Source organism: Schistocerca nitens, chromosome 5 (genome assembly GCF_023898315.1).
Source record: "Schistocerca nitens isolate TAMUIC-IGC-003100 chromosome 5, iqSchNite1.1, whole genome shotgun sequence".
NCBI classification, from domain to species: Eukaryota; Metazoa; Arthropoda; class Insecta; order Orthoptera; family Acrididae; genus Schistocerca; species Schistocerca nitens.
The window spans coordinates 448321072-448455190 of NC_064618.1; the positions used below are offsets into that span (position 1 = coordinate 448321072).

Genomic DNA, 134119 nt, shown 5'->3' on the forward strand with positions numbered 1-134119 from the left:
TCCAGTTTTTCTGCGTATCTGTGCTGTCATTTGTTACATCTGTGGTAACTATCTCTGATTTATGTCGGTTTTCTGCTAGCTGCGCTGTTGGCGTTCCGTTTCGTTCATCTGTTCGTGCAAATCACTTTCATTTTGGCCGATTGCACCTTCTGTATTACAATCAGCAATGGGTAATTTTTGGTCAGCCATTTTGTCGTGCCAGTAATTACCAAAAAATTAATAAAAACCAGTAGAAAAAGTTTTATGTAAAAAAAATCTTGCACCTGGAACTTGCAGTTTCCTGTGAAATCGCGTTTCGATAAATTGCTGTCAATTTCGCGAAAAGTATTGCGAGACAAATGATTGAAATTTTCGTAATAATTTACACTATACTGATGAGTCAAACTTTGATATTACTTTTGAGTCCATTCGCTTGATAAATTTTCGACTAGGGAAATGGTGAAGAAACAGAAAAGGAAGCTAACTACGATAAGTGAGGCGCTACTAAGCGAAATCATGCAAGCTATTGCGTAAATTTCCTACCTTCTCTGCCTAGTGAAGCAGCACACTTCCGTCTCCCGTTCGTGGTTAAATTGGTCGTTTTAATTCTCTGCTCCTCGTTTTTTATATTATGCTCCTCGTTTCCATGTAATATGGCTTTTGTTAAACTCGTATTCATGCAATAAGAAAATAGACAAAAATTACTTTTTCTTTTACACAGTAATGACAAAATTTTTGCATATGTTCATCTAACATTCGCTATAAAAAGTCTGTTCATGTTTAGCTATGACTTTGTCCCGGAAAATTGGTCACCAATTGTGTTAGTCTGTGGGTCGTTTTTGGAATAACCATGCTGGGAGACAGCCCAACAGTTAACACAAATTGTATGAATTGGCACGAAATTTACGTAATGAGAGATAATTAGTACTTGCAGTACTGGAATTAAAACCTGAACTCTTGTTGAAACTAAATTGGTGCCATGAACAGTCTTCCTCGTAGCATAAGAAAAATACAGTGCAATGTATTAATGATGAAGTCACAAACGTGAATAATGTATACAGGGTAATTTTTCTTATTCTGCCCAGGAGATTTTTTACAATATTTGATTTTGCAAAAAAATTGATGCTTAGCAAAACTCAATTGTTCGATTATTAGACATATATATGTAATAGAAGTCACTATAGTGCGTTTAAAATTAGTTGCGACTTTTGACGTTTGGCTCAGCGGCGGGGACGTGACGCCGTTGCGAAGGTAACACCAATGGCGAGCCAGCTTTCCCTACCACGCCGCCAGCAGTTCGGTTGGTAAAGAGTCCCTGTTGTCAATGATGAAAAATATTATTTTAAAGGCAAGAAAACATTTTATTAACTTTATAATTACACCCAATATACGAAAAAACACATTTACTGAAAAAAACACAGAAGTTATACAAAAGCAAAGAATAAAGATATTAACAGCAGTCATGGAGCAGCACATAAACATAGACCTCAAGGATTTTTTTTTTCTTTTATTTTAACACTTCCTCCAAAAGAAAAAAAAATCGTGAAATTATTGCTTTTCCTCTTGCATGTCATTCTTCCTTCTCGTTTGACAGCAATATTCTGAAAAACAGTTTGGATCTTTGTATTAAAGTGCATCAACTTTTGTTGCCATACAAAATTCACCACTTTCCATCCAGGTGGGTTTTCTTTGTTGTCTTTTATTCTTCTGTTTCTCTTCATTAGAAGAGCTTCTGCTTTTAGAAATTCTGTTAATTCTTTATTTTCATCAGATTCACTCGACTCTTGAGTCTGGCTTCCTCCAGAAGTGTACAGCCTAGGAGATTTACATTGTCATCTTTAGATGAATTCGGATCATTAAATTTTTCCTGAGGGACTTCAAATTCAACATGATCACTATGTAAATCACAAATAATTTCACATTGTGACTCAACACCACTTTTCTTTTAGATGGAATCCAAACTCTAAACCCATTCCTGTCATTAACATATCCAACAAGTCGTCCAAAAACTGCCTTATCATCAAACTTGGAACGGAATTGTTTGTTAATGTGAACATAGCAGCCTATGCTTACCTCCAAAAGATTTGGTGCTCATTGGTCCATTGACATCCGCGTGGATTAATTCACCAGTACTGGTAGAGCGTATTGTTCCTGTTTTGAATGCCAGCCTATGCATCTTTCCAACCGCACAGCCGTCACAAAATTCACTATTGGCATCTTCCACATTAATATTCATTCCTTTTAAAATATTCTTCACGTGTTGTTTATTTTGATGACCAAACCTTTCAGCCGGCCGCAGTGGCCGTGCGGTTCTGGCGCTGCAGTCCGGAACCGCGGGACTGCTACGGTCGCAGGTTCGAATCCTGCCTCGGGCATGGGTGTGTGTGATGTCCTTAGGTTAGTTAGGTTTAAGTAGTTCTAAGTTCTAGGGGACTTATGACCTAAGATGTTGAGTCCCATAGTGCTCAGAGCCATTTTGAACCAAACCTTTCATGGTACACTTGCAATGTTTCGGATGAAGTCATCAAGTTCACTTGATTCATTTTTCCATTTCTAACAACACACATGTTCAACACATAAAGTCCATTTTTCACATAACCTGTCATAACAATATTGCCATTGACTTGTTTTCGAACACAGACATTATTATAACTAAAATTAGTACTGTAGCCTCTGCAGGCAATGGCTCTCACAGAGAACAGATTAGCACTTGCATCAGGGACGTACAAAACAATTGTCCATTCTAACATTGTACCATTTATTGTTTCGTCGAATTTGGATGTAAACTGTTCCTTGAGCGTACCCACACATTTTGACATCTTGTTTTCCCAGTGAAATTACTTGAGGAGCATCAAATTCACTATACGAAACAAAATACTGTTCTTTGGGAGTTATATGATTTGTAGCGCCACTGCCGCAATACCATTTATTTGGGTCACTGTGATTACGGGTACACACACCCATGGCGTATGAAGTAAATGCAGCGTGTTCACTTTCTCGCTTCTTCTCTTTTCTCTTATTGCTGTCAAGAGTGTTCTGTGGACACTCTGCTGCCCAATGACCTAATTGTTTGCATATATTACACGGAAACTTCTATTTTAATTGTGACTTCGTCATCTTTACTTGCTGATTAGGCCTACTTGTTTGCCGTTTTCTTGTTTTAGAAACGACGAAAGCTGCCCTTCCATTAATGTCTTGTTCACGCAGTTCAATAGTACAGAGTTTTTCAATTAATAAATTCAAGCTTTGCTTTTCTGTCGGTATCGTATCCCAGAGATCCTTAAATTTATCGTAGTCTTTTTCCCAGTGTAGACAAAATTCGACCATTTAAGATTCTTTGAGATAGCGTACTTTCTTCATGTTTTGCTAATTCATCGTTCAGGTCCACAAATAACTTTTGCAGTTTGGCCACATGTGCACTAATATCTTCCGTTTCATCACGTTTAACACGGAAAAATGTTTCAATCAACATATTCAAACGCTGAGTACTGCTACGTTCAAATCGGGCGCGTAATTTGTCCAAGATTTCTTTAGCATTCTTGCACGTTAAGACGAGTTCTGCAACAGGTTTACTTAGTGCAATTGCTGTAAGGCTTGCTGCCTTTGCGTCGTCCTTGTGCCATTCCACATGCGTTTCTTTTTGTGCACTTGTCGCATCTTGCGGCAACTCTTACACGTTCACGCGTACCGTTAATAATATCTTCTAGTCCATATGAACACAGCACCATAGAAATATGCCATTTCCATTTGGCCCAGTCCTCAGGTCCTTCAAGCTTATCAATGCTGACCTTATAATCGCCGCTAGCAATCATGTTTCTTTACAGACATAGGCTTATTTCAAATATTGTTTTAATCAAACTATGTTTGCCCATAACCTGATGAAAAATATTATTTTAAAGGCAAGAAAACATTTTATTAACTTTATAATTACACCCAGTATACGAAAAAACACATTTACTGAAAAAAACACAGAAGTTATACAAAGGCAAAGAATAAAGATATTGACAGCAGAGTCATGGAGCAGCACATAAACATAGACCTCAAGGAATTTTTTTTCTTTTATTTTAACAGTCAAGTTGTGGGTAAACTGTACGACGTGGTGCCGCTCATCAGATGCACCTGCGTACATTACGTCTCGTTGCATAGTGATATTTTATGGCGTTGAAGTTCTCTGCAGTCGTCAGGTATTGTGAACGAGTGTTTCGTGTTGGCGTTGCATTAATAACATCAGTGCAGCACGTCTGAAAACACAAGATTCACAATAAAAGTGGACGTTCAGGAACACATCCACTGGCTGTGAAAATAATGTGCTGCAGCAAAATATTCCTCCGAATTCGACAATAATTATGGGCATTGTACCGTACTACTCTGATGGTACAGATAAAGCTACAACAATGCAGTGGATGAAAGCGGATATTTGGTTCCGGATACAAAGAAATGTCCCATTGGATAAAGTTGAACACAGCATGTATAAGGCGAAGTTAATGGAAGTGAAGTGCTGTACAAGCCAAAAACCCCACGGTATCAGGTCGACAAACTGGCTGACGCTAAAGGACTTAGTTTAATCAGCCTTCGTCCGTATCACGCTAATTTAAACCCGACTGAGAATAAGCTCAGTGAAGCTAAAATGCTGAAAGAAGAAGCCATTGGAAATGTTACACCACAGGTCTCGAGTTGTCAGCCATACCAAGAAAGTAGTTGAGGAGAGATGGATTCACAAACGACTATGACGAGTTCTGAGCAATACGTAACTTCTCTTGTTTCCACGTTAAAATATGCTTCTTTTGCCAAAACACACCATAGTTTAGAAATGTTTCTATCACTAACATTCCAATGCAATTTAAATTGCGATAGAATCATGAAATAGTGTGTTATTAAACTAGTAATGAAGGCACGTCAGGGCAACAACTTACGAAACAGCCCATTCTCAGAATAAAATAAACGTGGAACTTCTTCACTTATATTGTCACAAAACCCACAGCAATTCTCTTTTCACCAGCTATTGATGGTCCTTTAAAATTACATTATTGCACTGGAAAAAATCTGTAGTTGCTTGACTATCGCGGCGGATATTAAAGTTTCGGACAATAGTCATAACAGCAAAATATTCTGCTCTTTGTGTGCTATCATTTGCCAAAATCTTGTTTCGATACCGCGAACGGTTTATGAGATACGTGGGGTTTATGACTATTTCTTTCTGGCTATTTCGCTGGCACGTGCTTTCATGGTTCAAATGGCTCTGAGCACTATGGGACTTAACATCTATGGTCATCAGTCCCCTAGAACTTAGAACTACTTAAACCTAACTAACCTAAGGACATCACACAACACCCAGCCATCACGAGGCAGAGAAAATCCCTGACCCCGCCGGGAATCGAACCCGGGAACCCGGGCGTGGGAAGCGAGAACGCTACCGCACGACCACGAGATGCGGGCGTGCTTTCATGACGGAGTGGTTTACATACACTCAATTTTCTCGAGACTGCAGAGAGATCCCTCCAAGTTTAAACAATAATTCAATATGTTCTCTACATTATATGACCTAACATGCACGAAACAAATTCATAGTGGCCCTTAAGTTTCACTGCAAACTTGCAGTAGTTTACCTAAGATGGAAATATTACAACTACGAGCAATAACGAAATGCAACGCAGTTTATCATGAAGCTAACGAATTAACGTGTAAGATCTGCGACAATGCTGGCCGCTGTGGCCGAGCGGTTCTAGGTGCTTCAGTCCGGAACCGCGCTGTTGCTACGGTCGCAGGTTCGAATCCTCCCTCGGGCATGGATGTGTGTGATGTCCTTAGGTTAGTTAGGTTTAAGTGGTTCTAAGTTCTAGGGGACTGATGACCTCAGATGTTAAGTCCCATAGTGCTTAGAGCCATTTGAACCATTTGTGCAACATTCAGATGTTTTTATCCAATAGATTCTTTTAAATAGTTTGAGAAAGATTGCAGATCGGCCAGCTTGCGCGGCTTGCTGGTCATGCAGTCACCTGCTCACCCTGGCAACTACGCTTCCTCCCACTTGATTAGATTAGATTAGATTAGATTAATACTAATTCCATGGATCATGAATACGATATTTCGTAATGATGTGGAACGAGTCGAATTTTCCAATACATGACATAATAAGGTTAATTTAACAACATACGTAAGTTAATATAACAACTTTATTTTATTGTGTTTTTTTGTTTTTCTTTATTTTTTATTTTTACTTTTTAATTTTTTTTTAATATTTTTTTTCTTAATTTATATCTAAAAATTCCTCTATGGAGTAGAAGGAGTTGTCATTCAGAAATTCTTTTAATTTCTTCTTAAATACTTGTTGGTTATCTGTCAGACTTTTGATACTATTTGGTAAGTGACCAAAGACTTTAGTGCCAGTATAATTCACCCCTTTCTGTGCCAAAGTTAGATTTCATCTTGAATAGTGAAGATCATCCTTTCTCCTAGTATTGTAGTTATGCACACTGCTATTACTTTTGAATTGGGTTTGGTTGTTAATAACAAATTTCATAAGAGAGTATATATACTGAGAAGCTACTGTGAATATCCCTAGATCCTTAAATAAATGTCTGCAGGATGATCTTGGGTGGACTCCAGCTATTATTCTGATTACACGCTTTTGTGCAATAAATACTTTATTCCTCAGTGATGAATTACCCCAAAATATGATGCCATATGAAAGCAATGAGTGAAAATAGGCGTAGTAAGCTAATTTACTAAGATGTTTATCACCAAAATTTGCAATGACCCTTATTGCATAAGTAGCTGAACTCAAACGTTTCAGCAGATCATCAATGTGTTTCTTCCAATTTAATCTCTCATCAATGGACACACCTAAAAATTTGCAATATTCTACCTTAGCTATATGCTTCTGATTAAGGTCTATATTTATTAATGGCGTCATACCATTCACTGTACGGAACTGTATGTACTGTGTCTTATCAAAATTCAGTGAGAGTCCGTTTACAAGGAACCACTTAGTAATTTTCTGAAAGACAGTATTGACAATTTCATCAGTTAATTCTTGTTTGTCAGGTGTGATTACTATACTTGTATCATCAGCAAAGAGAACTAACTTTTCCTCTTCATGAATATAGAATGGCAAGTCATTAATATATAATAAGAACAACAAAGGACCCAAGACTGACCCTTGTGGAACCCCATTCTTGATAGTTCCCCAGTTTGAGGAATGTGCTGATCTTTGCATGTTACGAGAACTACTTATTTCTACTTTCTGCACTCTTCCAGTTAGGTACGAATTAAACCATTTGTGCACTGTCCCACTCATGCCACAATACTTGAGCTTGTCTAGCAGAATTTCATGATTTACACAATCAAAAGCCTTTGAGAGATCACAAAAAATCCCAATGGGTGGTGTTCGGTTATTCAGATCATTCAAAATTTGACTGGTGAAAGCATATATGGCATTTTCTGTTGAAAAACCTTTCTGGAAACCAAACTGACATTTTGTTAGTACTTCATTTTTACAGATATGTGAAGCTACTCTTGAATACATTACTTTCTCAAAAATTTTGGATAAAGCTGTTAGAAGGGAGATTGGATGGTAATTGTTGACATCAGATCTATCCCCCTTTTTATGCAAAGGTATAACAATAGCATATTTCAGTCTATCAGGGAAAATGCCCTGTTCCAGAGAGCTATTACACAGGTGGCTGAGAATCTTACTTATCTGTTGAGAACAAGCTTTTAGTATTTTGCTGGAAATGCCATCAATTCCATGTGAGTTTTTGCTTTTAAGCAAGTTTATTATTTTCCTAATTTCAGAGGGAGAAGTGGGTGAGATTTCAATTGTATCAAATTGCATAGGTATGGCCTCTTCCATTAACAGCCTAGCATCTTCTAATGAACGCCTGGATCCTACTATATCCACAACATTTAGAAAATGATTATTAAAAATATTTTCAACTTCTGACTTTTTGTTCGTAAAGTTTTCATTCAATTTGATGGTAATACTGTCTTCCTCTGCTCTTGGTTGACCTGTTTCTCTTTTAATAATATTCCAAATTGTTTTAATTTTATTATCAGAGTTGCTGATTTCAGACATGATACACATACTCCTGGATTTTTTAATAACTTTTCTTAATATAATACAGTAGTTTTTATAATTTTTGATAGTTTCTGGGTCACTACTCTTTCTTGCTGTCAGATACATTTCCCTAACCGGTTACAAGATATTTTTATACCCTTAGTAAGCCATGGTTTGTTACAAGGTTTCTTACGAGTATATTTAACTATTTTCTTGGGGAAGCAGTTTTCAAACGCATTTACAAAAATGTCATGAAATAAATTATATTTTAAATTGGCATCAGGTTCACGGTACACCTCATCCCAGTCTAACTGCTGTAGGCTTTCCCTGAAATTTGCAATTGTTAAATCGTTGACTGAACGTACTACTTTGGAGGACTGTTGAGCATTGCTGAATGGAGCTATGTCATATATTATAACTAGCAGTGCACCATGATCAGAAAGACCATTCTCAACAGGCTGAGCATTTATCTGGTTAAACTTATCTTGGTCTATAAAGAAGTTATCTAGCAGTGAGCTGCTATCCTTTACCACCCGAGTAGGAAAATCAATAACGGGTGTCAAATTGAAAGAACCGAGTAATACTTCAAGGTCATTTTTCCTATTACCCTCTTTCAGAGAATCTACATTGAAGTCCCCACAAATAATAATTTGCTTCCCCCTGTCTGACAGATAGCACAACAAGGAGTCCAAATTTTTCAGAAATAGATGAAAATTTCCTGATGAGGACCTATATACAGTTACAATTATAAATGTGTCTTTATTTAATTTAAGCTCACAGGCACATGCTTCTATATGTTTCTCTACACAAAACTTTTTTGTTTCTATACTTTTTGCACAATGATAACTTTTGACATATATGGCAACTCCTCCTTTCTCCATATTTTCTCTCATTACATGTGCAGAGAGCTTATATCCACTTACATTTACCTTATCCATATCAGTAACAATGTGATGCTCAGACAGGCATAGTATATCTATTTCATTCTCAGCTTCTAAATCTTCTAAACAAACCAGAAGCTCATCTACTTTATTCTTTAAACTCCAAATATTTTGATGAAATATACTTACATTATTTTTAATTATACTTTTATGAGAACCTTTCCTTATTCTAACATTTGCAGTACTCTCCTGTCTGAGTTTCTCATTGTGCTTAGGCCTAGTTCCTATACCAGTGGTCACACAGTGTTCAGAGAGGCAGATTATGTCAACTGGGTTGGGTGACTTTAATTCATCAATGCAATTACCTAGGACTGAGATACAACTTGGTGGAGATAAAATTTCTGGCGATTGGTGAAAATTTATAATTGATAGCTGTGATTGTTGATCCAATGTGCTAGAATTGTGCTGTTTAATTTCTTTCCTAAACTGAAGATTTGTTTCAATCCTGACCTCTCGTAGAACTTGACATCTTTCTATCTTACCTATCCTAAAAAAGGTGCTGCTCCAATACCTGTAACCACTGGTATTTTACCATTCATGGCAGTGCCTCCCCCCCTTAAATTTCCTGCTATTACCCCAGCCAGTTTCCCCTTCCCTTTCCTGTTGAGATGTAGGCCATGCCTGGTATAGTCCCACCTACTGAGATAATCAACAGGAACCACACCAATATGAGCCCCCGCACCCGACCCAAGCAGCCGTTCCAACTCCAAATTAACTCTCCCAACAGAAGAGTTCAAATGAGGCCGGTCATGGCGTCTCAGGACAGATACAAATTCAACATTGGTGTGTCTCGATGCCGACACAATCTTTACCAGGTCACACTCTATACTGTACCCAGGATCTCTGTCGATGCTGTTCCCTGGCCCTCCCACAATAACCACGGTGTCTTCCCTGGTGAATCCTTTACAGAGTGAACCTAAATCCTCTGTCACCTGATCCAGACTAGCACTTGGTTTGAAAAAATTTGTGACCTGGTATTCTGGTCCTAATTCCTCCTGCAGAAGTTGGCCTACACCTCTGGCATGAGAACTGCCTAACAACAAAACTTTCTTCCTTTTCGATGACTTTCCTACATTCTTTTTCAATTTCCTATTGAAAGTTTGTTGTGTCCTGTCTACACCTACCTCTGCTTGAGGCTCATCAGTTTCTAACTGAAGCAACAGGTCAAACTTATTTTTGACATTCACCACAAAACTGTCAGACTTAGTTCTAGGCCTGTTCCTTCTGCTACCTGTTGCCACTTCCCACCTCTCTTTGCCCTTCTCCCTCCTTAACCTGTCCAGATCTTCCCTAGCCTGATCTAGCTCAGCCTGAAGGGCAGCAATTTTCCCCTCCTGTTCCACTATCTTCCTATCTCTGCTGCAAATCCTACATAACCACTGATGAGCCTGATCCACCTTCCCAACACCCACGCCACTGCAATCCCCCCAGTGAAAAAAACTACTACATCCATCACACCAAACCCCAGAACTAACAATTCTACGGCAAGTCAGGCACTTCTCACTCGTGGCAAAAATAATACTTTAGCTAGAATAAATCAATTAAATTACCGAAAATCAAAAAAGACGTTACAAGAATTAAGCCTATTCACAAATGTATATAAGCAAGTTTCTGACTTAAAATTCCGCTGTTTTTCTGAGATCTGTATTAAAACAATGAAGGTATACGCTATTTATTATATATTTCACTCGATTGAATGAAAAAAAGGACAATTAAACGAGGTACTTTAACTTTGATTCTCCAAAAACGTTACGAGAATTAGGCCTATAAACAAATGTATATAGGCAAGTTTCTGATATAAGGTTACGCTGTTTTTCTGAAATCTGTATTAAAACAATGAAGTTACACGCTATGTACGGTAGTTTACTTATTTGTTACCAAGAAACTAGTTAAATTACCGTGAAACAATAAACAAACACGTTTACAAAATTTAAGCCTAAGCGCGACTTCGCGAAGTTACGATCTTTTCGTGTTTTCTGAAAAAATACGCAAAGAAAAGTCAAACCTTTAATGGCAAGATTAAACGATACACTAATGCACGTATTTAATTTGTTGTCGGCGTTAAACTAAATTATATTCCTGTCTAAATCACTTAACTTTCTGGAAATGGTTTCTGGCGTCACTTACTCGGCGGCCATCTTGGTTTCCAGTATGTTCCGCACTGAACTGTCAAAAGTCGCAACTAATTTTACATGCACTATAGTAGGTTGCATTGATATCATTAATTTACCTCTAATTTTTTTGTAGTTGTTGATAATGCAGTCCATCCACTAAATCTTGATGATTAGCACATAAATATTTAAAATGCGTTGCAGGATGAAAGAAATTACTGCCTCTTCTTATGATTGCAGGCAAAAGGCATGCTTATGAACAAATCTTGGAATACTTTGGCGTAATAAATAAAAATATTCTTGTGGCTATGCTGATTTTTAATATATATATTATCTTGCAGTTTTATACAAACATACCATTTACTACACAAATTGTACACAAGAGTAAAAATTACACGTCCCTTTTATGTGAGGTCTTAAACATAAGTGCTCTCAAGCGAGACTGAAACAAAGTATGTTAAAAAAATTGAATATTCTCCAGACATTGTTCTTCTGTTACAACTTACAAAGACAATTTTAAAAGCATATCTTCGCTGTCTTTTGAGGCAATGTACAAATTTCTTATTACTAAAGAGGAAAAGAAATCATCATACAAATTAATAACGAAAAAAATAAAAGGATATGATGTTGGGAGCTGGTTGTTTAGGTATTACACATATGGCAGATCAGTTTTCTCGAGTCTGGTGATACATACCTCTACCCAAATCCAAAGAAGAATAAACACGCAGTTCCCATTGTGGTGGTGCACCATCTTGTTGGAAAACAGTAGTTGTTTGTAAGTCAGTCAGTTGTGGTGCTACATATTCGGTCAGAAGTTCTAGGTAAACATCTGCAGTAATGGTTGATTTATTGAAAAAAATGGACCAATTATTTGGTTGCACATGATTCCACACCACACATTCACTTTTGGACTATCCCGGTTAGCCGGCCGGTGTGGCCGTGCGGTTCTAGGTGCTTCAGTCTGGAACCACGTGACCGCTACGGTCGCAGGTTCGAATCCTGCCCCGGGCATGGATGTGTGTGATGTCCTTAGGTTAGTTAGGTTTAAGTAGTTCTAAGTTCTAGGGGACTGATGACCACAGATGTTAAGTCCCATAGTGCTCAGAGCCATCTATCCCAGTTAAGCTCTCTAGTCACATGGGCGTGTTCAGATCCCCAGATTCTCACACTGCGTCTGTTTAACGTCCCAGAAACATGAAAAGTTGCCTCGTCACTGAAACAATTTCGCTTGAGGAACGCTTCATCCTCCGAAAGGCGTTGTAGCATGCTGAGTGCAAACTCTGTCCGTTTTGGCTTCTCATTTGCCTAAAGTGTCTGTAACAGTTGCATACACACGTTAGTTCTTGTGGAGGACCTTATGCATAGTTGAACGTGGTAATTGCAACTGTCTGGCAACAGTGCAGATGGACTGTGTAGGTGAACGAGTGAAGACTTTTAAAACGTGATCGATGTTTTCCTCGGATGCTCCTGGTCGCTCACTCCTCCCTTTATCCAACACTGTCCCTGTCTCCATAAATTTTTGCGCCATGCACGGATTGGAGGGCGCGATGATGGATCTCTTCCATACTTCGTTCTAAAGTTTCGTTGAGTCTGAACATCCGATTTTGTGTCATTAAATCAGGACATATATTGTGCCTTCTCTTGATGAATTGCCATTTTGTAGAGGTTCGGTTCCTTCCATCAACAGAGTATCTGAAACACAAAATTTTAGCATATATAAAAACTTTAGTAAACAGTGATTACAATGAAAGAAATTTTGTTAAAATATTTCAGCAACTGCCATTGTAATAAAATTTTCCAGTTGTAAAGGGACTTTATGGACACCCTGTGTGTGTGTATGTATGTGTGTGTATAATCATATGCACTTGTAGAATAAAAGTTAAATGTTGAAGCAAAAGACCTCGGAACTGAACCACATTTCATAAAATTAACAGAATATACAGTGCATACACTGTTACATACTTAAACATTCTTCATTTATGTACTTCTTCTGAAAGGCATTTATCATGTTATTCAGATGACTATTTCACTGCTTAAGGCTAAAGTTTGGCTCCTGAAGAAATTTTTGTGCATATAAGAATATTCTGCCCTGTGCTACTTGTTATGTTAAAAGAGTTTTCTTTATTTTCTGAATTGCTGCTCCAGTAAATAACAATAATTTGTGGGCATCGAAATGAAAACGCTCTGAACATATTGTACTGTACTTGAAGGGTGTGTTGTATTTCGTAAAACCTTGATCCACAACTTTTTCCTAGCACTGATTTCGTTAGACTATAAATTGTGAATATAAAAGTGAGAGTCATCACTATACAGACACACGGAGTATGGAGGGGATGAGGTCTGCACATGCATGGCAGTAGAGTGTGAGCAAACAAACTCCGCATCGCTGAACTATGTTGCTGTGGACAACAATCATGTTCATTTACCTACAGTACATCGTGTTGTACGTTCAAATCTACGAGGGGAACTAACAAATTTTAAAACCAATTTCGATCGATCATCTACATGAAAGGAATCGTACTTCACATCTTGATCACATTGTGTCCACTGCTTAACAGATATAGCCCATGTGACATCAGAAGGCGAGAATAGCTGACACAGCTTTGCAAAGACGTCAGGTACAGTTTTATCTTAAAATGGCTATTGCCTAATAACAAGGGCATCGAAACTGGTTGCAGTTTGGACTGTGTTATAAGTAAAAATGTGATACATAACCAAATTAACTTCAAACATAAACTGCATGTATACATGACAACTGCCTCTAACCCATAGAATTTTTTAAAAAAGTGTGTGCGAGTGTGTTTGACTGTAGTTGAGTGTAAATCACTCTGCATTAAAAAAATTGCTGGTAGCAAAGATTGCAAGAGACTGTCTTGTAAATGTTCAGTATGTTGTCATACTTTTCGCTGTTAACGAGCACTATGAGTCTAAAATGACTCATTCTACGTAACTGTGAGAGGCTGCATTTATGATACATTGAACAAGCAAGCAATTTACCATTTGTGTCGATAACGTCGAGTGAATGCTAACTGATAACGTCGAAAACCACCAATATCTCGACAGGTCATCTCCCCATCATTTTAAGGCATTTTCCAAAACGTGCTTTGAAAGTAACAGGGGTTTACTCGTAGAACTATTGGAATATTTCCAGAATTTATCTGCCTGAATTCTCGTGAGTTATTGGAGCATAAAACACACTAGGAGAAACTTTACTTCTTTATGTTGAACATTATATAGTCTGCATACTTCATAGAATACAAGCTTCTAATGAATAAAGGTTACAAAGTTCCATATGCAATTAATATGTTGACAAATACATTTTTTAAACCACGAGTCTTGAAACCAAAGTCTCTATCGCAATAGCGTCATCTGTGTCCAAACCATCTGCCTGCAAATTTACGGTGATAGGTTCATGATGTATATTCCATCTTCACCTCTCTATCAAAGTCTTTTTCCTGAATCTTTTCAGCATGGTGCACACGGTGTGCCCATGCTGGAGGGGGATGTTGTTTATTGCTTCATGCACAAGCAGTACAGTGGCTGTTATCTTCAATGCTTTTTTCCTTACCTCATTGCCTTTAACTTATGCCCAAATTAATTTCATCAGGTTATACTGACAGTGATATGTGGGTACGTGGCAAACTGTGTGATCTCATTCACGTGCAAGAAGATCAGTTATGTCCATTCAGTCACATGACTTGTGTGAACTAACGAGTGGCAGGAATTTGCCATGAGCTTGGTTTATGCAGTGTAGAACATTTTTATTTTTAAGCCATTGCATAATATCTGCTTTCCTGGTGTTTACACAGGGTGTTTTCTCTGTAACAACTGACTGGTAACTGACATGGTATATTACAGTGACCAACTCTGAAGCCACTGTGTGTTGTTCCGTGAAACAGATAGCGTTCAGTTCCGATTGGTAGTCACTGCTGTTTTTCTTACTCCTAAATACAAGTTTACTCTCATGATAAAAATCACAAGAAGAGCCAGCATGTAGAATAATTATCCAAGAATCTTTTTCTATGGGGACATTCAAATTGTCATTACCATCACTCATTTTCCAGCATGTATTCCAGGAATGATGCTGATTGAACCATGTTTCATCAAGGTAATATGCTGTTGATCTACCTCCTTCTCATGTACCATGTATCTCTAAAAAACACGTGGTTAGTTTGCTCCTAGATCACTCTTTTCTATTAAAAACGCTCTTCTTAAGACATTTGAACCCAACCTCTTACAATTCTTTGTATTGATGAAGGGCTATCTTTGAAGCCAATTTTCTCATTCGTAATTGTAATAAGTTTTTGTGATGTCAGGTATCACCACTTGCATACATTTAAAACACGGAGAACTTTAAAGTATCATTGTCAAAACCAAATATTTGTGTTACAAGTTTCTTGCATTTTCTATGCTTCCAGGCGATACAAAAGCAACATTTCCTGAGGAAAGATATTCTCGCTGTCTAGCAAGAACGACTGAAAACTGGACTGCCTTCCCACATGACATGGACTTTAAAGCCAGGTCCACACACGCAACAGAAGTGTCGCCACATCTAGTGGTATACTGCAGTTGTATGTGTGAACTCCCTGTTTTTAGAAGAGCAACTTAAAGAGACAGAACTTTCGTCATACCGAAAAAACTACAACTTGGTTATACTCTGTTGGGCAACTTTTCTTCTACCACTGCTCGCTGGTGACAGTATTTCGAAGCACAAGCATTCTATCGCAATTATCGTTGAGTAATTGCTGCTGTACTCCATTCGATTTCAGTGTGTTTTCATTTTATTACTGGAAAAAAGTAAAATAATGGTCAGTAGATACACTTTCGCAGCTTCTGGAACTACAAGAACAAGCTACCATTAATTATCTGCAGCAGTGGGATTTTAAACTTAATATATGTAACCAAAAAGTTAGCGATATAAACTTAGTGATTTGTGAGACCAAGCATTGCATAGATTGTGGATTGTATGCAGGAGCTAGCTACTGTGATGTGGCATGGCTATAGCCAAAGAGGGGGTCGGTGGGGTCCAGACTCCTCCTATAACCCAAATGAAATTACACACGACCTAGGTGAAATTGGAAGATATTTTAATTTTCGATCGTATGGGGAAAAAGTGATATGCTCTGTCGATAGTCAGCAAGACCAGTGATGGATTTAAACTATCTATAATTCATAGTACCATCATTTATCTCCCATCCTTATTTTAGCCAAGACCATTTGTCCATCTTTTTATTGTGCTCAGTTATTTTGTTAATCAGTTCGGTTTTTACTTGCAGTTGAATTTAATGTAAGTAGTATCATTTCTTGTTTTGTGCTGTATGCCATTGTGATAGTTTCTAGTTACAGATAGTCTGTAGTAATAAATGGGAGGGAAACATATTTCGATTCATCCGCTAGTATTACAGTAAGTTAGAAATATGTAAGCACTACTACAACAGCCTCATTACCTATCTATAGCAGTTTAATGTTAGCATTGGATTCATTATTTGGACGTTCATAGAATTGGGGTTGCAATATATCAGTATTTTACAAGGCAATGGAGCGGTAAATATCGTTACAAATAACATTAACTTAAAATAAGTCCATAAAAACACAGGTGTATTTGTCGGTGTAGCCCAAAAATCGCATCGATCAACAACAATATCATGCGATAGATTCATTTCTTCCAAAAATTTACTCAATATTCTATCATTAGTAGCTTAAATAGCAAAATATCGCCCAATTTGGTCACTGGGCGGTACGCAGTTATGAAAAACAATTCCGATACGGAGCGATGGGGAGGGGTTTCTGGAGAGCAGAAGGGGTACGAGATGACAGCATGTTCTTCGTTTCTAAAAGATTTTTTGTTTGTTTCTAAAAGATTTTTTCAGTGGTCTGCTTTAATTCGATTGCACCCTGCATCCCTCCCTCCCCTCTAACCTAAAAAATATTTACACTCGCGTGTTATTAGCTGGAGGCAACAAATCCATGCACAATTCAGTCTTAAGATATGCATGCATTCATGCACTATCAAATGACTTAACATCCACAATTAAAGTGAAAACGTGCAGTGTCAGAATTCAGTCTTTTGTTCTGATAAATTTTACTTTAAAACAACGTACAAGAACCAGTTTCTCCAAATACTCCTCTGTCTTGGGGTAACTCAGAATGTTGGGTCGCTGAGCTAGCAATCACTGGATTCGGGAGGCGAGGTGGTTTGGAACCATCTGCCACCAATCTTGAAAATGGTTTTTAGTGGTTTCCCATTTCCATTTTAGGCAAATGCTAGGAATGGTCCATTACTATAAGCCACAGCCAATTCCTTAGGAATATCTTTCTTTCATAAAAGACTCCAGTTCACATAAAGATACAGCACCTCTGCTTAAATGAAAAGAGCTGCCCTGAAAGTGAGCCGAGCATCTCTTTGGAGACTCCCAGCAGAAAGGGGCATATCGTCGCTAGGCAATGAATACCTCGTAACTCAAATTGGTCAAATTTTACAGGAGAAACAAAAAACTAATTATAGAACTCACATGGGGACCTGATTAGTCAAATGTAGTGGTTTCTGCTACACAATATGGATCCGTTCATTGGTACATAACACTTTATTATGCACTTCAAATTGTCTGCCAGTTTTTGGAGTTACGAGGTTTTCACAGTTATTTTTTTTGGTAGTGGTGGAGATAAGAGGCATGTAACGAGTGCACGGTAAAGAATTGAAATGAATGAATGTTTAATTTGTTTTTTAAAAAAACTTACTTAAACTTTGCATTATTTGAGTATTATGAAACATCTGTAAGGATACATTGTTACAGATGTAAAGTGAAATGAATAATTTCACATTGATCAAAATATTGGAATCTGGATGTTAATAAATTACAGTGTTTAAAAAACATAGAAACAATGTCGTTAGCTTTAATTAAAATTTAATTACTGTAAACATTTGTGCAGTTTATGAACATTTATTAGTGTTACTATTACTGCTACTATCACAGTCATAGGTGGCTTTAAACAAGTTTATTTTCGGCTGCATTTTTTTAGACACGGACATGTTCTTTCATTACAAATGTGAGGCAGTGTGTCATAAAATTAATGCACATCCTTAGGAAGGACCAGCTTTAGTTGTTGCAAATGCATAAACTTTTCTGTGCTGATCTTTAGTGGTGAACTGTAGAGAGGGGGCACTGTAAATGAGCTGGGTATGTTTGACATCCTTCTTGGAAGTGGTTCCCATGTATCGCTGAATTTCAATTTATGTTCAATTTTTCCGGAGGGACCATACTTGAGACACCGGATATCAGTCACTGTTGGATCCCCAATTTTGGATCCTGGCCGATTAGACGAATACAACGAGAGTTTATCATAGGACTTGAAAAACTTGTGGTCCAAATAATTGACAACATAAGGTCTAGGACTTTGTCTTGTGGTAGCACAAACTTCTACGTAGCCAGCAGGAGTATAAATGTGTCTGTTTTTTAACTTCATTTCTATGGTGGAGTGCATAGAATCACACTCCATTTGAGTGTGACCTTTCCCCAGAAATTTTTGCACTATTGTAATGCTTTTCTGATTGGCGAGATGAGGCAGTACATTACTCATGACTGAGTTTCGATTCTGGTACGTGCATCCGTCGCTATAGAAAGCTTCTGAATCATTTTGGACGTACGTTTCTATAAAATGCACGAGTATACTGGCAAATTCCGAAGCTGTTAGTCCACCCTCACTCTCGTGCTAAAGATAACAATAACCATTGTTACTTTTTAAATCATAGATGGTAAAGTTGTGGACCTTCAGTTTGCTTTTATAGTACAGTGCAAATGCTTTTAGTCTGGGAGAAAGCAGAAGTGCTTGAAGGTCCATTGTAAACGCTCTAGCTGGTTCCTAATTTATCACTATTTTTCGCTTCCCTTGCCTCTGTTTTTCGGGCCATATGAAAAGAGTATTCATTGTCTGAGCGATTGCCTGTCTGGTGAGAACAACAAAGATCGCACTGGTCCTTTTTAGGCGAAAATAAGTTAAGATTATTTTCATCGAATACCTCGCAGAACTGTTTGTAAGCAGCTGGTATTTGTCCTCTTTTCTTGCAAAATTGTATATATTCCCTATGTAGTTCTGATTTACTCTGCCAGTTAGGTTCCAAGTAGAGTTTTTTGGAAGAACGACGGCAGTAATGCGATTCCAGTTTCGGCAACTCTGCAAAAAAAAAAAAAATCTGATGCTGATTGTCGTCCACCTGAAACTTTCGTTGGTCTCTCCTGCATTTGAGGCCCTTCTGCAAGCATTGTTCCTGATGCACTAGATGCCCATGTTCTGACACTCCATTCGCCTAAGCACAAAGTATTCAGAAACATAGTCTTGCAGACCGTTTCCCTCTGTCCTTCTATTACAAAATTGTAATATAGTGTGTTAGAACGGCGAGATTTATTAGATTCTGAATTATTTCAGCGTCTTTTAACTGGAATGTAGTAGACATGGCTTCTAACAAAAATTTTTCGTTCACCCCAAGACATATCCTGCCAGAAATGATTAAATATTAGCTGTCTCTGCTCTTTTGTAATATCCTTGCAATTCCTGTTCCGATTTAAGGAAGAATGTTTACAAGTACATCGTGGTTTCATTTCCCTCCTACTTCTGCTCATTGTTGATCTCTTTTTGCATTCCTAAATAATCCTGTCCCCTCATACATTTTTCTTTCTGCAAACTTTGAAGTGATTGATTGCTTTTCCTTTTTACTCCCACATCAACTTCGTCATCGTCGTCTTCCATACTGTTGTTACTGCTATGGTCATTTTTGTTTTTATCTGGATGATACACATCACTACTGTCACTGGAGATATCATCCTCGTTGCTGTGTTCGAGAAGACTTTCAAACTCAGATGTGGAATCCGCCTCTGTATTTGCTTCTTTTTCCGCATTATCTGTAGTGTAAACAATAATGTCATCAATAATATTTAAATAATTTAATCACCTAAACTTCCAAACAAGGATCTTACTTGAAGTTACAACAATATGAACTACGGTTTACCTTCATTTTGTATGTCTACTCTTTCCTTTGGTGCAGGACAAGGAGGAACCAGACTAGAATCTTCTTCCGGTGATTTTATATGATATGATCCGTTGTCGGCTTGTTTCACAAGGTGAAGAGTGAATTTACTCTTTTTACCCATAGCTGAAAACAAAGTAGTTACTGTAGAATGTATAGGATTCTGTTCAGTTCTAAAATTAGAACCTCGTATGTACCGAGTACAGTCCGCTTTACGCGCGATGAAAAACTCGTAAGCCAACATTAATTCTGTATATTAAAATGCAATACATAAATACCTAGAAATACTAACACGTACCTGTAGCAATAAAGCAGTGTTGGGTCTGTCAGTCAAAGGTTACTATCACATCAAAAAAACGTTTTAATCTCGGAGCATGTGTCCGCCCTACACACAAACAATGGCGATTACCGGAGATGCGAGGTTTACAGCACAAACTACATATCACTGGAGATGCGAGTTTTTCATTATTGCCGCTAGATGGCGACACCGTTCATCTCGAAGAAGGAAGGTTTCAACAGGCTATGTGGCATAATCGTCTACATTTGGTAATGGAGTTACGTGGATTCCATTGTCAGATGGAGTTACGAGGTTTTCATTGCCTAGCGACGATATGATAAATAAATAATAATCAAAATTTTCATAATTTAGGCACATGCATTTATCTTTCGGGACATTCTTTAACGTAGAAAATGATCTTTTTTACACTGCAAGACGTGAGAGATGCATACTTAAATGAGGAAATCTCGGAAGTGTAAGATTGAATGTTTCTGAATCTTTAATATTTTCGCCACGAAGAATTGTTATAGCCTCATTGTCGAACAGAGATCTCCGAAGCCCTGTCGGTAATAATTACTATTTCCCATAAAACTAGCGCTCGTCCGTTCACGATCACTTCCTCAGCTCAAATCCAGACTTAAAGAAGAGTAAGATGACCTTGGAGGGAGAACAGAGATTAACAGCTTGTTAGTGAACTGCAGCACTCCTAAGTAACGATATAAAATGTCCACCTGGTGAAAATTCCAAGATCATTATCGAATAAAATGGGTTATCGTTCTTTATGGAAAATTTCAGAATAAATTAAAAACATGAGTGTTTTTAAGGTCCTCTTTAACTAATGAGACCCCCCCCCCCCTCTTTGGACAAAATCCTGCCAGCGTCCTTGGATGTGGTAGCTGTTAAATTAAAAATTAGTTATTCTAAATGCCTATAACAAAGAATCTAATAATATTCTAAAATCTTGGAAGATTATCGCGTTTGCAAATGATATTTACATGCCACCTGTTAGTTAGTTTGCTATTGCAAATAGCAATTTCGTCTCCGTGCGTTATTTCCTTTATAAATGTGATTGTCGCCCCTGATTTATCCCTCTGCGAAATCTGTTTTCGGATCCAACATTTGTGTTTCCTCTTCCTTGTATTCATCTCTTGTCACAGCCCTCTTGCCATAACCTACACTACGCCTTCGTACCCACCCGTATGATATCAGTTGACGCCTTACTGAAAACTGTGCATACGTAGAATTTGTTGCGTTCGATGTCAACGGTACGGGAGGAAGTCCTAACAATAAACAATTGTTAAAATAGGGCGTACGCCGAGAACCGTTCGCAGAGCTTAGAAGTAGATGTTAACAGGTCACCCACTCCCATTTGAAACGTCACAATTCAGACGTCCAATATTAGATTTGTGAGTACAGTTTTTAGTAGGTCAGTACTTACATGCTTTTATAGGCCTGTAATCGGTCAATTCCGTAATTATATGATTTCTAAAAATTTTAAACGTGTGGGAAAAACGGTGATCTGTTGGGAAATTATATGGATGTATGAGGGAAACCTGAGAGACAGTATCTGGCACCATTGGGATTTACTACTAGTTCCCGCCATAGAAAAGAGTTGAAGTCTGAAGATAATGTATGGAGTGTGCTGCTGCTAGCAGTCTGTGTGGCTCTTAATTTCTTCTGAAACTGTGCTGGTGGTGGTGGTGTTTGAGTTGAAAGTACTAAAAACGTTAAGGGTAACGGTTGTAGCAACGTTGCTTAATCTGGTACCGTACAGGGACATAAGATATCGTCGTGCATATTACCAAGAAACGATAATATAGCAAACGTGCTTGCGAAGTAAGTGTATGGAGGTAATGAATCTTTATAGATATTGTTCTTAAGCATATCGATGGTAGACTGGAAACATCGTATCTTCATTTTGTTAACTTTTGCAGTTGAAGCAAAAAGGTTTCTTAAAAAAATAATATGACATTAGGCCCTATTAGAAAATTGCTACATGTGTCACTGTATAATGGAAACCTAGGTATTTAAAGATGAGACATCCATGCACTTTCGAATCTCTTTGATTATGAATTTGTTGGTTACTTGAATTAAGAGTTTTCATAGATATGTGGAGTTACGAGATATGCTTGAAGTAGGACTATAGAAAGTGTGCAGTGTAGTATATAGATGTCTGAAACATTTTATAATAATTTGGATGACTTGTTGCGGTCTTAATCTTTAAAAAATGCCTTGTTATTGGTAAGCATTAGGCTTCGCAACAGGTCTTAATTAACGTATAAATTCGTTGGCAGCAGTCTCCACAGTGAGACAGAAAATGCGTGTGTGAATTACACAGCTCAGTACTATGTTACTCGAAAGTTTTAATGACGTCAAATGTTTACTGTGAAAGTGCAGAAAACCAATGGTAGGGTGAAGTGGGGTAAGTGTAGCCACGTTTTGGCATAGTTCAACTTTGACACCAAATTGCCAACTTGTTATTGAAGATATGTTTTTGAAATATCTCATGCTTAAAGTTTGACTTACTGACTTTTAAACAATATACATTTTGTTTCTGAAAGAAAAAATTATATGGTCAAATAATTGTTTTCAAAATTTTGTGTTGTGAGATTACACTTGCCCCATGGTTCGGGGAAAGTGTAACCCCGCATTCTTGTACCCACACAGAGCATTGTAAAAGAGACTTGGGGTAAGTGACCTGATTACCCAATTTTACTGAATTTGAGGATTTTTAAATTATTAAAATACCTTAAATTTTACTCAAGATATGAACTTTTTTGCACTCTCCTCTTTGTATATTATGAAATACACAGAAACTGTTAGCTAAACTAAAAAGACAAGTGGTAGCTTAAACCATAAAACACTGAAACAGAATGAATCGTAGATGATTTATTTTTGTTTTAGGCCAGTAATTTACTAGTTTAAATTCTACAAAAGTAATATTTTTTTCTTTAGTAGGCAATTTGACAAAAATAATAAAATATCTAGTCTCAAGAGAAAAGAAAAAAAATCACTTTATAAGTTCACTTTCTATTATTTTTCATGGTAATTGAAGTAAAGTTGTTGGCAATTTGTGTTTAATGCTAAACTGCCCTAATTCAACTTATTATATTCACACTTAGGCCCTAAGTATTATTTAGTCACTGAATGCTGTATGAATCAAATGTAACACCAAATGTCAGGTCTCCCTTGTGACCAAAGTAGGCTCAGGCAGCACTGAAATGACATCAGAGGAGGGAACTTGCGTCTCATCTCTTCTATCAGGCCAATAGAACGTGGTGCCATGCTTTGTCTTATTTTTGCATCTGAGGAAAATCACTTCTGGATCTCCTAAATCAATAATTTTGGTAACTTGGCCAATAAAATGAACTTTCTTACATTTTGTTGCAAAAGCTACCAGAACATACTTTTCCAACTGTAATTTTATCTTTGGCTTCAAAAAAGTTTGCCTCTTTTTCTTCTTCTTCACAGCTTATCATTTCTTTCCTGAGATCATCCAGTGTTATCTTATCTTAAAGATAGGCCTCCTTCAGTTTCACTTTCTTCACTTGTTGATTCAACTTCCAGTCTTTTTTTCTTGTTACCCACGTGAGCAATCGGGGATTTTTTTTCCACAACATTCAGAGATGCCATTTCAGATAAAGTAACAGCACTTTGGAAGATTTACTTTTCATTACCAAGCCCTTTTTTATGCCGATAATGCTTTTTTCTTTTGCTTTCTCCTTATTATTCTTGTTTCCTTTAAAATCTTTTTCTTTATAGATGGCATCTTGAAAAGTGATAACTTCAGCGTCTGGTGCAATCCTTTTCTTCTTTGTTTTACCAGTGGGACTACACTGTTGGACTGTTTCCAATAATAACTTTTCAAATGACAAATAAGAAGTTCCAGAACATAATGAAACATTGGTTAGCTTGGGAATGGTTGAGAAAGAACTCTGATACTGAGAGAACTACAGGGCTCAGTAGATGTAGGCCTATAAAATTCTGGAGGTTGTTCAGCTGGAAGCTTCCCAAAAATCTGAGTACTTTCTGTTAGAGACGTAGTTTCCACACAGTCTATGGCTGCATTATTGTGAGCTGGCAATGGATTTGTTTCTGCCAAGGATTTGGTATGAGCTACATATCTTTTATATGCCTCGGGATCATATTTAGTTTTATCAATTACTTCTCAACTGTAAGGGAATATTCCTGCTTTTTGAAAACCACTTTTCACAAATTCAGGTGGTGTTTCATTCCATACAGCAGTGAGGAGATTGGAACAGTCAAGTTTGCTCATTTTTACCGCTTGATGATGTCTCTGGTGATGAGTTAACTTTTGGTCCCAAGTAGATTTCACACACAGGAAGGTCAGTTTAGTTGATCTAGTGTGATGGCAAAAATAGGGTTATGGCTTAAATAAATATGTTCCGGTAAGTTTGTTTGGGGCAAGTGTAACCCCCCCCCCCCCCCCCCACCGGTTACATTTGCCCCAGCCGATTGGTTACACTTGCCCCACATGGGAAAAAGTTGGGGTAAGTGTAACCATGCCTGGCATATCAAGAGCTTTATCAGTAGAGTAAAACGAATCTCATATTGGAAATAATCATGCAAAAGTTAGTTTGTAACCAAAAAATTGTGCAGTTATCTTTAAAACTGCGAAAATGACAGACCACCAAATTCTGAGCATGTCACTCTCTCGCAGAGTGAAAATGTAGACGTCAATTCAAGTCCAAAAATTAATTACCATTTTATGTCAGATTTGACAACTTATGGTTAAATATAACAAAGAAAGGAGTAAATTAACATGTGATAGGTCAGAGGTAAAAATACAGCTTCTTTAAGGCACCATAAGCCATGGTTACACTAACCCCATGGTTACACTAACCCCACTTCACCCTAGTGTAAAGTTCATTTTTATGTAAGCTATTAAAATATTTGCTGTGGCAGCCAGCATGTCTAGTGCTGTCTTAATGTGTATGTGCAGGATGCAGACACAAGAACCATATAGTCAGGTGAATTGATTGAATAGACTCGGGTACCATATGGTTGGAGTATTTTTGTATTTCACTAGTAAACCAACACATAAGACTAAAATGTTACATTCTTTTTCTAAATGTCTAATGCAAAGTCTTATTTTCCTGCTTTGATTTGTCCTACATAATATACATGTTCCTTGCCATTTCATGTGCTGTAGTGTTATAAGAACTACTATTTGATCTGTTAGTCTTATATATCATCAGCTTCAAGTGGAAAACTAATGTATCTCAAAAATAAAAACATTTTTATTGTAGTATTAGATAGAAAACCTCTTGGCTATTTGTAAGCCAGTGAGAGGACATCACATGTGTGCTGTGCTCTGTTGATGGAAAAAAAATGAACAACATATATTATTAGGTAGGCTAACTATATTTACTGCGAGAACCACACCCAACTTTTCTGAAACGAAGCTTTTCATTATAAGCTGATAATATGCTGCAAAATTGAAGTGTTGTCAAATGTTGTGCAAATGGTTATTTTTGATTAATGATAAAGGTCACTTCTGATTTGGGTAACAGTATGTTAAACATAGTTATCATCTGTAGTAAGAGTATTCAGTGGGTTATTTTAATGTGACTTGTGTTGTACTGTGCAATATTTGTTATTGTACTGTTTGAAAGAACCTCAACAGCAGTAGAATTCTTGGAGCTTCTTGTACAATTAATCACAAAAATGCAGTATTTTAGATTCCAAATTATTATTTGGGAACTTTCTTCACAGGACCAACATCACACTCCAGCAACAAAACTGAACTCTAGATCTTATTCTATTTCAAAATGTCATTTCTTTTTGAAAAGAAAAATAAAGTTGACACCAATGACAGTTATTTACAAAACTGGAGGTTATGAGCATAAAAATAACCTACATCACCTCCCCCCTCCCAAGTTTGTAAGTCAGTTACTTGAACCCTTCAGGGAATTTCACAACTCAACCGAAACAGGTAACTTTCTTTGGTGAGACTGTTGTAGGTGTGGGTAACTAATTTGCCGGTGAAGTGCTCTGTAGATATAGACAGGTGCTGGAATTCACAAGGATGTAGGCAGATTTCAGTCTGCCAGGTGAGATGTTTGTTTGGCTCATCCATTCTTTGAGTGAAATATTTTGCGTTTCACTCAGACTCCATAGGAAGGCACTAGTTCGGCTTTCACTTTTTCATTCCTCATAAATAAGTGAGATGCAGTTCTCTACTAACAAATGGTGTTTCCTTTACCTTGTGGGAACATTTTGAAAGTGTAGTTTAGCCATATGTTGGCATAACTGGGAAGCGAAAGCTAGTAGATTTGCTTCTAGTTTGTTTTTCAACCCAGAATGAAACTACTAGGCAATGTTAGGGTTGTGCCATACAGCATATCTACAGCTATGCGTTATTTTCATTTCTTGTACAACATAGAATTGTTGGACTTATGTCACTCCATTTATTTTTACTATATGCTCTGGTGGTTGCCGTAAATGCTCAGTGGAATCTCTATTTTTCCTGTGTGACTGTGGGTGGTATGTCACATTCTGAGTTAATTTAGGACCGCACATGTTAGCTGATGAATGGAACAGCTCTGATTGGAGCTGTGCTCATTGTCCAGTCACTATTTGGTTATGTGCTTGAAATCTTGTGATCCAGGAGTTATAAAATGCCCGTGCCATGGTTTCTGCTTGATCATCATGTAATGGAATGACTTCTGTCCTGAACCAATCGATGCACGTTAATAAGTATATGAATTCATCTGAAAGAGGTAGTGGGCCAATTAGATTGATGTGCACCATGTTAAATTGTCCGTTTGTGCATGGAATCTAGCCGGTAGCAGATTTATTTTGTCTAGTCACTTTGTTCTTTTGGCGTGTTATGCATAATTTTGCCCAGTTTTGGATATTTTGTTTTGTTTGACCAAATCTACACATGGGTAATTTTGCAGAAGACTTAATACCAGGATGTCTCATACAGTGGTTATGCTGAAAAGTGGAATATATAAATTGTTAAGGAATATCAGGACGAATGTTTGTTGATAAATCACACCATAATGATCTTCCATGAGGGGTTTGACTGTTTAAATTTCAATGAGGTATGAGCACTGGAGTGAAGTTTCCAGAGTTCATACTTGAGCATCTATCTTCTCTTAATCAGTTGATACCACTACTTCATGCCTGGATAGTTTGTCAGCTTCACTGTTTTCATTTCCAGAAATGTGCCTGGCATGTTGTGAATTGTGATGTGAATTGTAGGTGACACAGTAGCATAGGCGTTGCTTTGTCGTTGTTTCTTTTTAAAACATATCAAAGGAGATCCTTCAAGGTGGTACTTCAAATACCTTATTGCCATGTATTTGCTGAGAAGTTCCCTGTCCCATGTTGAATATTTCTTCTCCAGAAATGTTAAGAGCTGTGTTTGTAGGGTCCATTTTGTGCTTCTCAAACTGTTTTATTGCATTTTCTGTCAAATGTATGCTTCTTTAGTCATTTTTTAAATATTATTCAAGTAATCATTAAGAATTGCCTGATGTTCAGTGGCATGTTCCAAATGCCTTTGGTAAAAATTCAGTATGCCAAGGAAATAAGGTAATTCTGATTTAGTACCTTTTGATGTAATCATTTGACCTAAAAAATTAATTTCTTGAACTCCAGATATGGATTGTTCAACATTAATCCTCAAACCAGGTTAGTTAAGTGTCAAGTATGTTCTTCTGGAGAACTAGAAGTTATCGACAAATCATCTGAATATGCAAAACAGAAATCTAAAACTCTCAAAATGTCATTAATAAATCTCTGAAAGGTACTGAGGGCATTCAGGAGGCCAAACAGCATGAAATTGAATCCATAAAGTCCAAAAGGTATGAACGTAGCACTCTTGACCTTATCACTTTCAGGTAGTGGGATTTGGTAATATACTTTGAGGAGATTGACTTTAAAAAACATTTTCTTGCCCACAAGGATGAAATTTACATAATTTATATGAGGAATGGATAGCTGTCGGGAAGGGTACAGTCATTAGTCTCCACACACACCACTGGCCATCCAGCTTTTCTACCACACGCAGTGGAATATACCACTAGGATTTAGTTGGGCGAATTATATTGTGATTCATTAGGAACTGGAATTCTTGTTTAGCCAACTTTGTGGCTCTAACCTGCCACTTTTAGAGTACACTTGTGGGCCACTGCTGCTTGCAGTATAATGTTTTAACACCATGCTTAATTTCTCCCAGGGTAAGGATGAATTTTGTCAGTTCAGGAAATTTTTTAAGTAGTTCAGAGTACTAAACATGGAGCAAACTGACTGAATCGGACAAACCAGCTGCACATTGTAATGCAGACTTGTAACTGAGTACTGCTGTCAGCTAATAATTTTCTTTAGGCCTGTCTGTGATCCAAATGAAAAAGAAAGTCCGTGACGATTATATCTTTTGCTGTGTTAGGGACAATGGAAGGTCACTCAAACCTGCTTTTTAAACCTAAATCAAGATTCAGTAACTTTGATCCGTAAGTTTTAATCTCGAATCCATTTGCAGCATAAGTTTGTAGTCTGCTTCTTTAATCTTATTCTTGCAACATGCTGGTATAATGGAAACGTCAGTATCACTGTCAACTAGAAAATGCAGCTGTAAAGTTTTACGTCTCACAATCAATCACTATTGGCTGCCTGTGGCAGAACACTGTCGCTACTGTCTGCAGGCTGCCTGTGTGCCGTAGCTGTTGCAGCAACAACTCGGTGTTTCTGTTCCATTTACAGGTTATCATGCAGTTTTGGATTTGATTAGAAGTTGGTGATAGTTAAATCATGTTTCTCTGTATGTTCGTATCTGTTTTAGGACACATCGCTATATAAAATGAACATGCTGCACAAAGAGAGAATGGAAACAGCAAAAACTAATAGTAACTCTTCAGGCTTTCCCGGCGATCTAATGACATCTTGGGTTGTCGGGTGTTCGTACTTGCACGATATTTCGGTCACGTAGCTCGTAACCTTCATCAGGTGCGACCTGAGACTGCTCCTCGAGTGGACCTGGTCCAGTATTTATGCCTATGGCCTACCCCCCCCCCCCCCCCCCCCCCCCCCCACCAACGGCTGCAGGCGCTTCCTCTGTGGTCCGCGCCCATTCCCTGCGACCTGCTGGAGCGTTGCTGCTCCGTTTTCCGTCCGCTGCGGTTCTAGGTGTTCCCTCTGCGGTCCGCGCCCACCAACCCCGCACCTGGGGGTTTCATCTACGGTCTGGGGTACAAGCGTTCCCCCTGCGGTCCGCACCCGCTCACCACGACCTGTTGGAGCGTTGCCGCTCCGTTTTTCGTCCACTGCGGCTGTGGATGTTCCCTCTGCGGTCCGCGCCCACCAGTCCCACTTCTGGGTGTTCCATCTTCGGTCTGGTGCTCCTGGCAGTCCGTCAGGGGCTCGTTTTCCATCTCCATGTCTCTGGTTCTTCTGTTTGTGCAGTGTTGCAGCTGGCCCCGTTGCTCCTTTAACAATTCCAGAGCCGGATCCCAGGCTCTACTTAGCTGGTACCCTGTGTCACGGTTCATAAGATCGTCAGCCATTTTAATTTCTATCGATTCTCTTATAACACTGTCCCAAAATCTGGGTGTTTGTGCTAGAATCCTGGTATCCTCATACTTCATGGCATGATCTAGTTCTAGACAGTGTTCAGCAATGGCTGACTTAGTCACCTGTCTTAATCTAGTGTGCCTCTGATGTTCTTTGCACCTGATCTCCACAGTTCTTGTCGTCTGGCCAATGTAGGACCTGCCACATTGACAAGGTATATTGTAAATCCCTGGTTTTCGTAACCCCAGGTCGTCTTTGACACTCCTCAGCAGTCCCCCAATCTTGTTGGATGGACAGAAAACACACTTGATATTGTGTTTACGGAGGATCCAACTGATTCTGGCAGAAATAGAGCCAGCATAGGGCAGATATGCCACCTTCTTTGTTTCATCTTGGTCTTCTTCAGGAACCTGTGGTATGGTGGCTGGTTGGAGTGCCCTCTCAATTTGTCTGTCCGTGTATCCATTCTTGGAGAAAACTGTTTTGAGACGTTCTATCTCTATAGGTAGATTCTCTTGGTCTGACAGGGCATGTGCTCTGTGGACCAAAGTCTTCAGAACCCCATTCTTCTGTGCAGGGTGGTGACAGCTACTGGCCTGCAGATATAAATCAGTGTGTGTTGGTTTTCGGTACACACTGTGGCCAATTGATCCATCTGCTTTCCTCTGGACTAGTACATCCAGAAATAGCAGCTGGCCATTCTTCTCCAGTTCCATGGTGAACTTGATATTAGGATGGCATGAGTTAAGATGTTCAAGAAACTCATTGAGCCTGTCCATCCCATGTGGCCAGATCACGAAGGTGTCATCCACATACCTAAAGAAGCATGTGGGTTTAAATGTGGGTGTCTCAAATGCCCTCTCCTCAAAACTCTCCATAAACATGTTGGCAACCACAGGGGACAGTGGGCTGCCCATAGCTACACCTTCAGTTTGCTCGTAATATTGGTTTCTGTACAGGAAATACATGGATGTCAGTGTATGACTGAACAGGTCCAACAGAGCACCGTCAAATTTCTCTGCAATCAGTTCTAGTGAGTCCTTCAGTGGGACCCTGGTGAAGAGCGATACCACATCAAAAGACATGGAGATGGAAAACGAGCCCCTGACGGACTGCCAGGAGCACCAGACCGAAGATGGAACACCCAGAAGTGGGACTGGTGGGCGCGGACCGCAGAGGGAACACCTAGAACCGCAGCGGACGGAAAACGGAGCAGCAACGCTCCAGCAGGTCGCAGGGAATGGGCGTGGACCACAGAGGAAGCGCCTGCAGCCGTTGGTGGAGGGGAAGGCCATAGGCATAAATACTGGACCAGGTCCACTTGAGGAGCAGTCTCAGGTCGCACCTGATGAAGGTTACGAGCTACGTGACCGAAATATCGTGCAAGTACGACGCTGATATCTGGCAGAACACCCGACAACCCAAGATGTCAAAAACTAATAGTGTCACCTGCTATTGACTGCAGTGTCTGGCACCTGAGGTAGCATAGTAATAATTCAATAGTGAATAAAATGCAGGGAAAGCCTTAGCTGATTCTCTAGCTGGTTGTTGCTGTGGTAACATTCCTGTAAAAAAAGTAGTGGTCAGGTAACTGTTATTCTGATTCATGGTGCATTGCCTTCAGAGACCTTCAAGGCTATCTGGAATGTAGACAGAACAGTACCTGTGGGAGTGAAGTTGTTTTGGAGGGCATGGTTTAATCATAATTTTAGGGATATTAGTCAGACTTCACATTATTTCTAGCTCAACTCTAACTAAGGTCATCTGCAAGCTCATCTTCTGCTCAGTTTAGAGCAAATATTCTCAATAAGACAAATCAGAGTGGAAGCAGGAAATGGGAGAATGGTATAGGGTAGTTGGTAATTAAGTCTTATGCAGCCTTCTGTGTATCAGAAAATATGACTCGCTAGAATTATATGGAAGAATGATTTTTGCAGTCTCACATTTATGATTTTTTGTAAATTTGTGGTACTTTTGCACTGTTTTGAAGTAGTTATTAACGAGTGATGAAATTTTGGTTGCAGTATCCTAGTGATGGGTAACATAGCTTTGATTCTATGACAGACTGTAGCCAACAGTGCTTTTTTACAATAAATGTTAATGTTTCTAGTGCTACTGCAGTCCATTAAAAAATTATTTGTTCTAAACAGAATTATATCACAATTTAACATCATTGGCGACTGAGAATCAGATATTGGGTCATCTCAACTATGCAGCAGTGTTTGACAGTAGTTACCAGCCCACACTTAAATAGTAGGTTACTCATGTTTTAGCTGTTAAGCAGATTATACACTGAACTGTAGGTTTCCGTATTACTGCCTGGATAACTCATCTCAAAGGTAGTTTGGAGGAAGGCAAAGGCATACCACCATCAACTGGACCATGCCTAGTAAAGTGGTGTTCAAACCAATCTTCGAATACAGTTTTAATTTATTATGCTGCTGTGAACATATGAAAGGTTACTGCTGTGATGATTGGCAACTAATTCTGTGAGGTGACAATGTTGCAGTGGGGTTATGAATCAATATATCAATATTTTAATAGGGTCATGCTGTTTACCAATTGTGTTGCATACAATTTTTGTTCTTAATGTATTTGTCACACTTTAAAAAGCTGCTCACTTGAGTGGAAATCTTTTTGATTCCTTATCCTTTTCATATTTTTCTTACTGTTTTGGATCTCCTTTGCAATGCAGTTTTTTTTTTTAGCTCTACTTATTACACATGGCCTAAATTACCATAGTATGCTTTCAGATATGAAAGTTGTGTGTCCATATTCTCAGTCTGTAGTCCGCTCATTAATTCACCACAAATTATATTCCAGGCAGACTATATGAACTAATTGTATTGTAATGCTTTTGATTACAGATTTGCTCATACTGGCTGTTTTACTTTACATTTCAATGAGAGAGAGATGTTGTGGGCAGATAATGCTCTGTGATGCTGATCCTGCCTATTGTTGATAGCAGTGGAACTTTAAAGGTAGGTACATACCTTGTTAGGATCTTTATATCGTTACTGGAACATTGGCCGATGATGAGAGCTATGTATGACTGCCAGAGTGATGTGTACCAGGGCTTGACTCAGCTGCAATCATATGGCCAGTCCTTTGTAATCTTGGAGACAGGTCGCCAGTGACCTCCCTCTGTAAGGCCAAAGGAATATTGAATTGACAATTCTTCCCATTCCATATGTGAACAATGCCTAAAGTGATTGTGTGTTGTTCAAGGACTGTAATTGTTACATCTCTCTCTCTCTTTGGCGCAGATTGCAGTAGCCCTGGTTCACTCCCTGGTTGTTGTGATTTTGCTTTAGTAATCTGATGGCCTATTGACCACACTGAACTAAATTGGTAACTTAGTTGACACTACTCATCAGGTAACAATATGTAATACAAAGTGTTTATGAAAACACTGTTCAATAAAAGGATTTGCAAATTTTAAAATTTAATATTAATCAGATAAATATCATTGAATGGTGAAAGATCTTCGTTAATCATGTAAAAACACATTTTTCTGCTATAGTTGGCGTCACAGATGATGGCAGTAGAGTTCAGGCATGGTATCTACACCTATGAATTCTTAGAAAGCCAACGAGTGTCCAGTAGTGTTCTGAGCACTCTGCTGTGTCATACCCAGTGCGAGCATTTAACATGATTGTAGCATGTTATTTAGTGATTTCTTTTATTTCATTTGTTGTGAATTGTCATGGCTGATGGTGGTAAGTGACAAATTCCACACAAGCAAGTGAGACGTAATTTGTAGCATACATGACTACATAAAGTGCAAGAATTGTGGGGAGGTGTGTGTTGGTACTACAAAAAGAACTGTCAAAAACAATTTGAAGAGCACAAGGGCAATTGCAGAAGAGGGGAGATTGACAGATCAGCTGTTGCGGAACATCCTTTACGGCCAGGAGACCACCACATTCACTTTGATAGGACTAAAGTACAGGCAGCCCCAAGCAGATACCACAAAATACTATACAGAGAGGCTATAGAGGTTGTGGAACATCCCAGAAATTTCAATAGGAAGGAGGAGGGTGTGAAATTGAATGGAAATTTTTATTCTGGTTCTGAAGATGATGTACCAGTCTTTCCCCAAGGGATGATAGTAACAGTGGACGATAGCAGTCTACAGTGGCCAGTTGCATGCACATAATCAAAACATGATGCCATGCCACTGCACGGGAGCTTACGGAAGTGGAATTTTGCTGTAGTCAGTAGTGGGCCGTGTTGTGAATCTGACCTTCAACAAAGCTGCAATCCCCTTTGAAAATGTCCTCTGCAGATGGGGACGAAACGTCAGGTATTAGTGCAGTTCCTTTGAGCACAGCATAATAGCCCGGAATATTTTATTGTGGCAATTCCAGCCGTGAAAGTTTAAATTTTACAATAAAGTGCAAAGCACATATATGAACATACCGCATCTGCAACTTAGAGCAGGCAACTATGCAATCAGTCAGTTTCTTGACCTGTGTGAACCACTGTCATTCACGCATTAGACTAAAGGCCATTCCTCTTTTTGTGAGATCAAAATAATGGGTTTGAGAAAAACTGCAACTGTAGCTAAATCTTTTGTCGCTTTAGTTGAAAGTAAGGATACATCCAGGGGATGGCTTTTTATTTATTTATTCACTCATTCATTTCTCCTTTAACCATTTGACCCAACAATAAGACAGATTAGGTGCATCACAGTAATAATGTATACAGATACCTCCCAGAGGGTTCACACTACTTCAGTAAGTTTGTGTGTGGCGTACATGGGGCCTCCTTTCTTTCCTGTGCCATTTTCCCTCTCCACCTCCTTCCCCTCTGTGTTCTTACTTACGTCAACATGGCTATCCCTCTGGTTTACTGTATTTCTTGCAGTTTTTTCCTTTTCATCCTTCCAGTTGGCATTTTTGGTCTGCCTGTGGACTTTGACCTCCACTTCATTTTTCTCTCTGTAGTGTGAGCCATTTGGGGAAGAAATTCTGCACTCAGATCTATGATGTGGATGCCTCTCCTCCCCTTCCTTCCCCCTCTACTTTCCCCATTGTAGCTCCCCTCCACCCTGCTAAGTCACCAGCACTTGTAGCCAGTCCATGTGGTGGACCTGTTATGTACCCATCTGGCTATGCCCCTGACAACAGAGATCACACCTCTCTTACATGAGCTGCTGCCTCCCCATTTATGCATAGGAGTGGTTGCTCATTATTCCGAAGCATCGGAACTCGTAACAGCCACTGTGCCGGTTGGCCCTTGATGTGGGTGCGTGGTGTCCATGGGGAGACTCCGTTAATCCATCTCTTTGGTTGGTAATGGATCATTGAATGCTGTTCCTTACGACCCTGCAGCCTTCCATTCCGTAGCTACACACTGTGAGGTGGGACAGGCTCACCAGCTTGGGGTGAAACAATTTCCCAACTACCTGGTCTGGAGACCCATTCACTGCCACAAAGCAGATATTTTATGCGGAAAACGTTGTAGACAAGTTTGGTGAAGTCTCACATTATCATGTGGTAGGGTTCACTGACAATAAAAACTTCTCCTGCAGCCTTTCATGCTTGTGATCATCATGGTGCCATCCCGGTGGTAATTGCTCCTCGTCAGTCTTCAAATATGCTTCAGGGAGTCATTTTTCATAGGGACCTCATCCTTCAAACTGATGAACTCTAGGCAAATCTGGAACGAGGCATTCATTTTGTCCAGCATGTTCAGAAAGGTTTAGGACAGTAACACCAATTCCAGCACATTTATTCCGTCTTTTGAGGGAAATAACCTCCTGGAGAACATCAGGGTTATATGTTATGGGAGTGACGTGAAGCCATACGTCCCACCACCCATCAGGTGTTCACGGTGTTTGCGTTTTGGGCACATCTTCCCACTTTACGGTGGACCCTCTTTGGTGAATGTGGACAGCCACTCTGTGAGGGGAGCCCTTGTGATCTGCTGCCCGTATGTGTCAATTGTCATGACCATCATGCTCCGTGCTCACCAGATTGACAGACTTACAAGAAGGAAAGGGAGATGCAAAAGTATAAGTCCCTTGATAGTTTATCTTACATTAAGGCTCATCATAAATATGACAGACTTCACCCTGTGTCAATGATTTCTACCTTTGCCTCTAGTACATCCTTTCCCCATTGCCCTCTTCCTCACCGTAGTCCTGTCCCCCCTCCTCTCCCCCCACCCCTGTGGTCCTCAGTAAATCCCCTCTAAGTGCCACTCCCCCCCCCCCCCCCCCCCGGCTGGAGAAGTGTCCCACTTCTTCAGTGCCTGCTGGTGATTGGGCTTACTCCACACAGTCCTTGCACCCCGAATGTCCACTGTTCTATTTAAGTTGCAGATATTGCAGAAGCCTGCTCTCCCTCTGTGGCCTGGCCTCCTCGACCTCAGGAAGAAGAAGAAGAAGAAGAAGAAGAAGAAACAAGTCCCAGGACAGCTGCCCACATCCCCACCCATCCCCATGTCCCCAGAGGTGTCGTCTCTCCCCCCCCCCCCCCTCTCTCAACCAGACTCTCATCTTATTTTTAGAAGACACCACATTCTTATTGGTGATAGTGACCCAGTGGTGTGATTAGCTCCAGCCCGTTTATCTCTCATCTTGGTACCCGCTCTGTGCTTATTCAGTGGCACTGTAGTGGATACTACTGTAAACTCCCAGCTCTGCAATACCTTATTCTCTTTTACTCAGTAATGTGTGTGTGTGTTCTTCAGGAATCTCATTTACTTATGTTCACTCACTGACACTTTGTGGATTCTGTGCTTTGTCAGAACCAGGTCGGCCATTTGAGGGCTTCCGGTGGCATTTGCTCATTGGTTCGTATGGATATTGTTGGACATGGATCCCCCTTCATACCACATTGGAAGCAGTTGCCATCTCGGTCCACTTGGACTCTGTGGTCACAGTTTCCATTGTCTGTATCCCTCCTGATAGGACCCCTACACCTGATTCTGTAACTGCCTTCACCCCCCCCCCCTCCCCTTTCCTCCTCCTTTGGGATTTAATGCACATCACCATTCGTGGGGTAGTGCTTTTTTGTCTAATTGAAGACTCCTCATTGACCAATTTCTTGCTGCATGACCTGTGGCTTGTTAATGATGGTTCCCCTACTCATTTTGGTGCTGCATGTGGCACTCTTTGCCATTGATCTTTTGCTCACTTCCCCTCTCCTTATTCCTTCTTTACACTGGCTGCCACACAGTCGCCTCTGTGACAGTGACCACTTTCAATTGATTCTCTCGTTCCCTTCCCACATCCCGATGGCTTTCCATTGTGCTGATTGTCCTCTTTGAGTCATACATGATCAGTCAGATAAGATAATCCACACTGCCGTTCCCTGTGTTCCATGGTGGAACACAGCCATTGCCACCACTGCCAATGATCATCGTCCCCTGGAGCAGCACCAGTCTTCTGCTGGTATTATTACCCTCAAGTCTTCACACCAAAGCCTGATACGTAATCAGGGCAAGCGGACATGTTGAAAATGCTGCGTCTCCTCAGTAGGTTCTTTGGTCCCTTTGTCGCGGGTGTGGACTACACTCCGCATTCTCCAAACAAAATTGTCAGCGGCATTCTTCCACTCTGTGTATTGCCCTTCCAGGTGGACTTAGTACAGATTCATCAGTTCTCATGGAACATCTCGTGACCCATTTTGTGATGGCATCGGTGCTAGCTTCCTATCCAGCTGCCGTTCTCATCCAGAAATAGTGGACAGAAGCTTCCCGCAAATGTTTTACCCTTTGTCAGGCAGAAGCTTACTATGAACCTTTTACTGAATGGAAGCTTCTTCTGAGCTTATTTTCTTCTGACGATTGTCCCTGCCCAGATTCCATCCATAACCATTTGAGTGAACACCTAAGTCCTCTACAATGTCTGTATCTCCCCCAGGTGTTTAACCGTTTTAGTCTACAAAGCATTTTCCCCTCTGTGGGGAGACAGTATTATGGTTTCTGTCCTTAAGTCTGGCAAGGACCCATTGTCTCTTGATAGTTACCAGCCAGTCAGCCTGACCAATTTCCCCTGCAAGTTATTGGAATGTAGGGTGGCTCATTGGCTCAAGTGGGTCCTTAAATTTCACGATCCTTCATCTCTTTACCAGTGTGGTTTTTGGGAGGGGCGGTCTCAGATTGATCATCTGATTCAGTTAGAAATTGCCGTTCAGCATGCCTTTCCTCAGCACTGCCCTTTTTTTATTTTATCCCCCCCCCCCCTCAACATCTGTAAAGTGTAAGACACAGCTTGGTGCCATAACATCCTTATTACACCCCATGAGTGATGTCTTTGTCCCCCCCCCCCCCCCCAAATCCTGATTTTTTTTTTTTCCCCCCGCCAGTTCTTGTCCTACTGGCCATAGAGTTTAGGTTGGCACCATTCTCAACTCGCCACAGACCCACTAAAATGGCATTCCACAGGGCTGCATATGAAGTGTCCTTTTCTCACCACTATTAATTGACTTGTAGTCTCTGCCAGACTGTTGTTCCCCCCCACCGCTCTGTATGTGGATGATATCTGTATTTGGGCTAGCTCCCACTTGCTGGCTCTGCGGAATGACAGCTCCAGCGTGCTACCTGGCCCTCTTCCATGTGGACACTCAGTTTTCAATCCTCTCCCTTTAAGCTGAGGCCAATGCATTTGTCACCGTACCAATGTCGATCCTGGTCTAGAGCTCTACCTCAATGTGCAACACCTGACTGTGATCCCCTAATTCTGTTTCTTGGATCTTCTTTTTGACAAGCTTATGTGGTTGTCCCCTATCCATCCTCTGAAGTTTGGCTGTCTCACATAAACTCTGTGTTCTTCGCTTCCTCGCCCACACTTCTTGGGCGTGGATTGTTTGACCCTTCTTCACCTTTATCTGTCATTAGTACCATCTAGTCTAGACTAGTTGCAAGGTTAAGGATCAGCTGCCCCTTCCGCACTTTTCTTCTTAGACCAGGTTCACCATCGTGCCATTAGTTTCACCACAGGTGCTGATGACACTAGTCCTGTAGATACTCTTCTGGTTGTCACTGGAATCCCTTGCTTTTCCTTTTGGCAATCCCAGCTCCTGGTTCCCTATGCCATCACTACCCTCTTTTTCCCTACTCACCCCTCCTCATCTGTCCTTTTTGCTTATTCAGGCTGTTGGCTGCCCTCAGGTGAGTTTACCAGTTGGAGTCTGCCTTGCTTCTCTCTGCTGTGATTTCCATTTCCCTTCCTTGTACTCTTCCTGACATTCCCTTGCGACCCCCTCCCCCTTCCAGGGTAGTTCCTCGGATCTCTTCTGGGGTCCAGAATCCTCCATCGCTCCAATGATGATCTGTTGTTTGTTCTGAACACACTTACCAAAGTTTCAGGTTGGCATTGTTTTTTGTACCGATGGTTCTAGATCTGCAGATTGTGAGAGGCATGCCTTAACATCATCTGTTGGCACAGAACACCATCTCTTGCATGCCCTGTGTGGGGTGTTTACTGTGGAATGGGTAGCCATCTACAGGGCCCTTTGTTTTATTATGACACTTCCCACCTGAGTTTTATTGTGTACTGACTCAATGAGTGACCTTTGGGCTGTTGCTCAGTGTTCTTACTGCCACCCCATGGTCTGTCATCCACGACATTCTCACAGACCTTACAGGCACTGCTGGCATCTTTGGTAATGAACTTGCTGATTGTCTGGATGGAGGGGTTAGCCACCTAACTACCATTCCCCATGACACCTCTGGGACCAGATTTGCAGCTTTACGTCAAATCGCATTTTGCTCAGTCATAGGCAGACTTTTGGGAGGCTACCACATCTAATAAACTTCACACTATCAAGGAGACTCAAACCCCCCCCCCCCCCAGTCCCCTGCAGGTTAGGATTAGATGAGGATAGGGCAGGATTTTGGCCTTCATGGAGGCATGCCAGCATTCACCGTAACTTTTTTGGGAAGACCCAATCCAGAATTGCAGATTGAGAGTCTAGTGCATGAACACTGTCTTTACCACCTTGCTCCATATGATGTGGAAAGAAAACCATATGTACAAAGTCCACTTGGAGCTTACATTATGCACAATAAGTGTAATCAATGATAAAGAGAACATAAAACTGTTATATTACCTCTCTGAAAAAAATTAACACAAGACACATTATGTTACAGCTCTGAAAAGTATGTGAAATTTAAAAGAACACAAAATCCCCAATATTGGCAAAGTTTTGCAGAAGTTCAAAGTATAGCACGTACTTCAATGTGAGATGCTTCCAATAATTTCCACTATGAAACTATCTCGGAATCTGGCAGAAAATCCAGAGGGATTTTTTGTCATACCTAAAGCACACCATTGGCAAGACGCAATCAATACCTCCACTGCACGATAACAATGGTGAAGTCACTGACGACAGTGCCACTAAAGCATAGTTATTAAACACTTTTTTCTGAAACTCCTTCACCAAAGAAGACAAAGTAAATATTACTAAATTCCAATCAAGAACAACTGCCAAGATGAGAAACACAGCAGTAGATATGCTCGGTGTAGCAAAAAAAACTAAAAAAAAAACTAACTCCGTCTACAGGCCGCAAGCGACCCATCGGGACCATCCGACCGCCGTATCATCCTCAGGTGAGGATGCGGATAGGAGGGGCATGGGGTCAGCACACCGCTCTCCCGGTCGTTATGACGGTTTTCTTTGACCGGAGCCGCTACTATTCGGTCGAGTAGCTCCTCAATTGGCATCACGAGGCTGAGTGCACCCCGAAAAATGGCAACAGCACGTGGCGGCGGGATGGTGACCCATCCAAGCGCCGGCCACGCCCGACAGCGCTTAACTTCGGTGATCTCACGGGAACCGGTGTATCCACTGTGGCAAGGCCGTATGCTCGGTGTAGCAAAGCAGCTTAAATCTTTCAATAAAGGCAAAGCCTCTGGACCAGATAGTATACCATTCAGGTTCCTCTCAGAGTATGCTGATAACATAGCTCCATATTTTAGCAATTATATATAACCATTCGCTCACAGAAACTGCCATACCTAAAGACTGGAAAATTGCTTAAGTCGCACCTATGCCCGAAAAGGGAAATAAGAGTAATCTGCTGAATTACAGGCCCGTATCACTGTCGATTTGCAGTAGGGTTTTCAAACATACTGTTCGAGCATTGTGAATTAGCTTGAAGAAAAAGACTTATTGACACAAAAGTCGGCACGAATTCAGAAAACATTGTTCTTGTGAAACACAACTAGCTCTTTATACTCTGCAAGTAATGAGTGCTATCGACAGGGGACGTCAAATTGATTCCATATTTTTAGATTGCCAGAAGGCTTTAGACAGCATTCCTCACAAGTGTCTTCAAATCAAATTGCATGCCAATAGAATATCACCTCAGTTGTGCGACTGGATAAGCGATTTCCTGTCAGAAAGGTCACTGTTTGTAGTAATAGATGGAAAGTCGTCGAGTAAAACAGAAGTAATATCCAGCATTAAGTCAAATCTTAAGGCTGTAAATTCAACTAAATACTTAGTGACTACAGTTACAAATAACTAAATTGAAACGATCACATAGATAATGTTGTGGGTAGGGCAAACCAAAGACTGCGATTGATTGATAGAACACTTAGAAGGTGCAACAGGTCTACTAAAGAGACAGCTTACACCACACTTTTTACACCCCCAGGTGGGACTGATGGATGACATCGAAAAAGTACAAAGAAGGGCAGTTCGTTTTGTATTATCGTGAAATAGGGGAGATAGTGCCACAGACATGATATGTGAATTGGAGTGGCGGTCATTAAAACAAAGGTGTTTTTTATTGTGACAAGATCTTCTCCTGAAATTTCAATCACTAGTTTTCTCCTCAGATTGTGAAAACATTATGTTGGCACCCACCTACATAGAGGGAAATGATTATCATGATAAAACAGGAGAAATCAGGGCTCACACAGAAAAGTTTGAGTGCTAGCTCTCCCTGTGCGCCGTTAGATAGTGGAATGGTAGAGAGATAGCTTAAAGCTGGTTTGTTGAGCCCTCTGCCAGGCACTTTGTGAATAGCAGAGTAATCATGTAGGTGCAGATGTAGATACACATGAACATGTGCCTATGTTATGTCCATCACAACTTGCTTGCAAATGATTCCGTTCTCTGAAGTGGTGTATTGCACTGCATCTGAAACATCGAAAATGAGAAATGGATACATTCTTGTATGGAGACACATATAGAACAGCAGCATATAGCACAAACAGGGGCTGTGACAAGATTTGAATAAACTTCTCTGTAATGTAAAAATTTTCATTTAATGGTCTGTTATTTTACCCCAAAAGTCCATAAGTTGGACTGGAAGTAACTAAAGCAAGCAGTCTAGTAACCATTGTTTGGTATTCATTCGTTGGCTTCACCATCTCTCAACCTAATTTTTGCCTAAACTGGTCTTGATGTTGGATTGTGCTGCAGATCAGCCAAGTTTTAAGTGGGACTTAATACCATACTCTTGTCGTTGTCGTCGTCGTCGTTGTTGTTGTTGTTTTCAGTCCAGAGACTGGTTTGATGCAGCTCTCCATTCTACTCTATTCTGAGCAAACTTCTTCATCTCAGAGTAACTACTGCAACTTACATCCTTATGAATCTGCTTACTGTATTCATCTCTTGGTTTCCCTCTACAATTTTTACCCTCCCCGCTTCCTTCCGATACTAAATTAGTGATCCCATGATGCCTCAGAACATGTCCTGCCAAATGATCCCTTTTTCTAGTCAAGTTGTGCTACGAATTTCTCTTTCCTCATTATTTACTTGATATACCCATGTGATCTTCAGCATTCTCCTGTAGCACCACATTTTGAAATCTTCTATTCTCTTCGCATCTTAACTATTTATTGCCCATGTTTCACTTCCATACATTGCTACACTTTATACAGATACTTTCAGAAAAGGCTTCCCAACGCTGAAATCTATACTCGATGTAAACAATTCTTTAGAAACGCTTTCTTTGCCTTAGGTGGTCTACATTCTATATCCCCTTTACATCAATGATCATAATTTATTTTGCTCCCCAAACAGCAAAACTGATGTACTTCTTTGTCTCATTTCCTAATCACCGGATTTAACTCAACTGCGTTCCAGTATCCTCATTTTGCTTTTGTTGATGTTCATCTTATCTCCTCCATTCAGGACACTGTCCATTCTGTTCAACTGCTCTTCCACGTCCCTTGCGGTCTCTGACAGAAATACAATGCCATTGGCAAACCTCAGTTTTTATTTCTTCTCCATGGATTTTAAGTCCTACTCCAAATTTTTCATTTGTTTCCTTTACTGCTTGCTCAATATACAGGTTGAATACATAAGGGGATAGGCTGCAATACTGTTTCACTCCCTTCTCAACTACTGCTTCCCTTTCATGCTCCTCGACTCTTATAACCATCTGGTTTCTGTACAAATTGTAGATAGCCGTTCGCTCCCTGTATTTGATCCTTGCCACCTTCAGAATTTGAGAGTATTCCAGTCAACATTGTCAAAGTTTTCTCTAAGCCTACAAATGTTAAAAATGTAAGTTTGCCTTTCCTTAACCTATCTTCTTAGATAAGTCGTAGGGTCAGTGTTGCCTCAAGTGTTCCAACATTTCTGCAGAATCCAAATTGATCTTCCCCGAGGTTGGCTTCTACCAGTTTTCCACTCGGCTGTAAAGAATTTGTGTTAGTATTTTGTAGCTGTGACTTATTAAACTGATAGTTCGATAATTTTCACACCAACTGATAGTTTGGTAATTCACACCTCTCACCACCTGCTTTCTTTGGGATTGGAATTGCTATATTCTTCTTGAAGTCTGAGTGTATTTTGCCTGTCTCTTACATCCTGCTCACCAGATAGTTGGGTTTTGTCATGGCTGGCTCTCCCAAGGCTGTTAGTAGTTCTGATGGAATGTCTACTCCCAGGGCCTTGTTTGGACTTGTCTTTCATTGCTCTATGAAATTCTTCAAACACAATATAAAGTTCTTCACACAGTGTCACATCTCCCATTTCATTTTCATCTACGTTCTCTTCAATTTCTATAATATTGCCATCCAAGTACATTGCCCTTGTATAGACCCTCAATATGCTCCTTCCACCTTCTGCTTTCCCTTCTTTGCTTAGGATTGGTTTTCATCTCAGCTCTTCATATTCATACAGGTGTTTCTCTTTTCTCCAAAGGTCTCTTTAATTTTCCTGTAGGCAGCATCTATTTTACCCCTAGTGACATATGCCTCTACAACCTTAAATTTGTCCTCTAGCCATCTCTGCTTAGCCATTTTGCACTTCCTGTCGATTTCATTTTTGAGACGTTTGTATTCCTTTTCAGAGAATGAAAGTTGTCACTCGCCATATAGCAGAGATGCTGAGTCGCAATAGGCACAACAAAAAGATTCACACAATTATAGCTTTCAGCCATTAAGGTCTTTGTCAGCAGTAGACACACAGGCACACATACACACGCTCGTGCAAACGCAACTTGGCCGTTCATGTGGACAGACAGCTTGTTGGTTGTCATGCCTACATAGAATGAAGCACAGTGGTTGCAGCTTAGCTTGTAAATCACATGACTGGTTTCACAGGTAGCCCAGCCTTTGATGGGATAGGTGATGTTAGTGACTGGACTGGAGTAGGTGGTGGTAGGATGTATGGGACAGGTCCATTACAGGGGTATGAGCCATGAGATAAGGGATTGGGAGCAGGGGTTGTGTAGGTTCGGTGGACGACAGAATACCACGGTAGGAGGGGTGGGAAGGATAGTCGGCAGGACATTTCTCATTTCAGGGCATGACGAGAGGTAATTGAAACCCTGGTGGAGAATGTAATTCAGTTGCTCCAGTCCCGGATGGTACTGAATTAAGAGGGGAATACTCCTCTGTGACCAGATTGTGGGACTTTGGGAGGTGGTGGCAGACTAGAAATATAAGGCACAGGAGATTTGTTTTTGTTAAAGGATGGGAGGATAATTACGGTTAGTGAAGGCTTCAGTGAGATCCTCGGTATATTTTGAGAGGGACTGCTCATCACTGCAGATGCGACGACCACTGGTGGCTAGGCTATACGGAAGGGACTTCTTGGTATGGAATGGGTGGCAGCTGTCGAAGTGGAAGTATTGCTGGTGGTTAGTAGGTTTGACATGGACGGAAGTACTGATGTAGACATCTCTGAGGTGGAGGTCTGAGTAGGACCAGATGAAGCAAATGGGGGAGAAGTTGTTAAGGTTCTGGAGGAATGTGGATAAGGTGTCCTCACCTTCAATCCAGATAGCAAAGGTGTCATCAATGAATCTGAACCAGATGAGGAGTTTAGGGTTCTAGGTTTTTAGGAAGGATTCCTCTGGATGGCCCTTGAATAGGTTAGCATAGGATGGTGCCATGCAGATGCCCGTAGCCGTACTGTGGATTTGTTTGTAGGTAATGCCTTCAAAGGAGAAGTAATTGTGGGTGAGGATATAGTTTGTCATGGAGACCGACAAACTGTGGCCAAAAAACAAGTTGACCACCCTGTTGCTGAACACGCTGCCAAACATGATATCCCTCAGCTCAATGACATCTTCACAGCCTGTGCCATATGGATCCTTCCCACCAACACCAGCTTTTCTGAATTGCACAGGTGGGAACTTTCCCTGCAATACATCCTACGTTCCCATAAACCCTCCTGGCCTCAACCTTCGTTAGTTGCTGTCCTTACTCATCCAGCCCCCTCCCTGTTCCAATTCTAGCACTACACAGCTGTCATTTCACCGCCACACCCAGTCTTTTAATTTCTTTTATATCTCTCCTTTCCGCTACTTACCCCCCCCCCCCCCCCCGCCTCCGCACCTTCTCTCCTGCCCTCCGTCTAAACTGCAACACTTCACGGTTAGCCACTCCCACCATACTATCCCTCCCCCACCCCAGTCTCCTCGTTACCCCCAGGCTGTTGCCACTCCCATCATGCACTGGTGCTGCTGCTCGCAGTGTGGTTTCTTCTGAGACTTCAGGTGTGTGTGTGTGTGTGTGTGTGTGTGTGTGTGTTTTTGTTGTGCCCATTGCGACTCAGCATCTCTGCTATATGGGGAGTGGCAACTCCCCTTCTCTGGTATTGTTACAGTCCATCCTACATTTTCCTATGTTTTATTCCTTTTCACCTGCTTCATTTACTAAGTTTTTATATTTTCTCCTTTCATAAATTAAATTCAACATTTCTTCTGTTACCCAAGGATTTCTACTACCTCCTCATTATTTTACCTACTTGATTCTCTGTTGCCTTCACGGTTTCATTTTTCAAAGCTACCCATGCTGCTTCTACGGTATTTCTTTCCCCCGTTCTTGTCAGTTGTTCCCGAACACTCTTTCTAAAACACACAACCACCTCTGTCTGTTTCAGTTTATACAGGTCCAATCTCCTTAAATTCCTACTTTTTGCAATTTCTTTAGTTTTAATCTAAAATTCATAACCAATAGATTGTGGTCAGTCTACATCTGCCCCTTGGAAATGTCTTAAGATTTAAAACCTGGTTCTGTCTTGCCAGTAATCTATCTGAAACGGAACGTGTCTCCGAGCCTCTTCAAAGTATACAATCTTCTTTCGTGATTCTTAAAGTGTTTGCTATGATTAAGCTATGCTCTGTGCAAAATTCTACCAGGCGGCTTCTTCTTTCCATCCTTACACCCCCCCCCCCCTCCCCTGCCCCAGTCCATATTCACCTACTACTTTTCCTGCTATGAAGTTCCAGTCCCCAGTCTCCCTTCACTCTCTGAATAATTTTTCTCTAGCCATCAAAAAATTTTGGTTTTGTTAAAGTAGTTCTCATTCACAGTATAATTAAAATTATCCGGGCTGTTATGCCGTGGTCAGTTGATGAATTCTGTGTCAATTCCCAACGTTTCGTCCCAGTCTGTGGGAGACGTCTTCAAGGGGGACTGTAGCTAATAATTTCAATAGAAAGGAGGAGGGCATGAAATTAAATGGCATATGGATGCTGGTGTTAAAGATGATGTGCACCACACGTCCACTACTGGGTGATGGCAACGGCGATTGATGACAACGGACAGCGGCCAATTGCACTGACTTTTTTAAAACACGTGACTTTACGCTGCGGCGTGTAAGCGCACGGATGCGGGATTTAGCGGCAGTCAGTGGTGAGCCTGTGGGTGTGTTGGACCTTCCATTGAGCTACAGACCGCCTTGAAGATGTCTCCCGCAGACGGGGACGGAACATTGGGAGTTGACACAGAATTCATCAACCGACCACGGCATAAAAGCTCGGATAATTATAATGGACATGACATTTCCGGCCGTGACAGTCTAAATTTTAGTATAGTTAAAAGCACATGTTCATCCATGGTGGATTTTGCCATTACCATTTATTAAAAATCTAGCACTGCCTTCACCAATGGCCCACACCTTATAGCTAGGAAAGTTCAGCCACAGTTGGGGGACTTCGTTTCCTAAGCCTGCTTGTTGCTAGTGAGTTGCTTAATAAAGGTTTCTAAGCATTTCTGAAACAGATTCTGAAGCTGTTCAAGAGTTATTGGTGGCACATGAAGAGTGGTGATACTGTGCCGATCGGGGATACTCCATGTATATTTTCGAACTGGCCAGTGAAAAATTGAAGGCCAAATGACGCATTGAATTTCTAACGGTATTATTCTGCTCAAATGAAGTTTCACAAACATTGCCAATCCTTCATCTGTTGTTCTTGCATTCAACTGGTTGCAGTGTTAAAACCATAAATTATTGGGCATCAGTTGTTCTGATATTGTGGTAAAAAATGACAAGAAGGCCCCTGACAACCTTTTCACTGTAATTATATTCAAATCAGTTGGCATAAGCTGGTGATATTCTCTCATTACAGCAACTCTGAGCCATAGAAAACCTTTGTAGAAGCTCTGGCTGATTCACTTTGGGCCATCTCGGCAAAAATTCAGATTTATTAGTTTTGCTCACAGAATTTGAATAAATAGAATGTCAGGATTCTGTTTTCCTTTGGAAGTGGTAGACCGATCTTGTGCAGCCAGTCATTTCATAGTTCCTCAAATTCTAACCTGCTCACTTTCCATGACTTGTTGCAAAAATGTTCCACTCAGTATTTACACCAAAATCTTTGTGGTGGTAGCACAGATTGGTGCAACTTTTGTAGTGGGATGCAGACCCATAGCTTGCCCAGCTTTTTCACCTTTTCAGTAGACTCAGGTTTTATGAAAGGTGTGGACTGCAACTGCATCATATCGTAAGCCCGTCTCACACGGAGCAAGGTTGTTTGCGAGATGGCGTGCATGCCTGCCGACTTGCTGGGAAAGGAGCTGGCTATCTTCCATGCCGAAGCTCTCCCACTGTGCAAGATCAGCAGCTAGTTGTGTTGTTATCGGCTGCATGTTTTATCGAACGAAGATGGCTGCTTGAGGTACAAATGTTCAGAGCAAACTGGCGTTACTACCTGTTTTGGTGCTAAATGATGCAGTAATGCATGCTAATGAGAGAAGAAGAAAGAAAGAAAGAATGGATGAAAAACTGGATTAAGAGGAGAATCGCTGGAAAAGGTGTGCTCTCCATGCTTCATAAAGAGTTGAGTTTAGTTCGCGTAACACCTACTTTTGTTTGAAAAGTATCACAATTTCATTACTGTTCGACTTTATAAATATACCAATAATGACTGTTATATAAGACTTTATTTTATAAGATGGAGGATCGTACATCCTTCGCAAATTTTACATGAATGCATGTATTGGTATTTGAAGAACTGCTTTGTTTGGTTTTGCCTCTGATTCAGAAGAAAGACAAGGTGATGCATCAGGCAATTACGGCCCGGGAAAGGTAAGTGCATTATTATATGTTCGAAAGAGAAAGTTAATTTTTATTTATAATCCATTGTAATTTTACGATCAATCTGAGACATGTTTAATATGCATCTCTAGGCTTGCTGTTACACTGAGTTTCCTAGCGACCGGAAACACTTACAAATATTTGGCCTATTCTACACGAATAGCGAACAACACGCTCTCCCGAATGATACCAGAGATTTTGACGGCCATAACAAGAGAGTTTGGAGATAATGCGATACAGGTAAGCCCAAGATAAATGCTATAAGTATTTGCTATGATTTTCTTCGTGGTATGGCACGACTTCCCACCGCACCTCACAACAGCAGAAAAGCTACTATCAATAAAGGCTTCCCACGTCTGACGTCACAAACGAAACGGCTCATGATTGGCCAACGCAGGTAGCATGCAGGGAACCTTACAAGAAAAATAGCACCTGACCTATCCTGGAAATCTTACAATGTTCCCAGCAAGGTAGCCCACTAGCAGACGACGGAGCCCGCAAGGTAGCAATTGCGTGAGCCAGCAAGGAAACTTACAGCGAATCTTGCTCTGTGTGAGACGGGCTTTAGGCTGAAAGAAAAATTCTCCGCAGTATTAAGCAGAGCAATTACTTCACCAGACTGAAGATTTTGCGTCACTGATTTTTAAAACAGTAGTGAATCGTCGGGTGCGTAATCTGTTTGGATACACTGTTTGTACTCAAGATTTTTCGGATAATGGCCCTAGATTAGTAAAATGTGAATAAAGTGCATTTCTTTCAGCACAACTCGCACTCGAAGCTGCATGAAAGCTTTTGGTTTACTACAGCTAAAATCTATCAAAAATGTGTATAGTGGAAGCTTGTTAACACTTTTTTGAACTGATTGCAGATTTTGAATGTCATAAGCAGGAATACTTACTACCAGAAATACTTCATTTGGTAGTGATTAGATTTTTTACATCAGTGAAAATGTGGTGTTATGGGTACCATTTTTGGGATCTCTTAATGCCACACTTCCTGACATGGTGTGGCAGTAAAGTTAATTCAGAATGCACCTTTTCGAGATCACTTCAGAATATTGAACCCAGAAACTCAAATTTACATGTTAATATATAAGAAGCAAAAAGTCTTAAATTTGGGAACATTGTCCAAATCTAACATATCGGATGCGTACACTTCTGCCATCAGCCAACTGGTATGCAGAAGAGTCATGTGACCGGAGAGTGCACCCTTTAGTATCCGAAGTACGTACCTGGCATGTGACAAAAAATGAAAATATAATAAAATTGAAACTTCTATTACTCTTCTAAAACTAACAAATAGGATTCATTTAGTGTGTTTCAATTAGAGAATCGCTACTGGTAATTGAATATAGCTTGCCATTTCACCAACTATGAGTAAATTGTACATCTTGCTAGCCTAACTGTGTGGTAGCACAATAACATACAGTGCGCTGTCCTATCTATGGAAAGGTTTCAAAACATGACAATAGTAGACTGTTCCTTTTGTCCTATCTTAACATTACGGCAGGTGCACGGACTTTCATAACATGAGCGGGCATGCGTTGTATGTACTACACGTGTAAAAGAAAACTGCCTTTATGTTAACAGGTACTACTTATAAAATCCGAGGTTATAACCCCTCTCATTGTAGAATGGGTACAAGCCAGCGTTTTCTGTGCAAGGAACTTCCTATATTTTTTCAGGCATATTATGTCATGGTAAAGTAGATGACAGTGGGTTGTACAATTCGGAGGAAAGAACACTACTACATATAATGTATTGTAGGGCTGCTTTGCACACTGGTCAGTAAAAAGGGTGATTCCCCCCCCCCCCATTTCTAACATGGAATCTTGCTCTCCAGACAAGCAAGAATCATTTGAATATAGTTATTATCCATGCACTTGCTTGAGACATATGGATATGTCTGCATATTTTAAAGAATTGGGGGACTCTTCAGCCTTTCCAGTTGCTAGTGGCACCAACTTTTCTCTCCCACTTTCATTAAAACATGATAAAATAGTTTCTCTATTAAATTTTCTCCTCAACCCAATTAGTAGGATGCTGTTGGAGCTAGTATATTCTATATGAACTACTTTTGAGACTCACTTCTACCATAACAGACAATCTGTATAACTTGCAAAGTTGCCAGCACTGAATAGAGCCGTCTCCCTGCATATGTTTGCACTACGCAGCCATGAACGTCCTATTCCCACAACTCTTGGTGACAAAAAATTGCAGCTGCCATGCATGTTACTAATGCAGACACAGACAAGAACAACAATCTTGTCTTCTTCCACAATGATTTTTAGAATATAGGTCAATGAACATGAGCTACAAAGTTAATAAAAAAAAATTTGTATGTTGTAGAAAAAAATGTTGGTAACGTCCCCCCACTGCCCCCCCCCCCTTAGTTTTTGAAGTGGAAGGTGATGCAACAACCATTAACTACTAGCTATTGCAACAAAATGAGAGCACAGTTTTCTCAAGTTCATAATTATATTTATATTATCCCTCCACACTTCACCCATTTTTTGTGGTGGTAATGCTGTTGTTTTGCTGTCTTTCTTTGCAGCTTCCTGTTTCTCCTGCTGCTGCTGCTGCTGCTGCTGCTGCAGTTTGAGGTACCTCTTGTGGAACCTAAAGTCAAAAATTTACTGGTTTCAGATGCCAGTGACTAAAGATGAATGGTGTGCAACAGAAACTGTGTTTAGCCACTCTCCCCGTCCCCCATCATATGCATCTGTGGATGGTAAGCATATTGTTCTACAGTGCCTTGCTGCTAGTGGAAGCTAATATTAAAATTATTAAGAGACATTTTGCATTGTGTTACTTGTTATTGTTGATGCAAATTACAACTTCTTATGTGCAGATAATGGCTGCCAAGGCAGAATTTCAGATGGAGGTGTCTTTAATAATGCATTTAGAAGTAGAGTTCAGGTGGAGAAGAAAACTAAACTTCCCACAGGAATGTTTACCTGGAGGGACAAAGCCATGACCTTCTGCATTCAGGGCAAATGAAGACCTTCCATTGCAAGAAAACATGAAGCCCTTTCCAGGGAAGTACAACCAGGGATCAAATAAGAGTGTCTTTAACTATCTACTGTCTACGGTGAGGATGGTTGTGAGAAAAACATTTGGTATTATGGCCTCAGTATTTCGTGTGTTCTGTAAACTAACCAGAGAAGCCACAAACCATCACTGTCAGCTGTTTGTTTATGCAGTTTTTTGAGGAGGAATGCAGAGTGAGGGGCTGTTACAGCCTGCCAGCTAACTTGGATTTGTAATTACTTAAGGGGCTCCGGAATGCCCTATACTTGCAATGTTAAAATAACTCTTATAAATTAAATCTTTCCTCACAAAGTATTTGAGGTAGGAAGTTGAACTTTTTAGATTATTTATTGGAATATGGGCTACAACTTAACACAGGGATTTTACAAAATTTTAGTTCAGTTATTAAAGATGATTATTTTTCAATTGTAATGAAAATTCACAACATTTTTTGCAATTTTTTACTTATATATTCAAAAATATACAGTTTTTTGGAAAAAGGCTGTGTTAAATTATGCAGAAGGTACTGTGTAACATTTGCTGAAAGTTTGAAACAAATATGTTTGGAAGATCCTTAGAAAACATGTAATTAGTATGAGAAAATAAGTTTTGGGAATCGAGCGACAAAGATTGGATTAACTTTTTAGTGCATTCCAGGTCCATAGGATGGATTATCTTCATCCTCTGCAAACTCCTCCTCCAGCTTCCTCTTGTTCCTCCTCCTGTTTACTCTTGCTTGTATTTCTAGACTCTTTACAGCCCTGTCTGCAGCCCGAAGGCGTTCCTTGTCTAAAGCAAGCATCGCTCGTACCATGTTAGAACCTATCTTCATTCCCATATTTCTAAATACCTTGCACCTTACGATGTTGCCATCATTGAAAGTCGCAACAGCATCATACACACCAAAGTGAAGTGTTTCTATTCCAACAAATACAGTCTTGGGGATTCTCGACCATATAACACTATTTACACTTTCATTGGGGTTTTGAGTTTTTCCGTGAATACACTTTTTCAACAGTTCAGGTGCTGCTAAGTCTCTGAAAATAGGTTTTATCACCTCCATTATTGCATGAGGCAACTATGCTTATGAGTGTACACTTCACCAGTTAGCAATCCTTTGTTATATTTACACCAACTGTCTTCTTCTTTGGGACACAAGCTATGTTGGGGATTTTCATCGTCTTTATTGTTTACAGTAATAACACATACCTTTGGCTTTCCAACATTTCTCCTTTTCTTAAAAGCCTTCAGAGGATTTCTAATAACTTTACTTTTACTCATTATTATACTTCAACAAAACAGAGACTCAAGAAACACAATTAATTACGAATATTTTCGAGATAACGACAGAGTAAATAAACATGAAACAATCGACAATCACACCAGCGATATATATTGAACCATCACAGGTTAGCCACAACACATACTTTATCTCACATCACTAAAATGTACCTGATGAACACGGACATTAATAATAACACCATTTGACAGCAGTTTAACAGCGCCACAGTGGGTCACGCCCATGTAGAACACATTTCAAAAAAAATTTAAAAATAGTTGTAGTCTTCGGAATTGAATAAATTATATATCTATTAAAAGGTAATAGTCTGCAGATTCAGAAAACGCAAAAAAGTAAAAATTGAACTTTTCATGATTTTGAGCCTTTCCGGAGCCCCTTAACAAAAATATGTAGGTTGGAACTTAAATAGTAGCAACACTGCTGTCTTAGGCAATGCAATCTACTATTGTCACTGATAGCAGACATTGACATACCTACGTTACCTCCGAGAACCCTGCCCCCCGCTGGTCCGGGGGTTAGAATAGGCCCGAGGTATTCCTGCCTGTCGTATGAGACGACTAAAAGGAGTTTCACACGTTTCCACCTTTATGTGATGGTCCCGAACAATTTACAAATTATGATGCGGAATTATATGGCATTCTAATGGCACTGGAGAGGGTTCACAGACATCAGTGTACAGAGTTTCCTTGTCTGTTGAGACTCTTAGTGCATTGCAAGTGCTTCACCAAATGTATCCGGTAGGCCCGTTGATTCAGCTGATCCATGACTGTTTACAGCAGCTCCAACGCCATGGCAAGGAGGTGATCTTTTGCTGGGTACCTGGCCACGTTGAGATACAGGGTAATGACACGGCTGATAAAGCTGCCAAGGAAGCATGTTGGGATGGTGCTGTCCATCAATGTCCCATCCCGTTGCATGCCAATATCTTATTTTCTGACAGACGCTTCATGTGAATGGTTGCAGGTGTCTGACAACAAACTGTGTTCACTCAAACCGACCACAAAAGGTTGTCGGACTTAGTGCCAGCCTCGCCCCTGGAAGGAGGTTTTGCTTGCCAGACAGCGCATCGGGCATAGCCCTTTCACACATAGCTTCCTCCTCCAGGGGGAGGATCCACCTTTCTGTGAAGTTTGTGGTGTGCAGCTTTCAGTTCAGCATATTGTGGCTACGTGTGTCCTGTATACTGATAATAGAGCAGCGCTTGGTCTCATTGGAGATCTGCCCACCGTCCTCGCAGATACTGATACCAGTGTTAACAGAGTGGTGAAATTTTGTGAACTATTAGGCCTCATCCCTAAACTGATGGGGAAGGGTGGCAGACTTTAGTACGTTATAAACTGCTCTGCATGTGGGGACAGCCTTTGTCCCCACCCATGAGATTTCCTGTTGATTTTTCGTCAGGGTGCTGATGACCGTGATGTTGAGTGCCCCCTCAACCCAACTCATCATCTTCATCATCATTTATGTGATGGTCTCCTGTATGGTTTGACATCCATTCTTCAAAATTTTTTTGGAGAGCGAGCCAGTTGGGGAAGGGCACTTCACAAGATGCATTGTGTCCATCGTGCATTGAGATCCTTAGCCAACTTTCTTGTCATTGCATTGCAGTCCTGTACATTCTCCATCTCTTGGGCAAGGACACCTTCCTGGGTGCGTTTTCCACCATGCACTATGCAGTGTCCATTTCTGTGTCGACAATGACCATGGACTTACGTGCACCTGATATCTAGCACGGTAGCCAGTCTGTTGTGGGGCCACCATGTGCCCTGTTGGTTGTAGCCCCCTGACAACACAGGGATTGCTCTGCTAATGCCTGTGCCATTAACTCCCCACATATGCCACGGGGTAGATGCCCATACCCCTGGGGCATCGGGACTCCCAGCAAAGGCCATCATGCCAGGTGGCCTTTGCTGCGGCTGGGTGGCGCCTATGGGGAGGGCCCCTGGTAGGAGTGGGTGGCATCAGGGCATATGACACGCGATGAAGTGTAGTCAATCATCTCTTGCTGGTGGTGAAACACCAGCAATTTCCAAGCAATCGTGAGCTCAATTCAACGCACAGAAGTAAGACCCCAAATCGTTCCCCTCCCTGGCTGCACCATTGGAGGAATGTCAGGCTAAGGATGCCAGCAGATCTTATTCGGCCTGGTGCCTTGTGTGTTGGAGAGCTGATAATGGGAATCTTTCATGACGATGAAGCCTCAGTTTTTTGTTGAGCATTTAGAGGACATGTTCGGAGAGGTGGATGGCTTGTTCAAAATGAGATCTGGGTCAGTCTTGATCAAAACAGCATTCTCTGCCCAGTCATGGGAGTTAGTCGCTTGTGACAAGCTGGGGGATGTTTCTGGAACCATCATGCCCCAGAAGAGCTTAAATATGCTCCAGGGTATCATATTTCAGAGACCCTCTCTTGCAGTCAGACGATGAGCTGCACTCCAATTTAGAGCAGCGAGGTGTACATTTCGTCTGGTGTGTCCACCGGTCTCCAAAGGATAATAAGGTTGCCACTGGTGCCTTCATCTTGGCCTTTGAGGGTGATACATTGCCCGAGAAGGTCAAGGTGACGGTCTGCCACTGCAATGTGAAGCCCTATATCCCTCCCCCATGTGGTGCTTTAAGTGCTGGAACTTCAGCCATAAGTCTTCTGACTGTACTTCCAGTGTCACATGCAGAGATTGCGGACACCCATCACATTCCAATACTCCATGTGCCCTGCTTCCTATCTGTGTCAACTGCGGAGAACACAATTCGCCTTGCTCTCCTGACTGCAGGATTCTCCAGAAAGAAAGGAAAATCCAGACGTACACGACCCTGGACAGACTGACCTACACTGAGGCTAAGAGGAAATTTGAACACCTGCATCCTGTGCATATGACACCGTCTTACGCCACCACTACAACAGTTTTGGCACCATCAGCTGCACCAACCCAGGTCACCTCTGAACCGGAAGACTACACCTGTCCCCTTGATGGTTGTGGGCATTTCCCTCCCTGTCGTTCCTGCACCACCTACTTCAGAAGCACCCCCCCTGCCCCCCCCCCCCCCCCCCCCCACCACCACCACCACCACCACCACCACCAATCATCGGGGACATCTGTCCCCACTTCTAAGACAGAGAAGCGTGTGTCTTCTTCGGCTTCTCTCGCTAGAAAGGGGTCCCTTGGGTCACTCCCTTCCCAGATTTCTTCTGGTGGGAAAGACAACACCCACCAGTGGCGGAAGGGCCCAAAAGCAGCTGGTCGTAGGGCTTCACGCTCATCCTCAGTCCCAGAGACTGAGCCAGTGAAGTCCTCCAAGCCAGGGAAACCCAAGGAGCAGTGAGAGAAATCCAAAAAGAAAACCCCTAAGGCCAAGGAAATTGCGGTGGCACCCACACCACCGCTACCTACAAGCTCTGTGGCTGAGGATGGTGTGGGGATTTTGGCGTCCGCTGAGGACCTAGATCTCGCCAGACCCTCAGACACAATGGATATGGACTCCTCAAGCAATAAATTGGTGGCAGCAGGTGACTCTGAGGCGTAAACTGCATGCCTTCCCAGACTCACGATATCATCCTCCAGTGGAATTTTGGCAGTTTTTTCCATCGTCTGGCTGAGCTATGGCAACTGTTAAGCTTTACACCTGCTATCTGCATTGTCCTCCAGGAAACCTGGTTCCCAGCAATGCGGACACCTACCCTCCACAGCTATAAGGGATAGTACGGGAACCATAGCGACTATAATAGTGTTAGGGGGAGTTTGCGTTTATGTCCTAAACTCGGTCTGTAGTGAACATGTGACCCTTCAAACCCCTCTTGAAGCTGTGGCTGTCAGAATAAGGATGATGCAGGAAATAACTGTCTGCAATGTTTATCTTCCTCCAGATGGTGCAGTACCCCTGAATGTATTAGCTGCACCTATTGCTCAACTCCTTAAACCTTTTCTATTTCTGGGAGATTTTAACGCCCGTAACCCCTTGTGGGGTGGTACGATGCTTACTAGCAGAGGCAGAGATGTCGAAACTTTACTGTCGCAATTCGACCTCTGCCTTTTAAACACTGGGGCTGCCACACATTTCAGTGTGACTCATGGTAGTTACTCGGCCACTGATGTATCAGTTTGCAGCCCAGGACTTCTCCCATCTATCCACTGGAGAGCACATGACAACCTGTGTAGTGACCACTTCCCCATCTTCCTGTCACTGCCCCAGCATCAGGCGCACGGACACCTGCCCTGATGGGCTTTGAACAAGGCGGACTGGAGAACTTTCACCTCTGCTGTCACCGCTGAATCTTCCCCACACGGTAACATCGATGTGATAGTTGAGCAGGTGACTAGCACAATTCTTTCTGTGGCAAAAAACGCGATCCCTCACTCTTTAGGGTGCCCAAGCTGTAAGGTAGTTTCTTGGTGGTCACCGGAATCGCTGAAGCAATTAAGGAGCATCGGCGAGCTCTGCAGCGGCATAAGTGGCACCCTTACCTGGAGCACCTCATAGCCTTTAAACGGCTCTGTGACCATGTTCATTACCGTATCAAACAACGGAAGGAGTGTTGGGAGAGATAAGTCTCCACCATTGGGTGCCAAACGGCACCTTCCCAAGTCTGGGCAAAGATCAAACATCATTTCAGGTACCAGGCCCCAACAGCTGTACCCGGTGTTACCATAAATAGCGAGTTTATCCAAAGCTTCCTGCCACTCCGTACTTTCGTGTCCAAGTTGGTGACTCCCATAGTTCCATCCATATCCAGGAGAATGGAGTCCCTCAGGGCTCTGTATTGAGTGTCTCTGTATTTTTAGTGGCCATTAACGGTTTAGCAGCAGCTGTCGGGCCCTCTGTCTCGCCTTCTCTGTATGCAGACTACTTCTGCATTTCTTACTGCTGCTACAGTATTGGTGTTGCTGAGCAGTGCCTCCAGGGAGCCATCCACAAGGCGCAGTCATGGGCTCTAGCCCATGGCTTCCAGTAGCCGCAAAGTCATGTGTCGTGCACTTCTGTCAGTGTCGTACTGTTCATCCAGAACCCACACTTTACCTTCATGACGATCCCCTCACTGTAGTGGAGACATGTCGATTCTTAGGACTGGTTTTAGATGCTCGATTGACTTGGCTCCCTCATCTTCGTCAGCTTAAGCAAAAGTGCTGGCAGCACCTCAATGCCCTCCGTTGCCTGAGCAATACCAATTGGGGTGCAGATCGCTGTACGCTGCTGCAACTCTACAGAGCCCTTGTCCAATCCTGAATTGACTATGGGGGTGTGGTTTATGGTTCAGCAGCACTTTCAGCATTGCATTTACTCGACCCTGTGACCACTGTGGGGTTCAGTTAGTGACAGAAGCTTTTAGGACAAGTTTGGTGACAAGCTTACTATTGGAGGCTGGTGTCCCTCCACTGCAGGTCAGACGTGAGCAACTGCTTGCCAGTTACACAGCACACATTCATAGTTCCCCTCAGCGTCCATTACAGTCTCCTTTTCCCACCCGTCGCAGTCTTCCGCATCAGCGGTCCAGATCGGGGCTAACGATTGCGGTTCACGTGCGGTCCCTTCTCTCAGAACTGTAGCCCATTCCTTTACCACCTCTACTTGTGGTCCGTTCACCTACGCCTCTATGGTGTACACCTCAGCCGCAGCTTCGTCTGGACCTTTAGCATGGCCCTAAGGACTCTGTTAACCTTGCCGCTCTCCGCTGTCGCTTCCTTTCGATTCTTGACGTGTTCCGGGGCTCTGAAGTGGTTTACACTGACGGCTCAATGGCTGATGGTCACGTAGGCTTCGCTTATGTTCATGGAGCACTCTTTGCCAGTTGGCTGCAGTGTTTTCACTGCAGAGCTGGTGGCCATATCTCGTGCTCTTGAGTACATCCGCTCATGCCCTGGCGAGTCATTTCTCCTGTGTAGTAACTCATTGAGCAGCCTACAAGCTATCGACCAGTGCTACCCTCGCTACTGTCTATTCAGGAGTCCATCTATGCCCTGGAACAGTCCCGCCATTTCGTGGTGTTTGTGTGGACCCCAGGACATGTTGGAATCCCCAGCAATGAACTTGCTGACTGTTTACTTTGTTTATTCAATATTATGTTGTTGAGTTTCTGTAAATGTTGTTGGTTTGAATCGATAACACAAAATTGTATACTTCTTTCTTTCTAAAAACTTTGTCTTGATAAAATACTGTGCAATGTATTGTCTTTGTTAGTTAAATTCTTTGCCTCATTTGTAGGGAGCAAAACTTAATGTGTATAACTATAATTTTGTTTCAAGTAACTACTTGCTGTTATGTAAAGACTGATACTCGCTAAGGGCTTTGTTATTTTGTGTGTAAAAGGTAGTGTGGTTCCCCTCGGGAATGGAACTTTGTAGAATGTGCAAAATGTGGTTGGCATGGATGGAAAAGTGGAAGGGAGAGTTAGTCGGGGATGAGCTACTGAACAACCAACAGCTCGTGAAAAGGTTGTGAATTGTGCTGGTGCCGAGAGGGGCTTTTTGTGCCGTTTTCCAATGTGCCAAAGCCTCGGATGGTGGCAGTAACTAGCTGGAATTATGTTGGAATTGATATCTATCATCACCACAAAGAAATGAGAATCCAGCAGTTCTGCCTGCAAATCCACCTACCAACATGCACTTGCCACCACATTGCACAATCACTGTAATGGAACAGAACTACTATAGTAATGTACAGTGAAGAATCAGCTCATTGGATGTTATAGTATACTCAAATATAAGGTAAATTATAACTGAACTCTTGTACCTACCGTGATTTATCCTCAGTCACGTATCCACCTAGGATCACTCCCACGCTAAAGTGCTTACCGAGTGTCCTTTCTTGAAAGCATATTAAATGTGGCAATAGTGTACTAAAATTAATATTGTTTGTTGAGAGTATCTTACAAATATCTCAATTTTGCGTTTCACTGCAGTAAAAGTTCAGAACTGCAACTGTTGAGAGTTAAATGTTCATGCTTGCTATGTGCTTGTTTCACTAATGTAATGAAAGTGTGTTTATTTTGCTCTACTACGGTGGTCAAGATTAAGCTGCCCCCTCCCCCCATTGAAAGTAGTCCAAATGCACATAGTTAGTTAACCCCTATGAACCATGGACCTTGCCGTTGGTGGGGAGGCTTGCGTGCCTCAGGGATACAGATGGCTGTACCGTAGGTGCAACCACAACGGAGGGGTATCTGTTGAGAGGCCAGACAAACCTGTGGTTCCTGAAGAGGGCAGCAGCCTTTCCAGTAGTTGCAGGGGCAACAGTCTGGATGATTGACTGATCTGGCCTTGTAACACTAACCAAAATGGCCTTGCTGTTCTGGTACTGCGAACGGCTGAAAGCAAGAGGAAACCACATACGTAAATTTTCCCGAGGGCATGCAGATTTATTGTATGATTATAAATGATGATGGTGTCCTCTTGGGTAAAATATTCCGGAGGTAAAATAGTACCCCATTCGGATCTCCGGGCGGGGACTACTCAAGAGAACGTCGTTATCAGGAGAAAGAAAACTGGCGTTCTACGGATCGGAGCGTGGAATGTCAAATCCCTTAATTGGGCAGGTAGGTTAGAAAATTTAAAAAGGGAAATGGATAGGTTAAAGTTAGATATAGTGGGAATTAGTGAAGTTCGGTGGCAGGAGGAACCTGACTTCTGGTCAGGTGAATACAGGGTTATAAATACAAAATCAAATAGGGGTAATGCAGGAGTAGGTTTAATAATGAAAAAAAAAAAGAAAAAATAGGAATGCAGGTAAGCTACTACAAACAGCATAGTGAACGCATTATTGTGGCCAAGATAGACACGAAGCCCACACCTACTACAGTAGTAAAAGTTTATATGCCAACTAGCTCTGCAGATGACGAAGAAATTGAAGAAATGTATGATGAGATATAAGAAATTATTCAGGTAGTGAAGGGACATGAAAATTTAATAGTCATGGGTGACTGGAATTCGATAGTAGGAAAAGGGAGAGAAGGAAACATAGTAGGTGAATATGGATTGGGGGGAAGGAATGAAAGAGGAAGCCGCCTTTTAGAATTTTGCACAGAGCATAACTTAATCATAGCTAACACTTGGTTCAAGAATCATAAAAGAAGGTTGTGTACATGGAAGAAGCCTGGAGATACTAAAAGGTATCAGATATATTATATAATTGTAAGACAGAGATTTAGGAACAAGGTTTTAAATTGTAAGACATTTCCAGGGGCAGATGTGGACTCCGACCACAATCTATTGGTTATGAACTGTTGATTAAAACTGAAGAAACTGCAAAAAGGTGGGAATTTAAGGACACGGAACCTGGATAAACTGACTAAACCAGAGGTTGTACAGAGTTTCAGGGAGAGCATAAGGCAACAATTGACAGGAATGGGGGAAAGAAATACAGAAGAAGAAGAATGGGTAGCTCTGAGGGATGAAGTAGTGAAGGCAGCAGAGGACCAAGTAGGTAAAAAAATGAGGGCTAGTAGAAATCCTTGGGTAACAGAAGAAATTTTGAATTTAATTGATGAAAGGAGGAAATATGAACAAGCAGTAAGGGTCATTCCATGTCAAGTCACCCAGGCCTTGACACCAACCATGTCAGATTTTGATGAAAATTGGTACAATTACTTCTTTTATCATCCTGAAAGCACTTGTAAATTTTTTTTGCTCTATCTCGTATAGTTTTTTTAAATAAATTTTTAAAGTTTTTAGATTTGGCGTTGTTTCAGCAGTCGGAAATCGTAACTTAAACGTGTCCTCACAACTAAAAAAAAATTTGTATATTAAAGAATACTCAAGATACCAGTATGAAATTTTGGAATAAGTTTGTGTATTATATCTAAAGGTTAAAAAAATTACCATAAAGATATATTAAAATCTTCCAAATGAAAAAAAAATTACCAGTTTTTTATTTTTTTTAGCTAACGGATGTTTAGTTTTACAAAAACTGCAATATCTAGAGTCTAGACCTGATAGAAAGCTCAAATTTGTTTTAAAGTACTCTTAATTGTATAGGCTATTAGATAAAAGAAAAATTATGTTGGCTTTTTAACCTGTTCAATAGTTATCTAATTTTTAAAATAATATTAATTATATTTTAAAAACAAAAAATACCAAGTGACTTAGACACCGAAAATAAGTTTGTCTTCTTGGAGTAGCAATGTACACTTGGATTTTGTTTTGTTACTCCTGTGTTTTGAAGTAAAAAATTATTACAGTGTTAAATACTGCTTGGATAGTATTTTATTAAGTTTATTCGAACTCTCAGTAAGTACTGTTACGTAGTTTACAGAGATTCTTTTCCAATATCCTATAAAAGTAACCAGAACAGTAATCAGACCAAAAGTGAAATCAGTATGTCAGATATTTAACCTGTAGTGTAGGGTTATTTAAAAAATCTGACTGTTTCCAAACAAGCTACACACCTTCAAATTGAGTGAGGAAGAAAAAGATTTGATCCACTTACGATCTGGAATTAATCTGTGTGAATTTAAGAATATATGTTCACACCACAGCTACTACTTTTTAAATGTTTTTGAAAAGTATCAAACAACATGTGTAGACCCACTACAAAACACAAAAAGCCCATCAAAAAATCGTTGAGAAGTGTAGGCTTGGATCTTTCTAAACAATTACTGACAAAAAATATTAGCATAAAACCCGGTCAAAAGCTTTGCTCAACATGCCGTAACTTTTGTGAGGAAAAATTAAGAGTTGAAGTCAATGAAAGTGAAACAGATGATGAAGTCATGGTTGAATTAGAATCATTGGAATCCAGAAATGAATCCCTCGTACAAACAAACATTGCTCTTGATTATTTAGGTTTAACACTGATAAAGCTTCATGGCTTGTCAGAACAAAGTAAAGGGTCTTATTTTAAAAGGAAGGTTAGCAGTATTGAAAAGACTGCAAAAAAGGCGGTTTCAAAAGCATTAAAATATGATGCACCAAGTTCTGATGATGACGAAGAAGATAAAAGTGCGGTTGAGAAAGCAAAGGATTTTGATGTAATGATTTCTCTTATGAAAGAGAAGATTTAATATGTTGGGAGGTCTAGAAAAATCCAGATTCTGACCTTGGCTGCAGATTCTTGGAGTCGAAATAAAGTGATGAAAGAATTTAATGTAAGTGAGTACATGGTGCGACAAGCTAGAAAGCTAAAATCTGAAAAGGGTATTTTGGAAACTCCTGGTCCAAAAAAAGGTAAAACTCTTTCTGAAAATACAGTAAGACTTGTAACAGATTTTTATGAAAAGGATGAAAGTTCCAGAGTGCTACCTGGAACAAAAGACAAAGTAAGTGTCCAAAAAAAGTGTACATGCAAAAAAACTCATTTTGTGTAACTTGAGAGAACTCTTATTATTCTTTCAAATGGGAGAATCCCAATGTAGAAGTAGGATTTTCAAAATTTTGTTTGTTGAGACCTAAATGGTGTATCCTTGCTGGTGGTGCAGGCACACACACTGTATGTGTATGCAGTATCCACCAGAATGTTAAACTATTACTGGATGCTGTGAAAGTTTAAGAATCTTATAAAGACCTAATTAAGATGCTTGTGTGCAACACAGAAAACCAAAACTGCATTCTACATCATTGCAACTGCTGTCCTGCAAATACTGCACTAACAGAGTGCTTAACTGAAAAACTAAGTGAATATTATGATTTAGAAGAAGAAATTGTAGTCAGTCAGTGGGTTAACACAGACAGGGCAGAAATGATCAAACAGTCTATCAGTGTTGATGAAGACTACATTTCTTTATTGGTTAGGTCATTGGAAAAGCTCACCCCCGAACTCGTTTATAGCAAAATCCCAATCAGCAGCCTTTAAAAGATTGAAAGAAGACCCACCACCCAAAACAGCAATTATTGTGATGGATTTCAGTGAAAATTATTCCTTTGTTATACAAAATGAGATCCAAAGTTACCACTGGAATAGAGGTGGTTGTACTCTACACCCAGTTGGAGTTTTTCTAAGAAATGAGGAAAACAATGTTTTATTAGTGATGACGAAGAACATGACACTGGTTTTGTTAACTTTGTACAAAAAGAAATTACAAAGTCGCTGTCATTACATCATACTGACATTGACTCAGTTCACTACTTTACAGATGGTTGTGCTGGGCAGTACAAAAATAGAAACAGTTTTAAAAATTTGACTGAACACTTGAGAGACTAATTTGAAGGCCCAACACTCTTTTTTTGCAACAAGTCATGGGAAGTCAATTTGTGATGGCCTAGGAAGAACTATTAAAAGAATTTTAAGGAAAGCCAGTCTACAGCTTTCAGACAAAGAACAAATAATGACAGCAATCGATGTGTATAAGTTTTGTGAAAAAAATATTGAAAACATTCATTTTCACTTTATTGACCAAAAAGAAGCTGATTTGTTATGGTTAAAACTAGAAAAACGTTTTTAAGCAACCCGAACCATTCCTGGAACAAGAAGTTTTCATAACTTCAAACCACTTCAAACCACTTCCAACAAACAACCTTGAAATTAGAAGGACTACAGATAGTGTAAAACCCTCCTTAGTCTTTTCTTTCCATTCTTCTTCTGATTGGGTTCGTGTTGAACCATCCATAAATAGCTATGTGGATGCAAATTATGATGGTAACTGGTACTTTGGACTGGTAAAAACAATATTCAATGATGAAGAAGATGCAGAAATTCTATTTGTACATCCTTCAGGACCTGCTGCATCATTTTATTGGCCTGAAAGAGAAGATTCCTGCATAGTGCCTTTGGAGCACATAGTCTGTGTAGTAGACGCACCTCAATCAAGCGGCACTGGGAGAATGTATTACTTCAAAAAAGACTGTATCAAAAGAACTGAAAGCTCTTGGATGAAGTGGAAAAACAGTTTGAATCAGCATTAATGTTTATTAAAAAGACAAAATTACTCAAAAAAATTCAATGTTTCAAGCAATCAGTTGGGTTATACATAAGTGTCGTAAGTATCTTTGTACATAATTCTAATGTAATCTACTATAATTAATAAACATGTTAAAAAGCCATCATTATTTTTGTTTTATCAAGTAGCCTATATGTTTAAGAGTAAATTAAAACAAATTTGAGCATTCTATCAGGTCTGAGACTCTAGATATTGCAATTCTCATAAAACAAAACATCCGTTAAAAAAAAAAAAAAGAAAAAAATACATATATATTTTTTTCATAGAAAATATTAATATATTTTAATAGCATCATTTTTATCTTCAAATATGTATAAGAAATAAACTTGCTGCAGAAATTCATGATGTTATCTAAAAGAGTTTTTAGGATAAGCAAATTTAAAGTTTTGAATACAAATTAAATTGACCATTTCCGAAGGTTCAGAAAACGCAAAACATAAAAACTTTAAAAATTTATAAAAAAAAAACTGTAAGAGATACAGCAAAAAAAAAATTGCAGGTGTTGTCAGGATGGTATTAGAACCATTTGAGCCAGATTTCATGAAAATCTCAGGAGGTGGGTGTAAAATTTATTTTTTATTGGGTGATTTGATATGGAATCACCCTACAGTATATTTTGCTTGTAGAAAGAAAACTCCTGTCATCAAGAAGTGAGGACCACATCTCTAATTTATATTCTGTAGCTGCTATGTTTTCCATTACATGCATGTTTCTTTTAGAGCGAAAATCATAAATACGTTGCAGACAACACACGTTAAAATTCAAGCAATTCCCATTCAGTGGACCAAAAGTTACCCAACATCAACTGCCACATGGCGTGCTTGAATTGATAAGCATTGGGATTGTAACCCTACCACACCTGGACTTAATGCAAGAAAAAACCTGTTTGGTGTTGTGAAAGTTAGTAAGTTGACAAATCTTTCAGAGGGGATTGAACATGAATTGTACTTGCTAGAGCTATATGCCAAATGGACTGAATATTGAAAGGTATATAAAGGCAAAAGTATTCCTTCCAAGCAGCAAAGGAACACCATTTTTAAGTTTTGAATATAGTGTCCAGTATCTCTGAAAATACCAAGCCAGTAAACATTATTGGCAAGTCTTAAGGGACTCTTTATGCTCTTCAGCAAATTTATTTCTGAAATTACATATATTAAAACTCCTTTAACTGCAAGACAAGAATTAAACAGTGGCTTCACTGCCCTTAAAATGGGCACCACGTACTGTCCTAAAGAGTTCCACGCTATCTGCCACAGTTTGGATACTGGCCAGAGTCGCCACTAGAAAGTTAAAATTTACTATGCAAATGATTGGAATTTAGACTTGAAATTCAAAGAAATAATCCAAGAGATGAGCATTTTAATTGCACAGCATGATATCTGACATTGCTATGTTCACCCTGCTATCCAACTAATGTGACCAGTTTCTTTCATATAAGACATATAAGTTTATGTAAATCTTTGCCTTTTTTATAAACCTCTAAAATTAATAATTGGTAGGAGCCGAGGAACAGGTATGCTGAACAGATAAATGCTGTGATGATCAGCATAATTATTGAATTTATTCAGTGCAGAAAAGACAAATTAATTAAATCGTTATTAAGTTTTCCGTAAGTGGTAAGAAGAGAACAGTTAAAATCTATACAGCAAACTTCAAAATGGCTTCTGTGACGGCTGGCACTCTCCCTGTCTAGATGTACTGCACAAATTGTATGTGCATCCTATCACCAGTATATTGGAAAAAAATTGTGAAGTGGTGATCACGAATGACGTGAACTGGTAATCAAGTGTCCAGAGTTATGTTGCTCTAGCAAGATGGAGCAAGGCTGATCGAATTACTGCAGCAATACTGTGTGTTGGCGTTGATTGTCTGCATTGCTTGGTGGGTTGCTATGTGGATGACCGATGAAACTGCAACTGATAGTGCGCAATTGTGGTAAACAGCGTGTTCCTAGGTAAAATTATCATCTCCGTACTTTGTAGCAGATAATACAGAATACCAAGACTGCTCACTACTGCATCAGATTACTAATCTCCTTTCCTCATATTGAGTGTAGCCTCAGTGTCTCCTACTGTGTACCAGCGGCTGCCCAATCGTTTCCTCGCAACAAAATTTGCGCCAGTCCCTTGTCTTCCTTCCAAACATTGCGTGGGAATCATCGTATGTCACACAATTTCAGCCAGTGAGTAGCTTCTGGGAGGCGTCTTATGTTGAAAAGTTCTTAAGGCTTCTGGAATGTGTCCCACGCCAAGAGCAGGGATGCGAGGGGCTCTTAAGGAGCGCACCTCACCAACACAGCCCATAGCGGAGCCAGACATATCTTTTGTGTTAATATGGCACCTTGGGCACAAGAAACAGCCTGGCCCAGCTTTCCACGTAATGGAGAAATTGCAGCTTTGAGTTTTACGGAGTGGGGGGATGGCGCCACCTGCCAGGGAAGGCCTGTCCACTTGCTTTCTCTTGGGTCACCTGTGGAGGCCATCATAAACCTCCCTGACTCGGCCATTCCCTTATTGTGGCTCACTCACAGAAACATAAGCTAACTGAATTACTTTCATCAGCTACAAAATTTGCTATTTGCTTGAAATAAGACATTTAATCACCACTTGCCCCTCTTGGTTACTCCGGTGTGAAGATAACTAGACATATTCAGTGATTGCATGCTGTCCAGATAATTTGTTGGCGGCAAATGTCGTGCATTCTTTAGTTAGCAACTTATTCAGTCTCTCTATGAAAGGTTATATAATGACACCAGGAGACTCGACCAATACTTGGGCTCCAATACTTCTGCTAGAGCATTTTGAGCAATCTGTATCATTTGACACACATTCAGCATACATTGTAATTTTCCATAGGATGATGAAAACAAAAGGGTTTTGAAGGTATGTTGTGATGATCAACTTACCTGAAATTTGAGGTCGCATTCTGTTTTGATGGCGCTGATATACTCGCTATTGAAGGCCCTTAAGCTGCTTCTGGTTTTGATGGAACTTGATCTCATATCTTGTTGTACGGGAAAGGTATCCTGGAAAGTGACACGGTGAACGATAGTGCCAAATGATGTAGGCTGAACAAGAAATGAATTTTAAGTGGTTCATAACACTTTCTTTGCACTATACTGTAGTTGATGGCTAGTTCGTTTTACAATTCGCTGTATGTACAGGTAAAAGGAAACATATGGCTTGCTTTGCAAATATGTATGGAAGAATCCCATTCATTAAACATGATCTCAGTATTTTTGAAAGTTTGTATTAGTATACTATACAGTGACAGGAACACAAAGGTAATGGTGCACATGACATAGTTTGCAGTATAGACTCCAGTGTTTATAACACTGTTCCATAAATAGTGTTGGAGGAATATTGGTGCTTATTGGAGGAGTATTCGTGCTTTGAAGTTAAATGTTTGCTAGTTCACAAATGGTAAGTACCATAGTAACTTTGCAATTGCAAATACTTTACACTCAGCTGCAAATTGAGAGTATGAATACTGGTGACGCTGACTTCCACAAGGACCGACATAATGTTAACTGTATGATCTTTGGGTGCAGACTTTAAGCTGCATTTACTTCCCGACCACAGACTTAAACTGTTACAAACATGGAGATTTTACCCTAATGCTGGCAGGTCGCAGACACTTAATGCAATTCAACACAGTTTTTATCTGTGTACTAGTCAGTTGCAGATACAATTTTGGAAGAAGGGTAACTATTTAAAGGCAGGCATAGGTATGCTGAATTCTGAAACTAATGAATGCTTTGAAATTTGACTAGGTTTTTTACATGGGCTGTAAGACTTTACAGCTTGTTTATGAAAAAGTTTTGGATTAGTAATTTACGAAAGTGAATAAAACATTATGGTTAGGAGTTCTCTGAAGTCCCTTATTTATGAGTATGGCATCCATCTTGAAATAAACTTTTGTGATTGTAATTATTTGAAATCTTAATTACCGACTGGACTAATTAGTGAGAGGTGTTGTCTGATTCAGAAAAAATACAGCAGTAAAATTATATTTTCAAAGTTCAGAATCTGTCATCAAAGCAAAACAAGCAGTTGAAAATTTTAGTCCGAACTTTTAATGTCAGTTACTTCTTTTGTTAGTTAATTTCAGGTAGTTCCAAAAATCTCTTGGTAAGCTGAAAAATCCTGCTTCCAAATGATTGGGAACAGTACCTCTTATTCTGCTGCTTATTTGCTGACAATGTTTTAACATTATGACATCATAACTCTGGTTACCAACACCTTTTAATTACTAAGACTTCTATTTAAACTGAGTGCATCACTGTGATAAGCAGAATGTAAACTACTGAGCTACAAGCTTGAATGTTATTTTGTATAAATAATAATTTGATGTATGCATGTACATGTTAACTATTATGTGTGCAACTGTGTTAGATACAGAATGAAAAGCAAAAAATATTCACTTACCCTTGTGTGCAGGAAACCTAACTAATGGGCTAAAGTCCAACTTGGATGTTTCAATATTGAGAAAAATTTGGCAAAAGCGGATTGTAGACAGCATGGAAAGTAGAAAGCAGGTAGTTTGGGACCAAGAAACAAGCAAAACAGTACACAGGTTTTGTATACTTTGGTGGGAAGGTGAAATTTAGCAAGAATCGTTGAACTCATCTCTGCTGGCAGTTCAAATCATTTATTACAGGACATCTGCCAAGAAGCCAGGCTCAAAATTTAAACTTGCCATTCATTGCAATTGCAAGTTTCATAGGCATTGTCTATCATTTCAACTGTTGACTGTATTCCACAATCCTTAAACGTATGAGACCAACAACAATCTTAAACAAAGAAATACTTGCAGTGTATTAGGTGTAAACCAAGAGTCGTAAATTAGACAAAATATTAAAAGAAAACTTTTAAGATGTGGAAACCACATTAGTAGCATTTTCAACATAATTAGCAGCTTCTATACAACACAACTTGGGCATGCGTTCCATGGTTGAACTCGAAAAAAGAAAAAAACAGGTCTATATTACAAGTTTGCTACTGAATTTATGTATGAAATATGTTCAAACAAATTCACAATAAGAGTATGCATTCTCACACCCACACACATGAGAAAATTACCTACTGTGCCACATTATTTTCTCTCAAAATCCTATGCCCTGGTGGTTTATTTTGTGGCATCAAATGTGTTGAAAAGTCCAAAAGTGATGGTATTGCTTCTGGTTGAAGTTTCTTTCAGGTTCTAGCCTTACTAAGTAATCTTCACTAAAATGATTTCCACAAAGGAAACACCATGATGTATGGTTAAAGACTTTGCATTTCCCAACAATAATCCATTTTTAGAAGCTCTTCATTCTTTATAGGCAATCTTTCTGAGCACAACAGTGAAGTAGCAAAAACATGAAGCCTCTTATGTTGCATTTGTGTAAGATTTTTATTATACAGTCTTACTGAGTGTGAAATGTTAACTTTCTTATTCTACATTTTGTACCAATGAAAACAGAACAAGAAATCACCACTTAGAAAATACTCTGTTACGTACAGACTGATAGAAACATTTTGCCAAACTGCTGTATGGTGGACAGTGCAGATGATGCTGCAATCTGCTGGCAAGTGAGTACTCTGTGCTCAAAGACCAGAGTTCTGCATCAAGATGGCAGAGAGATAACTGTTAACGTCAGTTAAAACTGTGGGCAGCATTGAGTCACTAGCATCATTCGTAACAAATTCTGGTGCTGCGTAAACTGTTATTGACCACGATTTTCTTTCTGTAAAATATCCACTGACAAGTAAAGACAAGATGACGTGAAAAAAATGTTACTGACCTTTCAGAAACTACTTTTGAGCACCTTGGGAGTAGCATGGCAGGTTTCAGACACTGTGAGACTTGGTGCCTCTGGTAAGATTCTGGATGTGTATTTGAAGTCTTCATATCTTCTTCCTGTTGCTATTTGACTTTCATGGAGTTTTGTAGCCTCCATTATGGCTGTATCCTGCCTTTTAATCAAAAATCATAATGGCTGACAGAAGGTTCAAATGTTTCTTCATTCATCCTGCGGCAATTGTGCTGATCAGATACCTGCGATTCACTGAGTAAGTTAATATGGAAATACAATTTTTGTTTCCTTAACCACTTTACATTCCTTATCACAATTCCTCTTTTTTTTTTTTTTTTAACAAGCAAAAAATTGTGCCAAGGTCAGCACATTCTCATCTGAGCTTGACATTTTATGGTAAATAAACTGATACTTCTACGAGCAGTCTTAAGCCGTATGGAAGTGGTAGAAATTTGTACATGCTTCTGCAAAGCACTTGGAGATGTTTGCTTATCAACCATGCAGCTACTTTGTAGCCGCCATTTATACTCAGTCATCCAGAAATCTGGGGTTAAGAAACATTGTGGCAGTTCTGAAACTTTACTTGAAGGTTAATTCCTTTGAGATGTGGCGTACGACATTATAAATAACTTGTCTCTCCAACAATGCCAGTGTGGTTGTTCTCCCTGTGTTGACTATTACTCCCAAAAATGTGTATTTAAAAATGCAAGTCCTTAGTTCGGTAGGAGAATGAAAACTTGTGACTTACACACATTGTAACTATTAACACAATATTGGGAGAGTACAAGTACATACGTCTTTATCACACCAGCTCGAAAGACCAAAAAAAAAAACCACACACACACACACACGCGCGCGGTGGCGGTGGCGGTGAGCTTGAGTTAGGTGCAACCACAACGGAGGGGTATCTATTGAGGGGCCAGACAAACCTCTGGTTCCTGAAGAGGGGCAGCAGCCTTTTCAGTAGTTGCAGGGGCAACAGTCTGGATGATTGACTGATCTGGCCTTGTAGCACTAACCAAAATGGCCTTGCTGTTCTGGTACTGCGAAGAGCTGAAAGCAAGAGGAAACCACATACGTAAATTTTCCCGAGGGCATGCAGATTTATTGTATGATTATAAATGATGATGGCGTCCTCTTAGGTAAAATATTCCGGAGGTAAAATAGTCCCCCATTCGAATCTCCAGGCGGGGAATACTCAAGAGGATGTCATTATCAGGAGAAAGAAAACTGGCATTCTACGGATCGGAGCGTGGAATGTCAGATCCCTTAATCGGGCAGGTAGGTTAGATAATTTAAAAAGGGAAATGGGTAGGTTAAAGTTAGATATAGTGGGAATTAGTGAAGTTCGGTCGCAGGAGGAACAATACTTTTGGTTAGGTGAATGTAGGGTTATAAATACGTAATCAAACAGGGGTAATGCAGGAGTAGGTTTAATTATGAGTAAAAAAATAAGAGCGCGGGTAAGCTACCACAAGCAGCATAGTGAACGTATTATTGTGGTCAAGATAGACACGTAGCCCACACCTACTACAGTAGTACAAGTTTATATGCCAACTAGCTCTGCAGATGATGAAGAAATTGATGAAATGTATGATGAGATGAAACATATTATTCAGATAGTGAAGGGAGACGAAAATTTAATAGTCATGGGTGACTGGAATTCGATAGTAGGAAAAGGGAGAGGAGGATACATAGTAGGTGAATATGGATTGGGGGGAAGAAATGAAAGAGGAAGCCGCCTTTTAGAATTTTGCACAGAGCATAACTTAATCATAGCTAACACTTGGTTCAAGAATCATAAAAGAAGGTTGTGTACATGGAAGAAGCCTGGAGATACTAGAAGGTATCAGATAGATTATATAATTGTAAGACAGAGATTTAGGAACCAGGTTTTAAATTGTAAGACATTTCCAGGGGCAGATGTGGACTCTGACCACAATCTATTGGTTATGAACTGTAGATTAAAACTGAAGAAACTGCAAAAAGGTGGGAATTTAAGGAGATGGGATGTGGATAAACTGACTAAATCACAGGTTGTACAGAGTTTCAGGGAGAGCATAAGGGAACAATTGACAGGAATGGGGGAAAGAAATACAGAAGAAGAAGAATGGGGTAGCTTTGAGGGATGAAGTAGTGATGGCAGCAGAGGATCAAGTAGGTAAAAAGACGAGGGCTAGTAGAAATCCTTGGGTAACAGAAGAAATATTGAATTTAACTGATGAAAGGAGAAAATATGAACAAGCAGTAAATGAAGCAGGCAAAAAGGAATACAAACGTCTCAAAAATCAGATCGACAGGAAGTGCAAAATGGCTAAGCAGGCATGGCTGGAGGGCAAATGTAAGGATTTAGAGGCTTATCTCACTAGGGGTAAGATTGATACTGCCTACAGGAAAATTAAAGAGACCTTTGGAGAAAAGAGAACCACTTGTATGAATATCAAGAGCTGAGATGGAAACCCAGTTCTAAGCAAAGAAGGGAAAGCAGAAAGGTGGAAGGAGCATATTGAGGGTCTATACAAGGGCCATTTACTTGAGGACAATATTATGGAAATGGAAGAGATGTAGATCAAGATGAAATGGGATATACGATACTGCATGAAGAGTATGACAGAGCACTGAATGACCCGAGTCGAGACAAGGCCCCGGGAGTAGGCAACATTCCGTTAGAACTACTGATGGCCTTGGGATAGCCAGTCCTGACAAAGCTCTACCATCTGGTGAGCAAGATGTATGAGACTTCAAGAAGCATATAATAACTCCAATCCCAAAGAAAGCAGTTTTGACAGATGTGAAAATTACCAAACTATCAGTTCAATAAGTCATGGCTGCAAAATACTAATGCGAATTCTTTACAGACGAATGGAAAAACTAATAGAAGCTGACCTCGGGGAAGATCAGTTTGGGTTCCGTAGAAATATTGGAACACGTGAGGCAATACTGACCCTACTACTTATCTTAGAAGCTAGATTAAGGAAAGGCAAACCTACATTTCTAGCATTTGTAGACTTAGACAAAGCTTTTGACGATGTTGACTGGAATACTCTCTTTCAAATTCTGAAGGTGGCAGGGGTAAAATACAGAGAGCGAAAGGCTATTTACAGTTTGTACAGAAACCAGATGGCAGTTATAAGAGTCAAGGGACATGAAAGGGAAGCAGTGGTTTGGGAGGGAGCGAGACAGATTTGTAGCCCCTCCTGGATGTTATTCAATCTGTATATTGAGCAAGCAGTAAAGGAAACAAAAGAAAAATTTAGAGTAGGTATTAAAATCTATGGAGAAGAAATAAAAACTTTCAGGTTCACCGATGACATTGTAATTCTGTCAGAGACAGCAAAGGACTTGGAAGAGCAGTTGAACGGAATGGACAATGTCTTGAAAGGAGGATATAAGATGAACATCAACAAAAGCAAAACAATGATAATGGAATGTAGTCGAATTAAGTCGGGTGATGCTGAGGGAATTAGATTAGGAATTGAGACACTTAAAGTAGTAAAGGAGTTTTGTTATTTGGGGAGCAAAATAACTGATGATGGTCGAAGTAGAGAGGATGTAAAATGTAGACTGGCAATGGCAAGGAAAGCATTTCTGAAGAAGAGAAATTTGTTAACATCGAGTATAGATTTAAGTGTCAGGAAGTCGTTTCTGGGAGTATTTGTATGGAGTGTAGCCATGTTTGGAAGTGAAACATGGACGATAAATAGTTTGGACAAGGAGAGAATAGAAGCTTTTGAAATGTGGTGCTACAGAAGAATGCTGAAGATTAGATGGGTAGAGCACATAACTAATGAGGAGGTATTGAATAGAAATGGGGAGAAGAGGAGTTTGTGGCACAACTTGACAAGAGGGAGGGATCAGTTGGTATGACATATTCTGAGGCATCAAGGGATCACCAATTTAGTTTTGGAGGGTAGTGTGGAGGGTAGAAATCGTAGAGGAAGACCAAGAGATGAATACATTAAGCAGATTCAGAAGGATGTAAGTTGCAGTAGGTACGGGGAGATGAAGAAGCTTGCACAGGATAGGGTAGGAGGGAGAGCTGCATCAAACCAGTCTCAGGACTGAAGACCACAACGACAACAACTACTCCCAATTTTCTATTATCTTCCTCAGATGTAATCATATGCCCCTATGATACCTTTGCGGCATGGGGATGGCACAAATAAGAATCATTGGGTGTGATCCATATCACTGGACGTCAGTATACAGTGGTGGCATATTACACTATTGCCACCTATTTTGTACTTCAAACTCTTGGCCTGTCAGGGTACTGAGTCCTTTATTCGTGGCCATGTTTACCTTGTTTACTCCAGGAACATGTCCATACATAACATAGATATTTAACTTTGTTTAATGAACACTTCACAGATTATTACTACTACTATTTACTAAATCTTTTAAGGGTTGTGTCGCAAGTGCATTTGAATTCAGTCTGCAATTTGATTATTATTGGAATGTAACCTCTCCCATTGCAGCATTGTCCAGCGCGTGCATCTCGCATGAAATATGCTGTGTGTGTACTTGAGTTCAACACTGTAGTTAAATTGAGCTGTCCATGGGGTGCTACAGTTTCATTTGTTTACCCAAAGCCAATATTTTTTCATCCCATTGCTGCAATGTGGTGTGCTGAGGCTTGTGCACAGTGGAACCATCAATGCTATGGCAAGGAGATTCATCATTTACGGCCCAGGTATTTGTTTCTGTCATAATCCACGTTTAAGTGGTTGAACCAAGCACACACTATCAGCATTCCGAAGACACTCGAATGAGTTAAAGGTAAGTCTCCAATGCCTTTATTACTTTCTGTATCCTCCCTGTGGCAGAATGTCGTGTTGATACCGGAGTCCAGTGAGGAGAGAAATGTTCCTTCCTGTCCAGCACTAGCACGCATTTTTCATGGGGCCACATGGAATTATGGGTTTCAAACCTTCACAAAATGTTCGTAGCACGTTTATAGTTGTTAGTTCACATGTGCAATCCTGAAAATACCTTTAGCTTTACATTGCATTATTCACAGTTTTTACATTTCATCATTGTTATGATAAACTAAGTATTTACACTTCAAAATATATTGACACCTCGGGTTTGTGTATGTCTTACTTTGTACATATAAATTTTCCTATGGCTTTTACATTTATTTACATAAATATTGTACAAAAATTTGCGTAAACACAGTACAGAAATTATACATACAAGACAGTTAATATTGCATACATGACTTGTGACTTATGTCACATAACATTTTTCAGTTTTAACGTTATAATTTTTATTGTATTTTGCTCTTGGGCTTTATCCATTTGAATCTTCGTTTGTGGACAATGTGTATCCATAGTCTCATCTTATTTTAACGTTACACAGGTTGTTATTTTTTCAGTCTCATTTTCTAGTATTGACAAAATATTTACGTACAACATTATCACAGGATGTGCATGACCTCTGTGTTCATACATTGCACCTGATGCAAGTATCCATCATTACATATGCTGAGGAGAGAGGACTTCATAACATGAAATCATGATAAGCCTACAAAACTAAATTCAGCTAAACATCTGACAAATTTACTAGGATGTGTCTACTGGTCTGCAGGAAATGTTATGGACAGATAGAAGCAGAAAGAAGCATTCATTGGTTCCTCTTCGAAGCTGACCGGACTGTCCTCCTCCGTCTCTATTGAACTCTTGTCTGCTCCAAGTTGTATTATGGATGCATTTTCTACTCCTCTGCATGGCATATTTTTGTACACTGTTGGTTCCAAGTCCGCGCACGGCGTTGGCTGTGCTTTTGTCTTCCGGGATGTTAAGTTTCAATAGTGGCTTCTCGACCAGTGCACAATTTTTACTGCAGAGCTTTTTGCTATCTGTCAAGCTGTTCACAACATCCGGAGGCTCCAGCTCACTTGCTTTGTGGTCTGCTCTGACTCTCTCAGTGCCTTTCAGAGCCTGGATGATCCAGATCCAGTCCACCCCATCATTCGACGGATTGAGGACTGCCTCAATTTGTTCCCGGATGGGGGAGCCCAAGTGATGTTCATATGGGTTCCTGGCCATGTTGGTGTGCCTGGGAGTGACGCTGCTGATGCTGCAGCCAAGGCCGCAGTCATCTCGGTCGGCATGCCCCTTACTCTGTTCCCTCGCAAGATATTCATAATTTTCTCTGTTGGCGTATCACGTCACTTTGTCATGACCATTGGTGTTCCCTTCATGAGAACAAACTCAGAGAAGTCAAACCTCTCCCAACAGCCTGGTCGGCTTGGCCGTTTCGCCATGAGGAAGTAATGTTAGCTTGGTTGCGAATAGGGCACTGCCACTTTAGTCACCGCCACTTGTTGAGCGGCGACCCTGTACCCAGCTGTCCTTTCTGTAGCCAACCATTAACAGTCAGACATTTCCTGATCTTCTGCCCCTATTTTAGCCACTCACGTCATAGGGTGAGGCTTCCACCCGCTTTGCCGGACATTTTAGCGGATGACGTGCGAGGTGTGGCTAGCGTTTTAGCTTTTTAAAAAAGCAGTAATATGACGAAAGAGATTTGATTTCTTTCTGGTGACTCCGGTGTCTTGTCAACGTCTTTTAGATACTCTTCCATAATGTCTTGATGTTTTAGATTTGTTTTTTCTGCCTTTCTGTATTGGACCTCGAAATGGTTTTTTACCCTCGCAGTCCCAGCATTTTATGGTTCTAAACTGGGTGCTTATGATCTTAGATATCTTGCACCCTAAACCCCCCGCCCCCCCCCCAAAAAAGCAAAAAAATAAATAAATAAACTGAGTACATCATTGTGTTATATAAGTGTCATCATTGCCTGTAAACAGTGTACTTCAGTGTCAGTGACTTATACTTCCTTTGGCTACACGATATCACTTTTGTGCATGAATATGTTTCTAAGAGAATTGTGCTAATGAGCAAGTGTAAAATGATATTCAGACAAATTGTGTCCATGTGCAAACGTAGTGTAATAACTCTTGCCCTTCGCTCTTCTCAATCACTTGGACTTGTAATGCTTGGTGCGATCCCTTTTCATTTGGTAGGATGAGACCTACGTTCAATCCTTTTATACATCTGTCATACTGTAGAATTTTCATGCACATATTCACACCATTACATTCACGCATATTTCCATACATACCATTATTTATTATCAGTGTGGCCATTTTGCTTTGGTATCAAACACCTAACTATTGTGTTCCGTATTTTACCCAGGATGTGACTCTGTATTGTTTGCTGGAAGGACACTTAAATACTAACTTAAAACTAAGTGCATAGTTGCTCACTGGCCACTAATGGATCACCCTTTCAATATCCATGTATTCAATTTCTATCAGTACACAGTTCATTCTTTATCAATTTTTTTATGAGTTGTGCAAGTGCATATGTTCGTATTGCGGTTGTTGTTTCATCTTACCTTCTTGCACCTGGAAAGGAAAATGTTAGTAGGGGGCACAATCCTATCTCTTACAGTATATTCAAGACTTACAGGGTTGTTACAAATGATTGAAGCGATTTCACAGCTCTACAATAACTTTATTATTTGAGATATTTTCACAATGCTTTGCACACACATACAAAAACTCAAAAAGTTTTTTTAGGCATTCACAAATGTTCGATATGTGCCCCTTTAGTGATTCGGCAGACATCAAGCCTATAATCAAGTTCCTCCCACACTCGGCGCAGCATGTCCCCATCAATGAGTTCGAAAGCATCGTTGATGCGAGCTCGCAGTTCTGGCACGTTTCTTGGTAGAGGAGGTTTAAACACTGAATCTTTTACATAACCCCACAGAAAGAAATCACATGGGGTTAAGTCGGGAGAGCGTGGAGGCCATGACATGAATTGCTGATCATGATCTCCACCGCGCCGAAAATTCAAAGCGTTTGACTTTGTCATCGGGTGTCAGAGCTTGTAGCAATTGTAAACGGTAAGGCTTCTGCTTTAGCCTTTTCCGTAAGATTTTCCAAACCGTCGGCTGTGGTACATTTAGCTCCCTGCTTGCTTTATTCATCGACTTCCGCGGGCTACGCGTGAAACTTGCCCGCACGCGTTCAACCGTTTCTTTGCTCACTGCAGGCCTACCCGTTGATTTCCCCTTACAGAGGCATCCAGAAGCTTTAAACTGCGCATACCATCGCCGAATGGAGTTAGCAGTTGGTGGATCTTTGTTGAACTTCGTCCTGAAGTGTCATTGCACTGTTATGACTGACTGATGTGAGTGCATTTCAAGCACGACATACGATTTCTCGGCTCCTGTCGCCATTTTGTCTCACTGCGCTCCTGAGCGCTCTGTCGGCAGAAACCTGAAGTGCGGCTTCAGCCGAACAAAACTTTTGAGTTTTTCTACGTATCTGTAGTGTGTCGTGACCATATGTCAATGAATGGAGCTACAGTGAATTTATGAAATCGCTTCAATCATTTGTAATAGCCCTGTAGTTTATATTCCTCATACAGATATCCCCTTTTTGTGGTATGTAAATAGCTTGTACATAGTATTACAGTGGATAGCTAGTTTTCTGTGGATAGTGTTTCCTTCGTCCTCTGTGATTATAATCCTTAGCTTAGTTCTTCCTAATTTCTTAATCTCAGTCAGTTCTGTTGTGTAGATGTTTTTATTTGCCTAGTAGTTAAGTTATATTATAAAAGTTCTCTCTGTGTGTGTAGATTGCTTGCCATTTCTTTGCTAAGCTATGATCGTCATGTGGTGGTGATCCATTGGCTTATGCTGTGCTGTGTGCACACGCAGAGGTTGTCAACCTTAAAGCTAGCTACTGTACATGCACAGCTCTGCCCCCACTCCACTTCACCACTACATGCACTGTGTCTCAATTGTACGCCTACTTCGTGTTTTAATAGCACAGTGCCAAATTAAATAATTTCTAGCGTTCGGTGAGGGTAATGCTTACTGAGCTCCTCTGGCTCATAAACATACAATAAAAATCTTACGCAACTAAAACCTACATCCCAAAAAACCAATAAGCAAAATGAAATCTTTCCTTAATACTAAACATCAATCATAATAAGTACATTCAAGCGGACAGTATATCATCTCTTATATACATTGCTCCAAGCCATGCTTGATCAGAGTCAAATTCTGTTTAGTGCACAAATTCACTTAAATCTTTGTGAGGGTAGAGCCGTTTTTCCTTACCACTGTTGAAGTACACTAACTCATAGGCTCCTAGGTGAGGCATTTGTGATATAAAAAATGGTCCTGTGTACAGGACACATGGGATTCATTTAACCATACTTTGTCGATTTTGGATGATTGTTGAGGAGTACTTGTCCTACATGGTATTCTACAGCGCATCCGAATTTCTTATCATACAGTTATTTTCTGTATTCCGCCTGCAATTCAATGCAACCAGTGCTTGGTGTATTTTCTCCTCATGTGATATTCATTACTAGTGTCCCCACGTGCGCAGGCAGTGTAGTTATGGCTATTTCATGTTACGAAATTTTAAAAGTTATCCTTCCATCTTGTCATGCTGTGTCCTGACAGGCACAATAATTTTATTTATTCCTTCTGCTTTGAGCACTAGGGGGACACTACCATCTGATTTGCTAATGGCCAAAATGGGGCTGCAGTATGAAGATGAGGATGGTTGTATTACTTTCCACTTAAGCATTCTATCGATCTCTTTCCTCTCAGCCTCCTTATTGGGCCATAGAATGGGGTAAGACAAAAAGCAGAAGATTTCGTGTGGGTACACCTCCATTTCATATTTGTATCCTTTGATTATGCCAGGATGCTCAAAAACATGAGCGTAAAGTATTGAAAGCTCCTTTTGTTCTCCTGTAAGAAATGCTGACTGACTTGCCTTGGCTTGTATGATCTCAGGGCCTATTTCCTCTAACTGTGATTGCTCAGTTCCCTGTGTATATACAAAAATGACAGTAGGATAGAAGAATTGTATTCGAATGTCAGCAATGTGTTTCTGGCGTTTTGTTTGGCTGGTGCACAGAATATTGTTGGTCGTGCACAACAAAATGATACTTTCCCTTACCAATGTCGGGTTGTGTTTGCTACTTCCTACAGGTGTCCATGCTGATAAGGCAGTTGACTATTGGCTTTTCGACCACATGAAAAGTGCATTGTAAAGGGAAGCTATCAATTTGAATAGGAATCCTTGCCTGCAGTTTTACACCTTACCTCCCACAGTTGTTAGCTATTTTTTTTACAATTTTGGCTGGAAGTGTCAGTAAGTGCCCTCGTTTTTGTACTTGATCAAACAGACCCTATAAAATCCTATTTGTGGTAGGTTCAGTGTCCACTACTATGGATAACCTTAAAGAGAGTATTTGTGCGTTGTCTGTGTCTTAATTTTTATCTACACGATTGGTAACATCCTCCTGACATGGGTCATCTTTGATATCGCCATAGTTGTCGTACCATATCTTTAAAAAAAAAAAAAAAAAAAAAAAAAAAAAAAAGGCAGCTTTTGACTAGTTCCATCCCCCCACCACTATTACTGGTCGTTGAATGGGGCCTGAGACTAGCTCAAGTTTTCCGAATTACACTGTGCACTGGCCATCTTGTTAGGAGGAACCTCAACTATGTGCACATTATGCGTCTGGTTTCACCAGTTAGTAACCTGCGCGGCTCTCGATTCTAAATTACATTGTCCCTGACCACTATTTGTAATGTGAACTTGATGTACTGATTATAGTCGGGCAGCAGCAGATTTTGTCGCCTAGTTGCTGTCTACCCTTGCCAGTTGCGGTTCGGATCATTGCCACTGGTCAGCGGCGCATTATACACTGACTATAACCTTTTTCGCTTTTAGTTTCTGACCAAAGAAATTATGTCCTTAGTTATTTTTTCATCCTCGCTTGAATTTTTGCCCGTTTCCGTTACCAAACTGTTGCTAGTGCTGCGAGGGGGATATTGGCTGCCAACCGCATTGGTTGTTATTGCCATTCCTGCCATGTTGGTCATTAGTTTGTGTGGGGTCTGCCTGCGCACTGCCAATTTGTGGTTGCGCAGGTCTTTCTTCATAGTTAACACCGCTGAATCAAGAACTGATTGTGAGAGAAAGTTCTCTATATCATGCTTAAGGGTGGTGATTAATTTCTCACTTATGTTAGCTGGTAGTCAACATTTAAAAATTTTTAGGACATCTACCTCTGATATTGGGTTTGTCCACTAATAGGTTTTGTTTCGATGCTTTCGAAGTATCTTCTGAGCCCTGCATGATTACTGCTGAATGGTGCCAGGTTAAACACTTGGCGCCTCAAATTCTCTTGTACTGCAATGGACCAGAACTTGTCTAGAAACGGCCTTTCAAAATGTTTGTAAGTGTGACACTTTTCCGGGGTTTAGGTGGCCCACAGCAAGACCCTGCATACAATCTATCACAAAGCGTATCTTCTGTGCTTCTGTCCAATTCCATGGCAAATATTCCGGAAGACTTATGAACACGACTGGAAAATTTGGAAACTGCCTGTGTCGTAATAAGCCTACATCCAAGAGCAAAGTCGACAGGCATGCAGCACTGTCCATTGTTGTTTTGATGTATCAGATTGTATTCTGAATACCTATGCATGACTGGGACAGAAGTTGGCAGCATCTGTGCATGTTTCAGTTGCCATCTATTTCACCTGATAGGTTAGGGTTCAAGTGCGGCTAGATGTTCAGATTATCTATCCTGTTGGTTGACAATTGAATGGTGTTGAATGTTGTCTTTCCTTTTTAGTGTTACTAACATTGTTAGTCCATGCCGATGTTAGTCCATGATTTTTCCTTGACTGCCTTCAACCTCTGATGTATTTCAGCTCTGAGTTCTGCATTCTGTAGCGTCATCACTTCCTCGATCACATGTACATAACGCTTGGCTTCCTGGAGTACCTCCTGTGACAGGGTACTGCATCGGTCAAGCATACCAGCCTCGGTTCTATCCTTTATTTCCTTAATGTTTTTATCTATCCTTTCTTGCTTCTTTTGTCATTAACTGAATATTTAAACTTAAGCTACCTAACTGCAATGACAGGTCTTGCATCTGTTCATGTAGTCCCATTTCATACACTGTTTGCGACCTGTTAACAGTACCTGCAAGTGTATTTATATTCTGTGACTGCTCCTACTGCATGTTTGTGTGAGCCTCAGATACCTCTGCCTTCTCCGTGAATGGTTCTTGTGTCTCACCTAGTGCTGACACTTTTTGCCGTAATTATTTATATATTGTGACAAATCAGTGAGCAATTGTTTTTATATCTTTCCCCGTACTTACAAATTTATTTGATAATTCATTTGAAAGGCCAACACGCAAATCTTTTGCAAAGTCATTGAACTGTCATGTTATGTCGGTTTTGAAAGCACCAAGAATTTGCTTTTGCTGTTCGAGTAATTCCTTTTATGTAAAACCATTGAATTTTTGGTTGTTTTGAAAATTCATTAAATTTTTCATCAATACTCCGAGTTTCCAGAATGAGATTTTCACTTTGCAGCTGAGTGTGCGCTGATATGAAACTTCCTGACAGATTAAATCTGTGTCAGACCTTTGGCTTTCCTGGGCAAGTGTGGTAGAGCACTTGCCCACGAAAGGCAAAGGTCCCGAGTTTGAGTCTCGGTCCAGCACACAGGTTTAATCTGTCAGGAAGTTTCAATACTTCGAGTGTTTGTTTTTGCTCTTCCTTAAACTAGTTCTAGAAATCATTGAAGCTTTGTTTAAATAACTGTTTTAACATTTGCTTCATGATCAGGGTTTCCGGTGTGCACAATGCACCCTGTCTAATTACCTTTGCATTAGGCATAAGTGTGGCAGGCAAAGAATGATTTAATAATTCAGCACTGTTGCATGTTTCATTTTCACCAAGGGCAAAAATACTCCTTGAAGAAAACTCATCATATCGTTTTGAATGATAATGTTACTATCACCTGTGTCTGTGTTAATTGAAAAATGTAATTGGTCATCGTCACTGCAACTGAAATTTTCAGTTTCGATTTCATTTGTTGCCATATCCATGTCGGCAACATCTTGTGCTATCCTGTAGTGGACTGACAACAATATGCCTGTTGTGTGTACCCATTTTGATAATTGTACAAAATCATGGAAAATAAATGAATAGCTTTGAAAAATTCTCTTTGTAATAATGAAGGTACCACTGCGAAGCCTATTAGCGGTGCTGTGCTAACAAGTATCAGAATAAATTGGCGTAGCTCAATGTATGCGCATATCTCTCTCCCTAAAATTAATTTACTGTACACATGTCTACATATTTTACGAGAATGCTTCAGTTTGGGAATTGGATTAGGAAAGGTACTATGATCGCTGTTGGCAGAGATGCTACTAAAGTCATGCACGCAGTGGATCATGAATTCACCTACCTTTTTGTTGGCTTTTTCTTTCCTTCCGGAATTAATTCTCCACCTGATAATGTTTCATCTTGCACATCATGTGATTTCTATCCTTGTTGCGACAATACAGTATACCATTAACGAAACAGGGATAGACAACAATTAGTATAATAGAAAATTTACAAAATTTTATCATTATTTTAAATTATTACAAACGTGCTAACCCTTCCCGATGGCGACGTCGTCTTGTAAGTTTCCAAATATAGCAGTTGGGCCGAAAGATAAAGGGAATTGTCCAGAGCTGAAGTAATTATGCTAAAGCACATTTAGCCGTACCAGAAATTGTATGCCGAGAAACGCATGCAGGTGTGGATGCATGTGGGTAAAGAAACATTGTGGCAGTTTTTAAACTTTACTTGAAGATAAATTCCTTTGAGCTGTGGTGCACGGCTTGATATATAACTTGTCTTTTTGATGTTCAACAATGCCAGTGTGACTGTTCTCCCTGTGTTAACTTCTCCTAAAAGGTTCATTTAAAAATGCGAGTCCTCGTCGCATCGGGATGTAGAGATCAGGGCGTAGCTCGGTAGGAGAATTGAAGTGCATATTATAACTTTTAATTAATACAATATTGGGAGCATTCAAGTATATGTGCCTTTGAAACACCAGCTCAAAAGACCGACACACATCGACTGGTGAAAAAAAAATTGTAATACAGCTTTCAATTTTCTCATGTAATTATACATCCCTACGATACCCTTGCTCCAAGGGGATGGCACGAATAAGAATCATATAAATATTTATGTATATAGTAGAATATAACAGAGGGAAACATTCCACGTGGAAAAAATATATCTAAAAAGAAAGATGATGAGACTTACCAAACAAAAGCGCTGGCAGGTCGATAGACACACAAACAAACACAAATATACACACAAAATTCTAGCTTTCGCAACCAACGGTTGCTTCGTCAGGAAAGAGGGAAGGAGAGGGAAAGATGAAAGGATGTGGGTTTTAAGGGAGAGGGTAAGGAGTCATTCCAATCCCGGGAGCGGAAAGACTTACCTTAGGGGGAAAAAAGGACAGGTATACACTCGCACACACACACATATCCATCCACACATACAGACACAAGCAGACATATTTAAAGACAAAGAGTTTGGGCAGAGATGTCAGTCGAGGTGGAAGAGTAGAGGCAAAGAAGTTGTTGAGAGACAGGTGAGGTATGAGTGGCGGCAACTTGAAATTAGCGGAGATTGAGGCCTGGCGGATAACGAGAAGAGAGGATATACTGAAGGGCAAGTTCCCATCTCCGGAGTTCGGATAGGTTGGTGTTGGTGGGAAGTATCCAGATAACCCGGACGGTGTAACACTGTGCCAAGATGTGCTGGCTGTGCACCAAGGCATGTTTAGCCACAGGGTGATCCTCATTACCAACAAACACTGTCTGCCTGTGTCCATTCATGCGAATGGACAGTTTGTTGCTGGTCATTCCCACATAGAATGCATCACAGTGTAGGCAGGTCAGTTGGTAAATCACGTGGGTGCTTTCACACGTGGCTCTGCCTTTGATCGTGTACACCTTCCGGGTTACAGGACTGGAGTAGGTGGTGGTGGGAGGGTGCATGGGACAGGTTTTGCACCGGGGGCGGTTACAAGGATAGGAGCCAGAGGGTAGGGGAGGTGGTTTGGGGATTTCATAGGGATGAACTAACAGGTTACGAAGGTTAGGTGGACGGCGGAAAGACACTCTTGGCGGAGTGGGGAGGATTTCATGAAGGATGGATCTCATTTCAGGGCAGGATTTGAGGAAGTCGTATCCCTGCTGGAGAGCCACATTCAGAGTCTGGTCCAGTCCCGGAAAGTATCCTGTCACAAGTGGGGCACTTTTGTGGTGGTTCTGTGGGGGATTCTGGGTTTGATGGGATGAGGAAGTGGCTCTGGTTATTTGCTTCTGTACCAGGCCGGGAGGGTAGTTGCGGGATGCGAAAGCTGTTGTCAGGTTGTTGGTGTAACGTTTCAGGGATTCCGGACTGGAGCAGATTCGTTTGCCACGAAGACCTAGGCTGTAGGGAAGGGACCGTTTGATGTGGAATGGGTGGCAGCTGTCATAATGGAGGTACTGTTGCTTGTTGGTGGGTTTGATGTGGACGGACGTGTGAAGTTGGCCATTGGACAGGTGGAGGTCAACGTCAAGGAAAGTGGCATGGGATTTGGAGTAGGACCAGGTGAATCTGATGGAACCAAAGGAGTTGAGGTTGGAGAGGAAATTCTGGAGTTCTTCTTCACTGTGAGTCCAGATCATGAAGATGTCATCAATAAATCTATACCAAACTTTGGGTTGGCAGACCTGGGTAACCAAGAAGGCTTCCTCTAAGCGACCCATGAATAGGTTGGCGTACGAGGGGGCCATCCTGGTCCCCATGGCTGTTCCCTTTAATTGTTGGTATGTCTGGCCTTCAAAAGTGAAGAAGTTGTGGGTCAGGATGAAGCTGGCTAAGGTAATGAGGAAAGAGGTTTTAGGTAGGGTGGCAGGTGATCGGCGTGAAAGGAAATGCTCCATCGCAGCGAGGCCCTGGACGTGCGGAATATTTGTGTATAAGGAAGTGGCATCAATGGTTACAAGGATGGTTTCCGGGGGTAACAGATTGGGTAAGGATTCCAGGCGTTCAAGGAAGTGGTTGGTGTCTTTGATGAAGGATGGGAGACTGCATGTAATGGGTTGAAGGTGTTGATCTACGTAGGCAGAGATACGTTCTGTGGGGGCTTGGTAACCAGCTACAATGGGGCGGCCGGGATGATTGGGTTTGTGGATTTTAGGAAGAAGGTAGAAGGTTGGGGTGCGGGGTGTCGGTGGGGTCAGGAGGTTGATGGAGTCAGGTGAAAGGTTTTGCAGGGGGCCTAAGGTTCTGAGGATTCCTTGAAGCTCCGCCTGGACATCGGGAATGGGGTTACCTTGGCAAACTTTGTATGTGGTGTTGTCTGAAAGCTGACGCAGTCCCTCAGCCACATACTCCCGACGATCAAGTACCACGGTCGTGGAACCCTTGTCCGCCGGAAGAATGACGATGGATCGGTCAGCCTTCAGATCACGGATAGCCTGGGTTTCAGCAGTGGTGATGTTGGGTGTAGGATTAAGGTTTTTTAAGAAGGATTGAGATGCAAGGCTGGAAGTCAGAAATTCCTGGAAGGTTTGGAGAGGGTGATTTTGAGGAAGAGGAGGTGGGTCCCGCTGTGACGGAGGACGGAACTGTTCCAGGCAGGGTTCAATTTGGATGGTGTCTTGGGGAGTTGGATCATTAGGATTAGGATCATTTTTCTTCGTGGCAAAGTGATATTTCCAGCAGAGAGTACGGGTGTAGGACAGTAAATCTTTGACGAGGGCTGTTTGGTTGAATCTGGGAGTGGGGCTGAAGGTGAGGCCTTTGGATAGGACAGAGGTTTCGGATTGGGAGAGAGGTTTGGAGGAAAGGTTAACTACTGAATTAGGGTGTTGTGGTTCCAGATTGTGTTGAAAGGAATTTTGAGGTTTTGGAGGGAGTGGAGCTGGAAGTGGGAGATTGAGTAGATGGGAGAGACTGGGTTTGTGTGCAATGAGAGGTGGTTGAGGTTTGCTGGAAAGGTTGTGAAGGGTGAGTGAGTTGCCTTTCCGGAGGTGGGAAACCAGGAGATTGGATAGTTTTTTGAGGTGGAGGGTGGCATGCTGTTCTAATTAGAACAGCATGCCACCCTCCACCTCAAAAAACTATCCAATCTCCTGGTTTCCCACCTCCGGAAAGGCAACTCACTCACCCTTCACAACCTTTCCAGCAAACCTCAACCACCTCTCATTGCACACAAACCCAGTCTCTCCCATCTACTCAATCTCCCACTTCCAGCTCCACTCCCTCCAAAACCTCAAAATTCCTTTCAACACAATCTGGAACCACAACACCCTAATTCAGTAGTTAACCTTTCCTCCAAACCTCTCTCCCAATCCGAAACCTCTGTCCTATCCAAAGGCCTCACCTTCAGCCCCACTCCCAGATTCAACCAAACAGCCCTCGTCAAAGATTTACTGTCCTACACCCGTACTCTCTGCTGGAAATATCACTTTGCCACGAAGAAAAATGATCCTAATCCTACTCCTAATGATCCAACTCCCCAAGACACCATCCAAATTGAACCCTGCCTGGAACAGTTCCGTCCTCCGTCACAGCGGGACCCACCTCCTCTTCCTCAAAATCACCCTCTCCAAACCTTCCAGGAATTTCTGACTTCCAGCCTTGCATCTCAATCCTTCTTAAAAAACCTTAATCCTACACCCAACATCACCACTGCTGAAACCCAGGCTATCCGTGATCTGAAGGCTGACCGATCCATCGTCATTCTTCCGGCGGACAAGGGTTCCACGACCGTGGTACTTGATCGTCGGGAGTATGTGGCTGAGGGACTGCGTCAGCTTTCAGACAACACCACATACAAAGTTTGCCAAGGTAACCCCATTCCCGATGTCCAGGCGGAGCTTCAAGGAATCCTCAGAACCTTAGGCCCCCTGCAAAACCTTTCACCTGACTCCATCAACCTCCTGACCCCACCGACACCCCGCACCCCAACCTTCTACCTTCTTCCTAAAATCCACAAACCCAATCATCCCGGCCGCCCCATTGTAGCTGGTTACCAAGCCCCCACAGAACGTATCTCTGCCTACGTAGATCAACACCTTCAACCCATTACATGCAGTCTCCCATCCTTCATCAAAGACACCAACCACTTCCTTGAACGCCTGGAATCCTTACCCAATCTGTTACCCCCGGAAACCATCCTTGTAACCATTGATGCCACTTCCTTATACACAAATATTCCGCACGTCCAGGGCCTCGCTGCGATGGAGCATTTCCTTTCACGCCGATCACCTGCCACCCTACCTAAAACCTCTTTCCTCATTACCTTAGCCAGCTTCATCCTGACCCACAACTTCTTCACTTTTGAAGGCCAGACATACCAACAATTAAAGGGAACAGCCATGGGGACCAGGATGGCCCCCTCGTACGCCAACCTATTCATGGGTCGCTTAGAGGAAGCCTTCTTGGTTACCCAGGTCTGCCAACCCAAAGTTTGGTATAGATTTATTGATGACATCTTCATGATCTGGACTTACAGTGAAGAAGAACTCCAGAATTTCCTCTCCAACCTCAACTCCTTTGGTTCCATCAGATTCACCTGGTCCTACTCCAAATCCCATGCCACTTTCCTTGACGTTGACCTCCACCTGTCCAATGGCCAACTTCACACGTCCGTCCACATCAAACCCACCAACAAGCAACAGTACCTCCATTATGACAGCTGCCACCCATTCCACATCAAACGGTCCCTTCCCTACAGCCTAGGTCTTCGTGGCAAACGAATCTGCTCCAGTCCGGAATCCCTGAAACGTTACACCAACAACCTGACAACAGCTTTCGCATCCCGCAACTACCCTCCCGGCCTGGTACAGAAGCAAATAACCAGAGCCACTTCCTCATCCCATCAAACCCAGAATCCCCCACAGAACCACCACAAAAGTGCCCCACTTGTGACAGGATACTTTCCGGGACTGGACCAGACTCTGAATGTGGCTCTCCAGCAGGGATACGACTTCCTCAAATCCTGCCCTGAAATGAGATCCATCCTTCATGAAATCCTCCCCACTCCGCCAAGAGTGTCTTTCCGCCGTCCACCTAACCTTCGTAACCTGTTAGTTCATCCCTATGAAATCCCCAAACCACCTCCCCTACCCTCTGGCTCCTATCCTTGTAACCGCCCCCGGTGCAAAACCTGTCCCATGCACCCTCCCACCACCACCTACTCCAGTCCTGTAACCCGGAAGGTGTACACGATCAAAGGCAGAGCCACGTGTGAAAGCACCCACGTGATTTACCAACTGACCTGCCTACACTGTGATGCATTCTATGTGGGAATGACCAGCAACAAACTGTCCATTCGCATGAATGGACACAGGCAGACAGTGTTTGTTGGTAATGAGGATCACCCTGTGGCTAAACATGCCTTGGTGCACAGCCAGCACATCTTGGCACAGTGTTACACCGTCCGGGTTATCTGGATACTTCCCACCAACACCAACCTATCCGAACTCCGGAGATGGGAACTTGCCCTTCAGTATATCCTCTCTTCTCGTTATCCGCCAGGCCTCAATCTCCGCTAATTTCAAGTTGCCGCCACTCATACCTCACCTGTCTCTCAACAACTTCTTTGCCTCTACTCTTCCACCTCGACTGACATCTCTGCCCAAACTCTTTGTCTTTAAATATGTCTGCTTGTGTCTGTATGTGTGGATGGATATGTGTGTGTGTGCGAGTGTATACCTGTCCTTTTTTCCCCCTAAGGTAAGTCTTTCCGCTCCCGGGATTGGAATGACTCCTTACCCTCTCCCTTAAAACCCACATCCTTTCATCTTTCCCTCTCCTTCCCTCTTTCCTGACGAAGCAACCGTTGGTTGCGAAAGCTAGAATTTTGTGTGTATATTTGTGTTTGTTTGTGTGTCTATCGACCTGCCAGCGCTTTTGTTTGGTAAGTCTCATCATCTTTCTTTTTAGATATATGTATATAGTAGGCCATTTAGAGGACCTGCACAAGTTCCAGGAAAATCAAATGCTAGCCTAACCAACACCAACACCCCTAATTGCTAATGGAAAGAAGTGCCACAGAAGGGAAACATCATGAAAGTGAAATGTGTTAAAAAGACAGGGAAAGTGTTCGACATAAGTCCAGCTAGTGCTGCAGGTGGGCGTATTACAAGGCCTGACTATATGCCTAAATCCGGGAATGGACAAAATCGAACATTTGTATGCAAGAACAAAATAAAGCAAGGCGACTTTGAGGTTAACCTGTGTAAAAAGGCTTTCTGTTCACGTATGGTGTGCGTAAATGGAGGATTGAACGAATAATAAAAACTTACAGTAAACAAGCCCAGTTCCTGTGGACAACTTGGGAAGACAATAATAAGCCAAACAAAATACCTGAATAATTCTGCAGATTATTGATGGCCATATAACTAGCTTCTCCAAACGAAGCTCTCATCACAGTAACAAAAGAAATGAAAAGAAGTGGTCTCTCACACTGGAATTGGAATTTTACCGAGATCTTCAAGGGAGAACAAAATAGGCTAAGCAAAATGAAGACTCTGAAGTTCTCCCTTTTATTTTGAGCAAAATGTACCACTCCCAGTGGTACCGAGTGGAGATATATTTTACAAAAGGCAGTTGTGGTTGTATAACTTCCGTATACACTCCAGAAAGCCAGGCAAATCATTGTTACGTACGATGAAACTATTGGTAGGAAGGGTCAAAATGAGGTGATGAGCGTGCTTAATCATTTCATACAAATTGAGATACGTGATGACATCAGTCCTGCATCTATTCTCGGATAACTGTCTGGTGCAGAATAAGAACCTTGGTACTTTTCACTTTGTATACAACTTGTCAAAGGACTTGAGAGATTTGAGTAAATATAACATCGTATCGAGAGCCCAGACTTAGCTTCATCCCCTGCGACTGGACCTTTGGTGTAATCAAGAAGGAAAAATAAAGGCGAGAAAGAATACACTTGCACAAGATTATCATGCCCTGGGAGTGAACATGAGTTGCAAGTTAATTGTACATGACATTACAGAGCAGAGGTTTTGGACTGCCCAATTTACTTCAAAACAACGGTCAGTCCTCGAAAGTAGTAGAATAAACTATGTACGAGCCAATTTTGTTAGTGCGTCTTGCCTACATCAGGGGCAGGTATGCCCTTAGGGGCAAACCTATTGTTCTCCTTTGATTGACAGGTACTTAACCTATTGTTCTGTTAAGTGGTTTTCCATGTCAACCCCATTTCCTTCTGACTGACAAGCACTTGTCCCCTCCCCAACCCCTCCCCCTCCAACCACCCCCTCTCGCTACTACATGTAATTTTCACGTGTCGGATGTGGCTGCTATGCATTTATCTGTTTCCTTGTAAGAGGTATGCCCCATAACTAATGATCATTTTATATATGGCTGATGCAAGCATAATATAATTTCTGAACTGTGATTAGATGTCAACAGTGGACATATACATCTCTGGAAAGCTATATCATGCTCGTATCATGCAGAGCAAATGTTTTAAGGAAGTAGTTTTTTCGTTTTATGGTTCAATAACATAGTTTATCATAGAGAAACCAGGAAGAAGGATGTATATCATGTGCTGGAAATATATTTCTTATATTGGTATATTAACAGCGCTGCATTCCACATGACTGATGTCAGAAGCGAAAGCGATCTGACAATATAGTGTGTTTCAAGTGCAGAATGTTGTAGCCTTAGGAGTGCATATGTTTATGTTCTCTGTTACCAGTACCTCCCAGAAACTGATCCTAGACTCTGGAACAATACTTTAGAGTTGACAGCGTAGCTGATTTACATAAAATGCTACGGACTCAATCTGTCTGGAGCTCCATCATGCATAAAAATCACCCATTTCTTGTTCTTCTTAACTGTCTGCTATTACATCACAACACTTGCAGATCTGTTACTAAACTCTGATAACGGGTGTTAACCTCCTCGACATGGGTGCATCTGGAGAAATCTTGTGTACTTGGATGAGCGATGACCTGGCTAGCTCCATTCATTCACGATATGTGGAATGTAACGGTCTACTTCTGGTCGCTTGCAGATTAAATCGGTAATGGTGGTGCAGGGCGGGTTGATAAATGACAGCGTGAGGGGTATGTCAGTCTCCAATTTTACCCTAAGACTCTGAGAATGCTTTGTGACCGCCATCAGCATAGAGGTGGATCGTAAATTAAGCCCTGTGCTCGAGGTGTTAGAAATATGTAGAGCACTGTCTGGTATACTTTGATGGCGTATGCATTCAACAATTAACAATAAATGGATGTACTGCACAGTCATCTATCTACATTTGCAATGATACTCGCAAAGTAGAGGGGGCGGTTTAGCTATGATACTGAAATTGGGAAACATGCTGTCGCATCATTGCTCGGTGTTGAAATTACTGTAAAATTGTTCGCAGTATCAACTGTGATGCTTATTATAGAGTACATTCATGGTGTCTTTTCCACCCCATCCATCCACTGGTACACTGTTAGTTACCACATAATGATTGACTGACGTCACTTGTTTGAGTTGGAGAAAGTGTTTCTGTGGAGGGACAACACTTTCTGGGAATGGATAGCACCAAAACGGAGATCGTGTACATGACTGCAGTGTGAGGACTCGGTCGAAACGGAACGCAGAGCCATCAGCTATTCCGTCACTGTGGCAGATGAGTTTAAATGTAGAGGTCGTCAGTCACTTTTGGTCAGCAGTTTGGAAACTCTCCACAGCGCCGCCAAACTCCCAGTTTCCTTATGTTGTAACTGTCTTTTATTTAAAATCATCCAGTGATTGTGTGGCGTGGTATGGTAGCTGGAGTAACAAGATGATTTACACCATGCGACATCTAGTTTTCTGCAAGAGGCAGTGGATCAGAACGTGTTAATGTCAGTTTAGAACCTGACATAAACCTCATAGTCGTGGCGGAAAAACAAAATGTATGGCAATGTACAAAGCGTGTTACAGCAGAAAAAAAGCAATATTTCGGAAAAACAAAATGTATGGCAGTGTACAAAGCGTGTTACAGCAGAAAAAAAAGCAATATTTCAAACGACACAGGGTCACAGGGAGCATCTCTTGCGACTTAGGCGGGCCGCAAGATGAGACGCAGGCCCGTGTGGCGACGGAGGGGGGGGGGGGGGAGGGGGGCTCACGCCAAATTCCTCACGGCAGCGTGAGTCACGGTGACAATCATCGCAGTTTCAATACGCAGTTTGCTGAGGAACTTTGGCTCTGGCAGAGATGGCGTCTACTTCTGCTATGTTAGTAGATATAAGTTCAGAATCGGATTCCGAGTCTGAGTTTGAATTCGAAACGGTGTGTTACATCGCATTCATGAAACAAACAGCACAAAAAAGTGTGTACATGAAAAGAAGACTAAGTCATGGGGAATTCGCTTTAACTAAGGACTTTGATGATGAAAAATTCACGAACTACTTTAGATTAAACCGTGATCAGTTCCAAGAAGTGCATGGTCTCATCAAGAATGAAACTGACAGACAGGGATGCAACGCTACAAGGCCGATTGGAACCAAGGAGAAACTAGCTGTGTTTTTAAGGTAATCTATTATGATTAACATATATCTCTATACATAAAAATGTTCTGTTGGTTTGTGTATAGCCACTAACCTCTGAAAGCTGTTGACTGATTGCTTTGAAATTTTGACACAACGTTGCATTCTAATACAGGATGGTTTTTAGGTACCTATTTTTTTCATGTAATTTTTCATGATTTTTCGTAACAATGTTTCCCCGTTATAAAATTTGTATAAATTCATATATTGCAGTTACATGCGCGTAGTCCAGTGCAACGTTGTGTCCAAATTCCAAAGCATTGGAACTGGGGTTACCATACACTCCTGGAAATGGAAAAAAGAACACATTGACACCGGTGTGTCAGACCCACCATACTTGCTCCGGACACTGCGAGAGGGCTGTACAAGCAATGATCACACGCACGGCACAGCGGACACACCAGGACCCGCGGTGTTGGCCGTCGAATGGCGCTAGCTGCGCAGCATTTGTGCACCGCCGTCGTCAGTGTCAGCCAGTTTGCCGTGGCATACAGAGCTCCATCGCAGTCTTTAACACTGGTAGCATGCCGCGACAGCGTGGACATGAACCGTATGTGCAGTTGACGGACTTTGAGCGAGGGCGTATAGTGGGCATGCGGGAGGCCGGGTGGACGTACCGCCGAATTGCTCAACACGTGGGGCGTGAGGTCTCCACAGTACATCGATGTTGTCGCCAGTGGTCGGCGGAAGGTGCACGTGCCCGTCGACCTGGGACCGGACCGCAGCGACGCACGGATGCACGCCAAGACCGTAGGATCCTACGCAGTGCCGTAGGGGACCGCACCGCCACTTCCCAGCAAATTAGGGACACTGTTGCTCCTGGGGTATCGGCGAGGACCATTCGCAACCATCTCCATGAAGCTGGGCTACGGTCCCGCACACCGTTAGGCCGTCTTCCGCTCACGCCCCAACATCGTGCAGCCCGCCTCCAGTGGTGTCGCGACAGGCGTGAATGGAGGGACGAATGGAGACGTGTCGTCTTCAGCGATGAGAGTCGCTTCTGCCTTGGTGCCAATGATGGTCGTATGCGTGTTTGGCGCCGTGCAGGTGAGCGCCACAATCAGGACTGCATACGACCGAGGCACACAGGGCCAACACCCGGCATCATGGTGTGGGGAGCGATCTCCTACACTGGCCGTACACCACTGGTGATCGTCGAGGGGACACTGAATAGTGCACGGTACATCCAAACCGTCATCGAACCCATCGTTCTACCATTCCTAGACTGGCAAGGGAACTTGCTGTTCCAACAGGACAATGCACGTCCGCATGTATCCCGTGCCACCCAACGTGCTCTAGAAGGTGTAAGTCAACTACCCTGGCCAGCGAGATCTCCGGATCTGTCCCCCATTGAGCATGTTTGGGACTGGATGAAGCGTCGTCTCACGCGGTCTGCACGTCCAGCACGAACGCTGGTCCAACTGAGGCGCCAGGTGGAAATGGCATGGCAAGCCGTTCCACGGGACTACATCCAGCATCTCTTCGATCGTCTCCATGGGAGAATAGCAGCCTGCATTGCTGCGAAAGGTGGATATACACTGTACTAGTGCCGACATTGTGCATGCTCTGTTGCCTGTGTCTATGTGCCTGTGGTTCTGTCAGTGTGATCATGTGATGTATCTGACCCCAGGAATGTGTCAATAAAGTTTCCCCTTCCTAGGACAATGAAGTAACCGAGGGTATTACAGTCTTTATGTGAACTCAATGGCTTAATTTTTTTAATATATAAATATAAAAGCATATTTATCGCTTCCTCGAACTTTCTTAGGTAACTATTCCTCGGATTAATTGTTTTCATAGATTTGAGGACATGTGAGGTCTTTATATGATATAAAAGGCACTGTCCTGATTGACTGAGTGATTGACTCATAAAGCCCAGTCGACACCACTGACGATAGTGTAGGATGTATACACATTTCCCATCCATTTTTAGCAACTGCGGAAGTATAGCCGGGTCCGCTAGTTGCGTATACTTCTGTATGCAATATAATATTGCCATCACCACGTACAGCTTCAATTAGCTTTTCCTCCATTTCGAACTACCAACAGCCAGAACCACCGTGAGCCTCGCAGTAAACTGCGTACAGGACACTGCGGTCCGCAGGGTCACCAAACGCAGGAACTGCGTCACGTCACGCTGCGCTCTAACGTGCGCAGGACCATTCAGTTGTGTGTTTCGCAAAAACTCACCCTGTGTCACATCACGGGTCTGCGTGTCACCTTGCGGCCCGCCTTAGGCGGGCCGCAAGATGAGATGCAGGCCCTTGAGGTGACGCAGGGGGGCTCACGCCAAATTCCTCACGGCAGCGTGAGTCACAGCGACAATCATCGCAGTTTCAATATGCAGTTTGCTGAGGAACTGTGGCTCTGGCAGAGATGGCGACTACTTCTGCTATGTTAATAGATTTAAGTTCAGAATCGGATTCCAATTCTGTGTTTGAGTTCGAAACGGTGTGTTACATCGCTTTGATGATGAAAGAAAAAGCAGAAAAAGTGCGTACATGAAAAGAAGACTAAGTCATGGGGAATTCGCTTTAACTAAGGAATTTGCTACAGAATTTTAACAATGTCAATGTAAAATGTTAACAACGAATTACAATGTAACTTACCATTTCGTATGTCCGTTTCCTTGGCCACTTCCTCCCACTTCTCAGCTTTTAGCTTCCTTTTCAAGTAATCTTCATGGCTTGTATCATACAGAACTTCGCGAACATGTACGGCTTCAATTAGCTTTTCCTCCATTTCGAACTACCAACAGCCAGAATCACCGTGAGCCTCGCAGTAAACTGCGTACAGGAGACTGCGATCCGCAAGGTCACCAAGTGCAGGAACTGCGTCAGGTCACGCTGCGCTCTAACGTGCGCAGGACCATTCAGTTGTGTGGTTCACAAAAACTCACCGTGAGTCACCCTGCGTCACCTCACGGACCTGCGTCTCATCTTGCGGCCAGCCTTACAGTATGGTCTGTGAGATACGATCATCATCCTACAGTACCTGTGATGAAACTTTAAACTGGTTGGTGCAGTGGATCAACACCTGCATATTTAATAGGATCGTCACATGTGCTCGATGCCAGCACGCATGTGGTATTTCTTTTTGGTATATAGAAGGAGAGAGATTCGGTACAAATCACAATGAGTTCTCTATCGGATGAAGTTAGTGGATCTTTTATAGTTCGTAATTTTTTCTCTGGTGGACGGAATAGAATAACAATGATAGAATGTTGAGGTGGTAGACATGAATGGGTTCTGAGGGACGTGGATCTATAGTACCTGCTTGTAGTTTGGAGAAGCAGCACAATGCAGTAGCAAAATCCATGTCCTTCCCCCAGTTCCCATACTGTATTTTATACTACCTCATGTTGCAGGAGCAGGCTTCGCTTCCGTTGAATGGTCCAAACACAGTTCTGTCGCAGTTACTCAGCTTTGTCTGTTTCTACATAGGTTGCAGAAGGTGGTAGCTTCTCCGACTTCTACTCACTTCCGACTTACATTGGAACAATCACATGTGCAAAGCTGTAGGGACGGTAGTGCAGTGTCTGAGCGGTAGTTGCAAGATACGTGGGGCTGCATAAAACCATGTTGGAATTTTACTGTAGCAGATAGGTTCGAGAAAGGTGGCTCGTTTCGAGATATGAGAGTGCCAGAAATATGATATGGCATCGAGACAGAATGCGTTACAAATACAGGAGAAATATCTAGTGGCGCCGGCGTGAGGGGGTTGCAAATATGTTTTATACCATGCTCCTTAGCCGAATCACTTTCAAAATTCGATAATTTTATTACGAGGGTGCACCATTGGCGACGTGTAATCGCACTGCTGGTGTGGTAATACACAATCCTGCGGTCACCATCTCGGCACTTGTCTGGAAAAACCACATACGTGGATTTATAAAGCTTGTATAGCTTTTAAAATGGATACTTGTGTGCACATGTAGAACTAAGACTGCTTATGACAGAAACATACAGTAGTAGTTGGGATGTATACAGGGTGTTTCAAAAATGACCGGTATATTTGAAACGGCAATAAAAACTAAACGAGCAGCGATAGAAATACACCGTTTGCTGCAATATGCTTGGGACAACAGTACATTTTCAGGCAGACAAACTTTCGAAATTACAGTAGTTACAATTTTCAACAACAGATGGCGCTGCGGCCTGGGAAACTCTATAGTACGATATTTTCCACATATCCACCATGCGTAGCAATAATATGGCGTAGTCTCTGAATGAAATTACCCGAAACCTTTGACAACGTGTCTGGCGGAATGGCTTCACATGCAGATGAGATGTACTGCTTCAGCTGTTCAATTGTTTCTGGATTCTGGCGGTATACCTGGTCTTTCAAGTGTCCCCACAGAAAGAAGTCACAGGGGTTCATGTCTGGCGAATAGGGAGGCCAATCCACGCCGCCTCCTGTATGATTCGGATAGCCCAAAGCAATCACACGATCATCCAAATATTCATTCAGGAAATTAAAGACGTCGGCCGTGCGATGTGGCCGGGCACCATCTTGCATAAACCACGAGGTGTTCGCAGTGTCGTCTAAGGCAGTTTGTACCGCCACAAACTCACGAAGAATGTCCAGATAGCGTGATGCAGTAATCGTTTCGGATCTGAAAAATGGGCCAATGATTTCTTTGGAAGAAATGGCGGCCCAGACCAGTACTTTTTGAGGATGCAGGGACGATGGGACTGCAACATGGGGCGTTTCGGTTCCCCATATGCGCCAGTTCTGTTTATTGACGAAGCCGTCCAGGTAAAAATAAGCTTCGTCAGTAAACCAAATGCTGCCCACATGCATATCGCCGTCATCAATCCTGTGCACTATATCGTTAGCGAATGTCTCTCGTGCAGCAATGGTAGCGGCGCTGAGGGGTTGCCGCGTTTGAATTTTGTATGGATAGAGGTGTAAACTCTGGCGCATGAGACGATACGTGGACGTTGGCGTCATTTGGACCGCAGCTGCAACATGGCGAACGGAAACCCGAGGCCGCTGTTGGATCACCTGCTGCACTAGCTGCGCGTTGCCCTCTGTGGTTGCCGTACGCGGTCGCCCTACCTTTCCAGCACGTTCATCCGTCACGTTCCCAGTCCGTTGAAATTTTTCAAACAGATCCTTTATTGTATCGCTTTTCGGTCCTTTGGTTACATTAAACCTCCGTTGAAAACTTCGTCTTGTTGCAACAACACTGTGTTCTAGGCGGTGGAATTCCAACACCAGAAAAATCCTCTGTTCTAAGGAATAAACCATGTTGTCTACAGCACACTTGCACGTTGTGAACAGCACACGCTTACAGCAGAAAGATGACGTACAGAATGGCACACCCACAGACTGCGTTGTCTTCTATATCGTTCACATCACTTGCAGCGCCATCTGTTGTTGAAAATTGTAACTATTGTAATTTCGAAAGTTTGTCCGCCTGAAAATGTACTGTTGTCCCAAGCATATTGCAACAAACGGTGTATTTCTATCGCTGCTCGTTTAGTTTTTATTGCCGTTTCAAATATACCGGTCATTTTTGAAACACCCTGTATATATCTGGCGGTTTGTAAGACGATTATGCCTCTCTAAGACAACGGTGGTAGCACTCGCAAGAAAAACTTACGAGACATGTCCATTGTCCACCCATCATTGATATTTGGTCAGTATTAATTTGTATCTTCTGCAATCATTTATTGGCGAAGTATTATACTTAGTAGTAGGCGGTGCGTGATAGGTTCGCCTTGAGCATCAGGCTTAAAAGTATGTGTTTAGTGTTCTGACATGTGCATAGGAAACGACTATGTCCAGTCGTAAGGAAGGTATGAATTTGATGTGGAGTACTGTGACAGCAAAGGGAAGAGTATGTCAAGTCATAAGAATGGTACAGATATTTCTATTTCCAGAGGCGCAGCCGTCAGCAGGGTTTATTTCCAATACTTCGCTCATTGTCGAATGTCATTCAACTGAGACCACAGTCGGAACATTTAGTTGTAAGTGCAATGGTAAAACATAAATGTGACCGGTTTCCTAGGACGATTCTGCCTGTGCGTGCTTGACATGAAGCGCCGGTGACGGGAATGATTCAAGTTTCCCATTAACTGTAGAAGCCGTCCGAATGGAGAGGCCTGTTGGAGTGTAGGAATATAGATGGCTTAACCCGCATTGTCCTCTAGACGATCTAACTAATACTTCGTATGTGTTGGGCAACTTTCGTGATCAAGTGGAAATTTGACAAGATTCAATATGGACATGTGTTTGCGCTGGGACATTATTTCCTCCCATGGAAATTGTTCTATTGACTGCTTCTTTGCATTTGACTTCTTTATTTAGTTGAGAGAAGATCGATTGTGGTGTGTGCGTCTATCAGGTGGAAGACACGTTTGCCTGTTCTCTAGCATAAGAAACATCTTGTAAATTGTAGGGATGATGTGGAATCTGTTACATCACCGACATTGGTATTCGCGAGTGGAAATATCATTTTCCTCTATTTGTTTCGAGTTCTCACATAATGGTCTTCCCAGACAGGATAAGTTTCTAGTTACTCAGTGGTCTAGAGCACGTTCCACCTCGCTTAAGTTTGGGGTTTGTAGCGAAATCATTTCCAGTCTATATCTTCGGAATTACGTTGCGCAGGCTATTGGTAGGATACTGCTGTGTGCGTAATATCGAGAAGAACCGCGAAAATGGAATAAATTATGGCAAACAATGCGAAAATACACGTTTTCTTGTAATCCCAGGGTCTGGAGATGGGTGTATAAAAGCAAGCAAGCAGGTTCGGACTAGAAACAGTAACGCGTTTGTGCCGAGAGGGAACGAGTCCGAATTTGTAGAATAGTTCTGAGAGTGGCTTTGGTCCGCTGAGGGCGCTCTGTCACCCATCGGGCGTGGCTGTCTGGATATATAAGACACCTCTGTGTGTTGGCTGGATTTACAAGTATACAAAATACCAAAAGGTTTCGTGGAACTGGTGATATCGATAAACCGAAAATACTCTAGGGCTTTTTAAAATTGTAATTACATCGTTTATTCAGCGACAAATACGTAATGGTGGGAGACTTTTTTGCACCGTGAAAACGACACCCAGCTGGTGCAAGTGTGGACATATCATAATTTTTTTTATACACCCATAATTGATAGAAATGTTATGCTGCTGTTTGAATGTGAAGGTACCGTGGCTTATGTTCCGACGTACATTGTGGGAAGTAATCACGTAAAATGGTTCACGTAAAATGGTTCAAATGGCTCTAAGCACTATGGTACTTAACATCTGATTTCATCAGTCCACTGTACTTAGAACTACTTAAACCTAACTAACCTAAGGAAATCACACACATCCATGCCCGAGGCAGGATTCGGACCTGCGACCGTAACAGCAGCGCGGTTCCGGACTGAAGCGCCTAGAACCACCGGGTCACAAGAGCCGGCTATTCACGTAAAAACAAAACAAAAAAAAAATTGCGTATGTCTAGTCGTAATTGAAGGATAGGTTGGACATGATGAATTGTGATTTCAACATACTGATAATTATATCCAAATGTACGTGGTGATAGATTCATTTTGTAAACAACTGCGCAATACAGCAATGCAAGTGTTCAACTTTACCTGCTATAGTGTACAAACTGGATGGGCAATACGGCTGTAACAATACGCCCCCTCATCGTCACCCTATAAGCGTACCCTAGCATTTTCCTTGTTGTTCTATCGGTAGTGATATTGACTTCAGTACACCAACCCGCGTCGGTGATGCCTTTCCAAGAATTACGTCCGTGGGTGCGGTATTCATTATCACACAGTGCTGGACGCCTGTCCTTCATAACACTTGTTTGACAAAATATTGGCAGGATGCAGCACCTTCCAGAAGTGGTGATTCGACGACTTTGTCAGATAATTTCCTAGGACTGAGGAGAATCGAGACCTATAGCCTGTGCGAGTGTAGGTATACCATAATTTTTTCGGGTGCTGTACAGATATAAAAGATATCTGCATTGTTTGTGTAAAATGTGTATATATTGCAGTGTAAAGTTACTGTGGCTTATGTTGTGGCTTGGCCAGAGAAGACAAGTGTATGTCCTATCATGAGGGACGTATAAATTCAGGACATCGATAACTGAGAGGGTATGAGAGAGATTTAACGTGAAAAATTACGTGTGCTATAAATACTGAGATTCGTTCAAGAACCACAGCCGTCAAGAGGAGACATTACCTGTACATCGATTGTTGTCAAACTGCTGCAGCAATCGTAATATTTAATTGTAGTTAGACTGGTAAACATGTTCCTGGCTTCCAATATTCTTGTGAATACCGCGTGAGGGAAAATTACTGTCTGAACACCTCAGTACGAGCTCTGATTTCCCTTATCTTTGAATGGTGATCATTGCGCAATATGAAAGTTGGTGCTAATAATACGTCCTCGGCGAAGATGGGATTTTGAAATTTAGTGAGCAGCCTATTCCGTTTAGCACGTCGTCTATCTGCAAATGTTTCTCATTTCAAACTTTCAATGAGATTTGTAACGCTCTCGTGATGGCTAAATGTACCAGTCACGGATCTTGCGGTTCTTCTTTGGACCTTCTCAAGTACTTGAATCAGACCCAACTGGTAAGGGCCCCCATACAGACGAACAATACTCTAAAACCAAATAATAAAAAAAAAACTACACTATACATGGGAAGAATATCGATTTAATTAATGCGCATAAATTTTTTATGTCAACGTGATGTTAGCGGAACAATAGTTGGGGGTAGGGATGGGCTATGATCGCGCTCGAGAAACGCGCGACGCGAAGGCAATTTCTCGAGAATGTCTCGGGTATGCTCGAGAAGTTGACAGTGCTCAGCTCTGTGAGAAATTGCGCAAACCTTCAGTACACGAAGCACTGAGCCGTAGCGGTCGTAGTCGTCGTACGTACGTGCACGGAAAACTTTCAAATTCTGTGATTGATATCAACTGTACTACCGTTATTAATGTGTACTGAAGTATTAGTGTATGTCTCATAAGACAAAAATCATACAATTCTTGTTTAAAACATAGCACAGAATTCGCATGAAACAGAAGCTTTATTCGTACAAAATAAATTACCTTGTACATTCTGCATGTATGCATGCATGCTTAAACGTAAAAGAGAAGTGCTATAGCCGTTTATATACTGAAACGGCGTACATGCGTTTACTTACTGAAGAAAGAAAGGAAACAAAAGTTGTTCAGCAGAAGGAATTTTTACATACTACTTCTGTACTAACGTCGATTTTTGTTTAGAAATATGTTTTTATTAACCAATCGGCCTTTTAGTCTGCTTCTTTGTTTGTTTATAAGTAGTCCTGTTTTCGAAAATATTCTTTCACTGGGAACAGAAGTTGCAGGTATTGCAAGATATTTTTTTTTTTTTTTTTTTTTTTTTTTTTTTTGCCACGACAGCTAAACCTGGGTAACTGTTTTCATTTTTTTTCCCAGTAGTGTAAAGGATTATCGGTGCGTTGTAGGTACATTTCTTCCAAATATCGTTGTACCTTCAGGTCTATGCTATCACAACCGCTTTTCATTAGATTTTTATTGGAAACCTCTTCATCGAAAGGAGCCCAGAAGGAACTACTGGCGTTTTGTACGAAATGGTACTCGTGGCTAGTGTCGTTAGCAGCCGAATGAGTAAATCGTACAGTCTCTACCACGTTTATGCACTCTGCAATTAGGCTTGCAATGGCATGTTTCGAATGAATGGGATTCGTAAATGGTAACGTTTTGAATCTTGGGTTGAGAACTGTGGCAACGGCATGTACTTTGTTTGTTTCTATTAATCCTAGCCGGGCTATTAGTGAGTTGTGCAGATGCTGTAGCTCTTGCACTGTCGTGGTAGCCCACTTCCCATTGCATACGGTTAGGATTAACTATCTTATTATTGGAATAGCTTTCGAAAGAGAGGTAAAGTTTTCAGTTGAGATGTTATCACATCAAATGGCTCCAGTACACAGAAACATTCGCTCAAAATTCGCCACTCGTCAGCTGTGAAGTTCTCTACACCTGAATACAAAGATGATAAACAGGCTGCAATGCATTCCTTTTTCTCCACTAGACGTTGTAGCATATAAAATGTACTTTTCCATCGGGTTTCGGTTTCCTGAATCAATTTATGAACAGGTTTTTTCATTAGATCCTGGATCTCATGGAGTTTTTCATTAGCATTGCAACTTGTTTTAAAATAGCTAACAATTTTTCTGGCCTTTTCCTGCATTATGCAGAGCTCGCTGTTGCTGTTCAAAGAACTTTTCACAACTAAATTGTTGGTGTGTGCTAAACAAGGCACATGTTGCATATCTACAGTATGTTGCCACTGTGAATAAGTTGTACGGCTGCCGTCATGTTACTGGCGTTGTCAGTTGTGATGCTTACAACTTTGTTTTCAATGTTCCATTTTGAAATCACGTTATCAAACGCCTCACTAATATTTACCACTGTATGCTTTTCCGGGAAACGGAATGTGTCGAGAGCTAAAGCTTTCAGACACCAATTAGTGTTAATGAAATGAACAGTTACAGTAATATATGCGTCACTGTTGAGTGAGGTCCAAATATTAGTCGTTAAAGAAACACAAGTAGAGTCTTCGATGGCCAAGTTTACAGCCTCTTTCTGTTTATGGTAATCGTCCTCAATCATAAGGCGCACCTTTTTTCGATTTGGTATCGAGTATTGTGGGTCCAACAGTGAAAAAAGCGTCGAAAACCAGTGTCCTTGACGATTGAAAGCGGTTGAAAATCATCTATTATCATGGCTACTAGTGCTTCATCTAGCTTTTGTTGCCGTTTACTTTTCTCCATGAAGAGAAACGTAAGATTTAGATCAGTGCTCCTGCAAAAAAAAAAAAAAAAAATGTCTCTGAGCACAATGGGACTTAGCTTCTGAGGTTATCAGTCCCCTAGAACTTAAAACTACTTAAACCTAACTAACCTAAGGACATCGCACACATCCATGCCCGAGGCAGGATTCGAACCTGAGACCGTAGCGGTCGCGCGGTTCCCGACTGTAGCGCCTAGAACCGCTCGGCCCAATCGAGTGCTCCTGCAAGGGGATACGTTTTGCTCGACTACTAGTCCAATAAAATTACATACCGTATCGTGCAAAAGCTAGGATAGTATAGGTTTGATTTTGGGATATGTTGTATGTAATCGGAGTACGATTAAAAAATCAATGTTTTTTAAGCGTGGCGGACTGCTTCGGACACTATCCGAACTTTTGCACGGAATTCACCTTTTGTACCATACGTACCTGGATATTTTGTCTGCCTCGCACTATCGAAAGAATGAGTCTCTGTATCCACGGACGTCGCTGTTTTGTTGCTCGATAAATTGTGCAGTTTAAGATGTCTAATCATGCCCGTTGTATTTTTTGATACATTAAGGAGATTTTTACGACAAATGTTACAAGTAACATTATCTCCATCCTCCGTAAAGTATTGCCAGCACCATGATGTTCGTTTTCGAGTTTCCATATTGATTTGAATAACAACTTTACTCGAATGAAACCTGAGACATACTAGTTACGTGCACAGCTAGCAGCGAGAGTGTTTCTCTAGCGGCGGCATTCAATTCATAAAACAACAGCGGCGCGGCGTATGTTGTCGCAGCCAACTTGCGCGCAGCGGCACACGCCGTCGAGCCGTTTCTCGTGAGCTTCTCGAGAATTGCTTGAGAACTAGAGGCTCGAGGAATTCTCGGAGCGGTCGAATCGCCGCGCCTCGCCATCCCATCACTGGTTGGGGGGGAGGTTGTGTGTGAGTGGTGACATGGAGCAGAACAGCAGGTTAAGTGCAGAACACAAAGTTAATTTGAATAATTTTTATGTAAAGCGCAGTACAATAGTTTAAGGGGGTGGGTGACTGAGAGGAATGCGCGAGAAATGTCGTTCAAAAGCACGTGAAATTCGAAAAGTGTACCAGAAAATGGTGGGAGGACATAACTAATTACTTAATTTGGCATCAAAGGCGGTACAATAGTTTAAGGAATGGGGGGTGACATCGAATACCACTTAACAGAATAATAGGTTAAGTAAGACTTATGTCCGTCCTATCCAGCACTGGTTGAGTCCTTTTCCAGCCAATTCCTTGGAAGAGGTGGCAGTCGGATGACTTAGGTTTGTGGCGGTAGTCCAAGTGTCATTTTTCCCCGCCATTTTCTTATGTTAGTGGAGGTAGCCTTGGTATGTTGCATTGTCATGATAGAGCTTTAACTTCTCGCCATTTTCCGGGGGAGGAGGGAGGAGGGGAGGGAATTTACCAGTTAGTGAGATGTTAATTAATTGACCAATTTAATCAAGTAGTACATCAAATTGATAAGAGTGAGAGGAGCGATTCCAATAACTCAGACCTGAAAGTGTCCCTGTAGTAGTGAGAGGGGGTGGTTGGAGGGGGAAGGGGTGGGGAGGGGACAATAGAATAAGTGCCTGTCATTCAGAAGAAAATGGGGGTGACATGGAAAACCACTTAACAGAACGATAGGTTAAGTAGCTGTTGTAGCGTTGCTCTTGGGGGACGAAAAGAAAAAGAATTGTTATTTTATTTTTTATTTTTTGAAAAATGTCGAAAAAGTGAATATTTTGGTGGGCCACTTGGCAACAGAATCAGGGATTTATTACGCTATTATAATAACATACGTTGACCATTAAATACCTGAATAAGAGCAGCATATTGATATATATATTTGAGATCGCTCGGAAGAAACATTATCATTTCTGTGTATTTTTATAGTCGCGATGTAGTCATACCCGGATCAACACTAAGGGACCAGAAGATTTATAGACTTTAAAAGAAATGCAACACTACACAATTAAAAAAGAGTTGGTTCAGAAATAATAGGAAAACGATAATGTTCCTTCTGCCTCATGCTGCGTTCGGCCCATCAGCGTGATCGTAATTTCTGGTGATGAAGTAACACAAAATGATTAATATTCAACTTAATAAGGAGATGGAATTATCAAGGTTAATTTACGAAAATAAGCACACTTATCTTTAACACACGTTTTTTAATGCTACGTACCTTTTCATATTAAATTACAATAGATGACCATTGTGGTTAAATACTTTATACATAACAGTTAAAATGTCCTCTTGATGCTGTCTGTTCGTAATCAGTTACAAGAAACTACATGTTTTCTGATTGGAAAAAAAATGACAATTAGCATATTCACTCGATATTTTCACATAGAATATAAAATACAGTTGCGGAACGCAGCAAGTCCGCGTCCGCCTCTCATGGAATACAAACAGTAAAAGGTGAGGCGCCAAAAGCCTCATTTGTCTTGAAACAACAGAATTCTTTTTTATACCATTAATCGATAAATGTACATAGATTTACTGGCACCGCGAAAGAACGGCAAAGATAAAGAATAATAGATTCTGTCGCTGCTATGCGATGGTTCATTTCTTTTACTTTACAATTGTTCGATAACTTTAGGCCATCAGGCGTTTACTATTGTGCGTATATTAATGTTTGTGAGGCGAAAATTACTAATATTACACTGCCTCCCATGAGGAGGGAAGGAATACCGAAGGTATTACTTTCATCCTCATGCCCATTGGAATATTTGTAATTTTCGGGTGTAACATACAGGCTATTAAAAGTTTTGTTTCATATTCATTCCATAATAAAAGAATTAACGTTTCAATTTGTAATTACTGACGGTGGATCATTGTGAATTTGTTCTGTGATTCTATCAGTGTTTGTATGGACTCAGTCTATCTTGATGATTCTTAAAATTAAGGCTATAAGTACACATATTTACAAAATTTATAAGGAAATAGAGTCACACTTCATTTTTCATCGTTGCAAAAGTAATTTGACTATCACAACTGGTACACAACTTTCTGTTTTGACTGTATTCATTATATTGTCATCATCTTGTCGATTGATTGCCTTGTCCGTTGTCGCACTTAATTATACATTTATTTTCGTCGCACATACACTATTTATGATAGACTAGGATTGTAGAGCGGCCACTGGTGATGGCTTCGACAAGGAAGTCCGTATCTTTCACTTTCAGGGCTCGAGTGTGGCTCTCCGAATTATTTCACATATGAAACAGATAAAATATCTTATATTAGAATAGCTTACAAAACTAATTTTTTATACATGTGGGATGGGATATAGGAAGGATCGGATCCTTTGACGTATTTTCGTGTGCTTATTTTCATTCGTATCGTGACCTCTCGTTAAAGTTTACATTTCAACATTGTTTAGAGGTGACCTTGTGACTTGTCTCTGTGTACAATCAGTCATTATAATAATTACGCTAACTTCTCTATCTTAGAGTCTCTCGGAAGGTTTATGATACATACAAAAAGTTTTCAGTACTGGGTGTGAATGTTTTTGCTACAGAATGTAGCGCACAGCAACCGTGTTGGCGGTTGAACGTTTACATTATTTCGTCACGTGGTGGCTGTCAGCCTCCACTGTTGCGAGCAGTCTTGAAATTCAGTCTGTGCGCGCGCACGTGACCGGAGCTTTCTTGCAGAGCGTTGATTTGGCGCTTGAGGTGCCGTGCGTCGCTTTTGTTCGGCGGATCGTGGCTTTGTGGTTTTTTAGATTGCTGGAGGGAGCTTCTGCCACCGAAACTGCCTCACATCACTTCCTGTCCACTATCCAGTTACGGATTCACAGGTAAGTGGTAGCTACCGCTGCAACTGCATGTGTGGAATGACACTGATTATTACACACTGCACACATCAATGAATTTTTCACACATATGGTGCAGTAGAATACTGCCACTGAAAATCGTCGAACTTTAAAACTTCACTTGCACTGTGGTGAGCGTCTGCGTGAACGATGTATTAAAAGAAATTCTCGCTTCATAACATCACACGGTGTTTACAATTTGATTTACATACTAATATTTACAAGAGTTCATTTAAATCGAGAAATAATCTAATTGTCCACTTTGAATAAAAACAATTGTTTCTTAATTAGTCTTTTTTTTTATTTATGCCTACGGTCACAGGTAGGCTATTATAAGTCCTTTTTCTTTGACCAAATTCATTCCAATCTCCTTTACAAGTTAATTTAATTCATAGTAATCTTTATCACGCTTGCTTATTCATTTTTGTAGGCCCAATAAATTAGTGCTCATCTTATTTAGTGACTTGTGAGGGGAGCTTCATGTATAAAGTTTTTTCTCGTATGTGCTTGTCTTTAAAGAAAGTTCGAGGACAGATTTGAAAATAGCAATTCCGCCTCGGGATTTCGTGTAGGAATACAAACAGTCGAAAAAGAAAAATGGGCAAAGCGGGCCTACTCGCGGATCGTCGACAGAATTTAAATTACTCCTCAACCAGGTCGAAAATTTAATTTACATTGCGCATTACAAAAGCAATATGCGCGTCGCGAACCTACTCATTTTTATACGTAGTGCCTCACTTCCTAAGCACACGTGCATCTTTACAAGTTGATCCTGAGGAGCGGATAGGATCAAGGATCTTAAAGGATTTGCACTTAGGAAAGGGATTCAATAATCACAGAGAAAACAATAAATATTGCAGTGCGCACTTAAAATCTATCACTTCTAGCATGTATATCTAATATGTATCTTGCTGCAGCTTGCTTACTACTCTTTGCTCATTTCTTAGACTAAGTCAAGTTTATGCATTACGTATTTGGGTATTAATTATCCTTTGTATATATAAGCCTCTCACTAGAGTGTTGTTGTTTGCTGCTGTCGCGACCTGTGAAGCTTGGGCGAGATCCTTGTTCTATTTGCTGCTAGCTTGTGAATTTGCAGTATCGCTAATGCTCAATAGTACCGTGAAGTTGGCATAATAAACCATGCTACTCATATGTTCTTTTACTCAGCTTGTTTATAGTCTGGACTCATCTTACTTTGCGTTATATAATAAACTTCCTTTTTATTCCATCACGCTTTTACTTAAGGTTAACGTCAGGCCTTTTTAGAACAATTGCACTGCGTTATCAATCTGTTCATGCTTAATCCTAGATATCTGTTTACTTCAAAGAGATGTTATTTCATTGCTGACACAGCACTGTGCTGGAACTTACAAGTTAAATCTACCGACTGTTTTGCGCTAACAGGTGGTGCCTTATTTACGTCACATTTGAAAATAGGGAATAACCTCATGGAATAGAATCTTTTCACACAACTTTCCTCTTTTGTCTGGACGTTTAAGTATTTCCTTTTAAAACAGGTCATTAATTTGTCCTCGATTAAATTTCACTTACTAATACTAAGCACATATAATCATCATTTTCATATTACTATTTAGTGAGAGAAGTGCATTATTCGCTCCTTCCTGCTCATTCTCAAATTACTGTTTAGCGAGAGAAGTGCATTATTCGCTCCTTCCTCATTTTAGTACCTCGGGGCTAATTAATACCTCTCGAGTACATCATTTTTCTTACATACTAATTTATAACTAAAATTGAAAATCGCCTCTAGGACATGTCCTCCTGTTTACATAAAGATTATTCATGTAAATACTTGTCTACAACTTATTCTGTATTTTATTTTCCAGACACGTTGTTTTGATACATAAGGTTTCCTTTTAGCACCGGTTAACGTCCGAGGTCAGTTCAGTTCCGTTCTTGTTACTCATTGGTTAATCCTGATCTCCAATACCTTAGAATTTTCTTACAGCTTAAATTAACTTAATTCCTGGCGTTATAAAATTTTCTTAAATCATGATGGTGGAACAATCCTTTGATTTTATTCGTGGCAGGGTCAGATAACAAATAGCAACCAATGTGTGGTTTCCTCATTATCACAAAGGGACCTTCATAAATGTGTTGCCACTTACGATTCTTCTTTAACAACAGGGATGGTTTAAAGTGAGTCCTGACTAATACCTTTTCTCCTTCTTTGAAATCTATAACTCTGTTTACCTTCTTATCAAATGCCTTTTTTAGGAGGTTAGCATACGTTGTCAATGATATGAGAGCTTGCCTGATTTTTTGCTTCTAGGTCCAATTCGTTGTCTTGTAACTTTGGAAGGGGGTCTATGCATTCAAACCTGCAGCATCCTCTAGGAGGCTCAAAGGTGCTGCTTTTAATTTTCCGCTCGACGCTTACTTTCCTGCTGATTTATATTTCTTAAAGTTTCTTCCGTCTGGAACTGGTGTTGGTTTTGTGGTACGAACTCGGTTGGAAATGGATCTTGTTGTCCTGGCGCATTCGCTTGCGCATAATAAATTTGCGTATTATGCGGGCGTTTAGGCTTCAGACTTCCCAAAGGTCCGTTCGCTTGTTGCGTGAAGTGTATATTTTGTGGCTGAAAGGTATTTTGCTGTGGCTTGTGTTGATTGTAACCGTTACTGAAAGGTGTACATTGGCCTCCACCTTGATTATGCCATTTATTTCTTTTCCACTGACGATTTGAATCGTAAGACTGATCGTTTTGATAATTACCGTTGATCGGTTGCGTGTTTCCATATTGCTGGGGGCTGTGTGTTATAATGTGCATTTTCGTACTGAGGTGGTGACGAATTATATATTGGATTGTATCTCTGGCCGTTATTGTACTTATTTTTGTATTTGCTGTTGGAGTACGTAGTGTGTTTATTTTTGAAACCGTTGTGGGGTTGGTACTGGCTGTCGCTGTGACGCGCTTTCGCTCGGCCACCATTGTTGCCTGCGTATTCTGTTTTGTGCTGGCCGCCTGCACTGAAGTGGGCGTTGCCAACATCAACTCTAGCGTCCTCGTAAATCAGATCTAACGAGTCTAACACAGATAGGAATGTGTCCGTATCGTCCTCAGACACGTTTACTAACTTTTCTCTGATCGCAATCGGTAGCTTAGTTTTCAGAATCATAATAACGTCTTTGGCGGTGATCGGCGAATCCCAGAACTTGATTTTCGCTAAATACTTTTCAAAATATCTTCTCAAACTACCGCGCTTACTGTTAAACACTTCGGCGTTGTAAACCTCTTTTCTCAGGCGCTGCTGCACACCAGAACTCCAGAATTTAGCTAAAAACATCTGTTCAAACTCTTTGTGACTTTTACAAGAGTCGACCATTTCGGTTCCCCATAAGGCAGCATCGCCTGCGATAAATCCACTAACGAATTGAATTCGCTGGCGGTCACTCCAGCTACTCGGGAAAATTCCTGAAAAATTTCGGAGGAACACTATAGGATGAATTTCTCTTTTCTGTGGGTGAAAGGTCGGGAAAATACGATGTTTGATCACGCTTTCCTCCTGCATCAAACTGACAAAAGTGGGTGGGCTGGTACTCTGGTTAAATTGTGCTTCTATAGAACTATGAGTTTGAGCGTTATCAAATGGTGAACAGTAATGTACCTGCTGTTGTTCATTACTTCATGGTGAATTATTCCAGTCTCCTGACACGGGAGGTGGGGAATTTTCAACTTGACATTTTAGTGTACGAACTTCATCAACTATCTGTTGACGCCATTCAGGTAAATCTTGAGCTAACGTTCGTCTTATCTGGCCTAATTCTGACATTACCGTGTCTCCTGTTTTTCCAGGGGCTGCCAATATTTCAAAGGTCACGTTTTTGACCGTTTCCCTGAGTTCGTTCTTGACCTTGTTTTCTATGAATCCGTCTTTGTTTTTAATCCACTCTTGGTAGTGGTCGGACAATGCTTCAGCATGTGCCTTAACAGTATTCTTTATTTGATCCTCTACATTAAGAGTCTCAATCTGTTTGGAAAGATCATCAACAACATTCTCGATCGTGTCAACTGCGGTTTTAACTCCTTTGACCTCATCAGAGATTGCAGTATAATCTTCTTTTAAGGTCGCAGCTTGTTTTTGATATTCCATCACTTTTGAATTTATTTCTCCTTTGGTTGCTTCGATTTTTTCATCTAACCGTTTTGAAATATCCTCTATTTTTGACTCTACTTGTGTGTCAATTTCTAGCCTTATGGTCGTGATCTGACTACTGATTTGTCTTTGGACATTACCCAACAGGGTATTTAAATCAGCTGTTATGTCTGCCTTTAGTTCGGCCTTTACCGAATTTAACCGTGTATTTAGGTCATTTATCTCCGTTTGCAGATCTGTTTTTACCGAATTTATTTCTGTTTTTACTGAATTTATGTCTGCTTTTACCGAGTTGCACAGATTTGTAAGGACCTGATTTTTATTATGCCATCTTTCGGCCTTCTCTTTTTCTTCGCGGGCCTTTTCATCTAATTTTTCCTGCTTTTCACGCTCCTGTCTTTGCGCTTCTCTCTGTCTTTGACTTTCGAACTTGCGTTCCATTATTGCTTCGATCATTGCGGCCAAGTCATTTTTTTCAAAAGCGGGAATAGTGTACACTAGGACCGGCTTCTAAAACTTCGGTCGAGGCTGTTTCTGCCTCCGCTCGTGTACCTATCGCGCGTGATCGTAATGGATAGTGAGGTCCATTCGCATCACCGCTGTCGTCTGGTTTTGTTTGTGTCCGCTGTTTACCGTCAGCCATGTTCATGAATTATTTGTCAAACGTCAAAATGCTACAGATATTGTTTGTCACTGCCGTCAGTCGTTTGTCTGTGACGTAGTGCTATGGTTTACTGGGACCTAAGATGAAATTTAAACTCTGGGTAACAACTGACGTTCATTTACGCCAAGAAGACAAGATGGTTCCTACTAATTACAAACAAATGAAATATCACACGTTTTACCAGTTTTGAGCGTAGTTATCCGCCATATCGTAATTTTTTTTATGCCCTGACAACAATGGTACACTTTCACTGAATTTAACTACATAACAATGGACTATGGACAAATTGAAATAAAGCTGTTTCAAGGCAAGGAAAGACAGGTTCACGTTCTGATCAACTCGAAAGATGCTACGTCACTACGAAAGCATGGCTACTGCGTATAAAAATTTGACTTACTATGGCTGTCTTGATGATGATACGGCTGGATACTCGCGTTTTTTGGTAATTTCATCAATCGTTCTTCTGAATTAATTAAAAGGTTTTCCCACTTCTCTTTCTCGGTTCAATTGCATCAACATGAAAAAATGAAATAATTACTAGAACAAGCACTGAAAAATTTTTGAACACATACATGAAATGATTTTTGATCGAGTCCCTGTTCGAGCGCCAAGTGTAGCGTTGCTCTTGGGGGACGAAAAGAAAAAGAATTGTTATTTTATTTTATTTTATTTTTTGAAAAATGTCGAAAAAGTGAATATTTTGGTGGGCCACTTGGCAACAGAATCAGGGATTTATTACGCTATTATAATAACATACGTTGACCATTAAATACCTGAATAAGAGCAGCATATTGATATATATATATATTTGAGGTCGCTCGGAAGAAACATTATCATTTCTGTGCATTTTTATAGTCGCGATGTAGTCATACCCGGATCAACACTAAGGGACCAGAAGATTTATAGACTTTAAAAGAAATGCAACACTACACAATTAAAAAAGAGTTGGTTCAGAAATAATAGGAAAACGATAATGTTCCTTCTGCCTCATGCTGCGTTCGGCCCATCAGCGTGATCGTAATTTCTGGTGATGAAGTAACACAAAATGATTAATATTCAACTTAATAAGGAGATGGAATTATCAAGGTTAATTTACGAAAATAAGCACACTTATCTTTAACACACGTTTTTTAATGCTACGTACCTTTTCATATTAAATTACAATAGATGACCATTGTGGTTAAATACTTTATACATAACAGTTAAAATGTCCTCTTGATGCTGTCTGTTCGTAATCAGTTACAAGAAACTACATGTTTTCTGATTGGAAAAAAAATGACAATTAGCATATTCACTCGATATTTTCACATAGAATATAAAATACAGTTGCGGAACGCAGCAAGTCCGCGTCCGCCTCTCATGGAATACGAACAGTAAAAGGTGAGGCGCCAAAAGCCTCATTTGTCTTGAAACAACAGAATTCTTTTTTATACCATTAATCGATAAATGTACATAGATTTACTGGCACCGCGAAAGAACGGCAAAGATAAAGAATAATAGATTCTGTCGCTGCTATGCGATGGTTCATTTCTTTTACTTTACAATTGTTCGATAACTTTAGGCCATCAGGCGTTTACTATTGTGCGTATATTAATGTTTGTGAGGCGAAAATTACTAATATTACACTGTCAATTAAAGGAGAACAATAGGTTTGCCCCTGAGTGCATACCTGCCCCTGATTTAGGCAATCTGCACTAACAAAATGGGCTTTTACATAGTTTGTTTTACTACTCTCGAATAGGTGCCACATTGACAGTGTCAAAATATAGATCGCTGAATGTAACAGCATTGGACTGTCTTGCAGTCACTAGGAGTACCACAGTAAGCGACATCTTTGTATTGGAGAAAGCAAATGCATAAAGTATTCTACATCACAGTGACTTAAAAGTCAATGCAAATAGGGCAAAGGATGTTAAATATATGGCTTTGAAATATGTCCCAGCTAAATGTTTGTGGTTCTACAACCAGATAGATTCAACTGGGAGTGATGATACACCCAGAGATGATGATGATGGTGAATAAACTGAGATGAGTCCAGTAACATGATCTGTATCATTTCCACCTCAATACGTATGCTATACTGTTTCTAACTAGTGTACGTGGATAGCCCTTACTTTTTCAACATACGAGGGCAGACCCAAAAATAACTGAATTGTAATGCTGCACATCGTGTACTTGTAGAACTAGGTTGCGCCGCCAGACAGCATCACTCAGCAGCTTCTGTTGTGTTTTCTTTGGCAATTTTGTGAGTGTATGTGTAAAGTGAAGACGTGACACGAGAAAATAGCTACTTAAGACAAACAATGTGTGGCTGTGAAATTTTGATTTTACTTGACAAGAACACAGCAGAAACTATTGTGATAATGCAAACGGCTTACAAAGAACATGCTTTTACTAAAACAGGGAGAAATGACCAATGAAGAGCAGTACCATTCCAGTCGCCCTTCAACTGCTTGAAATGAGGACATTGACAAAATCAGTGATCTAATCAACGAACATCAGTGTAGGACAATCTATCAACTAGAGGACTTATTTGTGTTGTCGTGGAACTCAGTTCAGTGCATTTTGACCATTGATTTGGGAATTCAAAGAGTGGCAGCAAAGTTCGTCCCAAGATCGTCACATTAAAGCCAGTCATGAAATGAAGGACACATTCAAAGACATCCAACATTTTTCAACAAAATCATCACAGGCGTCGAGTCATGGTGCTATAGGTATGATCCACAAAGTAAACAACAGTCAACTCTCTAAGAAGCAACTGGCACATCTCGGAAAGATGTGAAGATGTTGTTGATCTGGCTTCCCCCCACCCCTTACATCTATAGGGTTGCCCCTCAAAAGCAGTCAGTAAACGAACAATGTTATTTGGATTTTATGAAAAGGCTGTGCAGAAGTTTGGCGCAAAAAGTCCGGATTTGTGGAATTCTGGCGAGTGGTTCCTGCATCGCGCAATGCTCTCCTGCACGCAGCTCTGTGTTCGCCAGTTTTTGGCCTCAATGAGGGCTACCACATTGACCCAGCCATTCATTCGCCAAGTTGTTTAGCACCCTTGGACTTTCTGTTGTTCCTGAGGATAAATAGAGACATTAAAAAGAGAAGACTGTTACTGATGTCGAAGACATAAAACGCAATGTCACCAAGGTGCAAGCAAGTATCAAAGAGGATGAATTAAAAAAAGTGCTTCCAACACTGGAATGGTGAACGTTTGATCAACTGCATTAATGCTAATGGAGAGTACTGTGAAGGAGATTAAGGATGTATGTGCGAAGAACGATGAAGTAAATGCTTTCTACAAAGAAATCACAGTATTTTGGGTCGCCCGCCGTATAATTATTTTATGAGGTGTCTCATAAAATTTTTTATGTTGTGGTGCTGTCTGGTTCTTGCAATGGGCTCTTCAATTGTCAAAAAAGCAAAAAGGGGGCATTAATATTACTGGTACGTTAAAAAATAATCTGATATTATATTTATCACTTTTGCTGGCGGCGAGCTTCTAAAATGGTAAAAGATACATAGAAAATTCCTCCAAGCAGCATGAGATTCCCATCAGACCCACGTGAATGTTGACCGACGGCATTGTTTAGAGGTCAGTGACCGATCTCAAAATTACGCAGTTTGCGTAATTACAGTGCCCGGATACTGATAGAAACGACCGGTAAAAAGGTCTCGGGAACGCTGAAATAAAAGTCTGATAAAGTAATAGTCGATTGAACATTAGTAGCTTTCGGCTGTCGCCACCAAACAATTCGTCGGCAACTCCCCTTCGCTGTAACCTGAAGAAGTTCTAAAATGCAGCATAATAGTTTGATATGTAGAAGTAATGAAAAAGGAAAGTAGATTATTAATTTAAACACGGCTGTTGTAATTAAATTAGCGTAACTATTTAATCAAAAGTTATAGATAAGAGAGCGATTCTTACAGTCTGTGAAACAGCCGTCGAAAACAAACGAGAGAAAATGGCACTTACACTTGACTGTCTTTGTGTACCTGTTTTATAAAGTTTGTTCAAATACATTTGTCTTTTAGAAAAAGTTCATAAACTTTTAGTACATGTACGTAAATACAGTATTACAGACATAAGTTGTGTCAGAGTTTAAGAACCTTGACGCACTTGTCTGTAATATGAAACACGCATGGCACGTCCGATTGACACATCACAACACTTTCTCGATTTGCCGCTCTCCGTTGAGGCGGGGGAACTTGCAATATTGGGTTTTACACGTAAATAATTTCACGTAGCCTGCAATCTTTTATTATGCCGCTGTCCGCTTTTGCGCTAGTATATGCGCAACATTAACAGTTGCTGCTGCGGCTAATAGATGGCATTGTGTATACTGCTTGGAGTACAACTTTTATGTGGACGCCAGAGTGTTGCCAGCACTGCGTAACGTTAGCGCGGCTTATTACCCTGCCAATATGCTGTGTGCCGGTGGGCGGAGAGCTTACCTCCACTATACCCTGCACCCCCCCCCCCTCCCCTCAGAATTAGCTCTTCTCTTCGTGAAAAAGCAGTACATTGGTCTTTCTTAAAAGTGGCGTACTTTCCACGAGTAATGTGTCGTTCGTGTGTGTGTTTTTTTTATGTTAGCCGTGTTTGCTACAATGCTTTGCTCGTAGTCAGATGATCACAAAATTCTTTACTTCCCTCTTTTTATATCTCACATATTGTGTATCATTGCCTAGGTTATCGTCATGTTACCACGTAACCCCGAAATAATCCCATTCTAGATACGTATCGGCAACGAGCAAAGCACAAGCAAAATCCAAGCACAGATCGCGATCACGAAATTAACACATGCCTCCGAAATTGCTTGTGCTAAAAATCTAAACTCCTGCTCCACATAAACTAACACAACTCATGGTCTCACATCATTTAACATATAATAGATCACACTGATGAAATGGTGACAGTACACCTTTGCATAGCAATTCTCTAATTCAAAATAGAATTCATATCAATTCACATGAAATAATAAGCAAGAGATTAGCATACACATAAATATTCACATAAAAAGTAAAACATCAGTCCAAGAGCAGCTTCTACTAGCTTCTACTTGACTTTCATCCTGCTTACATATTAATATTTACAGTTTGAGTATAGTTATTACATGTCCTGTACATCATTTCTTCAATAAATGATCAGCTCAATTTAGTCACCCTATATAGCACAAGTGTGACTAGAGAACGCACTCTGTTAACATACAGTTCACTATCAGGTTTAACTCATTGTTCTTTACTTGGTAGTATTCAATGTATAAGTGCAACACATATACATCCATAGAAATAAACTTGAAAAAAAAAAAGTTTACCATAAGGCAACTAGTTACACTGAATATTACTGCCTCTTGCTCTATATACACTTACTTACAGGTAACAGTTCATCTGTTTATGTTTGTACAAGACAACAAATTATGAAAACATAACTTAAGTTCGCATTTATCCCTATCACTTTCCCCTATCCTATACTTTAAATGACCTGTACAGAAATATCTTCCATAATAAACGTGTCAAATATCTAGACTTCATATAACTAATGCTGAAATTTTTTTTACTCAAAAAATATTTAGTGCTCATTTCCACGTTTCACGGTTTTAGTGCTGCAGTGATACTTTCTCAATACATAGTCACTTTTGACAACATAAACGTACTTTCATGAAAACATACAGAAAAACTTCCTAACTACTACTTATATTCAGTAAATACTTAAAACTGAAGGATTATTATTGCTTCTAATGTGAAACAAATGTCAGCTGTTTTGTCACATTCTAATCATATATACCATTGGTAATATTTTTAGTTTTGGTACACTAGTACACGTTCTTCATTGTGCAATACTTTCATAGTATGACAGGTTCAAAGAGTGTCATATCACCACACAGAGCGGTAGATAAAATATAAAAGACAAATACTTTGGCATCTGTGCAAACATCCTTCACATCCTTTTCTTGATGATAAAATTTCTGGCCTGGTTCTTACAGGAACCATTATTTCGTTGATCGATCGAGGATCAAGAACAAGGCGCACCCCACTTCCTGCCTTGCCCACAGCTAATAATGGGCTGCTGTATGGCAAAAGGGAAGGCTCTATAACACGCCACTGTATCATCTTCTGAAGCTCCTGTTTGACAGCCTGACTTTTGGACCACGGAACGGAACAGGTTGCCTGGCAGTAAGTTTTATGCGGTAGGACTTCCATCCAGTAAACATAATCCCTAATCATGCCAGGCTTTAATGAAAATACCTCAACTTATTTCTCAAGTGACATACATAATTCCATTTTCTATTCGTCCAATAAGGATTTCACTTCATCGGATTTGCATTGTATGAACAAAGAATCTATTTCGTTCTGCCCACTGTTCTTTTGTTCAGGTGCAAGCTTTGTATACTGTGAATAGTCCTGAACCCACAGGACTCTATTCTTGATAATTTTAATTTTTATTCTTTGGCACATTCTGCTATGTTTCGCTTTTGTCTTTATCAGATACAAACAAACTCCTCACCTCTAAACGTTATATGGTATGGTATAAGGGGGGGGGGGGTGTCCAGGGGTTCCGGACGCCCTCGTCCCCGTCCCTTCCTTACTTTACACAAAAAACGCCAATATTAGAAGAATACCCGCTTTTGAAACCCCGTGCCACAAAATAGTCGCGCACTGCGCTTGGTTGACGTAGTGACAACCCATGGAGGAATGAGGCTGCAAAAAATAGCTGTGCCCTGCTGCGGGGTGTCTACCCCCACCCTCACGATGTGTACAACGGAAGTGAGTGCAATTTTGCCAACCGTAGCGGAATTCCGCTACGCGTACTGGAGTTTTTTGGCCTTCGTGGCGTAGCGGCGAAATTCTGAAATTGTTAAAAATGTAGCGGAATTCAACTTTCTTTGGCGAAATGTAAAACCCTCGTAAATTTTCACTGCCAAGTACAAAACATGTAATATATGCACGGGAATGCAGATACCGAACAGTCTTTCTCCGTGATGACATACATTAAAACTAAAAGACTTATTAAGCTACTCGCAGAAACGTTAAGTGACTTGTTGAAAGTATGACTAGACATCCAAACCAAGAATCATTATTGATCATTCTTATATTTCGTACACAATTACGGAGGAACATTTCCTAAGTTTGGAAAACGTATCAATTATTATCTGAGAACTGTAGGTGATCAAAATATTGCTGCATCGACAAATTCATACATTTCACTGTGATTTAATAAACATTGAAACGTTTTGCACACACAATGCTAAAAAAAAACCTTGTAAATTAACTCTTTACGCCTTAGCCAGTTCAGATTCCATATAAAGACGAAAATTACCTGTCGCATCAAACTTCAATTACTATATTAACAGCAACTATTTGAATGAAGCACGATATTCAGATCCATCATTGGACACTGTCGTCCTAGCTGTCGCTCATCGTTAAATGCCCCAGCTGGAAAGATTTGGAATATATTTGTTTATAGCTTAAATTATTTATTTAGCCTGTATATCGTCAGGAATTATGTAGACTATATCATAAATTACATTTGAAACTGTAGTGGAATTTGGATGTGCTCGTAGCGGAATTAACTTATTTTTGGCTGACAACACTGAACGGAACCAATCCAGTGTGTTCTGTTGCTTCCCCTTGGGCAGTCACAATTAGAGTGACGAAGTTTCAGGCGTCGTGTGTTAAACCAGCTTAAACTGTGCGTGCGTGTGTTTAGTTGGTAAAAGAGTCATGTTTGAAAAAAAAAAAAAAGCTATGAAACGGACAAGACAGAAAACCCTTCTCGTTTTCTTTTTTTTTCTTTTTTTTTTTTTTTTTCCTAATTAAGAGACCCAGAATTGTGATGCACTTGTTTCGAAAGAGAGTGGCATGTCACCACGTGATGCGAATCCCAGCATGAAGAAGCGGGACCATCCAGGAAAACTGAAAAACTGAGGATGAAGCAAAGAAGGGCGAGTCTCCTATTTACCATTATAAAATGGGTTATATGATTTTGAGCCGCAGTTTTGTAAAAAATAAAGAAGAACCTTCTAGTTTAACATTTAATTGCAAGTAAACAAATGGGCTTATCGCAAATAACGTTATACCAATTTTTCTAGTTTAATTCGTCGTCGTCGTCGTCGTCGTCGTCGTCGTTGTTGTTGTTGTTGTTGTTGTTGTGGTGGTCTTCAGTCCTGAGACTGATTTGATGCAGCCCTCTATGCTATCCTATCCTGTGCACGCTTCTTCATTTCCCAGTACTTACTGCAACCTACTTCCTTCTGAATCTGCTTAGTGTATTCATCTCTTGGTCTCCCTCTACGATTTTTACCCTCCACGCTGCCCTCCATTACCAAATTTGTGATCCCTTGATGCCTCAGAACATGTCCTACCAACCGATCCCTTCTTCTAGTCAAGTTGTGCCACAAACTCCACTTCTCCCCAATTCTATTCAATACCTCCTCATTAGTTACGTGATCTACCCATCTAATCTTCAGCATTCTTCTGTAGCACCACATTTCGAAAGCTTCTATTCTCTTCTTGTCTAAACTATTTATCGTCCATGTTTCACTTCCATACATGGCTACACTCCATACAAATACTTGCAGAAACGACTTCCTGACACTTAAATCAATACTCGATGTTAAAAAATTTCTCTTCTTCAGAAATTCTTTCCTTGCCATTGCCAGTCTACATTTTATATCCTCTCTACTTCGACCATCATCAGTTATTTTGCTCCCCAGATAGCAAAACTCCTTTACTACTTTAAGTGTCTCAATTCCTAATCTAATTCCCTCAGCATCACCCGACTTAATTCGACTACATTCCATTATCCTCGTCTTGCTTTTGTTGATGTTCATCTTAAATATCCTCCTTTCAAGACACTGTCCATTCCATTCAACTGCTTTTCCAAGTCCTTTGCTGTCTCTGACAGAATTACAATGTCATCGGCGAACCTCAAAGTTTTTATTTCTTCTCCATGGCTTTTAATACCTACTCCGAATTTTTCTTTTGTTTCCTTTACTGCTTGCTCAATATAGAGATTGAATAACATCGGGGATGGGCTACAACCCTGTCTCACTCCCTTCCCAACCACTGCTTCCCTTTCATGCCCCTTGACTCTTATAACTGCCATCTGGTTTGTGTACAAATTGTAAATAGCCTTTCGCTCCATGTATTTTACCCCTGTCACCTTTAGAATTTGAAAGAGAGTATACCAGTCAACATTGTCAAAAACTTTCTCTAAGTCTACAAATGCTAGAAACGAAGGTTTGCCTTTCCTTAATCTTTCTTCTAAGATAAGTCGTAAGGTCAGTATTGCCTCTCGTGTTCCAATATTTCTACGGAATCCAAACTGATCTTCCCCGAGGTCAGCTTCTACTAGTTTTTCCATTCGTCTGTAAAGAATTCGTGTTAGTATTTTGCAGCTGTGGCTTATTAAACTGATTGTTCGGTCATTTTCACATCTGTCAACACCTGCTTTCTTTGGGATTGGAATTATTATATTCTTCTTGAAGTCTGAGGGTATTTCGCCTGTCTCATACATCTTGCTCACCAGATGGTAGAGTTTGGTCAGGACTGGCTCTCCCAATGCTGTCAATAGTTCTAATGGAATGTTGTCTAGTCCTGGAGCTTTGTTGCGACTCAGGTCTTTCAGTGCTCCTCTTCATGCAGTATTGTATCTCCCATTTCATCTTCATCTACATCCTGTTCCATTTCCATAATATTGTCCTCAAATACATTGCACTTGTATAGACCCTCAATATGCTCCTTCCACCTTTCTGCTTTCCCTTCTTTGCTTAGAACTGGGTTTCCATCTGAGCTCTTGATATTCATGCAAGTGGTTCTCTTTTCTCCAAAGGTCTCTTTAATTGTGCGGTAGCGTTAACGCTTCCCACGCCCGGGTTCCCGGGTTCGATTCCCGGCGGGGTCAGGGATTTTCTCTGCCTCGTGATGGCTGGGTGTTGTGTGCTGTCCTTAGGTTAGTTAGGTTTAAGTAGTTCTAAGTTCTAGGGGACTGATGACCATAGATGTTAAGTCCCATAGTGCTCAGAGCCATTTGAACCATTTGAATCTCTTTAATTTTCCTGTACCCTTAGTGAGATATGCCTCTACATCCTTACATTTGTCCTCTAGCCATCCCTGCTTAGCCATTTTGCACTTCCTGTCGATCTGATTTTTGAGACGTTTGTATTCCTTTTTGCCCGCTTCATTTACTGCATTTTTATATTTTCTCCTTTCATCAATTACATTCAATATTTCTTCTGTTACCTAAGGATTTCTATTAGCCCTCGTCTTTTTACCTACTTGATCCTCTGCTGCCTTCACTACTTCATCCCTCAGAGCTACCCATTCTTCTTCTACTGTATTTCTTTCCCCCATTCCTGTCAATTGTTCCCTTATGCTGTCCCTGAAACTCTGTACAACCTCTGGTTTAGTCAGTTTATCCAGGTCCTATCTCCTTAAATTCCCACCTTTTTGCAATTTCTTCAGTTTTAATCTACAGTTCATGACCAATAAATTGTGGTCAGAGTCCACATCTGCCCCTGGAAATGTCTTACAATTTAAAACCTGGTTCCTAAATCTCTGTCTTACAATTATATAATCTATCTGATACCTTCTAGTATCTCCAGGCTTCTTCCATGTATACAACTTTCTTTTATGATTCTTGAACCAAGTGTTAGCTATGATTAAGTTATGCTCTGTGCAAAATTCTACCAGGCGGCTTCCTCTTTCATTTCTTACCCCCAATCCATATTCACCTACTATGTTTCCTTCTCTCCCTTTTCCTAATATCGAATTACAGTCACCCATGACTATTAAATTTTCGTCTCCCTTCACTATCTGAATAATTTCATCAATTTCTTCATCAGCAGCAGAGCTAGTTGGCATATAAACTTGTACTACTGTAGTAGGCGTGGGCTTCGTTTCTATCTTGGCTATTATATGAGAGAATTTTGTTATAATGTTTAATAACTATTTTCTATTTATATTTAGAGTAACAATTGCCTGGATTATGGGCGTTTTCCCTAGCAACTACTCAGTTGAAAACTCTTGAAACGTGTTAGTCTGTTGTTAATGAAATTTCATGTGGTTACTGGCACATGTATTGGCAGTGTAAATCTCAACTTACAGAATTATTCAATCACTTATTGAAAGTTTCTTATAATTTTTCTAAAGTAAGTTTTCCATGGCCAACATAAACATAGAAAGCGTGTGATTGATTTGGAGCTCTCTTTTTGTGGTACCTAATCTTGAAACTACGATCACTGAGACTGTACATTGTGAATAATTTTATGAAGTGTAATATTGAGTAATGGTTGCAAGTTTGCCCATGTTGAAGTAGCTTTTTTTGCCAGCAAAAGTGGTGACTGTTCATTGGCTGAAAAGTAAATGTGACAAACAGGGGTTGATAATAAAAATTTGCACCCCTGACGGTGCAACTAGATTGTGAAGGAATTATTAGTAAGTTAGCAGCATGACGTAAAAGTCTATTATAATACTTTAAATTAAAGCAATTAATGTTTATTTTTAAATAAACTTACGACCTGAAGTTACAGCAAAATGCCAAAGTGTCACAATTTAAATACAAAGACTAATATAATAATATTATTGTTTAATACAAATGATTAATAATGGTATTCAAAACTCTATAATTACCTCCAATGTTAGCTTACAATTAGTTGCTTTTTCATTAATAAATACCTCAACAGCTACAATACATCTGTTTTATTTAAAGACGCTTGGACCAATTAGTGTTTCTCTACAGTTTTACCTGCATGTAATATGGATGCTAACGTATTTGTTTCTTTTTTTTAAATTTCTGCTTGATTGACTCTATTGGCGTTAACAGCAAAACCTTTCTATGTGTGGGTGAAGACAGGTTTACCTTCCTAAATGAGAGTGTTGGACACCCTCCTTGCAAAAAAAGCTGTAGGTACGTTCCTGGGTATTTCCCATGCAGGAGGTCGATCTTTACGTCCCGTTCCTGCATGAATTCCATGCCTACGAGAGAGGACACGGTTAAATTTTTTACGACGAGAAACGTGCATTGATCTGCCCCGTTCTCGAATTCTATACCTGACCGTGCCTGCAACGTGTCTGGCCTCTGGCACCAACACCACCAGATACTATGCAGTTTTCAACTGGCAAAGTCGGAATCTTTACAGACTGCGCTATTTTCTTGAAGAAATTAGCTTCTATCATGTTTACGCTTGCACCGGTATCTAAAATCAATGTGATCGCAATACCTCCCACAAATGCTTGAACAGCGGCTTGTACGTACTCCGAGGTACTTTCAATATTATTGTGTACCTTAGTAAAAATCTTGACGAATGTCAGTTTCGTCGTTATATCGGAGCATATTTATCTGTTCATTCAAACTATTTTCCCCATTCAGCCCCGCGACTGGCATCAGGGAGCTTGGTACAGTCAAAATCGTTCAAATGACTCTAAGCACTATGGGACTTAACATCTAAGGTCATCAGTCCCCTAGACTTAGAACTACTTAAACCTAACTAACCTAAGGACGTCACACACATCCATGCCCAAGGCAGGATTTGAACCAGCAACCATAGCAGGAGCGTGGTTCCAGACCGACGCGCCTAGAACAGCTCGGTCACATCGGCCGGCTCAGTACAGTCGCGTTTAGATTGACGCCCCGGATGTTGTCGTCGGTGATGCTTCAACAACCGCTACTATCCGGACGTCCTGATTGTAGTTATTCCTATTTTGGTTTACAGGCGACCTTGCTCTTTATTATTTTGCGTCCATTGATTATTGAGGTCTTGATTTATATTGTTATTTTGTCGGTTCCCATTTAGATTATTTTGATAACCGGGATGGTACCGATTACTATTTCCCCTCTGCCTTTGAAAGAACGACTGTCTCCTTTGTGGACCACCATTGTTGTCGTTCTGATGTGCGTGTCCGGTTTGCGCAGTTACTTCGCGACCCGCCGTTCGGCTATTATTGTGGTTGTGTCCGTTCTTATTCGCGGATTGCGAGCCTTTGTTGCCAGTGCTGCTTTTCGCATCAACTTGCCAGTGCTGCTTTTCGCATCATCTTGTATTAGGTCCATGGTATCAAGCACTGACAAAAAGTTTTCCAGCTCAAAATCAGCGACTGTTATTAACTTTCCCCTTATGTGCAGGGTCAACTTTGCCTTAAAGATGCGCAATACATCTTTCTGCGCGACCAGCTCGTCCCAGTATCTCGTTAAATTAACGTATTTTTCGAAATACTTCCTAAGTCTACCCTACCCTGCTTTGGGTTGTAAATTTCTTGGCTGAAGACCTGTTTCCTAAGGCGTTCTTATAAGCCCATTGACCAATACTTAGCGCGAAAAGCCTTTTCAAATTGGTCATAATGTGTACAGTTCTCTACGGCTTCAGTAGCCCATTAAGCACCGTCTCCTTGTTTATGTGAGGCAGCGAATTTTATTCTCTGCCTCGTATTCCATGACCTGGGCAATACGTTGCGGAATGGACATTTAAAAACGACTGGATGGACTTACCTTTTGTCTGGGATAAAGACCTGAAATTGTCTGTGTTTTATCAAGCTTTCTTCGTGAAATATCTCTGTTACGGTTCCACCTTCCCCCATCTCATCACGCAATTGTTGTACAGTGGTTTTTCAGGCTGATACGCTTCAAAGTCATCACTACGGACCTGCAATGTACGTGTCCTGCATTTGCGTATCGATAGTCGGAGCTTCTAGTGACGGCTGTGGTATTGTTTCCACCGCACATCGAAACTTCGTCTCGTCACTGTAGACGGTCGTCATGTATCGTGTGCTTTATGTGGTCTATTTCCGAGCGGAGAGTTTGTTTTGTTTTGCCGTGCCGAGTCCGGCCATCGCTTCGCTCCCAGCGCGTTGTATTGCGCCTTTCCACTCGGAATTTAGTTTATCGGTGAGCATTTTGTCTTTCTGCTCAAGCCGCTTGGCGAATTCGGTGTTTAATTCTTTACTCTGCTCATTCACCCAGATTTTTAGCTCTTCTGTTTTTACGGACAGGCTGTCGACACATTGTGTTAATTCGCGCGTTGTATATACCATCGTCTTCTGTGCTGATTGTATTGTTTCCATATTTTTTGACAGTTTGAAAACGGTTTCTATTAAATTCTTATAAGCCTCCTTTAGGCGCTACATCTGTCTCAGCAAGAGTAGTATTTATACCTGAATCAATCGCTTCATTGCATGCGTTAATTTTCTTTACCCAGTTCCTTATCATGAGCATTAATCATCTCAGCAATTTTACTGAATAACAGAGAAAAGGAATCTACGGCGGGAGGAGGTATTTGCTCATCACTATCAATTGCTTGTGCCTGTGTGTTAGCTTCTGCCTCCACATTCTGAGCATCGGATTCTGCCACCGTCGGATCGGTGCTATTGTTACCATCTACGCTATTTTCAGAAATACTATCATTTGCAAAATCCATGTTTTCACGTTTAACTATCCTTGTCATAACACAAATTGAAAATATACTTTGACGTAAAATCTCTTGACAGGACACGGAATAGTTAGCGCAAATTAACCAGAAACTAATTGTTGTATTACTAAAATGACTACATGGATGCTTCAAACTAAAACAATCCACTATCACTCGTTTTCATCTCGCCTGCGTGCAGCGGAAAAGTAGCCATCTTAGTATATAACTTAGCAACATTATCCACTGCAATTACAAATTACGCAAAATGCAGAAAATCCAGAATTGACACTGAATTAAATGAGCTACGCGTTGCAGACTACGAAAGCAGAGGCGAATGGTAACATGTTGGTAGCGATACTTGGAGTCTGCTGTGATTCCCATTACATCAGTTAATTTCATTAATGTTTCTTGTAGCTGCCATCAGTTTTTTCTTGTCTCCAGCAATACAGTCGATTCATGTAAAACAGAACAAACAAGCATCAATTAACATCATACATTTTTTGTTCGAGCAATTTAATATTATTGGTGTTTTTTAAAAAAAATGTAATGTTATATTTACCAAGACTAAGTTATCTGTGCACTGTTCAATCTTTCGACCAACTTTGTTGTATGGGAGCGAAAGCTGGGTGGATTCAGGTTACCTTATCAACAAGGTTGAGGTTACAGATATAAAAGTAGCTAGGATGATTGCAGGTACTAGTAAATGGGAACAATGGCAGGAGGGTGTCCACAATGAGGAAATCAACGAAACACTGGGAATGAACTCTATAGATGTAGCAGTCAGGGCGAACAGGCTTAGATGGTGGGGTCATGTTACACACATGGGAGAAGCAAGGTTACCCAAGAGTCTCATGGGTCCAGCAGTAGAGGGTAGGAGGAGTCGGGGCAGACCAAGGAGAAGGTACCTGGATTCGGTTAAGAATGATTTTGAAGTAATAGGTTTAATATCAGAAGAGGCACCAATGTTAGCACTGAATAGGGGATCATGGAGGAATTTTATGAGGGGGGCTATGCTCCAGACTGAACGCTGAATGGCATAATCAGTCTTAAATGATGATGATGATTATATTTATCACTTTTGCTGGCAGCAAGCTTCTAAAATGGTAAAATGGTGCATAGAAAATTTACTTGTGAATAATGAAGTTATACATTCCGCCAACCAGCATCAGATTCCCATCAGACTCACGAGAATGTTGACCGGCGGCATTGTTTAGAGGCAGTGACCAATCTCAAAATTACGCAGTTTGCGTATTTTCATTGCCTGGATACTGATAGAAACGACCGGTAAAAGAGATAACAGGAATGCTGAAATAAAAGTTTGATAAAGTAATAGCCGATTGAACACTAGTAGCATTCGTCTCTGACCACCAAACAATTCATCGGCAACTCTCCTTCGCTGCAACCTGAAAAAGTTCTAAAATGCAGCATAATAGTTTGATATGTGGAATTGATGAAAGAGGAAAGTAGATTGTTAATTTAAACACGACTATTGTAATTAAATTAGCGGAACTATTTAATCAAAAGTTATAGATACACGAGCAACTCATACATTCTGTGAAACAGTCATCGAAAACAAACGAGAGAGCAAAAAAAATTACATTCCTTACATTAAATCATGAACTTTTCTCATTACGTTACAGATTTATTTACATAGAGTAAATTAATTCTCAATGTATTTTACCCTTAATTAAACGATTGGGGAATATTCTATTAATTATTTTAAAGAAGCAACATTTCAAGGGGAAGGGACTCTTTGTAATATAAACCACTCAGAGAGTGTTACTTGAATGTGACATAATTAACAGTGGTTGTAGCAAACTGAAGTGTTGGTTGTGTAATTTATTTCCAGGCTTACATTTAATTATTAATTTGTGAAGGTAACTGGCTACAACTGTTAAATATTTGAAGAAAAGCATTTATATAGCAATCAGCTGTACACATTCAACTTTATTCTGTGCCTGTTCCAGGTTTTACAACCATTATCACTGGAAGACTAAACATCAAAAACAGAAAAACATATATAATATATGTTGTCAGTAATTATATTTTGCTGAGAATCACATATATTAGAAGGTCAGAGTCAAATAACAAAACACCTTTAATTAGAGCAAAAGTGACACAGTAATCACGAAGACAAAACAAAATGCAGTTGTAGATAGGCACAACAAAATGTGAACATTTTTGTGCTTATCTGCGACCAAGCATCTCCGCTATATGGTGAGTAGCTACTTTTTTTTATTGTTACATTCCATCCTGGATTTTCCATTGTTTGACTGCAGACAAAACAAAGCAAAGATATATTTTTATAATGTCAAAAATGGTTCAAATGGGTCTGTGCGCTATGGGACTTAACATCTGAGGTCATCAGCCCCCTAGAACTTAGAACTACTTAAACTTAACTAAACTAAGGATATCACACACATCCATGCACAAGGCAGGATTCGAATCTGCGACTGTAGCGCTCGTGCGGTTCCAGACTGAAGGGCCTAGAACCGCTCGGCCACACTGGCCAGCTTTTATAATGTCACAGAACACAGTTGTGCACAGAATGGAAGTGTATACCTGATGTATTCGCATTACAAATATCCAAATACTGAAAACAAGACACTAATGTAACAAGCTCACTTTTGTTAACAGTGTTTGGATGAAAAGATTTAAAACCGTAATTATTTTACTTATGTACATCATAATCCTATTCAGTACTAACAAAACAGTACGTCAGATGGATCAAAAATGAACATTTCTCATGCAAAACTTATCAGAATACCAAATACAACGACATCTTACACTGAGATGTGGGCCTACAACACGTATAATTTAGCCAGTGTCATAACTCACACAGACAGGTTGCCACAAGACTACTGCCAGTTATCAGGTGAATGTCATCACAGGAACATGTAACCTCAGGTCACCAAACAGTCTAATATTAAAGGGTAAAAACACTTGTAGATCTTTAATGCTCTCTTTGGAAGCAATCAGAGAGTACAACAGACACAAGGTTGGTTCAATGTTGGCTAAACGTTGAGATTACTGACAAAAACAGCATTCATCGAGTATGTATAAGGACTTAGATAGTATTATACTGTTAAATAAGGCAACTAAATAAATGTTACAAATTATCTTTATTGATACACTTGTTATACTATGTACATAGGTGTACATGATATGGGACAAGTCAAACATGATATGAGAATATATATACACATAACAGTGTTTCTTATAGTGAACATCATGCTGAACATGATATGATACATACATAACAATGTTTATTATAGTGAACATCACACCCAAGATATGTTATCTTTCCTTCTCATCTCATCTGGTAAGTCTCCCCTGACAAAGGGTTCTGAGTGACTTTACCAAACTCTACTCCTTATCCTAAACCTGCGTACATATGGAGTATCGTCTCAGTTGTGTGACTGAATTCGTGATTTCCTCTAAGTGAGGTCACAGTTTGTAGTGATAGACGGTAAATCATCGAGTAGCACAGAAGTGATATCTGGCGTTCCGAAAGGTAGTGTCATAGGTCCCTCTGCTGTTCCTGATTTACATAAATGATCTAGGTGATAATCTAGCAGTCCCCTTAGCTGTTCTGAGCCATCCTCATTCATGAGTGCCAGGACTGCCCCAATAATATAGGCAAAGCATTGGCCGCCACAACCGAGAGGCAGTCCAGAGAGAAGGGAGTCAGTCAAGGAGCGGACTTGAGCATAGTTTAAAGTCGAGAAAAGCTTGATCACAGGCAGGAGCCTAGTTGAAAGGCACCCCTTTGCGACACAAGTGATTGAGGGACTGTGTAACGTCAGCAGCCTGGGGTGGAAACTTTAACTAGTAGTTAAACTCGTCCAAAAAAAAAAAAAAAAAAAAAAAAAAAAAAAAAAAAAAAAAAAAAAAACAGGAGGGCAGATAAGTCTTTGGGGCGGAGAAGGGAGTTGTTGGCCGTGACATTGCGATCTGATGGACGAATGCCATATTTACTGAGCCAGTGTCTTAGGTATTCGACTTCCAGTTGGAAGAAACTACACTTTTGCAGCCGACAGCGTAAGCCTGCAGCCTGGAGGGCGTGAAATAATCTACCAAGGTTTTGTAGATTCTCGTGGCGTGTATAGCCGGTGACCAAGATGTCATCAAGATAATTGACACAAGCCATGATGGGCTGTGTGAGTTGCCGCTGTTGTTCCAGGAGACAGGCCAACCTTGCCTCCATGCTAGCGAACCTTTTTCCTCGGCGCCGCCTATTTTCCAAAGGTACCTGGAGCAGCTAATGTCTAGCCACAAGCGACTCGAGCAGTTCACAACAGAGAATGGAGACATGAAGCTGCCAGTTGGGGAAGCTGTTGGATGTATCGCTAACAACGAACAGACAGGACAGACAAATGAGAAGGGTATGACAAACACTACCACCGACCAGGACACAACACAAGGCAAGCAAGCATGAACTGACATGAAACTCATGGCGAGACCACAACTACTATGCTGGAACACTCCAAACAACAGTATGTATCTCAACACGCAGAACTGGCACGCAGTACAGCCGAGATGCACATGCAAACTGCAGTGAGTACCAGACTACCGGGATAGCACTGTAAGGCCACCTAAACTTATGATTGTGAGAAATGCAAGTGGATGCGGACTTCACAATGTACAGAGAGTGGCGCACTTGCACTGCAAGGCTCGCGGCACAGGTGCTCGCTGGTTCACAGAGACCCATAGTGGGTATCCAGGTCCATACCCTCTGGTGCGCATTCAACTTTCTCGCCTTCTGACACCAGAATATGAATATTGGATAGTCAGTTATGAGCGCAGTACCTCAAAGTAATCTTCATGTTAAACTGCATTCCAGTTTACGTTGTTATTAATGAAACAGATCATTTCATTAGTTTTAATTCTAAGATGAGTTTAAGACACTAGGTTTAGATGCTGATGTAAACATTATGTTTCTGACCAATGTCATAACAGCATAAACCTAAAAACATATCATAAACTGATTCCAGTAGTAGTTAATATTTTTTGTTCCTTCACTTGTAATCAATTATTGTTACTTTACTTTTTATCCTTTACCATTATTCATCAGAATAATCCTCTGCAGCTGTTGATCCCTTGTCAGTGACATACAATTATGCTGACAGTGCACGTTTCTCATTCCTGACCTGATTTCTAGGTTTATATATATTTTTTATACTCTTGACGTGTATTAGCGATCTATAGTCTTTAATATTTGACATTCATATCCTGTTATAATATTATTCACATCTGTATATGAAACAATATCAATAATGATTTTTGTTGATGTTGTTATAATATTATAGTGTCTAAAATTTGTGTGATTTGTAACCTGACATGCAGTTATCCAAAGTTGTTCTTGTCCTTTTGACACAGTTTAAAAGGTCCAAATGGTTTATTGCTGTCAGTGGTTGTTCTTCATATTTCATGTACTTGTTCAGTCATCCCCAAGGCTTATGTCATTTGTAATGTTAGGTTACCTACACTGTTTCTAACGCCATAACTTTTATATCGCTGCAGCTACACCCCTTGTCCTAAGTTTAACTCAACATGTGCTATGTTTAAAACAAATGCAGGAAATTGGATGGTAACAGTTCATCTTTACATGGAACTGTTACAAATACGATGTAGAGGAATTGAAGTTAGGAGAAGCAGTATGCAGCATTTCTACAAGCAACTCCACACCTCCAAAAAAAATAGCCTTCCACACCCAGTGTTGGGTTAAAGATATAAAGTGGAAAGAACCAAACTTAGAGTTACAAGAAACAATGACCACACACATCTGAGTGAATAATAGCCTCGGAAAACATGTCAATTGTCGTCCATAACGCTGCCTGTTCACACTGCTGACATTTAATACTAAAATGGCCTCTTTTTATTGCCTGTTTTATTCTTAAGGCTAAGGTTTTTACCTTCTTATTGGCATAACTTGAGGTTAGGAAGTTGATTGTAAACATGACACCCAGTCCCTCATTCATTTCATTCCTACCTATCGATGATCTTGGCAATGTATTGGGAATTGGTTGTGAGATCTCTTTATGTGATAAATTTCAATTTGAATTCTTGTAAAAACAAGGCCCACCTTGTTTACTCTTCATCGAGAATGCTAACACTTGATGGCTAGTATGAATAATTATTTCCAGTCCCCAAGCAAACGTTTGGAATTTT

At 40.8% G+C, this 134119-nt stretch overlaps 2 protein-coding genes and 1 non-coding gene across 10 annotated transcripts; 2 read left to right on the plus strand and 1 right to left on the minus strand.

Moving 5' to 3' along the window:
* Positions 1-2444: 2444 nt before the first annotated feature.
* Positions 2445-3791, minus strand: LOC126260519 (uncharacterized). Its single transcript, XM_049957850.1, has 5 exons — positions 3668-3791; positions 3331-3537; positions 3120-3275; positions 2821-3041; positions 2445-2771 (listed from the first exon to the last, which is right to left on the minus strand). The coding sequence occupies exons 1-5, from the start codon at positions 3789-3791 to the stop codon at positions 2445-2447; spliced, it is 1035 nt and encodes a 344-aa protein (XP_049813807.1).
* Positions 3792-21583: 17792 nt separating this feature from the next.
* On the plus strand, positions 21584-52135 carry LOC126260004 (uncharacterized). 8 transcript variants are annotated; one of them, XM_049957162.1, is made up of 6 exons: positions 21584-21792; positions 32794-32907; positions 48617-48660; positions 48762-48909; positions 51315-51399; positions 51520-52135. In XM_049957162.1, the coding sequence occupies exons 2-6, from the start codon at positions 32866-32868 to the stop codon at positions 51666-51668; spliced, it is 468 nt and encodes a 155-aa protein (XP_049813119.1). In that variant the 5' UTR covers positions 21584-21792; positions 32794-32865; the 3' UTR covers positions 51669-52135. The 8 variants fall into 8 exon arrangements, 4 of the variants coding, with proteins under 4 accessions (XP_049813119.1, XP_049813117.1, XP_049813116.1 ...); XR_007546587.1 differs by lacking the exon at positions 21584-21792 and adding an exon at positions 21806-22222 and having other exon boundaries at positions 51223-51399; XM_049957160.1 differs by lacking the exon at positions 21584-21792 and adding an exon at positions 21874-22236.
* LOC126261402 (small nucleolar RNA U85) lies at positions 32955-33253 on the plus strand. The gene has a single exon (XR_007546704.1). It is a non-coding gene; the product is annotated as a small nucleolar RNA U85 (small nucleolar RNA).
* Positions 52136-134119: the final 81984 nt, after the last annotated feature.

Excerpts from the sequence above, each read along its gene's own strand:
- LOC126260519 (XM_049957850.1), bottom strand. The coding sequence starts at position 3,791 with ATGATTGCTAGCGGCGATTATAAGGTCAGCATTGATAAGCTTGAAGGA. Across the intron at positions 3,276-3,330 it reads ATTAGCAAAACATGAAGAAA|ACTACGATAAATTTAAGGAT; the intron begins GTACGCTATCTC and ends ACTGGGAAAAAG. Across the intron at positions 3,042-3,119 it reads AACAAGAAAACGGCAAACAA|GTCATTGGGCAGCAGAGTGT; the intron begins GTAGGCCTAATC and ends GCAAACAATTAG.
- LOC126260004 (XM_049957162.1), top strand. The coding sequence starts at position 32,866 with ATGCTGATCCTGCCTATTGTTGATAGCAGTGGAACTTTAAAG. Across the intron at positions 48,661-48,761 it reads GCAATTACGGCCCGGGAAAG|GCTTGCTGTTACACTGAGTT; the intron begins GTAAGTGCATTA and ends ATGCATCTCTAG. Across the intron at positions 51,400-51,519 it reads ATCATATGCATCTGTGGATG|ATAATGGCTGCCAAGGCAGA; the intron begins GTAAGCATATTG and ends TCTTATGTGCAG.